Source organism: Vulpes vulpes, chromosome 9 (genome assembly GCF_048418805.1).
Source record: "Vulpes vulpes isolate BD-2025 chromosome 9, VulVul3, whole genome shotgun sequence".
Lineage (NCBI taxonomy): Eukaryota > Metazoa > Chordata > Mammalia > Carnivora > Canidae > Vulpes > Vulpes vulpes.
Genome location: NC_132788.1, coordinates 51,605,194 through 51,749,372, shown reverse-complemented (window position 1 = coordinate 51,749,372; position 144,179 = coordinate 51,605,194).

Sequence of the window (144,179 nt, the reverse complement as noted above, 5' to 3'; positions counted from 1 at the left end):
AAGCCTCTCTGGAAGAGCAAATTCTGAGGGATCCTGTGAGAAAGGCACCTGTGGCTGGAAGAGGGACAAGTGAGGGCAGGTGGACATAGGAGGATGGAGTGACTGTGTCTGTCTCCAAGTGAGGAATTCAGTTTACTTATTCAGTCTACAATTATGCCATTTTTCTGGTCTTATTCACTCAAAGGTAGACATAATTCAGGGGGTTAGAGGGAAAAGGCAGGGTGAGATACAGAAGGCTTATTTATTTGAGGTTAAAAGGGCAGACAATGTATTAAATTGATTAGCCCTTAGGCTGATGTGCCCCCTGAGTGATGGTCTGCTCCTCATCTGTATTAGTTTGTTTGGGCTACCATAATAGAGCACTGTGGACAGAGTGCCTTGACAGAAATTTACTTTCTCACAGAACTGAAGGCTAAGGCACCCAAGATCAGGGTGCTGGCAGGGTTAATTTCTTCTGACACCCCTTTTCTTGATGTGTAGACGATCATCTTCTCCTTGTGTCTTTACCTCCTCTTCCCTCTGTGTATGTCTATGTTCAAATTTCCCCATCTTTTTTTTTTTTAAGATTTTATTTTATTCATTCATGAGAGACACAGAGAGAGAGGCAGAGATATAGGCAGAGAGAGAAGCAGGCTCCATGCAGGGCCCCCGATGTGGGATTCGATCCCAGGATTCCAGGATCACGCCCTGAGCCTAAGGCAGATGCTCAACCACTGAGCCACCCAGGCATCCCAAATTTCTGCTTCTTATAAGGACACCAGTACTGTTGGATCAGGGCCTGCCCCCAAAGACCTCATTTTAGCTTAATTTCGGCTTTTTATTTTTTGTTAACAAAACTACATTTTATTGTTATTTTGAGTAAAACTTCTCTGTTCTCCAAGTTTTCTGCACTGTAGTTCTTCTTCTTTTTAAAACTTACCTAATTACCTCTTCAAAGACCCTGTCTCCAAATAGTCCCATTGTGAAAGTACTGGGATTTCGGACTTCAACATTAAAATTTTGAGGGGGATACAATTCAGCTCATAGCCGTAGCAGAGCAGCAGCAGCATTCCCTGGTGAGGGGTGATTTTGGTTTCTCTGAGTCCTAATGAAAATGAGATGGGAGGGCACCCTGGTGGCTCCGCGGTTTGGCGCCGCCTTCAGCCCAGGGCCTGATCCTGGAGGCCGGGGGTCGAATCCCATGTCGGGCTCCTTGGATGGAGCCTGCTTCTCCCCCTGCCTATGTCTCTGCCTCTCTCTCTGTGTGTGTGTCTCTCATGAATAAATGAATAAAATCTTAAAAAAAAAAAAAAAAGAAAATGAGATGGGAGAAAGGGAGGCGCAGTCAACCTGGCTCACAGACAGGTGGGGAGGTGTGGGATAATCTCCTTCACTGCTCCAGCTATAGGGCACCTGGAGACAAGCTGCTCAGGTCAGCCTTCAGAACTGACGTGCAGATCTTAATTGTCCTCGGTTCCTCTGATGAACACCGAAAGATCTGTCTGGCTTCCTCCTCCAGCAGAGGTAAAGGGGACAAGAGGAGTTGGGGCTAGTTCTGAGAGCTGCAGGCATTGGACCAGAGGAAGCAGCTGAGATGGTGGAGGCCACACTACTTCTGTCTCCAGGCAGAGACTCATTCAGGGCTGGGCCAAAGCAGCCTTTGTCTGAGGTCCGAGGGGATGGTTGGTTTCTTGAGCAAACGTCCCAGGATGGGACAGCAGCAGAGAAAGTTCCTTTTCCTCATGTGATGGGGCAAGAGCTGGCAGGACACATTCTCCCCAGGGAGGGGAGTGGAGGATCTGGGGCAGAGGTGGAGAGAGGTGCCAAGTCAGTGGGAGGGAAGCATGAACTGAAGGAATAAGAGAGAGGGGAGGAGACAGAGGGGCCAGTCCAGGCCTGGTCACCCACCACAGAGATGGGGAAGGCCATCAGATGGCCTTTTCTTGCATTGTCAAGAACGGACAGCTTGTCATGTATCACTAGGGCACATGACACAACTTAGAAAATGCCAGAGAAGTTCAACAAGGTTTGGTTTCCAAAATTCGGATACCCTTGATTTTGAACAATGGATTTAAGAATTGCCCGTGAACCAGGAAACAACAAATGTTGGAGAGGATGCGGAGGAAAGGGAACCCTCTTACACTGTTGGTGGGAATGTGAACTGGTGCAGCCACTCTGGAAAACTGTGTGGAGGTTCCTCAAAGAGTTAAAAATAGACCTGCCCTACAACCCAGCAATTGCACTGTTGGGGATTTACCCCAAAGATTCAGATGCAATGAAACGTCGGGACACCTGCACCCCGATGTGTCTATCAGCAATGGCCACAATAGCCAAACTGTGGAAGGAGCCTCGGTGTCCATCGAAAGATGAATGGATAAAGAAGATGTGGTTTATGTATACAATGGAATATTACTCAGCCATTAGAAACGACAGATACCCACCATTTGCTTCAACGTGGATGGAACTGGAGGGTATTATGCTGAGTGAAATAAGTCAATCGGAGAAGGACAAACAGTGTATGTTCTCATTCATTTGGGGAATATGAATAATAGTGAAAGGGAATATAAAGGAAGGGAAAAGAAATGTTGGGAAATATCAGGAAGAGAGACAGAACATAAAGACTCCTAACTCGGGGAAACGAACTAGGGGTGGTGGAAGGGGAGGAGGGCGGGTGTTGGAGGGGAATGGGTGATGGGCACTGAGGTGGACACTTGACGGGATGAGCACTGGGTGTTTTTCTGTATGTTGGTAAATTGAACACCAATAAAAATTAATTAAAAAAAAAAAAAAAAAGAATTGCCCGTGAACTGAAAGCTCCAGATTGAGACTGGATGAGACTAAGCTCATCCTTCACCTATGTCTAAGTTACTAAAAATATATACATTATATACATACATACACATTATATACTATATATGTATATAACGAGAGCAATAGATAGATATTTGGTTTGTGTTTTTCTGATTATAAAAATATATAGTGTAGGAAATTTGAAATATATATGTGTATATATATATGTATATATATATACGCATACATACACACATACATACAGAGTCACAGAGGAGAAAATTTAAAATCACCCATGAATTCAGAGATAACCGCTGCAAATATTTTTGGCATCATTTTTATTTGCATCTGCACAGATACATATAAATACATAAACATGTATCTATACAAAATTGTTTTTACCAAAGAAATCATTCAAGACTTACTTTTCACTTAAGGGATCTTGAACATTGCCAAGTTTCTTTTCCTTTTTTAAGATTTATTTTATTTTTGAAGCAATCACTACCCCCAACATGGGACTCGACTTTGCAACCCTGAGATCAAGTGTTGCATGCTCTACCACCTGAGCCAGCTAGGCACCCCTGCTGACAAGTTTCTATGTCATAATTTATATAGCTGTTTAGTAGTCCATTGCATAGATTTACCACAATCTCTTTAATTCTCTATTGTGGGACTTTTTTTTTTTTCACTCTGATGAAACTTAGTAGACACCTTTCCATGTCCTGCTTATAATTGGTGCACACTTCAGTTTGGGACTTCTTTGAATTTCTGAACCATATTTGTGCAGGAATTGTGCATTTGCGAGCTTAGTTGCCTGAGGGGAATCAGGAGTGTGATCTTGGAGTTCAGGTTGCAGTGGGTATGTCCCAAATTGACCCAGTTTTAATATAAATGAATAGAAACAGTGTCCAGGACAAAAAGTGTCAGGCCATATCTGGAGAATTGTCAAATGTCTGATGTTGATGTTAAGTATAATGGGAAGTGGCACATTGGAGTTTGGAGAATGCCATAGCATGTGGAGTTCTTTAAGGGATCCCTCAAAGCAGTTCTAAGTTTATAGAATGGGAGCTGCTTTTTTGGCGATGGGAGGTATGGACTTGTGTTTTTCAGTCATAATGGCCAAAACATGGCAGAAGGAATGCCAGCACCTGACTGGATTTAAGCTCAGTACTTTATATAAAAGAAGTCCAGATGACAGGTATGGTGGCCCCAGTTCCTCAGAAGCCTAGAGTCTGTCTTGTCCATCATCCTTAGTGCCCGGCTTCCATCTTGAAGAGCACCTCATGATCCAACAGGACAGCTGGAACTCCAGTCATCACATCATCATCTCAGGCAGGGCTGACATTCAGTCTATAGGCATATGTATGGCCAATTAGTTGTTAAAATGTCACCATATTTCAGAACGAGTGCCATCGCCTCTTCACATCCCTGGATGGTCTCTGATGTTTATCAGAGAGTTGGCACAAGCCACAGCAGGGTCTTTTAGAACTTTGCTCAGCGCTAAGGCTGGTGTCCATGTGAGTGGCTGCATATGTTCAAAATCACCCAGTTCCAAGCAGGAAGAAGGAAGGGGCGAGCACAGGAGCTCACTTTCCAGTAAGCTAGCCTCCTTTACAGAGCCTTTGCCGCAAGCACCACCCACCAGCCTCCACTTGCCGCTCATTGGCCGCCCCCACCGAAATGCAGGCTGGGAAATGTAGTTCTATAGCCGCCAAGAGGTCATCGTTCCAACAAGGATGACGTTCTCTTCCTCCAGAAGCAGAAGTGTTGGGTAGGCAACCATATGCAGAAAAAATAAAGGCTATGGTGCCACTGTGGAGGAGGCCCAATCGTTCACAGCTTAGTGTGAATGATGTCCCAAATCAAGCCAGTGACATTTTAGGGAGACAGAATTCTCCCTAATGCGTGTGTGAGTGTGTGTGTGTGTGTGTGTGTGAGAGAGAGAGAGAGAGAGAGGAGGGGAAGAGGTGGGTGGGAGGTTGGAGGAGGAGGGGTTATGCAGCTGGGATGTTGGATCTCTGGAAAGGAAAGGAACACACTGCTTTTTTAGTTGTCAGGGAAAAACATGATGCCTTCCTCTGCTGAAACCAACTGCCTAACAAAACCCCTCCTGTAAGTCTTTAAAACAAAAACAAATAAATAAAACAAAAACAAACCTCCCCCCAAAGCTGGTAGGAGTGTAAATTAGAAGGCAATTTGGGAGTATTTAACAAAACAAAAAACTCACACATCATTTGACCCAGCAAATCCACTTCCTGGAATCCATTCTAGGGAATATTCATGTGCCTGAATGAAGATATATGTACTAAGATGTTGACTGTAGCGAGGCCTTCAAAGGGGGGAAGCTGAAAACTACATGGACATCTATCAACAGAGATTTGTTAAACCAGTTTATGGGATATCTATTCTGATGATTTTTTAAAAAATGAAGTAGACTTATTGTATCATCATAGAAAAATCTCCAAAATATGCTGTGGACAGTGGGAGGTGGGTTCGGGGGTGACTGTTAACGGGGCTTTTAGGTTTTAACTGTTTAACTCTTTCAGTTGGAGCATATTCATGAATTATTTATGCAATTAAAAAAACTCATGATGACAAACTAAACTCAAGAAGTCTTTGGAGCAGGTAGCTAAAGCAACACATCAGGAGGGGTAGGAAAAAGACTTGCAGTTTCAGTACGGCATAAAAATAACCTAGTAATATAATAAGCCTATAATAACAATGATGAAAATAACATGGCAAACACGTAGTTCTATTGGAAAGCAGAACAGTTCTAGATAAGCCACATATATCAACTTATTTAATCCTTGCAAAAACCCTATGGGATTGATGCTATTATTATTTCTGTTGAACAGACTTGGAAACCAGGGTTCAGAGAACTGAGGTAAGTTGCCTCAGGTCTCGCGGCTGGTTCTGATTATGGAGGGCATGCTCTTAATCCCTTGCAGCACTCCCTGGATGCATCTGGAGCGTCACCTGCAGTTTGCAGAGCAATTCCACATATGTGATGTCATTTGTTCCTCAGAGTCCTGTGTTACCACCTTCCTGCTCTGTGCATGTTTCCTTCTCCTTCCTCATTTACTCCTCATTCCTCCTCACAGTCTCGATTATGCAGATGGAGAGACAGGTGTAGAGAATTTTTTCATCATTTCAGATTCACATGGTGGACATCTTCATTTGGGTTTCCCCCAGAACTGACCCCAAGATGAAGATCTGGCTGCAGGTGGTTTATGTGGGAGAGGGTGGGGATACGAGCTGGGGGAAGGAAGGAAGTTAGTTGTGTTCATGACACTCCCTGCAGGGACCTGGGCTTTGTCCTGCCGAGGGCCTTCTGAGACTGTGCAAAATGGACCACCAAAGATGGAGGGGCACTGGGTCTTCATGAGCTGGGAGGGTTGTTCCCCAGTACTTCCACTCTACCCTGGCAAGGACCAGGTATACTCCAGGGGCCACACATCTCCACCCCCCCCCCCCCCCCACCTAAGGCAGAGGGGATGATGACCTTGGGTGGGCAAGACAGCTATGGGTGGGCCATCCACAGTTTCACCAAAGTTGAGTTGGAGCAGCATCAGGATTCAAACTCAAGTCTGTTTCATTTCAAGGCTCCGAGATTTGAGTCCACACAGCCAGAAACACAAGCTCCAGCTGAGGCCTCTTGCTTGGCCATCCACAGACACCTGGAGGATTGCATCACATGCTCCAGAAGCAGAGCTTCAGTGTGAAACAAAATCCCACAGAGAGCTCACTGGCTGCTTCCCTAACCTGTGACCATGAAAGAAGGAGAGTATCAGCAGGGGAAGAAGGAAGCCTTGAATAAATGCCTGTTGCTCCCACCTTTGCTGCCTTTGGTGCAGCCACCCTAGCCCTGTTCATTTTTTTTTTTTAAGACTTATTTATTTGAGAGAGAGCGTGCGCACGTGCGCACAAGAGTTTACATACACAGAGGGGAGGGGCAGAGGGAGAGGGAGAATCTCAAGCAGACTCCCCGCTGAGTGCAGCTGATCTCATGACCCTGAGATTGTGACCTGAGCCAAAATCAAGGGTCGGATGCTTAACAGAGTAAGCCAGCCAGGCACCTCTCTGGATCTTTTTCTAACACATAAAGCTCAGATGTGGGCTTGTTCAGTTTCCTCAGCTTCTATACTGTTGAAGAGAGGCATTCTGTGTGCCACATCCGATCTCCTGATCTCCGTGCTCCTTAGCACTCACCCTGGGCCAACAGGAAAAGCTTTCCCTCTTCCTCTTGGTTCCTGCCCCCCTACCCCATGCCTCTCACCCCTACACTGGAGCACACCCCGGAGCATGCATGGGAGCAGAGGCTGCACCTGGAGGGCCCCCAGTAAATGCTGTTGATTGAATGAGTGAGAAGATAGGTGGCAAAGGCAGCTCAGCTGGGCAGTTATGGGAGGGATAAGGAGCTCCTGAGAAGAGGCCAGTGGTGGGAGATAGTAGAAATGGGGTTAAAGGGAATGGGAGGGATCTCTCCATGCAAATTGGTTCCAGAAATATTTTTATTGGAGGCCTGTGGTCCCTGGTCCTGGCTCCCAACCTGGCCCTGCCTTGTTGGCCAGGTGAGTGGCCTTGCTGGCCTGGGCAGAGAATGACAGGGGTTTGCAAAGCCCAGAGTTCCCTTTCTCGTGTGGGGAGGGGATGGGTGAGTGGTGTGAGCTGTGGTGCCCCAGAGTAGGGAGCGGGCAGGGTATCAGGGCCTCTCTGACGTAGGCAGTCCTGGGCTTCCTGTCTGGGCCCAGGGCTGGGCCCCAAGGCCCAGGCGAAGCTGGAAAACAGCAGGCTCTCTGTTGCTCTGCGTGTGGGCTGTGGGTTGTCTTCTCTGGCAGGACAGGAATTGGCACATGAGATTCTGCCCTCATGTGGCCCTTGGCTCTCTGGGGTCCTGCTCTGGTCTCTGACCCCTTGAGATAGGAACATCCTTTCCCATCAGGGCCCCAAGGATCCTCTATAGCTTCCGGTCACCACATGTTCCCTGGATGTGGCTGTCTTTAACAGCCAGATTGTCTGCTTTTCCTGGCCCCATGGGAAAATCACCACTAGTTTAGCCGGATAGTCAGGCCCTGTGTGCATTATGTCTCTGTCCTCAAACTTCCTCCTGAGGCAGCTGCTATCATTTCTCCCATTTCACAGATTGATACAAATGATGTTCATAATTTATTGAGGCCTTTTCGTGGGCCAGGCAATGTCATAAGCAATCCGTGAATGTGGCAAGCTCTGTGCGAGTTCCTGTGAGCTCGCTGTCCCTCCCGGTGGACGGTCACACCACCTACCTGACAAAGACAAGCATGACTAGTTGGGCCATCGGGATGGGACTGCGAGTGACAGGCTCTGCATGGAGACGCTGAGAGCCCTCGTGGATTCAGGTTCTGCCTTTTCTTCCCTCCTGGCCAGCCTGCCAGGCCCAGGTAGGGGCAGATCCAATGGCTCCTTCCCAGAATAAACATGTGTGGCCAAACCACAAAACATGTAACAGGGGCAAGGCACAAACCTTTGTTGTTGTTAGCCACTGAGATTTGGGAGTTGCTTGCAGCATGATCTAGCGAAAGGAGGTGGATACAGCCTGCATTGCTGCAGTGAATCCTAAGACCAGCCCTGGGGGGGGGGGGGGGGGGGCAGGTACTCATACACCCATGTTCAACATTGATACTATAACCCCACTAAATCCTGGCCCAGTAGTCTGTATGGCTCCATGTCCACGCAGAGTCAACGCTAAAGAAACATGGGATATAAGCATAACTAATTAAAAGGGAATTTTATTCTTATGTCTTTAGAAGAAAATTTAAAGGCGGTCCAAATGAAGCTCTTAATGCCATTTCCTCTTCCTCTGCTACCTCCTTTCACCCACAGCAGCTCCCAAGCACTTCGCAGGCTCCCCCCCACCAGCTCTTCCCTTCCTGGGCTCCCCATGGCTCTCTCTCCTCTCTGCTCCTTCCCTGCCTGCCCTAGAGGCAGACCAGTTTTCTTCCTGCTAAAAATGGTCTTGGGAGAGCCTTGCTGGGGGACTCACGATCTACTCCTGTTTTAGGAGAGACGCTTTTGCACCCTGGAGATCACACACCTTTTGACCCCCCGGTCCAGCTGTGGCTCTCAGAGAGACTGGGGGACTTGTTTCCTGCCAACCCCAGAAAGCGAGAGTCCTTGCTCAAAGGAGATTGAAGCGAGAGTATGGGCCGAATTCTCCTTGATGGGCAGGGAAAGAGGCAAAGGCTGAGACAACCCCAGGTTAGTAGTATCTGCCCTGTTACATTAATGATGATGATGATGATGATGATGATGATAGAGCAGCTAATATCTGAGAGTTTCCTGACCCCAGGCATTGTCCAAGGGGTTATAGACACATTGACTTCATTTACTCAGAACTGAAGTTCAGAGCTGATTCTGAACCCTTGGCCTGTGCATGTAACCCCTTGCCATGTTGTGCTGGTGCCTTTGGATCACTGCTCTCAAGACTCCAGTGGCTTCCTGGGGCCCTTGCATACACTCTGGCCCCGAGCATGGCCAAGACATCCTTCTCCTAGGTTCCCACGTCTTTCACTGGCTTCATCCCATCCACTCCATGCCTGTTCACGTCCCCCACCTTTCCTTCATGGTGCCAGCCCTGCGGGAGGATACTTTTTGCCTCTGCTCCTGTCGGTTGGCCTGATTAAGGGCATTGATCCTGCAGATCATGTTAGGCTTTGGCCTGCTTCCTCTGGGAAGCTCCCCCTGGACACGAGCCCCCTTGTTTTCCTTGTCATTGCTGTCTACTGTGTCTTTCCAATTCCATTTGTGTCCCCAGGGCACAGCACAGGCCAAAGATGTAGCATGTGCTAAACAAATATTTGTTTAACGAATGGAGGATTGATGTTTATTTATTCAATTCGTATGGATTGGATTGTTTGGTTACTTGTATTATTTGGTGAAGATTCCTGGCGCATGGTTCCAGGCCACATCTGGATTCGATATCTGTAGTCAGGGGCTGGAAAGCCTGTGATGAACAACATCTTCCTTCCTGCCTGGCACTTGACTTTTTCATATTTGCCACATGAGATGTTTTACCTTTGTCATCTCCTCCAAGGCAGACCAATTTTTTCCCATTAAAAAAAAGTTTTGAATACCCCTTGTCCGGAGAACTCAATAATCGTTTCTTCAAGAGAGACATTTTTCACACTTGTAAAGAAGGCTTCTGTTCACGGCCAGTGATCCATCATCTTCCAGAAATGATGGGATGAGTTCGAAGCCCAGAGAGTGATCTACTGGAGTCACAGATTTGTCACGTCACATTCTCAGGACTTCAGGAACCCGTGACAGCAACATGAATGTCATTTTATCAAGGGATGAAAAGAGGGGGATCCCTGGGTGGTGCAGCGGTCTGGCCCCTGCCTTTGGCCCAGGGCGCGATCCTGGGGACCTGGGGTCGAGTCCCACGTTGGGCTCCCAGTGTATGGAGCCTGCTTCTCCCTCTGCCTGTGTCTCTGCCTCATTCTCTCTCTCTCTCTCTGACTATCATAAATAAATTTTTAAAAAAATTTTTAAAAAAAGGGTTGAAAAGAATTCTTTTGCAACTTGTAGTTTAAAAAGAAAAACACCTAAAAGGAAAATAACACAAAATGGCAAGCATTGGATGCCTCACCTGGAGTCTTTCAGGCTTCCAAGGCCGAGGAAGAAAAGCAGGGAGACACATAGCTTCTCATAGAACCTTGGAGTTTGCATGTTTGCTGCATCAGAGGAGTGGGCCACATTCTCTGTGCCTCCCCAGGGCTCTAGGCACTTGGCACAGAGAGGGTTTGGGTGGGAATGGGTGTGGGAGAGGGAGAGGGAGAGTGGGAATGGTCTGGAATCCTGCTCCTTTAGGTCATTTCTGTCCCCACCGATAGATGCTTACTGCTAATTCGGACTTGTGCTTCAGCTAATTTATCCCAAGGACAGATTGGCAAAGGGGCATGATGCACAGCTGCTCCTGAGAGAGGAGATTCTCTCAAGCCCTAGCAATAATATGCTTTAGTGGATGTATTAGGCTCTAAATCAATAATTCCTCAGAAATTCAGAATTTTTACAAGGATGAACTAATATTTATTGTGTGCCAAGCACTATGCTAGAGATTTTAAATTGGTGATTCCCAACTGCATCAGAATCACCTGGAAGGGGGATGCCTGGGTGGTTCAGTGGTTGGGCATCTGCCTTTGGCTCAGGGTGTGATCCTGGCATCTGGTCCCGCATTGGGGTCCCTGAGAGGAGCCTGCTTCTCTCTGCCTGTGTCTCTGCCTCTCTCTCTGCGTCTCTCATGAATAAATAAATAAATGTTAAAAAAAAAAAAAAAGAAAAGAATCTTCTGGAAGGGCTGTAAAACACAGACTGCTGGGCTGCCTCCCTGGAGTCTCTGACTCATTCGGTAGTTCTGGGGTGGGGACCAAGAACATGCATTTCTGACAAGTTCCCAGGTGAGGCTGCTCCTACTGGTCCAGGGGCCACACATTGAGAACTACTGCCTTGCTGTGTTCTTATTCCAGCCTCACAAGAATGGAAACCCTTGAAGGTAAAGCACCTAATTCGAGGTTACATTGCCAGTAGCCTCAGAGTGGGGATTCTAGCCCAGCCTGGGCTCATTCCAGAGGCTCTTCTCTTTCCGGTAGCTGCTCAATCTTTCCATTGCATTAATCTGCCCTGGGAACTTTGCAGTAACAAAACCACAAAACCCAATCCCAAATGCATAAAGGACCTGGTCCTCATGTAGCCCGCTGCTACTTCTATTTCTCTCAAAGTGACAAGCTAATGAGATTTAAGTGGTATCGCAAGCAAGTAATGATCCATGCCTGCAAATCAAATGCATGGCTGGACTAGGTCTTGAAAGTCTGATTTCTGCCTGGTGGGGAGGTCCCAAGGCCATAGCATATTTTAACCGATGCACAGAGTGATCAGGACTGAGTTTTCAAATGGCCGGTGGCATGGCGAAATGCCATATTGCTTCCATGTGCCAGCAGCCGTGTTTCTGCATGGCAGGGAGTGTATGCACAGCCCTGGCTCTGCAGGGGCCTCTAGAGTGGCCTCTTGGGAGGCTCTGACATCGTGGAAACTTGCTTAAAAGCTGCTGCATTTATAAACAAGCAGAATGACAGCTGCCAGACAGCTGGGAATCTACAGCCTGAACCAAATGGGCCAGCAGTGTCAGATAAGGAGGGGGCTTCATTTTTAACTTCACAAGGCTGAGAGAATGGCATGCGACATTTGGCCTTTCAAATGGCTTCTACACAATGCAGACATCGTACCGAGGAAAGTTTATGCGTACATATCTATCTTTTTGAGTTGCTTTGGAACCCGCGAACACATGCCCATCAGCTGCATCCTCTTCCATTTCTTGAGCAAGGGTTGGCACATCGGCATTGTGCTGCCTGTGATGTGGCATTGACTGTGAGTCAATGGGGGGGGGGTAAACTCCTCAGTGATTGAGCACCATTGTATATATGAAAAGATGAAAATATTCCTAAAGTACAAGAGGTCTCCTTACCTAGAGACAAAAAAAAAAAAAAAAAAAGAATTATCAGAGGGATCAGGTTCACTTTTTAACATGATTAAGAGATTTTTATGATGTTTCCCTTGCAAAGGTTTACTTCTCAAACAATGACAATGAACTTAAAAAAGATAATAACCAAAAAGATAAGCTAAACTCGATGAAGGGAAATAAGCAACATCTTATTCAGGCATTAAAAATGAAAAATAATCATGAAACAGACTCAAGTCCTTTAAAGAGTGTAGACTGAGAAAAAGCTTGAAGAACTCCTTAGAAGAAAAGTCTTCCAAATAAGGTTAGGAGCTCTGCTGAGCTGAGCCAGGAGAATGGAGACACATATACATTTTTTCAGTGGGAGGAGAAACATGTGCCCCTATTCTGGGTTCCAGCAGAAACCATTCCCTTGGCTGGTGGCTACCACCCTCCCGGGCCTCCCATGGCCTGCTTTTCCTTTAGGCTTCTCTGGGGGTGTGCCCTGACAATTCAGAAATACTGATTTCAGTGTCTGTTGCTTTTTATAAAGCCAGTAATGGATAATAGATAGAAGGACAGAATGACGAGTGTAGATTCGGCACATCTCATTTGTAGGCACGTGGAGGGGACCTAGAGTCCTGTCATCATCCATTTGGCCAGGACACACGATGGTCATCCCAGACAAGCACTGTCAGGTAGTTCACTTATCTCTTTAAGCACAGGAACTTGAATTCCCTCTCAGTCATATTGGACGGAAATCTTTCTAAAAGAGACCACACTACTACTCTGCCTTATGTCTCTTCCTTATAAACAGAAATTATTTATAGTATAGGGATACCTTCCAGAATTACCCTAAAAAGCCCCAGCTTGTCAATCTTTTTATATTCTCTTCTTCCTTTCTTTCTCCCTCTTTCTTTCTTTCCTTTCCTTCCTTCTCTCTGTTTCCTTCTCTTTATTTCCTTCCTTCCCTCTTCTGTTTCTTTCCTTCCTTCTTTTTCTTTTTCTTTTTCTTTCTTTCTCTCTCTCTCTCTCTTTCTTTCTTTCTTTCTTCCTTCCTTCCTTCCTTCCTTCCTTCCTTCCTTTCTTTCTTTCTTTCTTTCTTTCTTTCTTTCTTTCTTCTTTCTTTCTTTCTTTCTTTCTTTCTTTCTTTCTTTCTTTCTTTCTTTTTCTTTCTTTCTTTCTTTCTTTCTTTCTTTCTTTCTTTCTTTCTTTCTTTCTTTCTTTCTTCCAAATTTCCCTAAAAGGAGAAGCAACATCTTACCTTTCTTCTCAGTTACTGTGAGAAGGACTGGGGAGGATGCATGGAGCAGAGGTGGAATGCTAATATCAGGGTTGGAGATTGTTCATCAACTCATTTGACACACAGTGTGAGTCAGGCAACTCATAATGACTCTTGAAGAAATACCTGAAAAGACATATAGTTTATGAGGGCTAGTGCTTCTAAAAGTAATTTTGTCCAGAAATTTGAGAAAGGGGAACCTCCCTGGTTTTTTTTTGCTTTACGTTCTTAACTATCTTTAGCCCATCAGATTATTACAGAGGAAGAAGGTGTCCCCAGCCAAGCCTTGGCCTTCACTCTTCATTCACCTGGAGTTGGGCACCTAGAAGTGGTCTCAGGAGTGGCTTATTTTCGTTTCTGAGCTGGGAGTGAGGGCTTAGGTGGTGGTGGAGCTGCCGTGGGTCTCACGGGCTGAGAAGGCCGCCATCATGTCTCTCCATGTCTTCCCAGTCAGTTCATTTCCCTTCAACCTGTAGGCCTAGTTTTCTGATCTTCCCACTAGTTGTTTGCCAACTCAGGATTTTCAAACTCAGGCAGTTTTCAATGGCTAGAGCCATTGAGCCTGAGTTTTAACAGCAGCTCTCTGGTGTGCTTCTTCCCCAGTGTTATTGTTCCTTCCTTGACATTTACAGCCATATTCTGTCTTTGTACATGTTGCTGACAGTCCCTTGTGCTGCACAACAGTGATTTCCAAAGTGGCCTCTAAAGATCACGAGTTCATCCTCAGAATGGGCTGAGGGAAGTGAGGGCTTCCAGAAACAGGGATGGAGAATGTCTTCTCAAAATTTTGCAGTCAGTGAAAAATACAAGATCTAAATTCAGATTCCTAGACTCAGAATCACAGAATTTCAGACTGCAAAAAGCACATAGGAAACTTGTGCCGTACAGGTGTGGAAACAGAAGTCCAGAGAGAGAAACTGGTTGGCCCATGTGTGGCAGAGGTGGGGATGTGAGCCATGTGTTCTGATTCTGAGTTTAATGTTCTTTTGCTGCCCCCCTATCTCATTTCCCTTTGATTGCTGGAGTGCTTTCATTTCCAGTGGAACAATTTCTTAATTACTGTGGCCTACCAGTTGGGGCAGAATTAAAAAGGTACCAGCATATTAACATCCATGGCAGAAGCATTTAAAAAAATATAAAACCTAATTAATGAAGGGTCCTGGGAGATTTTTTTCATTTCCCCCTCCCATCCCACTGCTATGCAAAGCTTACCAAAGTCTTAAAAGATGTCAAAAGAACTACTTAACTTTTCACCATGGAAACTATTTGGCAGTTCCAGAATGAGATTTTTTTTTTTTGTAACATCAAAGAGTATTATAAATCAAAGAAAAAGCATTTTACCTGTTCTCACATTAGAGGGAATAAAAGGAATGAAAGAAAATGTGTGGTGGGGGGTAGGTTCTTATACTCCCCGCAAGAAACCCAGGGTCACTGTCTCTTCATTTGTGTAAGAGCATGTTTGAACCTTGAGCCCAGATTATAGGGTGAACCTTGGCTCCTGATCTTACTAACTCATTTCTCCTAAGTTAGCTTTTCTTCCATTTACTCCTCTAGTACTAACACAGCACTTTACAATGTACAGATTACAGCAGGAATTTCTCTGGGCACACAGGGACATTCTGACTTCTTAGCATTTGAAGAAAAGCTCAGGCATCGTTTGATCCCTGTGAGTGGTCCAGTTTCATTCGATTCTCACAGAACTCACAGCTTCATTCATTTGCCTGACCAGTGACAAGTTCATTCCTAATCAGTTTTCTTTCTTCTAATAAAAAGCTAACTAAGGACGTTGGCTGAAAGTCAAGAACTTCTGTGAAAACCAGTCATGCTCTGTAGTTAGGGTTGCCAAATATTGCACAGGATATATTTATGCTGAAAAATTATTTCTTGTTAATCTGAAATTCAAATTTCACGGAGTCTCTTGTATTTTAATTTTAATTTGCCAAACCCAGTAACCCTATTTGAACTATGGAATAGATATCCTCTGAAATTTTGTGTTTGGATAAAGATTTTTTGAATAAAATACATTAAATATTCTAAGGAACTAAATGTCAATCTTTTGATAAAGATATGCATAATAAATCTAGATTTTTATACACCTGGCTCGCCTTAGGTGTGGTATACCTGTTTGTGTTTTATAAAATCAGTTTTTAAAAATGTTCATTTTATATATTAGCTGCTGATCACCCTCCCTAAATTATTATACTGGCTCATAATTTGTAGATTCTAAGGCACAGTTTAGCAGTATATCATTGTCCACTCACTTATTTATGAGCATTATGTCTATGGTATAAAATAGGCTTTATTCATGGGAAGCATCCAAAACAGAAATGTTGCTGTAAGAGTAATTAGAGTCGAATTTAAAAGGATCAGTTTCTCTTTAAGGATTGTCCAAAAAAAAAAAAAAAAAAAAGGGTTGTCCTAAAAGTCTTAATGAGGGAAATTAGCCACAAATTATACTACCTTATAATTTGCAGACTCCAAGGCACCGTTTGAAGTATACCATTGTCCACTCACCATGTACCTCTTTCAGGGAAAAGACAAGCCTGTTGTGAACTTTGTGAGATTTTTTTGAGCTCTGAGTCATTAGCCCAAAGGTGTTTCTTTCTTTTTTTTTTTTTTTTTTTTAAAGATTTTATTTATTCATGAGAGACACAGAGTGGGGGAGGAGGAGAGAGAAAGAGAGATAGAGAGAGGCAGACATAGGCAGAGGGAGAAGCAGGCTCCATGCACCGGGAGCCTGATGTGGGATTCGATCCCGGGTCTCCAGGATCGCGCCCTGGGCCAAAGGCAGGCGCCAAACCGCTGCGCCACCCAGGGATCCCAAACCCAAAGGAGTTTCATCATGGACTTTGGTAACCACAGTTAAGAACATTTATTTAATGCTTACTGTATGCCCATCCATATATGTGCTTCCTGTATGCATTATTTCATCCAGTCCTGATAATCCAGTGAGCTGGGTCCTATCGTCGTCTCCATTTTACAGATGAGGAAACAAAAGGCCCTGCACTTTGCCTCTGGTTTCATAACTGGGAAGTGAAAGTGCTAGGTTCCAAACCCTCGTCCATCTCCAGCATGCTTTCAACTGTTGCCTCCCAAGAATGTTTCCTACTGATGGACAAGGTGGGGCTTGCCATGGGAGAATGGCTGGGGTAGAGACTTACTGAGAAGAAGGGAGACTCTAGAAGGCCTCCCATAATCAGCTGGCAGAGATCGTTTTTGTAGCACCTCATAAAGACCTCACAGAACGTGGAGACAATTATCTTTGCTCTCTTAAAAGATGGATTTGTCCATAGCCTGGGATTTCAAGATTTATCAGAAGAAAATCACAAATTGTTTACAAATGCTTTGATATTAGGGTGTCTGTTGCTCTTGTGTACATAGGAATCACTGGGAGGACTGTATGAAGATTCCTGAGTCTATGCTTAGAGCATCTGACTAAGTTCTAACTCAGCAGTTCTGCACAGGATCTGAAAACCAGACTTGCTGCCTACTGTTTTCTTGCAGAAACCCCTGGTTCCATGTGGGTGCCAATGGTTACACACTTTGAGAAACCCTGCTTGAGCAGGGGCAGGTTCCTAAGGGGCAGGGATGTGTCTTACCGATCTTTGTATCCTTGAAGCTAGAAAAAGACCCAATACATACACCTAATGTATAGGTGTATAGACCTAATACATGTGACAGGGAATTGAATTACAAGAAATGAGGAAAGGGAAGGGTTTCTGTCAACATTTGGGGCTACTGGGAATAACCAATTCTAATTTTAATCATGGTTAAAAAGTTTTCTTCTAGCTTTTATGAGTGCAAAGTGTTGACTTTGATCTCTAGGTTCTCCATCTTCAGTGGATGGTGGCAAGGGCAGGGGGATGGTGGCGATGAGCATATATTTATATTTATGTTCAGCGAAATCCTTATTATGTCTTATCAGCGAAACCAGGGCACATACTTGTTAGTATGTGAATATATATTTGTGCCTTCCTCCTTTCCACAGCTGACACGGGAGATTAGATTCAAGCTTTAAGCTTGTAAAAAGCCTTTGAGGGATACCCTTAATGAGCAACTGAGTCTTTTAAACTCAAGTCTAATTACTTTTACAGCAAAATTTCTATTTTGAATGCTTCCCATGAATAAACTCTCTTTTATGTCATGGATGTAGTGCTCATCCCTCAATCTCTGCAGAGAGAACACCTAACACATGGCCTGACCGATCGACCCCAATGAGAAAGCCAATGACTCTCTTCTGCTTGAGCAGCAGCCTTGATTTCAAAGATCACCAGGAGAGAAAAGCTTGGATCCCATGTTTACAAGCCCTTGAAAATGTTCCTATCTTTTCTCTGCTATTCAGCCACTTGCTTCTACTCATGGAGACTGACATGCAACCCAAAGCCATAAGCCTTTCAGCATGGTCTCCTATGAGAGCAAAGACAATTGGAAGCATGATTGTGTGTATTTTAGTTACATGGCTATATCCTTTTCAATGTCCAATATTTGATGGAAGCCATATGGAGGCACTCTGGCAATGGCATTTTTACAAATTGGATTTGATGATGTGACTCTAAGGAAATACTTTGTAGATTATCCCATTACCATAATGTAAAAACACCTAAAAAGCATCCCAGTTGGTGTAGGAGAAATTAAATCTTAATTTATTTCCACTAATGCCCACTGCAACACTTATTTTATTTTATTTTATTTTATTTTATTTTATTTTATTTTATTTTACTGTTTTTCTGCAGACAGCATATTTTTGGCTAAAGATAGCAAGGCAAAATGGGAAGAGTTCTAGATAAGGAATTAGGAGGGATTCACTAATTTACCAAGCTCACTTGAGCTTCATATGGAAAATGCCTCTGTGTCCTCCTACCTTGATAGAAGCGTGAACTCTGCTCACTGACCTGCAAAGCCTTCTATGAATGTAGAGTGTTAAAATTTTGGTGTCCACACATCAAATAAGTGTGGGTGAGAATATAAGGCTGACGTGTGGGTGGGTAGATGTGGCATGAATGAATTCCTTTTACCACAGGAAGAGACTATGCACCCTATACTCCATCCCTCTGGGATAGACATGGACTGTTGTCATGACCATCCTTTGTATTGGGTTCTGGAGAATGTGGCCAGAAACCTTCAGCTACAAAGATGAGCATAGGGAAAGAGCACAGGTTGTGATCTAAACTAGAGGCCCAAATAAAACAGATACGAGATCTGCCCTGTGTGGCTATGGGCAAGTCACTTAATCTCTCTGAATTCCCATTTCCTCATCTGCAAGAGCCATCCTGCAGGACATCTGGTGTTAGAAAAGACCTTGCACATTGCAGGTGCTCATCAAATCAGAGTTATTAAATTTCTAGCAGTGGTTCTTTGGTGTTGGGTTTTAGCTTGACATTTTTGCTGCCATAATCTTTGTTCAATTATTCCAGCAAGTATTTAGTTATACTAAGTCAAACTCTTTTTGATGCTTCTCCATTGGCTCTTCTGTGCTGTGAACATGGTGCACTTGGACCCTTAGATCTTTTTCTCATTTTTAGCATCCAGATGGTTCTCATTAGTATTGGTGAACAGTGGTTAAGATGGATGAAGAAAAATAGGAGAAAGGCCAATAAAATCATTAAATCCTTAGAAATTAAGGAACTAGAATCTCTGAGGCAGTATGGGCACTGGTGTCAGACAGCCCAGGTTCAAATGGTGGCATCATTGGCTACTTGCTTGGTGATCTTGGGCAATTGGCATGACTTCTTTAACATCTGCTCATTAATAAAATGGACATAATAATAATGCTTACATAGGACACATGTGGGATACTCATAGAATGATTATAAGAATTAAATGGAAAAATTTGTATAAAGTGCTTAGGGTAGTGCTGGGTAGGCAGCTATCCTTTGATAAATGTGAGCCAATGTGAAAAAAGTGTAAAAAAGCTGTAGGTAAAAGCTTAAAAGTGACTCAAAGACTATCTCCTAGTATATTATGCAAAACATAGAGTGTGATAGAAAATAAGAATAAATTGTAGCAAGACAAATTTAGATCATCATTAAAAATAACATGACTCTAAGGGTGATTAAACACTTGGATAGAATTTTTTCCTGCTTCCGATTTCTTATAGTTTTCTCCTTCTAGTTCTTAGCTTTTCTGGAGCTGCATATTAATAGAATAGCAACCAAAACAAAGCTTTTAAAAATATAGTTAGAGACATTTGCTCCAAATACAACTCACAGCAAATAAAATTATAGTCAATAATACTGTAATTTATAGAACTTAAAAGCGCGCCTGCAGCTTAAACCAGATTCTGAAGCTTCCACAGGGACTGGCTGGGATCTAGATGTAGCATCAGCAGATGACATTACAGACAAATATACCTACCAGGTGGTGAGATACAGAGGGATAAGCCAAGGAAAACCATCAAACTGAAGAGGGGTTATCAACTGGGCAGGGAAGATGGGCACCCTCCCTGGTTATGTAACCAGTAGTTGGCAGAGAGTGTACTGGATTCCTTGCATTTGCTATTTGTTTTTTCTTCATAAGAATATATTCCCAGGAACCTGAAGTTCAGAGAGTAAGTCAAATAACTTCCCCCAGTGGCAGAGTTAAATAGTGGTGTTCAAATGAGGGTCCCTCTGATGCTGCAGGTGGTGCACATAAGGTACAAGCGTATAGAGCTACTCTGGGTGAAGGATTAGAAGTGGTACCCAAAGGACGGATGAAGAAGCTCTGTGAGACGGGCTTGGTGGAAGAGCTGGGAGCTGAGCAGGGTTCTGATGATGGGATATCCATCAGGCTCTATGCAGGCAAGAGAAACCTACTTGGGCCCCTTTAATGTAATTGGAAGGATACCGGAGGCTCATGGAACTGAAGCAAAAGCTGAAGAGGAAGAGAGCTAAGGCAGAGGTTCTTCGTGCAAAATGAAGAAGCTAGGAAATAAAAGGTGACCATATTCTCTGTCAGCTATATTGTCAATTCCATAGTTTTTAGTTCTCAGATTTCCTAAACAAACAAACAACCAAAAAGCAAGTCTGATAGCAGAATCATTCCAGCAATTCCCTTGTGTTGTCTTAGGCCAGCCTTACAATTTCCTTTTCAGTCGAACGTGTGCCTTCTGAGATGACAACTGGGGAATTTGAAACATAGACTAAGTTTCTCCCGAATGGCATACAGGGTGAAACAGAGGGCAGTGACATTGGGGGCCATGGTGGTGGGGGAAGAAGTCATGTATGTGAGACGTAGAAGAGGCCCTTAGGTATTTATGGTTGAGGCAGAAGGCAATGTGGGGCTCCTGACAGGTGAGCCCAGTGGATTTGGGGTGAAAGGACATCCCCAATCTTTTTTTAAAAATATTTTTATTTTAAAAATAAAATAAAAGGGCTCCTACAGGGAGCCCTCTGCGGAACTGGATCCCCAGGACCCGGGGATCACGCCCTGCACCAAAGGTAGATGCTCAGCCACTGAGCCACCTAGACGTTCCAGGCATCCCCAGTCTTGATGAGGAACATTTTCTATAGAGGGATGAGGGAGCAGGGGATGCATCCTTTGGGTTATTAATTATAACTGGAGTTTTGAGCTCTGGTTCTCCCCTGCTTCGTGCTGATTTGAGAGAATTGTAGCACAGCTGTCTGGTTGATCAGGCTCCTGGGGTTGTGGAAGACACAGTTTCACCCAGGAGGGTGAGTGACGGGTGTGGTTACTAACAGCATCCTTAATGTATCTGTTCCAGTCAGTGCCCAATGAGAGTAAGCAGGAGCTGAGAGGTTCTTTGCAAGTGTCAGGGTGAGTAGGGTGGTGGTTGGGAGAATATATGGCAAACCTTGTGTTTGAGCAACAGCAGGTGCACCTGGGCTGTGCTCTCAGCTATCTGTGGTCGGGCTGGTCTCATCTAGGCAAGCAGCCAGGAGAGGTGCTAGTGAGACTGGTGGGAGGATGATGCTTCTCTGCGATGAGGCACAGGGATACCTTCCTTCATGAGCTGCCTCGCATGCGGAGACAGGTGAAGGTGTGCCTTGAGAGATCACAGTCACTAATCCGCCGTACTGTTGGACCTTCCCCCACTGATTCTGTTAGGCGGAAATCCCCATGTTAATATCTCACCCACTGGGTCTCAAGCCTGAATCTTCATCAAAATCACCCCAGTCTGCTGGGTCCCACCCCCAGACTTTCTGATTTAGTGAGTCTAGTGTAGGGCCTGAGAATGTGCATTTCTAGCACGCTCAGGAGCGTGTTAGATGGTGTTGATGCTGTTGTCGATCACATTTGGAAGATCACTGCTCCAGACCTCATTTTCTCAAAGTGCCCAGGGAGCATTCTTGCATTTTTGGGGGGTCGAGAAGGCATTGAACCTGGTGAGCAACCCAGAAGACAAAACCTATTAAAGATCCCAAAGTAAACCCACTGAGGGATGCTGGGGGAAGTGGGGCAGAGGGTAAGCCTTGAGGCCTACGATTTGCCTGGGGCAGAATATGTAACATACTAGTTTTTTTTAAAACCTTCTCTCTGGTATGCTGTGACAAGGTGATTTCTTTTTGTATGTCATGTGGGGAGATTTCCCGTGGTTTCTGGGACAGACTTTGCACTAAGAAAAGAAGATATGACAGCAAAGAAATCTGCCTTTCATACCCACCCACTGCACTGAGACAGTAGAGGTATTCTTAGAAAATGAGGGGATATTTGCATAGTATCTACAAGGTGCTGGGCACTGTGATAAGTCCTTTGCACACATCACTTATTGCAATTTAAAAAATGTGCAAGGTCGGTACTATTTTCATTTTATAAATGAGTAAACTGAGGTTCAGCAGCATTAAGAAACATACCCAGAATCACAAAGCTAGAAATGGGCAGAGATACGACTTAAAAATATGTATCCCTCTTGTTCCAAACCTGTGTTCTCTTGATTCACCGTTGGAAATGCAGAGATCTCTATAAAAACGTGCAGTTTGAAGAAAAATGAAATAGGACTTAAGTTAAAAACAAGGTGATCGGGTAGCCCTGGTGGTGCAGCGGTTTAGCGCCGCCTGCAGCCTGGGGCGTGATCCTGGGGACCCGGGATCGAGTCCCACGTCGGGCTTCCTGCGTGGAGCCTGCTTCTCCCTCTGCCTGTGTCTCTGCCTCTCTCTCGTTCTCTCTGAATGAATAAATAAATACATATTTAAAAAAAACAACAACAACAAGGTGATAATGTTCAGGACTAAGCAGGTATTGGCATGAATGAGTGGGAATTCTACCTAAAGGGTTAAAGAACGTAACGCATGCTTAATCAGGACATTTAGAGATGTCTACATTGTTCCCATTGGTTATTCTAAGGTGTCTTCTCTCTGTCCACTTTTTCCTCAGGTGAGCAAGAGTTTAAGGAAACTCCAATAAGATGCAGGGGCCATACCTGAGGAATTTTTTTTTTTAAGATTTTTTTTTTTTTTTTTATTCATGAGAGGCACAGAGAGGCAGAGACATAGGCGGAGGGAGAGGCAGGCTGCGGGGAGCCCAATGCGGGACTCGATCCCAGGACCCCAGGATCACGCCCTGGGCCGAAGGCAGCTGCTCAACCGCTGAGGCACCCGGGCGCCCCTCGCTGGGGGAATCTTCTACCCAGAGGGCTTGGGGCAACGCCTGGCGCAGGGCGGACGGAGCTCAGCCCGTGCTCCGGAATCGCCCGCATCCCCGCGCGCCTGCCTGCAGGAGGGCAGGGATGTGGGTTAGTGGGCGCCAGCAGCAGGGGCCAGAACCCAAGAGGAGACGCTATGCTGCAGAGAATGGATCGCTCTCATCCTGGAACTTACCTGAGAAGTCCGCGTTCTGGCTCGCAAGGCCGACACGGCGTCCCCTGAAGGAGGTCAGCTGGGGGAGTGAGGGTCGGGCGGGGGCGGGTGGGAAGGCAGTGGGTAGGGCGAGGGACGGGGCCGCTGGGCGCGCCGTGCGAGCTCGCAGCCGGCCGGCAGGTGCTTCGGGATCTGGTTCATCGTCCTGAAATCCAGGCTCTCTAGGCCCGGCCTGGCCGTCACGGAAACGGGGTGGGGGGTCTGTGTGCCTGCAGGCGACGTGACGCGAGGCGGCGGGGCCTAGACGCCCGGGGCGCGGCCCGGAAGTGGCTCTTGGGTCGCGGAGGTCGCTGGGAGCCTGGCGAGGAGCAGGAGCCCGCAGAGGTGAGGGGGTCCGAGCTGTGGTGCGAGGGCGGAGCCACCTCCGGACGGGCGGTTCCCGTCCGCCCGCCGCGACCCTCAGGGCCTGCTCCGGCCTGCCCCGGACTCCCTCACGCTCCGCGGCCACGCGGTGCGGGCTCCCCGGCCCGGCGTCCCCGGTGCTCCGAGAGGCTGCGCCCCCGGCGGTTTCGGCCTGAAGCTGTGGCGCCCGTGGGGGGGCGGCGGCCGGGGGCGGCCGGGGGTTCGGGCGCTCTCTGGCCATCCCGGTGCCTCTGTGCGGCCTCAGCCCAGCAAACTCCGCTCCCTCCACCACACGGTGGCCGCGGTCACGTGAACCAACAGGGGCGGGAAGTGGAAGCAGAGCGGCGCGTCCACACAGGCCACGGCTTGCGGTGCGGTGCCGCGTGCGCCCCGCGGGCGAGGACGGCCCTGACGGCGAGCCTGAGCCTGGGCCTCGGGGCCGACGGGACGGAGAGGACGTTCGCCGGGCAGCAGGTAGGAGGGGAGAAGGTCCGGAAGGGGAGAGCGGGGCGCCACCTGGGAGCGAAGTGTCGCCAGGGACCCCGAGTTCGGCCGAGGGGGAGTCACGGCTGTGCTTCCCTTGGGAACGGGGAAGGGGCAGAGGACGCGGGGCTCGGGACAGTGGGCCGGATGTTGTCCAAGTAGAGCCGCTGGGTCCGCATCAGACTTTCTTGCAGGATGAATAGAAAATACGGCTCGAGGGGCCTCTGCCTAGAGAACAGCCTGGACGGCGTCCGCCCCCCACGCCCCTGCCTTTGTTTCCCTCCTCATTCCCACTCTCCGGACTGAGACAATCCCGCCAGCCAATCCCACGCTACCTGGTTCCTTCAGCTCCATATAAAGTTGCCTTTAGCGTGACCGTGGGCATCCCGGGGGCAGGCTTGATGACTGGCAGTGCCGGGTGTCCCGCTGCTGCCTCCTCCACTGACACGCAGCAGTGGCCTCTCTTGTCTGTGTTCTGAGGCCTTCCCAAACTCCTCACTGGCATTGAGACCAGAGACCAGAGACCATTCGCAATCAAGTTGGGCCACTGTTTATTGGCTTTAAGAAAAGGTGGTAGGTCAGCCCTCCTGGTGTGTTAGGGGAGGAGCAAAGAATGGGGACTTCCGTAGGCTCATTGGGTGAATCCCTTCTAGGTTTTGCATCGCCTCCGACTATATGTTTGTTCCACAAACACACTCTGAACATCAATCTTATGCAATGTGTATTGTCCTGGGTTCTTAGGCCTCGAAAGGTGAAAGCTACCCCAGCAACTCCATTCTTTTTTTCTGCAGCTGGGTTTCCAGGTAGCATTCAGGGAGCTTAACATCTAGTAATGGACAACAGGACATTTTGCTGAATAACCATAGCGTAAAGCAGAATCTGATAAGTACACAAAGAGGTGTCTACATTTAAATGCCTGGGAGTTCATAGGAGGAGAGAGTTACTATGCATGTTGAAATTGTATTCAAGGACAAGTTGTACTGAGAGAAAATAAATAACCTATTCACTTCATAGTAATATCATAAATAAAATATTATTGACATAGTGGGCAATGCTATTTAGGCGTTGCAAAAAAGTCTCATGTATAAATAACTAGGGGTTTATGGAACCACAGGTCCTAGAATATTAGCAGCACTGCAGGCAAGCTCAAAAGACATCCAGTTCAATCTCCTTATTTTGTGAGTTTACAAACAGATGTCCAGGTAGGTTAAGTCAATTGTCCAAGATCAGAGAGCTAGCTTGTGGCCAAGGCAGGAGCAGAGCCCAGGGCTACTTACCAGCTGTTCACACTGGGGTGGTGACATCAGCCCCTCTCCTGGCTCTGCTGAACAACTCCCCTAAAAAACACTCATCCTGTTTGGGAGATCTATATCCTGATCCCAGCTTTCTTAAAAGAATGCCATTAAAGCTTTTTGTCATGAATGAAATGAATGTGGGCTGGAGTATGTGTTGCTTCTATAATTATGTTAAGAAAATATTGAGAAGTTTTGGGGATCCCTGGGTGGCTCAGCGGTTTAGCGCCTGCCTTTGGCCCAGGGCGCGATCCTGGAGACCCGGGATCGAGTCCCACGTCGGGCTCCCGGCATGGAGCCTGCTTCTCTCCCTCTGCCTGTGTCTCTGCCTCTCTCTCTCTATGTCTATCATAAATAAATAAAATCTTAAAAAAAAAAAAAAAGAAAATATTGAGAAGTTTCAAGCAAAGCTCTGACTGCCTTGTCCTCCCAACCCCCACCTTCATATCAGGTCTCACCTCTGCAGTGTGCCCAGCCCCTGCCCCACCTTCTCAGGGATCTGCTCCCCAACTCTGCAGCCATGTGTCCCCTGCTCATGTGACCCCAGAAGGCAAAGTCTGCTGGTCCGGTTTGTTCTGTCTCTGTCAGTCTCTGTGTCTGTCAGCCAATCTGCCTGTTTGTCCCTCTCTCTCTTGGTCAGTGTCTCCTTCACTTGTCTTCTTGTCTGTCCTCCTTTCTCAGTTCTGCTCTCTCACTCTTAGGGAATGCACGATTTTTCTCCCATTACATTTTTACTTCTCTCCTCACTTAATTTCCAGTTTTGGCTCCCTCAAAGAGCTTTAGAAACGAAAGTCAGCCTTGGCCCCAACTCTGCATCCTGCCTGCATTGCTGAGCCTCTTCTGTCTCCCTGTTTCTGGTTCACTCTTCCCACAGACCCCGGCTCCTGGCCCCCCTGCACTGCATCTGATTGTCTCCATCCACCTCTTGTCCCCTGGCTGGGCAGTGGGGTGTTTCTTCTGGGGCAGTTGTACCAGACCAGTTATTTGTACACAGCAGGGCCATCTGCAGTTGTCCTTAAATTACGATTTATGAGGGATCTTCATGGCTCGGCGTCTTTGGGATCCACTTTGTCAGTCACTTCATCAGAACTCTGTCTGGTAAATTGCCTCTTCTTTCATGATGTCAGCCGTGAGTGACTGTGTCCTCCTCTAACCTTGAGCCCATTGGTTCCTCCTGTGGCACTTCTTCAACTCTGGCTTGGGCCATGGCGATGTCTGCCCATTCCTTTCTGGCACTAGAATGGAAGTGACCATAGGATAGGAATAAACATGGGAAGGAACTGAGCATCTTAATAAGGCTCTGCACAGTGTCTGTCACACAGATGGCCCAGAATAAAAGATTCTGGCATTGTTTCAGTTGGGCTAATCTGAAAAACTTGCAGGGCTCCTTTTGCAGGTAAAAATCTACTTGGAGGAATAGGGTACAGGTATATGAAAAGTTTATCTTTATGAAATTGAATAGTAGGAACTGTGACGCTACCACCACTGCCATCATTTATAGAACCTTTCTGCCAGCCACCATTCTAAAGCACTATATATATATATATACGTATATATATATATATATATACGTATATATATATATCCTTTATCTGCTTTAATCTTAGCAACCCTTCTAAGGTAGGTACTACTATCTCCTTTTCACACATAAAGAAGTGGAGTCTTAGAGATTGAGGAAATCACCCATGTTCACAGAGCTGGTAAGTGGAACTACGTTTTCAACCCAAGGATGTCAAATCTGGTCTACACTGTGGGCATGCCTTGGTAGAATGATGGAGTGAACTTCCTAACTTCTCATTTAACCAACACATAAGAGCGCAAGGTCTCTTTTGAAGCCATTTTGTTTCTAGATCTCTGTTTATTTTCCTCCTTGGTCTACACCATGGCATTACCACATAGCTGGTAGTACGCATTTTTTTCTTCTTCCAGATTTTCCTTCCAAAACACATCGTTAATTGCCCTGCTTCTAAAGCTAATGTCATACCCTTTGATCCTGCATTGAAATTGTCATTAAAACGTCTCTTGGACTCCTTCCCCGTGACATTCCGGTAGGGGTTCTTGCAGCATAATTCGACTTGCTGATGTTTTCCCTTGCATTGCATTTGGATGATGAATGGTCTCCTGATGCTCCTAGAATCTGCCTTCTTGCCCTTAGACACTGTCTGCATGAATGGGTCTTCTTTTTCCTTTCTAATGGCCCTGCTTGCCATCTGGAATGGTCTGGGCTCAAAAGCACTTGCAGGCAAAGCAGCTCTGGAAATTTAATTTTGCCTCCATCCCATTGCCCTTCCTTCTCATCTTCTTCACTCTGGCTCCTCCATTCTTTGCCATGGTCTTCTTGTGCTCCCGTGCAGCCTCTGCTGTGCAGAATGGGCCCCATTCTCCAGCTGGTCCTCAGGACCAGTAAAACCTTGTCCAGTTTTTCTTCCTTTTTTTCAAGGCTTCCTCTGAAATTTCCATCACTTGACCTGTATGTTATGCTGTGTGGTTACAGGGATGGATAACATAGTCCTAGAAATCTTAAAAATATAAATAGACTTTATATTTTTAGAACAGTTTTAGGTTCATGGCAGAGTACCCATATATCCCTGGACCGCACTCATGCACAGCTTGCTTACCCTCGCTATCCCCGATCAGAGTGGCACACTTGTTATAATTGATGAACCTAGATGGACACATTGTAACCACCTGAAGGCTGTAGTTTGCCTTAGGGTTCTCTTGGTGGTGTACATTCTGTGGGTTTGGACAAATGTATAATGACAAGTATCCACCATTGCAGTATCATTCAGAACAGTTAACTGCCTTAAAAATTCTCTGTTTCAGAGGAGGCTGGAACATAAATAATCACACTACAATTTTGACAGTGTTGAAGTAGAGATGTGAAAAAAGAGTGTCCGGGCACAGAAGGGGGGCAGCTAACACACAGAAGTCTGGGGAGGGGATCAGGTAAAAAAAATTTTGAGTTCTATATATTTGCAGAGAATAGGAGTCTTGTGAGAATAAAAGTCTTGTACCCAGTCTTGGGGCTGAGGGGCCAAGCTGAGCAGAGGCACACAGGCATGAGTACCTGGGCATGTTTGAGGTAACACAGAATGTGGTATGTTGGTGGTGGTTAAGAGTGAGAACTCTACAATCCCATATGTGGAAATGTGATTCTGACCTCAGCATCATGCTTGCTGTGTGATCTTGGTCACATGACTGAGCCTCTGTCACTTCATCTGTAAAAGGGGATGATAATAGTGCTTTTTTGTAGAGCTGTTCTGGGCATTCAGTGGATGCATTTAATTAGCCCAGGGCCTGGCCTCAGTTTGTGGATCTGAATGTCAGCCAGTGGTGTTGAAGCAGAGAGGATGCTGGGAATGGTGTTCAAAAGGCAGATTGTAAAGTCTCTGGCACCATAGGAAGGAGTTTGGACTCCTTCTCTAAATCAGTGACTTTCAGTCTTGAGGGCACACAAGAAACACCCAAGACTTTGTTAAAATGCAGATTTCATAGTGCTTTCTCCAAAAATTGTTTCAACTGGTCTTGGCCAGGGCCCAGAAATCTGCATTTTTAATGGATTTTTTTTTTTAAATTTATTTATGATAGTCACAGAGAGAGAGAGAGGCAGAGACACAGGCAGAGGGAGAAGCAGGCTCCATGTGCTGGGAGCCCGACGTGGGATTCGATCCCGGGTCTCCAGGATTGCGCCCTGGGCCAAAGGCAGGCGCCAAACTGCTGCGCCACCCAAGAATCCCCAAAATCTGCATTTTTAATGGCTCTGATGTGAAGGGTCCAGATCACACTCTGGACTAGGTCATTGGGAGATCAGAATGCTTCTTGTACTATCTTTACAAAACAAACCAAGAGTTGACAGATGCCGAGACTGCAGAGAGATTTGGGACTTTGTTATGGTCAGGCAGCAGATCCGTCAGTGGAGCCAGAGCCAAACCCCAGGCAGGCTTCTGGACTCTGAGCCCAGGCTTTTTCTTCTTTCTTCAGACAGCATCCGCCCAGTGCCGAATGAAAGCCCAACCAAACGCCTGGCTGCTGCTGGGCTTCAGGTCTGGATGGAACAGCTTGTGTGCCCTGGCAGGCTCAGATTCCATGAGGAGACTGCACTGTCAGTCAGCATGTGTGATCAGCACACCTGTAGTCAGCACTGCCATTCTGGTCCCAGCTGCCCTTCCCCTGACTACTCTATAGATGAAGAGTAAAAACACTTCTAAATGTCCAGGTCCTGGAATCTGACTCTTCATAGCTCTGGCAGCACAGATTCTCAGAAAGTGGAGACCAGGAACCCATTTTGGGGAGGGCTTTTTTGCAAAAGAGCACAAAGTCCTCGGGGGCGGGGGTGTCTCATGAGGTGCTTCATTCTGGATGTTGGGGGTACTCTCCGGTCTGCTTGGCCTTCAGGGAGGACTATGTTTTATTTCCTTGGGTCCTGCCTGCCCTCTCCTGGTTCTTAATAGCTGTAAGAAATTGTCACCATCTCTCATATGAGGGGTTCCCTCCTTTTGGTAGCCAGGACAAGTTCTCTGAGCTCCCTGGCCTAACTCTCATTATCACCAGGCTTATACCCTGCCCCCACCTTCTCCAAGAGGATCCTGAAGACATTATTATTTTTTTTATTCTTTTTTAAAAATTTTTATTTATTTATGATAGTCAAAGAGAGAGAGAGAGAGAGGCAGAGACACAGGCAGAGGGAGAAGCAGGCTCCATGCACCGGGAACCCGATGTGGGATTCGATCCCGGGTCTCCAGGATCGCGCCCTGGGCCAAAGGCAGGCACCAAACCGCTGCGCCACCCAGGGATCCCCCTTGAAGACATTAATGGAGGTTGGTATGCCCCTGGTCATAGAAAGCTGTCAGTAAATCCTGTAGCAGGAGTCCCTACTCTGGTTTCCAGTTTATTCTTAAATCCTCCAAATCAGCCAGCTCCTCATTTTCAAACACAAAAGCTTTGAGTACTTGAGTAGCCAGGACCTCTTTTTACTTTTTGGCTTTTCCTGGCAGAAATATTTGAGAGCAAATTTATGGAATTGGCTAGATGTTCTCTCTGCACCCTTCCCACCAGTGCCTTTTGGTGTGTATGGGGGACAAGGAGTAAAACCCCATATTAAGTGGCATGAGGAAGCTGAGAAAGGACCAGCTGCTCTGGCCCCAAGTAATGGACAGAGCTTATAAACTAAGTGCTGAGGCAACTGTGAATGCTCTGGCCTCAGAGACCTGTTGATGCTGAGCCTGGGGCTGACACAGGCCCTTGTTGGGGCCAGTTACCATAGCCAGCTTTAAGCTTCTTGGATGCTCAAGACTTTGCAGAAATGGTACATTAAGTTCCCCAATCCCACTGTGGCCACAAAAGTATAGGCCCAGCCATTTCTGCACTTTTCCAGAGGGACTTGAGAGAGCAGAGGGTCCAGAGGGCTGCTTCTGTTAACTTTGATGGTGACTGGGGTGCCCCAGGAGCAATTGACTCTCCCACACCTCAACGCCCCCCCCCCCCCCCCCGGCCAAATCATTTCTGTTCTCAGGCTGACGCTAAACAAAGCAACGTGGTTCTTTAGATGCATTATCTCAAATCATAACCAGCTGGGGAGCTGTTCACCCAACCCCATTTTACATACAAAGACTAAATGATTGACCTGGGCAATTGCACAGCTGGGGTTCAGCCTCAGATTGGCGTGAATCCCTTGCTGGTGATGTCCCTCCGCCCAGGATCCCACATTGTGTCATGTCCCCTGGAAGTAGTCAGGTCATTATCCCTGGTGACAAGGAGGTTGCTTGGTAACCTAAACCAGTGGAAAAGCATGAACTGTAGCTTGACAGATTACTCAGGATAAATTGGTCCCAGTCCTGGGCATGTGCCGTTCTGGACATTCCCAGAACTCATGGAATTACTTGGAAAGAAGGCGGTGGTTATAGGGAATTAGAGCCAAAAGAGAAAGTGCTGGAACTATATGTTGACAAGAGTTTGTCTAATTAAATATGTAGGTTTTAAATTACATTTGCCTCGTGATTCCACGCCTGCTGCCACCACCACGAGAGGCTTCAGTGCCAGCGGCTCAGTTTCCCTAGCTGTTCACATGCCGGGGAGGGCAGCGCTTGGAGGCACTCACCAGGGGCCAGGGTGCTCGAGAGCGGAGTGAACTTACCTTCAATGATCTAGCATGGGGACTTAGAGTCAACATTATTATTATCATAGGTCACTACTTTTGACTCCTGTTTTGATAGCTGATGTTGGCTGTGATTCCCAGAGAACACCTGTTGCGTCATCCTCCTCAGATATCTTCAAGTACATGCTCAATGCCAACCACGTTATGGGTGGGATTAAGGAGTGGGCACTGATTAGATCCACAGTCTCCAACCCTGATGCACAGCAGAATCTCTGGGAGAACAAACAAACCCTGAACAGTCCACGAACAGACAGAGTCGCAAGTCTTGCCAAGCCCTGAGAGTGATTTAGTGGAGAAATTATGAATTTGAAACCCAGCCAGGTAATAATTCTGGCACATAGCCAGGTTTGCAAAATCTTGAATCAACTGTCTTGGGAAAACAAAGGAATTCTAGGGGTTTTTTTTTTTCCACCTTTTAAAAATTTCCCATCTTTTGAAATGAAAAAGTAACCTTAACTAAACTTCCAGAATCAAGGTGATAGCAAAATAGCATCATATTTTGGTTGGAAACTTGGAACAAGAGAACCTTGAAGAGAGCAAGAGAACAGGCAGTTTCATAATCATGATGCCATTTAAGTTGAAAGTAGGAGGTCTCAGTAATAATGATAGCTGAGTAGGAATATGAGTGAGTTCCTTCACCTTTCCCCACCTACAAAATGCAGGGCTCATGCTGTGTGATTTCTGAGTTCCCTGCTGGGTTGGAAATTCTGTGATGAGAACCTTTGCACTCCGGAACACCCTTTTATGTCCAGTGTTTTATTTATTTATTTTTTTTGTCCAGTGTTTTAAATCAGATTATTAGATATTTACTGAACACTTGCTATGTGTCCAGGAATTGAAATTCTTTGAAAAATTGCTTCTGGGGTAAAAAAAAAAAAAAAAAAAAAAAAGGAAAGACACAGACTAGTGAAGCTCAGTGACTAAGAATTTCTGACCTTTTAATACTGCTTCACTTTCTTGCTTAGGACCATTTTGTGTGGTTCAAGTGCAGGTTGCAGTGAGACAATGGGCTGAGAGCAGCAAACAAATGTAATCTGAGCAGTGGTAACTGTGTTTCTCAGCCCTTTGGATGGCAAATATTGCTAGGTGATAAAAAGCACTAATACATCAGGTGCTAATCTGGTGCTAAAATGCTGCTTCAGGAAAAAACGTATTCCCAGAAAGGAAATGCTGGCGATTTGACTTGACAGCAACAGCTGGAGGCCCCGATATTCATCCAGATAGGAAGCAGGAAAAAAATAAAAAGAAGTTGTATGCTGTATGGAAGAAACTGGTGTGAGCTGTGTCTCTTGGATGTTCTCGTTGCTGAAGGTTTGGGAAGGTGTTGATTATATGGTGTCTCAGCTGCCTTTGGGGCTCGGATTCCGAAATTCTCAGCTCAGTGAAGGGTACTCAGTGCAAGGGTCCAGGTGGGGCTTTCAGAGTTGCACAGAAGCGCAGAAGAGGCAGGTGGGAGGGAGATGAGGTGGGGGGCATTGCATGATATCATCAGCAGTCTCCTCAAATCAGAACAATTCTACTCCCACCTGCTGTATATACTGAAGATGAGTGGACAGTTGGCCAGTTGGCAGAACTCACAAGCTCCTTTGGTGGCATTAGTCACCTATTTGGCAAAACAATTTGGACAGAGACTAAGTATTCAGTATGCCCAGCTTGGCTGGGGCAGTGAGTGACAGTGTTTGGGATGAGGTTGCTGGATGACGTGACCAGATTTCCTGGTACAGGGAACTGGGCAGATAGTACATTTGTTACTCCACACCTTCTCCCATGTCCCTGCATGGCTGTCCCATCTTCTAGGGGTGGGAGGAGTGAGGGTGAAGTCCCCATAGGGCAAACCAAGTCATTTTCACAATGGCCCTCTGGGCTAGCTGCTATTTTTCATGACTTTTAGAGGAGAAAACGGAGGCTCAAAAACTTTAAGGATCTCACCTGAGACCACAGAGCCAAAGGAAAGTGTTGGGGAGTCACTAAGGTGTGTGTTCAGAAGTTACCTCCTGGAAGTGACCCTAAGCACACCCCCAAATAGCCTAGGCCTGGAAGCAACCCTAACCTTCTCTGGGTACAATGGAAACCAAGAACCTGGAGGTTGACCTGGCCAGGGCCTCTGAGAAGGAGGGAGGTGCAGGAGTTGGCCTGCTGGTCTTTGGAGGTCTGTGGTATAGTTTGTGATGTTTCACCTGCTTCAGCTCACAAGCACTATGGTGCTGTGGGATCAGTCTGGGAAGAGAGATCTAGGAAGGACTCCATTTAACCCCAGAGTGGTCACAAACCTCCCGCAAGAGCTTAATGAAAATCCCTCTAGCAACAAACCAGAGTCGTAAACACTGGGCAATGCCATTGATGATATGAAGTGATAAATAGTTGAATTCCCTCAAATTGACAGAGTGCTGGAAATAACTCATTATTTTCCTGGAATATAGGTTGATTCATGATCCTGCAAGGTTTAGGGATCACAGTTTTACTCTCTGAAGAAAGTGTATTGTATGCAGAAGGCACTCCATAAACATTCCCTGAATGAACAGATAGAGAAGGAACAGAGGCAAAGTTATGTAAGGCATTCCTTCCGCCCTGGGGTAAATACAGAAGCCTCAACCCCTCAGAAGGAAGCTTTACTAAGAATCAAACACATTTACTTCTAAAAAGTTGTGGAAAACTTGAGGTGATTTTCTTATTGCTTCATACTGTGTGCGTTTTATGTGTCTAAGGTAGGTTTGTTGCTGCTTCAGACCCTTATAAGGCCAACAGTCTACAAAGAAAGGGGCCAGAGTAATAACAGTGGCAACAGATGCCTTCTTTCCATTTTTTTTTTTTTCCTGGCAGGCCTCTGAGGTGGAGTTTCCCTCTGGTATCGCTCTCAGGAGATAGACCCCAATCCAACCTTATGGTCTGACATCCCAGTGGCCTCACTGAGCCACAGACACATGTTTAGAATTCCTCAGTCAACTACGAGGCGGGCAAAGAAAGCCCCAAGCAAGAAAGGCAGACACTGGGTACTTTTGAACTTACCCTGGGTATTAAAGGAGCATTAAACAGGAAATGGTATGTGAAAACAGCAGCCAGAGATTTTAGCTGACTCAAGAGATAGTTCTCCTAGGAGACAGTGGATGCATAGCAGGTTTGCAATGTGTGCATTTAGGAGATATTTTCCAGACAAAGTGTATGAAGCCCCACTTATGTGCCTAGTGTCCTCAATATGCAGAATTAAAGCCTTCTACAAAAGTTGGTGGACCAGAGCTGCATCTGTGCCTCCCTCCAGGTGGAGAGATCCACAGCAGGCTCTATTCTTCTGCCCAGGGCTGGCATTCAGCCTGTATGCGTGGGGGTAGGCAGCCTGGTTGCCTCTGGCTCATGTTCATTCTGACTGGTCGATGTCTGTGTTGTACCTCTTATAAAATATTTTGAACATCGCTCCTGATCATAGGCATATCGTCGGTAATATTGACTAACAGGAAATCTCTAGGCAGTTTCTGCAGACTTCAATTCTTGTCCCTGCTCTTAACCAATGACTTTATTTTTTTTTTAACATTTTTTTTTTAAATCTTTATTTATTTATGATAGTCACAGAGAGAGAGAGAGAGAGGCAGAGACACAGGCAGAGGGAGAAGCAGGCTCCATGCACCGGGAGCCCGATGTGGGATTCGATCCCGGGTCTCCAGGATCGCGCCCTGGGCCAAAGGCAGGCGCCAAACCGCTGCGCCACCCAGGGATCCCCTTAACCAATGACTTTAAAGAAATGGTAGAAAATACTATTTGGAGAGGAGATAAGCTTGATAAACTAGACTCCATCTCAAGCTCTTCACTTGAATAGTTTTTTGGGTCTTGGTCATAGTGTGTCTTTTCTAGGGGGAGCTTCCACGACTCCTACTCCAGATTATGCCCCTTCTCTGGACCCATAGCTTGCAGTGCTTCCCTAGTTAATACCCTCCTTATACTCCATCATTCCTACTTGTTTTTAGTGAACATCTGTCTTGCTGCAAGGTGCATAGGGTCAAGGATCTCATGGATCCTGGTTACCCCGTGTGCCAGAGCCTGGCACCAAATAGGTTCAGTTAATATTTGTTGAACAAATGAGATGAAATAGGTGTTGAATATCTATTAGATGACAGATGTGATACCTGTCCTCAAGGGGGTGGGTCATTCTTTAGAGGAGACAGCAAAAACATCACCATGTGTTATGAGCCTGAATGGCACCTATTCGAGGTGTTACAGGAAAGGCAGTAAAGGGAGCAGTGAAGCCACTGCTGGGGGCGTGTGAGGGTGGGTGGTGGGCCATGATATAATGGTGAGAATTAAGGTAAGACTTTCTCGTGAAGGCAAGTCTCAAAGTAGAAACTTGGAGTCTGCCAAGTGAGGAAAGCAGTCCAAGAAGAAAGAACTGCAGATGGAAGTTCAGAGGGTACTAAACAGATGTGGCATATTTGGAAATGGCTCTCATTCAAATTGACAAGAGTTAGAAGCATCAGAAAAAACATAAATAACAGGCTAGAAAGGTCTTCTGAGGCATGCTAGGGGGCTGGGCCCTACTTGCTATATGACAGGAAACTCTTACAGCATTTTAATGAGGGCAGTTAATTTTCTCAAAAACACAGAATGAGTGATAAGTATGGAGAATGGGTTGAAAATCAAAGATTCTGGCAGTAGGGCTATTTCCTGGAGGGCAGGTCCTTCCTTGTTGCAGCATTCAAGGAGTAAGGGAGAGGAAATAGTTATAGGTAGTGATGATGTTTCTACATAGAGGGATGAAATCTGTGTCCCGACAGGCTGGGAAGCAATGAGCTGTGATTTAAGACTCTTCTATGACCTCTCTGTGCCTTGGTAACAGAACCTATAAAATGTAGGGTTTGGACTGGTGTATCTGCCACAGCCCTGAACACTAACCTTCTAGAACTCTATGGAATCATAAACTAATAAGATGAAATAAAGCAGGAACTAGTGCTATTTTCCTGGTATGAATAGTGTTGTGGGAACACAAATTATAAGGAAATCAACAGAAATACTGCCTCAGCAGCAAGTCAGCCTGACCAGTAGTGTGAGAGGAAGGCTGGCCAAGAGGAAGAGTGGGGAGAGACAGAGAGGTCCTGCCCTTTGGGCACCAGCCAGGGCCTCTCTCTGAGATTGTTCTGGGCTTCACTTTTTCAGAGGGACATGGACAATCAAGAAGGACAAGGTAGCTGGAATGGTGAAAAGCCCAATGTCCAGGTCACAGGAAAACTGAATCAAAGAATTGGGAATATTTAGCCAGGAAAACAGAACACTGGAGGAAAATGTATTAGCTGCCTCCATAGGTGGACAAAATGCCCTTGTGGAAAAAGGTTTTGATTTTCTTGGACTTCAGCAATCAGGCTTAGGACCAATGAGTGGAAGTTTCTGAAACCCATGGTTTGGTCAAACATATGTAAAAAAAAAAATCTACCCACTAAATAGGTTTTTCAAAAATGAAAGCAAATTTTATAAATTTAACTCATTTGCCATAAACTTTTCATGTGGGAAAGACAGAGTTCTGTTTTGTTTAGTATCATCCGTATTAATGTATATCACATATAATGCCTGTCACACAGTGCTTGTTTGGCACCTATTTATTAAAAGAGTGAACAAGGAGATACCACCTCACAGCAGTGAGAATGGGGAAAATTAACAAGACAGGAAACCACAAATGTTGGAGAGGATGTGGAGAAAAGGGAACCCTCTTACACTGTTGGTGGGAATGTGAACTGGTGCAGCCACTCTGAAAACTGTGTGGAGGTTCCTCAAAGAGTTAAAAATAGACCTGCCCTACGACCCAGCAATTGCACTGTTGGGGATTTACCCCAAAGATTCAGATGCAATGAAACGCTGGGACACCTGCACCCCGATGTTTCTAGCAGCAATGTCCACAATAGCCAAACTGTGGAAGAAGCCTCGGTGTCCATCAAAAGATGAATGGATAAAGAAGATGTGGTTTATGTATACAATGGAATATTCCTCAGCAATTAGAAACGACAAATACCCACCATTTGCTTCAACGTGGATGGAACTGGAGGGTATTATGCTGAGTGAAGTAAGTCAATTGGAGAAGGACAAACAGTGTATGTTCTCATTCATTTGGGGAATCTAAATAATAGTGAAAGGGAATATAAGGGAAGGGAGAAGAAATGTGTGGGAAATATCAGGAAGGGAGACAGAACATAAAGACTCCTAAATCTGGGAAATGAACTAGGGGTGGTGGAAGGGGAGGAGGGCGGGGGGTGGGGGTGAATGGGTGACGGGGAACTGAGGGGGACACTTGACGGGATGAGCACTGGGTGTTATTCTGTATGTTGGTAAATTGAACATCAATAAAAATTAATTTATTAAAACAAAAAAAAAGAGTGAACAAGGAAGGTGTATTGAATGAGCTGTGAACTGTTTTTCATCCCTGATATTAAAATTAATGTCTCAATCCTTAGCACTTTTATTTACATCCCTTACCACGTTATATTCTAATTTGTGCTTTCCATCACTCTTTCTACATAGGCTGTGAGCTCACCAAAGTGAAGGGTTGAGTGCTCATTGTGTCTTCAGTGTTCAGTCTAGGCACATGGCAAGTGCTCATTTGAGGAGGGGGCCATCTCATTTATTATTTAAACCAGGACTCTTAAAAAAAAATAAACCAGGACTCTTTAAGAGTGAATGGGGTGCTGACCCAATGGGAACAAGCACCCAGCATAAGATGGCTCCATGCTGGGCAAACCAGGCTGTTGTAGGTACCCTAATCAGTGAGTGCTGTTGAATGTATATAAAGTGAATGAGTTGAGGGAGCCTGCAGAGACTTTTCTTCTATTGAGATTAAAAACTGCTCTCTGGGAATTCTACCTACTGGGCTTAGTTCTGTTTGACTAGACGCACAGAATGCATCAAGACTTCCTTTCACGTGGTCTTTAGGTATCTGAATTCATCTCTTGCTTCCCTTGGGCCGAATGTTCTCTCTTCCAGCCTCAACACTCCTAGTTTCTTTAAATACTCTGTTTTACCTGGAGGTTAGCCCCACTCCATTTGAGGTTCTCTGCTTCTAAATAGGCTTCCATTTGACAAGGTCACTTTGGGTATTGTAGGCCTTGGCCCTCAGGAGCCACACATCTTCATCGTCCTGTATAGGCCCCTCACACCCTTCTCCTCCTCAGATCCTTTGACCCTTCCACTTTCCCTGCCCCCAATGGACATGGCAGGGTCTTTAAAACCAGTTGTGATCACACACAAGAGGGACTTAGAAAGCCTGAGCCAATGTTCTGCAGTTTACCTAGTGTGAGCTTTGCCACTCGTCTAGCCCTGACCCAGTGACCTGATTCTCATCAATGTGCTCAGGCCTCACTCTAAGGCACAACTCCTTGTGGCCCCGGTTCTGGTAACCAGGCCTCTGTCCTGGTTCCTTGGGCTGAGAGCTTGTGTTGGTCACCTGCAGAGGGCTCATGTTGTTCTTACCTGTCCCTGTCTTTGCCCTTCAGGCCCTGCTAGGCAGATATCCAATCCCTCAAGTGTTTGTGGTGTCAGATTTCCAGCCATCACTGTCTACCTGCAAGACTGGGGCTTAGTTCCTTGCCAGTAAGTCTGGATTAGGGGTTCTGGCTGCTGACTCAGAGGCCTTCCCCAAACCTGTCAATAGCTGGGCTGTACTTGGACTTTCCCTGGATGCAATGTCATTGCCTTGTTTCTTCACCTCGTTGATGCTCTTTTATCTTCTTTCTTCTTTGCTGTTTCTTTTCTTCTACTCTCCTTGTTTTCTTATGTCTTAACTTTTCATCTTTTTCCCTCTAGATTTAATTAATCTTCTCAGACGATGTAGATTACTCTCAGCGTTTCAGTTGCTGTTTATTTTTATGGCAGCGAGCAGGGAGGGGATGTATAGAAGATTCTCAAGGGTTCTAAACTTGCAGTGAGAGGCTGAGTGTTCTGCATCCTCTGCGTCCTACTTCTCTCATATCCCCCATGCTGGAAACTTGACAATCTACCAGTAAACTGACTGAGCACTTAAAAAAATAACTGAGAGATACTAAATTTTGATGATCCCATTCCCCTTGCAGAAAATGCTCTATATAAATGTACATTATTGTAAAATTGCTAGAAAGCCCTGAAGAAGGAACTGACCTTTTTCAGGTAAAGTCACATTATACCCTTGAGCTGTGTGTTCCATAAATTCTGAAATAAAACCCAAAGCCTCCAAAAGGTTAATAATCTCAACTAGAGAGGATTTTTTTTTTTTTTTCAGGAGAGGATGATGGTCTTTCTCATAAGCTTCTAACACTAGGTTAGTAGGTTCAACTGCATTTATGGGAGTAGAAGGATGGAAGAAATATCATACCATTTTCTCTTTTTTCCCTAGTTTTATTGGGAAATAAATGACACACATCACTGTATAGATTTAAGGTGTACAGCATGATGGTTTGATTTACACGTATTGTGAGATGATCACCACAATAGGTTCAGCTAACACTTCTCATATGGATCCAATAAAACTAAGAGGAAAGGAGAAAAAATTTCTCCTTCTGATGAAAACTCTTAGAATTTCCTCTTTTAACTTTCCTATAGATCACACAGCATTGCCACCTGTAGTCATCATGTAGTCATCCCTAGTTGTTTATTTACCTTATAACTGTAAGTTTGTACATTTTGATCATCTTTAATTCCTCTCTCTCCCAAACTCCTTGCCTCTGGTAATGGCAAGTTACCAGATCAAGTCTGATCTCTTTTTCTAGGAGTTTTTCTTTTCTTTCTTTCTTTCTTTCTTTCTTTCTTTCTTTCTTTCTTTCTTTTTCTTTCTTTCTTTCTTTCTTTTTTTTTTCTTTCAGATTTTACAGGTAAGAAAGCAATCATACAGTATGTATCCTTCTGTCTGAGTTCTTTCTTTCTTTTTAAAAATATTTTATTTATTTATTCATGAGAGACACACAGAGAGAGAGGCAGAGACACAGGCAGAGGGAGCCTGATGCAGGACTCGATCACAGGACCCTGGGATCACACCCTGAGCCAAAGGCAGATGCTCAACCACTGAGTCACCTAGGTGCCCCCTATCTGAGTTATTTCAGTTAGAAGAATGCCCTCCAAGTCGATGCATATTGTCACAAGTGGTAGGATTTCCTCATATTTTTAATGACTGAATAATATGCTATTGTGTGTGTGTGTGTGTGTGTGTGTGTATACTCCAGCTTCTTTATCCTTTTATCCATTGGCGAACACTTAGATTATTTCCACAGCTTGGCCATTGTAAATAATGTTATGAACATGGGGTGCAGATATCTTTTCAAGATAGTGTTTTTGTTACTTTTGGATAAATACCGAGAAGTAGAATACCTAGATCATACAGTAGTTTTATTTGTAACTTCTTGAGAGTCCTCCATACTGTTTTCCATAGCAGCTGTGCCAATTTACAGTCTCACCAGAGTGCACAAGGGTTTCCAGTCTCCTCATCCTCGCCAGCATTGTTACCTCTTGTCTTTTTTATGATGGCCATTCTTGCAAGCATGAGGTGATATCTCATTGTGTGTGTGTATGTGTGTTTTTAAGATTTTATTTATTTACTTATGAGAGACACAGAGACATAGACAGAGGGAGAAGCAGACTCTCTGCAGGGAGCCCGAAATGGGACTTGGTCCCAATACCCCAGGATTATGCCCTGAGCCAAAGGCAGACGTTCAACCACTAAGCCACCCAGGTACCCCCTCACTGTGGTTGTAATTTGCATTTCCCTGAAGACTAGTGATATTGAGTTTCTTTCTTTCTTTCTTTCTTTCTTTCTTTCTTTCTTTCTTTCTTTCTTTCTTTCTTTCTTTAATGTACCTGTTGGCCTTTTGTATATCTTCTTTGGAGAAATGTCTACTCAGGTCCTGTGCCCATTTTTAAATTGGGCTATTTGTTTTTTTGCCATTGAGTTGTAGGAGTTCTTTGTATGTTTTAGATAATAAACCCTTATCAGATATGAGTTGCAAATATTTTTTTCTATTCCCTAGGTTATCTTTTCATTTTGTTGATTGTTTCTTTTGCTGTGAAGAAGCATTTTAATTTGATGTAGTTCCACTCATTTATTTTTTATTTTATTGCTTGTAATTTAGATGTCATATCTGTAAAATTATTACTAAGACCCATGTCAAGGAGCCTTGTTCCTGTATTCTGTTCTAGGAATTTAATGGTTTCAGGTGTTTAAGTCTTTAAGCCATTTTGAGTTAGTTTTTGTCAGTGCTGTAAGATATGAGTCCAGTTTCATTCTTTTACATGTGAATATCCAATGACCCCAGCACCATTTATTGAAGAGACTGACTTTTCTTCATTGAATAGTTTTGCTTTCCCTGTCAAATTTTAGTTGACTGTGTATGCTTTGATCTGTTTTGGGCTATCAATTCTGTTCATTGTTCTATTTGTCTTTCTTATACCAATACTATGTTGTTTTGATGACTATAGCTTGAAATTAAGAAATATAATGCCTCCTACTTCGTTCATCTTTTCCAGGATTGCTTTGGTGGGTCTTTGGTGGTTCCACATAAATTTGGGACTGTTCTACTGCTTCTATAAAAAAAAAATGCCATTGGAATCTCAATAGAGATTGCATCAATTCTATAGATTGCTTTTGATATTTTAGCCATTTTAGCAATATTAATTATTCCAATCTGCAAACATAGTATATCTTTCCATTTATTTGTGTTTTCTTCAATTTCTTTGATCAATGTCTTATAGTTTTCAGTTCACCTCCTTAGTTAAATTTATTCCTAAGCATTGTATTGGTTTTGATGCTGCTGTAAATGGGATCAATTTCTTTATTCCTTTTTCAAAAATTTCATTGTTGGTATATATAAATTCTATAGATTTTTGTATGTTAATTATGTATCCTGAATTCATTGATTAGATCTAACAGTTTTTTGGTTTGAGTCTTTAGGATTTTCTATATATAAAACATGTCAGCTACAAATAGGCTATTTTACTTCTTCTTTTCCAATTCTGATACCCTTTATTTTTCTTGTTTGATGAATAAACAAGCAAGAACTTTCAGTACTATCCTGATCAGGAGTGGTGAGAATGGGCATTCTTGTCTTGTTCCTGACTTAAAGGAACAGCTTTCCTTCTTTTCACCATTGAGCATGATGTTTGCTGTGGGCTTGTCCTCCTTATTATGTTGAGATATGTTTTTTCTATACCTAATCTGTTAAGGACTTTTATCATGAAAGGATGTTGAATTTTATTGAATGCTTTTTTCTGTGTCTAATGAGGTGATCATAAGATCCTTTTCTTTCATTCTGTTAATGTAATGTATCACATTGATTGCTTTGCATAGGTTGAACCATCCTTACATCCCATTCCAGGGATAAATTCTACTTTAATCATGGTGAATGATTCCTTTAAATATGCTGCTGAATTCACTTTGCTAGGATGTTGTTGAGAATTTTTGCATCTTTATCACCAGGGATATTGGCCTATAGTTTTGTTTTGTTTTTTTCTAGTAGTGTCCTTTTCTGGTTTTGGTATTGGGGTAATGTTGACTTCCTAAAATGGGGTTGTGAGTATTCTCGACTCTTTGAAATTTTGGAATTTTAAGAAGGATTAATGTTCATCTTTTTTTTTTTTTTTAATTTTGTTTTTATTTATCTATGATAGTCATACAGAGAGAGAGAGAGAGAGAGAGAGAGGCAGAGACACAGGCAGAGGGAGAAGCAGGCTCCATGCACCGGGAGCCCGACGTGGGATTCGATCCCGGGTCTCCAGGATCGCGCCCTGGGCCAAAGGCAGGCGCCAAACTGCTGCGCCACCCAGGGATCCCTAATGTTCATCTTTTTAAAAATATTTGGTAACCTGGATTTTTCTTTATTGAAAAACTTTTGATTACTGGGTCAGTCTCCTAACTAGTAATTGGTCTGTTCATATTTTTATTTCTTCTTGATTCAGTCTTGGTGGGTTATATGTTTCTAACAATTTTTTTTTCATTTTTTTCTAGGTTGTCCAGATTTGGGGCATATAATAGCCTCTAATAATCCTTTGAATTTCTGTGATACCAATTGTAATGCCTCTTTTTTCATTAATAGCTTCATTGATTAGGTTTTTGCTTTTTTCCTTGCTTAGTCTAGCTAAGGTTTTGTCAATTTTTTTTTTATCTTTTCAAAGAAATAACTATTAGTTTGGTTAATCTTTTTTATTGTGTTTGTTTTCTATTTCATTTATTTCTGCTCTGATCTTTATTACTTCCTTTCTTCTGGTAACTTTGAGTTCAGTTTGTTCCTTTACTAGTTCCTTAAGGCATAGAGTTAGGATGTTTATTTGAGAACTTTCTTCTTAATATAGACATTTATTGCTATAAACTGCACTCTTAAAACTGCTTTTGCTGCATCCATAAGTTCTGGTATGTTGTATTTCCATTTTCGTCTCAAGAAAGTTTTTGATTTCTCCTTTAATTTCTTCTTTTTTATTTTTAAAGATTTTTCTTTACTTATTTGAGAAAGAGTGAGAGAGAAGGAGCAGAGGGAGGGGTAGAGGCAGAGGGAGAATGAAAAGCAGATTCCTCGCTAAACAGGGAGCCCAATGCAGGGCTCAATCCCAGGACTCTGAGATCATGACCTGAGCTGAAGGCAGATGCTTAACTGACTGAGCCACCTAGGTGCCCCCTTTAATTTCTTCTTTGATCCATTGGTTCATCTTTGATCCAATGCTGTTTAATGTCCATGCATTTATGCATTTTTTAGTTTTCCTCTTGTTATTGATTTCTAGTTTCATGCCATTGTGGTACGAAAAGATACTCGGTATGATTTCAATCTTCTTGAATTTGCTAAGACTTATTTTGTGGCCTAACATATGATCTATCCTAGAAAACGTTTCACACATGCTTGAGAAGAAAGTGCATTCTGCTATTGTTGGGTAGAATGTTCTGTATATATGTTAGGTGTGTTTGGTCCATAGTGTTGTTCAGATCTGCTGTTTCCTTATTGTTTCTCTGTCTAGATGGTCTATCAGTTGTGGAGAGTGGGGTATTAAAGTCCCCAATTATTATTATATTACTGTTTACCTCTCTTTTTTGCTCTGCTAGTTTTTGTTTTATATATTTAGGTCCTCTAATATTGGCTGTATAAATACTTATAATTGTTATATCTCTTTGATATCCTTTGTATTGACTCCTTTATTATTATATAATAATCTTCTTTGCCTTTTTTTTTATCATTTTTAGTTTAAAGTCTGATATAAGCATATCTACCCCTGCTTGTGTGTGTGTGTGTGTGTGTGTGTGTGTGTGTGAGCATTTGCTTGAAATGTCTTTTTCCATCCCTTCATTCTTAGCCTATGTGTGTCTATAGGGCTAAAGTGAATCTCTTCTAGGCAGCATATTGTTGGATCTTGCTTTTGTTTTTTGAACCATTCAGTTGTTCTATGTCTTTTGGAGAATTTAATCCATTTACATTTAAAGTAATTGTTGATAGGTAAGGACTTACTATTGCCATTTTATTCATGTGTCCTGATTATCTTACAGATCCATTGTTCCTTGTTTCTTTCCTGCTGTGTTTTGTGGTTTTTGGCATCATGTTTCTTTTGTGTAGTAACTACAGGTTTTTCCCTTGTGATTACCATGAGGCTTACATAAAATATCTTAAACTTATAACATTGTATTTTAAACTAATAACACTAGGGATGCCTGGGTGGCTCAGTGGTTAAGTGTCTGCCTTCGGCTCAGGGCGTGATCCTGGAGTCCTGGGATTGAGTCCCACATCGGGCTCCCTTCATGGAGCCTGCTTCTCCCTCTGCCTGTGTCTCTGCCTCTCTCTCTCTCTCTCTCTCTCTCTCTCTCTCTGTCTCTCATGAATAAATAAATAAAATCTTAAAAAAAAACCCTGATAACACTATAACTTTGGTAGAGGTTATACTTTATACTTTTACTTCTTCTCCCCCTCTCATTTTAGGTTATTGCTATTATAAGTTACATATTTTTTATATTGTGTAACTAATAACAGATTGTTGTATTTATGGTTATTTCTAGTACATTCATTTTAAAAAACTTTAAATTAGAGCTGTGAGTTATGAACCACTATTACCACATTGCAGAATCTAACTATGACTCTATATTTACCATCACCAGTGATATGTATGCTACCTTTTTGTGTTTTTATGATGTTAATTGGTGTTCTTTTATTTCTACTCAAAGAACTCCCTTAGCATTTTTTGTAAGGCAGTTCTGGTGGTAATGAACTCCTTCAGCTTTTGTTTTTTTGGGGAAAGTCATTATCCCCTTTAAATTTCTGAGGGACAGCTTTGCCAGGTATGAAATTCTTACACTGAGTTCTTTGGTCAGGTGAGGGCAATGGTTTCTCTGTGTAGATGGGGAAGCCACGGGTTGTGCTCTCTGTTCATGTGCCACCTTATGTAGGGCTGTTGAATGGGCTCCATAGTTTCCTGTGTGCTCTGGTTAGATTCTGTGGTCAGACAGGCTGAAGGCTGTATCCAATCATGAGTGGGGCTACCAATTATATTGCCTGCTCAGGTGCAAAAGGAGAAATGTCTCTAAAACTGGTAAAGCTCTTTGCTGTCTTAATACAAGCTGAGCTGATCCATATCCCAAGTTCCTTGGCTAAACAGGGCCACTGGCTTTGCTCCACAAACTCTTGGCTCTGTCTGCCCTATCCTCAGCTGGAGCGCCAGTGGGCCACACAGCTTTCGGGTGTTTTCACTAACCCTTCTGGTCATATAGAGCTGGAAGGTGCTTTCAAGTTTGGTGGGGCTGTGACTCTGCACCTTGCCTGGGCAGGGGCAAACCAGGCTCTAGGGCCAGCAGAATTCCTTGTTTGAGGCTCCAGATCAGGCAGATCTGCACCACACTGGGTTCTCTGGTGGGAGTGTGCCTTCAGCTTGGTTCTATAGATGAGCAAAGTCACTGGTTGGGGTTCCTACTTGGTAACTCAGCCTGCCAAGATTCCTGAGTGCTGGTTGTTGCAAGCCCTTTCCCCCTCTCTGTCACAGATTCTCAGTGGCTGGGCCCCAAATTGCAATGTCTGTGGTGTGAGATCAGAGTAGGAGCTCCCACAAAGTGACCCAGAATGCTGGTGTTGTGCCCAAGATTGCGAATCGGAGGAACCACCAAGGAGCCGACACCAATGCAAACACACGAGGGTTTATTTACAAGCTTGAGTCCAAGTGTACCCGACACAGCAGAGCAGGGACTTGGACCCGGAGGTGGGTTTCAGCTTAGTTTTAAGGACTGGTCTAGGGGACCTCCAGAAGGGCTGGAGCAATTCCTCAAGTTCTGTTTACATTTTGATATGGGGCCTTCAAGGGCATTGAGCTCTGTTCTTATTTTAATAGGGGCTTCCTGCCACTAGCTTGGGCTCTGTTCTCATTCTAATAAGGGCTTCCTGCCCTTGGCTTGGGCTCTGTTTTTATTCTAATAGGGGCTTCCAACCCTTGGCTTGGGCTCTGTTTTTATTCTAATATGGGGCTTTCTAGGACATTAAGCTGTAAACTGTTTTCTTCCTGTACCTGAAGTAAGGTAAAGTTCAGCTCTTCTTCACAGGGGCCTGGGATGGCTGTACTTGTGCTAACGCTGAACTTAAAGTGGAATGGCTTTAATTTTCTCGGCCTCCAAACTGGGGGATCTGGTTGTCCCTCCTGGATTTTCTTCTCCCACTGAAGAAATTTGAGGCTCATGGGAGACCTCTCCACATAGTGCTGTGCCATCCTGGGGGAGGGATTATGCCGTCAGTGTGTAGCTGCTTATCTTACCCTCTGACGCAGTCTGTCTTGGTCTCTGTGGTGCAGCAGGGTACTTCAGCCTCATCCTCATGTTTTAAGATTCTCTCAGTGGTGTCTCATTCTTGTAGAGATGTTAGTTGTTCTTATGTGAGGGAGCAAAGTCAGGAACCAAAAATATGTCACTATCTTGGTTACATCAGTTGTCAACATACTATTTTCAACTCTTAAATCATTACTTCTGCTCTGCCTGTTAGGTAGTTGTGGGATTCTAGGAAAGCCATTTCACCTCTCTGGGTTCTGCATTCTCATTTCTACAATGAAGGTTTTGACCGAAAGACCTTTAAAGCCTGTCTGTAGCTCTAGTATTTTATGATTTAACATAAATGTTTAGAAGTAACTGTCCTGTTGGGCTTGTAGTGCTAGATACAATGTTTTCTGTGATTGTACATGGCTTACTGTGTAGGGGAATGGCAAGCTTCAGTCAAAAGAGGGTCTCAATAGGATTCTGGAGTCTAGAAGTTCATGTCAAGTCATTGGTTGAAGAAGCAGTCAATATATGGCAGTAGTTTAGAGTGCAGTGGACCAAGGTGGAGATGTGGGTGCATCTTCCTCAATGTGTGACATTGGACCTACTACTTAAAATCTCATGTGTCAGATGTGGATAATAAAAGTACCAACTTTGAGGGGCTGATGGGGGATTAAAAGAGGTACTATGTAAATGCTGACATGGTTCTTGGGATGTAGTACATGGTCAATAAAAGTTTGCTATCATTTTTCATTTGTGTAGACGATCTCGTGGATGATCTCTGTGGTCCCATCAAGCTCTAAAAGGCTGTAACTTTTATGGCTCTGTGGAAAATGTAGTGGCAGATGACCTCCAGGATGTTTGGTTAGCTGGAATTTGGAGAATGAGGGCAAAGATCACATGAAAGCTCCAAGCTTATGATAATGGTAAATGCTATTTTTGAGTTATGATACATTTACTAACATAGTGGAGACCTTTTTTATTAACCATCCCTCTTACACGCATTTCTGTTCTGCAATCACACTTATATTTTCCCAGGAAGTGGGGGAAGTTAGGGATGCATTTTGTGAAACCCCCTGCTAGAGGCTAAGGAGTTGGGGCTATTAACCTACTAGAAATACACTGCCTGAGGAAAATGATTCCTTTAGTAAATCTGAAATGATCACAAAGGATAAAAGATCATATCTGGGCACTGATGGGGAGGAAGCGCTGGCTCAGGGCTGTGTCTGGCCTTACTCACAGCCCAGCTCTGGGTCCAAAGTCCACAAGCCCAAGGCTCTTCCCCGGATCTGCTTCAGAAGACTGTCTTTGACTTGTATGAGTGATTGTTCTCCTGGGTGTCCTGACCCTGACTGTGACCATATGAGAACATCATTAGAAACCTTTGTAACTCTCTCCAGCCTATTACTCAGCTTAGCATGGCACAGCTGGGGCAGGATGGTGAAAGGTAGCTTGCGTGTGTAGATTGGTGTGACTGGGCTTGGAAGGCCGCTTAGCAGAAGAAATAAGTGATTGAAACCCAATGCATGGTAACTGTCTAGTAAGGGGCTATTTTATTGTGATGTTTGGCCTTAAACCTGTTGTATCACATGCCTGACTTTTAGAGTGAAATTAAAAATTAAAAGTTAAAATAGTTAATAGTTAATAGTTAAATCAGTGTAAGACATAATAAATTTTGAAGAAGCCAATGCATACCAATTCAGTGGCTCTCTATATTTAATAGTAAATAATAGAATCTGTAAACCAAATAGAATGACCTGTTAACTCCATGTAAAACGAAATTAGGGTCAATGCAAATTTCAAATAAGCACCATACCTGGTATATTTAACTGGGACATTGCATTTTTAAATCCTCTCTACTACATCCCACCCATCCCCTGCATTTCTTTCTCAGTGGACAGTACTAATCTTAGAGAAGAATCATAAAGAGTTTTATCTTTTCAGGTGTAGGGACTTCTCTTTTGACTCTGGGGTTGCCACAGTGCCTGTGAGACACCATCATCTGACACAGGGTGAGACTGCTCATTAGTAAGATCAGTGATATGATTGAAGGTGTATAGATGAATAATATCTTAAAAATTCAGTTATTCATTTAGAACCCATTTAATCAGATACAATTAAAACAGAAGATGAGAACTGAAATTAAACCAAAATAAATAACATTTGACCCTCAGCTCCTACCTGTGACTTTTTATGTGTCAGTCTCCAAGATCAACGGAATGCCATGTCCCTGGAGTGGCTTGCTTACACTGATCCCACACCTTCCAATTCCTGCCCCCACCTGTGCCTCTGGCAAGTGTTCAGCAGTCAACGAGGACTTCTTCCTTGTTATCTCCATCCCCTCCAATGTACCTGACCTTGTACATGGCTCTGATTTTGTTCTGGTCATGGTGATCTGCTCATCAGTGCAGTTTAGCTTCAACTTTCCTCATTGGTTGGGAGCTGTCCATCACAGGTAGCACTAAGGCTAGGCTACAGTGTGAATTGCTTGCCTGGGAGTTGACCCTCAATTTGCATTGGCCTTTGGCACACATGCTCCTTTCTGACTTCTGACTATGCACCTGCTTCCACTCTTGGCTATGTCCCTTCCCATTGGCGTCCATGCTCCTTGAGTTTAGTGAGGTTCTGGCCATGACTTGCCCAAACACTCTCCTGTGCTTACCTTCTCACTCATCTCCTTTCTCTTACTCTCTCTGTTTGATGATGTTACAGACCAATCCCTTTCATGGCTATTCTTTTCATAGGATGCTACCCTAGAATCGATGTTGGATCTCTGGATTACAGGGTGTGTCATGGAAGAACAGTGCATTGCAGTCAGACTCTGGGCCCTCCAAGCCCAGACTCTGGTCCAGACTTTCTACTTGCTAGTTGTATAACCTTAAGTCAGTGAACTCTTTGTGTATCTTATCTGCAAAATGAGAATAATAATGGTACCTACCCTACTTACCTTAAAAGTGATTACGAGGACTAATGATCCTGGGTGTATTTTTGGATTTTAATTTGCTAGTCATCTATCTTCTCTGGAGAAGGGACCATTCAAATCTTTTGCCCATTAAAAAAAAACAAACAAATTGAATTGTTTTCCTTTATTGAGTATTTAGAATTCTTTACATATTCTAGATATAGGTCTTTTACCAGATACATACTTTGCAAAAATCTCTCCTTAGACTGTGCTTGCCATTTCATTCTCTTAGTAGTATTATTAGAAGAGCAAGAGATTTTAGTTTTGAAAAAGTTTAATATGTTCTTATAAATAGTATTGTTTTTCCTTTGGGGCCTATTTAAGAAATCTTTGCCTACCCAAATATGCTTTGTACCTTTGTTTTTTTTTTTTTCCTTAGAAGTTTTACGATTTTTGTTTTATATTTAGGTCTATCATTCGTTTTAACTGTGTGTGTGTGTGTGTGTGTGTGTGTGTGTATGTATTTGTGTCATGTGAGGTCAGGGTTGAAGTTCATCATTAGTCATTAATGAAATAACCACAATTTGCTATCACTATGTAACTATAAGAATGGATAAAACTAAAGACCCTACCAACTGTTAATGAGGTTTTGGAAGTGTTGAAGCCTCATGTACTCCTGGTAGAAAAGTAAAATGCTATAACCACTTTGATAAACAATTTGAAATTTCTTAAAAAGTTAAACATACACTTAATTTACTTGTGTAGGTATTTATCCAAAAGGACTGAAAGCATATATACCTACAAGGACTTGTGCATAAGTGTCTACAGTTGTTCTATGTATAATTGCCCCAAACTGGAAACAACTCAGATGTCCAATCCATAAGAGAATGGCTAAATAAATTATGGTATATCCATAAAATGGAATACTAGTGAGCAATTGCATGGCTGAATCTCAAAATAATTATGGTGAATTAAAAGACAATATCATACAAATCCATCCAAATAAAATTTTACAAAATGTAAACTAATGGAAACAGAAAGCAGATCAGTGTTTGCCTGGAGATGGGGGTGGGGTCAGCGTGGAGTGGCTATGAAGGGGCATGAGGAAGGTTTGTGGGGTACATTGGTGAATGTGGCAATGGCTTCACAGAACATACATATATGAAAGCAAACTAAATTGTATGCTTAAAACATGCAGTTTATTGTATATCAATTATCTTATTAAAATTGTTAAATGGGGAAATATTAGAATAAATATTCACCAATGTAAAAAAAAAAAAAAAGGAAGTGTGGGAGGCAATTCTAAGTCCCCAGTGAGCTAATGCCTGGGAAACTGCATTGATAGCCTAAATCTGCTCTAGAAATGTGTATGGTCATCATTATCTGTGCCATATAGATTAGGAAATTTTCCAGTGAGAGGAGCAGACCAGTTTCTGGAGGGCCTCAAAATCTAGTTTTCCCAACTCCACCCCGTGGAAAATGTCAACTAAGATTATAACACACATGACTGGAAAAAGGCCTGATTGCATCCTGGGACATGCAGACCCTCAAAGGATTTCTCTTGACCATATCCCAGTCCCCTCATTCCCCTCTCTCACTCCCAACAAAAAAACAAATAGTGATGCGGAGCATTTTCTCATGGGCTTGTTGTCCATGTCTATGTCTTCCTGCTGTGGGCTTTTTGTAGATGGCTTTTAAGATGCTGAGGAAGTTCCCTCTATCCCTACATTCTGAAGAGTTTTGATCAGGAATGGTTGCTGTATTTTGTCAAATACAAATGAGAAATGCTTTCTCTGCATCTGTTGAGAGGATCATATGGTTCTTGTTTTTTTTTCTCTTGTTGATATGATCTATCACATTGATTGCTTTATGAGTGTTGAACAAGCCTTGCATCCTGGGGGTAAATCCCACTTGCTCATGGTGAATAATCTTCTTAATGTATTGTTGGATCCTATTGGCTGGTATTTTGTTGAGAATTTTTGCATCCATGTTCATCAGGGATATTGGTCTATAATTCTCCTTTTTGGTGGGGTCTTTGTCTGGTTTTGGAATTAACGTGATGCTGGACTCATAGAACGAGTTTGAAAGTATTCCCTCCATTTCTATTCTTTGAAACAGCTTTAGTAGAATAGGTCTTATTTCTTTTTTAAATGTTTGGTAGGATTCCCCTGGGAAGCCATCTGGCCCTGGACTTTTAGGACACCTGTACCCCAATGTTCATAGCAATGTCCACAATAGCCAAACTGGTAGGAGCCATGTTGTCCTTCAACAGATGAATGGATAAAGAAAAAAAAATATATATATATAAAACTCAGCCATCAAAAAGGACAAATACCTACCATTTTCTTCGATGTGGATGGAACTGGAGGGAATTATACTGAGTGTTATAAGTCAATCAGAGAAAGACAATCATTATATGGTTTCTCTCAGATGTGGAATATAAGAAACAGTGAAAGGACTACAAGGGAAAGGAGGGAAACTGAGTGGAGGAAAATTAGGAAGACAAACCATGAGACACTCTTAACTCTGGGAAACAAAGAGTAGCCAAAGGGGAGGAGGGTGGAAGGATGGGGTAACTGGGTGATGGGCACTAAGGAGGGCCCTTAATGTTATACTATATGTTGGTAAATTGTATTTAAATAAAATATTTTTTTTAAAAGTCTGTCCCTTAGGCCTGGGGGAAAAAAAGAAAGTTGTTATGGGTTAAGTTGTGCACTCCTCCCCCAATTCCTATGTTGAAACCCTGACTCCCAGTACCTCAGAATGTGACTGTATGCAGATAGGGGTTTTTAAAAGTTAACTAAGCAAAAATGAGTTCATAAACTGTCCAATCTGATCAGTATCCTTAGAGGAAGAGATTAGGGCACAGGAATAGCCCAAGGAATGCCCATGTCAGGATGCAGTGAGAAGATGGTTACATATAAGTCAAGGAGACAGGCCTCAGGTGGAACCAATCTCCTGACACCTTGATCTTAAACTATAGCCTCCAGAATTGCAAGAAAACAAATTTCTGTCATTTAAGAGGTCCAGTGTGTGGTATTTTGTTGTGGTAGCCCTAGCAGACTAATATAAGAATTGAGGTAGGTTGTTTTTCCTAATATTAGGCATATATTATCATGGCTGGGCAGGACTTGAACATCCATCTGACTTTAAATTTTACAGTCTCACCAAAACCCCTGGTTTTCATCTTTCCATGAGAGATTGATGGTGATGCTATGAGGCAGCTGAGGAGAGCACCATTTCCACAGATCAGCTGCTGCTGTCAGAAGGAAATGTTTCTGAGTACCTAACAGATCACATTCTAAAAGCAAGCTGCGGGCAGTTGGCTAGCTCATTTGGAAAAGCATTCAACTCTTGATCTTGAGGTCATGAGTTTGAGCCCCACATTGGGTATAGAGATTACTTAAATAAAAAACAAATAAATAAATAAAAGGAAGCCAAAGCATCCTTTCCTTCTATCAGTTTACTTGCTTGGGTGTGACGACTGTCACATTTAGAGATTTGCCAAGGAAGGTGCATTTCACCCCCCCCCCCCCAAACTCAGAACTTTTGAGAGGCAGTGCTGTTGAGTAATTAACTGTTGCTGATCATTAGAATCATCTCATCTTCTGAAACATCCTAGGAAATGGCTAAGAGTGATAGAAACACTATTTCCTGTTCTTCTTGTTACTTCTGTCCCCTCAGATTTGGCCTTCTGGGAGCTGAAACATTTTGTTTTTACATTTGTCTGTCCTCAGTGATATTATAATGTTCACATTTTAAGGACTTATCATATTAGGGCTTCCTCAGGATGTTAAAAAAATCAGTTTCTGTCAAAGAAAAAAGAGGAAAAAAATAAAATATTTGACTTTTAATTCTAAATACAACAAAATAAAATGTATTTTGACCTGACTAGCTTCTGGAATTTTCCTGACAAGCAAGTGGAATAAAGGGATAAGAAAGAGATTTGGAATATAAGTTAGAGATGGTCACCCATCCCATGGTATCTTAATCTTCCCTACTTTGGAAAGTGTATACAATTTCCTTTCGGTTCAACACATATTAATTGAGACTGTACTCCTTGTTGGATATTATATCATAAACAGTGTTAAGAGGGGGTCCCTTCTGTTAAAAGATTTTGAGCTTGTGTTGATAAGTGGCTCTGCCTATGATTTCCATAGCCTATGCCTTAAGAGAGGCCACATTGTGGAAAGGGAGAACCTAGGATGGGATGAGTGGTCTCTCCAGATTGAAAAGTCATAATTGAGAAGTTGCCAGGGTTCAGAGGGCAGAGCTCAAGAGAGGAGATTGCTGCACAGAAAGGAAACTCCAAAAATCTGCAGGAGGTCCTCTTAAGCATTCAAGTGAGTATTGCTCAGTGTATGCAGAAGACGAATCCACTTTCAGGGAGGAAAAGAACAATCCAAAAAGACTAGAGGAAGCAATGCCTGATGTTCACACAGTACCAGAAATAGTGTCTGTCCACATCAGCCAGGCTGGAAAACTCATAACACATGGGGCATGAGGTAGAGTCCTCAGAAAACTTGTCTTCAGTTATGGTCTAATTAGCTGTAGATTGTACACTGCTCTTTTTAAACATTGCTTGTGTTTTAAAAAATCCTAAAAGCAAGACCCCCAAAGAACAATTTTTCCAGTTAACATAACTGTGTACCAGAACAAAATACAAAAATTTAGGAATACGAAAATATTCAGAAACACAGTAAAATTCCTAATGTCTGGTATCCACTAAAAAATTACCAAGTATGTAAAGAAGCAATAAAATACAAATAAAATGAAGATAAAAACCAATCGGCTGTAACTGACAGACTTAACTCCACAACTGGAAAATGCTAAAACTGACATTAAACAGTTTTAAAGGAAGTTAAAATAATTATTATAATTATAGTGGGAGGTGGAGCAAGATGGTGGAAGAGTAGGGTCCCCAAGTCACCTGTCCCCACCAACCTACCTAGATAACTTTCAAATCATCCTGAAAACCCAAAATTTGGCCTGAGATTTAAAGAGACAACAGCTGGAATGCTACAGTGAGAAGAGTTTGGGCTTCTATCAAGGTAGGAAGACAGAAAAAAAATAAAGAAATAAAAAAGCATTCAAGGGGGAGGGGCCCCGCCAGGAGCTGGGCTAAGGCCGCCCCAGAGCACCCCCAGGACAGGAAAGCCCCGTACTGGAGAACCAGGAACTTTACCAATTTTCCCCAATGGAAAGGCGCTTGCAGGGAGCTCGGGCAGGACCCCAGGAGGGGCGGGGATGCCCTCAGGCTCCCGGGGGCACTAACAGAGGACCTGCGCCTGGGGGGAGAGCGGCCACACCCGGCAGCCGAGCTCCCTAAAGGGCTGCAGCGCGCACGGCGGGGCCCTGGGAGCAGCTCGGTGTTGGTGGCTCAGACAGCGGCTCGCGCGGAGGGGGCTGCACGGACCAGGAGAGCGATTCCAGCGGTGCAGGCCCGGGAGCCCAGGGCGCCAGGGGACATAGCCCAGGATCCGGTGCTTCCCCCGGGACACATGGAGGCCAGGAGAACACAGGACAGCGAGGACGCTCCTGCCGTTGGGTGGCCCTGAGTTGTGCAGATTGGCACCCCCGACCCCGGAGCATCCAGGCCCCTGAGGACTGGGAGCTGCGGTAGTTACTGCTGGAGCTGACTTTAGGGCTAGAGAGCTGGCCGCCACCACTGTTGTTGTTCCTCCTAGTGTCACCTCGTACCTGGGACTGAGCAGGGGCCTCACAAGATAAACAGCTCCCATTGAGCCTGTGCACCTGGCAGGGGCCGGGGCAGCTCCCCCAGGTGCTCACACCTGAGAATCAGCACATCAGGCCCCTCCCCCATAAGACCAGCTGGAAGGACAGGGGAAGAGCAAGTTCTTGACCAAGCAGCGCTGGAAAGTTCCAGGGGACGTCTAGGGACTTAGAGTATATAGAATCAGGAATACCCCTCCTTGTTTTATTGGTTTTTTGTTTGTCCCCCCCCCCTTTTTTCTCTTTTTTCCTTTTTCCAGTACAACTTGTTTTTAGCCACTCTGCACTGAGCAAAATGACTTGAAGGAAGAACTCACCACAAAAGAAAGAATCAGAAACAGTCCTCTCTCCCACAGAGTTACAGAATTTGGATTACAATTCAATGTCAGAAAGCCAATTGAGAAGCACAATTATAAAGCTACTGGTGGCTCTGGAAAAAAGCATAAAGGATTCAAGAGACTTCATGACTGCAGAATTTAGATCTAATCAGGCCGAAATTAAAAATCAATTAAATGAGATGCAATCCAAACAGGAGGTCCTAATGACGAGGGTTAACGAGGTAGAAGAACGAGTGAATGACATAGAAAACAAGTTGATGGCAAGGAAGGAAGCTGAGGAAAAAAGAGAAAAACAATTTAAAAACCATGAGGAAAGGTTAAGGGAAATAAATGACAGCCTCAGAAGGAAAAATCTACGTTTAATTGGGGTTCCAGAGGGCGCCAAAAGGGCCAGAGGGCCAGAAAGTGTATTTGAACATATCACAGCTGAGAACTTCCCTAACTTGGGAAAGGAAACAGGCATTCAGATCCAGGAGATAGAGAGATCCTCCCCTAAAATCAATAAAAACCATTCAACACCTCAACATTTAATAGTGAAACTTGGAAATTCCAAAGACAAAGAGAAGATCCTTAAAGCAGCAAGAGACAAGAGATCCCTAACCTTTATGGGGAGAAATATTAGGTTAACAGCAGACCTCTCCACAGAGACCTGGCAGGCCAGAAAGGGTTGGCAGGATGTATTCAGGGTCCTAAATGAGAAGATGCAACCAAGAATACTTTATCCAGCAAGGCTCTCATTCAGAATGGAAGCAGAGATAAAGAGCTTCCAAGACAGGCAGGAACTGAAAGAATATGTGACCTCCAAACCAACTCTGCAAGAAATATTAAGTAGGACTCTGTAAAAGAAAGAGGAAGTCCAAGGAAATAATCCACAAAGACAGAGACCAAATAGGCATTATGATGACACTAAATTCATATCTTTCAATAGTAACTCTGAATGTGAATGGGCTTAATGATCGCATCAAAAGGTGCAGGGTTTCAGACTAGATAAAAAAGCAACCCCCTCCAAAAAGCAGCACCCATCTATTTGCTGTCTACAAGAGACTCATTTTAGACCTAAGGACACCTCCAGCCTGAAAATAAAAGGTTGGAGAACCATTTACCATTCAAATGGTCCTCAAAAGAAAGCAGGGGTAGCCATCCTCATATCAGATAAATTAAAGTTTATCCCAAAGACTGTAATAAGAGTTGAAGAGGGACACTATATCATACTTAAAGGATCTATCCAACAAGAGGACCTAACAGTCATTAATATTTATGCCCCGAATGCAGGAGCTGCCAAGTAGTACATCAATCAATTAATAACCAAGGTTAAGACATACTTAGATAATAATACACTTATACTTGGAGACTTGAGCATGGGGCTTTCTGCAATTGATAGATATTCTAAGCCAACATCTCCAAAGAAACAAGAGCTTTAAATGATACACTGGACCAGATGGATTTAATAGATATTCACATTACTTTACATCCAAATGCAACTGAATACACATTCTTCTCAAATGCACATGTAACTTTCTCCAGAATAGACCACATACTAGGTCACAAATCAGGTCTTAACCAATACCAAAAGATTGGGATAGTACCCTGCATATTTTCAGACCATAATGCTTTGAAACTAGAGTTAAACCACAAGAATAAATTTGGAAGCATTTCAAACATGTGGAGGTTAAAGACCATCTTGCTAAAAGATGAAAGGGTCAACCAGTAAATTAGAGAAGAATTAAAAAGATTCATGGAAACTAATGAGAATGAAGATACGACCGTTCAAATTCTTTGGGATACAGCAAAAGCAGTCCTGAGGGGGAAATACATTGCAATACAAGCAGCCATCCAAAATTGGAAAGAACTCAAATAGAAAAGCTAACCTTGCACCTAAAGGAGCTGGAGAAAGAACAGCAAATAAAACCTTCACCCAGCAAAAGAAGAGAATTAATAAAGATTTGAGTAGAACTCAATGCAATATAGACCAGAAGAGCTGTGGAACAGATCAACAAAACCAGAAGTTGGTTCTTTGAAAGAATTAATAAGATAGATAAACCATTAGCCAGCCTTATTAAAAAGAAGAGAGGGATCCCTGGGTGGCGCAGTGGTTTGGCACCTGCCTTTGGCCCAGGGTGCGATCCTGGAGACCCGGGATCAAATCCCACATCGGGCTCCCGGTGCATGGACCCTGCTTCTCCCTCTGCCTGTGTCTCTGCCTCTCTCTCTCTCTCTTTCTCTCTCTGTGACTATCATAAAAAAAAAATTTAAAAAAAAGAAGAGAGAAAAGACTCAAATTAATAAAATCATGAATGAGAAAGGAGAGATCACCATCAATGCCAAGGAAATACAAAAGATTTTAAAAACATATTAGGAGCAGCTATACGCCAGTAAATTAGGCAATCTAGAAGAAATGGATGCATTTCTGGAAAGCCACAAACTACCAAAACTGAAACAGGAAGATACAGAAAACCTGAACAGGCCAATAACCAGGGAGGAAATTGAAGCAGTCATCAAAAACCTCCCAAGACAAAAGAGTCCAGGGCCAGATGGCTTCCCTGGGGAATTCTATTAAACGTTTAAAGAAGAAACCATACCTATTCTACTAAAGCTGTTTGGAAAGATAGAAAGAGATGGAATACTTCCAAACTCGTTCTATGAGGCCAGCATCACCTTAATTCCAAAACCAGACAAAGACCCCACCAAAAAGGAGAATTACAGACCAATATCCCTGATGAACATGGATGCAAAAATTCTCAACAAGATACTAGCTAATAGGATCCAACAATACATTAAGAAGATTATTCACCATGAGCAAGTGGGATTTATCCCCGGGATACAAGGCTTGTTCAACACTCATAAAGCAATCAATGTGATAGATCATATCAACAAGAGAAAAAAAAAGAAGAACCATATGATCTTCTCAATAGATGCAGAGAAAGTATTTGACAAAATACAGCATCCATTCCTGATCAAACCTCTTCAGAGTGTAGGGATAGAGGGAACTTCCTCAGCATTTTAAATGCCATCTACAAAAAGCCCACAGCAGGAAGACATAGACATGGCCAACAGGCACATGAGAAAATGCTCCGCATCACTTGCCATCAGGGAAATACAAATCAAAACCACAATGAAATACCACCTCACACCAGTGAGAATGGAGAAAATTAACAAGACAGGAAACAACAAATGTTGGAGAGGATGTGGAGAAAGGGGAACCCTCTTGCGCTGTTAGTGGGAATGTGAAATGGTGCAGCCACTCTGGAAAACTGTGTGGAGGTTCCTCAAAGAGTTCAAAATAGACCTGCCCTACGACCCAGCCATTGCACTGCTGGGGATTTACCCCAAAGATTCAGATGCAGTGAAACGCCGGGACACCTGCACCCCGATGTTTCTAGCAGTAATGTCCCTAATAGCCAAACTGTGGAAGGAGCCTCGGTGTCCATCGAAAGATGAATGGATAAAGAAGATGTGGTCTATGTATACAATGGAATATTACTCAGCCATTAGAAATGACAAATACCCACCATTTGCTTCAACATGGATGGATCTGGAGGGTATTATGCTGAGTGAAGTAACTCAATCGGAGAAGGACAAACATTATATGTTCTCATTCATTTGGGGAATATAAATAATAATGAAAGGGAATATAAGGGAAGGGAGAAGAAATGTGTGGGAAATATCAGAAAGGGAGACAGAACATAAAGACTGCTAAGTCTGGGAAATGAACTAGGGGTGGTAAAAGGGGAGGAAGGGGGGTAGGGGTGACTGGGTGATGGGCACTGAGGGGGGCACTTGACGGGATGAGCACTGGGTGTTATTCTGTATGTTGGCAAATTTAACACCAATAAAAAATAAGTTTATTATTTGAAAAAATGAAACAGAGAGAGAACAGAAATGGGTGAAAAGCACCAGTGTACTGTGGAGTAAATTCAAGTAGCATATTTGTTTTTTTGTTTTTTTTTTTTTAATTTTTTATTTTATTTTATTTATTTATGATAGTCATACAGAGAGAAAGAGAGAGAGGCAGAGACACAGGCAGAGGGAGAAGCAGGCTCCATGCGCCGGGAGCCTGATGTGGGATTCGATCCCGGATCTCCAGGATCGCGCCCTGGGCCAAAGGCAGGCGCCAAACCGCTGCGCCACCCAGGGATCCCTCAAGTAGCATATTTGAACTAGATTCAGAATCCTCCAAGTTTGAGGGGAATAGAAAGATTTTTGAAGAAACAATGACTCAAAGTTTTTAAAATCTGATGAACACTATCAACTCACAGATCCAGAAAGTTCAATTAATCCCAGGAAAAAGTCACATTAAGAAAACAGTGTCGTCACATCCTAATCAAATTGCTCAAAATCAGTGATAAAGAGCAAATCTTAAAAGTAGTCAGGAAAGGAGGGGAAAAGGTAAGAAGGGAAACAATAAGAAAGATAGCAGATTTCTTCTTGGAATTATTCAGGTATGAGGTTAGTGGAACAATACCTTTACTGAGAGAAAAAAAAAATCCATTAATTTAGCATCTATTTTCCATGAAAATATCTTTTAAAAAATTAAGGCAAAATAAAGAACTTTACAGATATTCAGGAGTTGAAACAACTCATTACCAGCATACCCACACTATAAGGAATTTTAAAAGAAATTCTTCCGGCAGAGGTAAATAATATCAGATGGAAGTCTGTACATAAGAATGAGGAGCACCTGAAATTTATAACAGCAAGTAAGAATTTTTTCTTATTAAAATCTCTTTAAAAAGATAATTTGCTGTTTGAGCAAAAATAATAACTGTGTGTTTATTACATCTACAAAATTAAAATTCACGACAGCAAATTAAACCCAACATAAGCAAAAGAAGGAAGATCATAATGATCAGAATGGAAATCAATGAAGTAGAAAAAAAAAAGAAAGAAGAAAAAAACCCAATGAAACCAAAAGCTGGATCTTTGAGATAATCAATAAAATTGATAAAACTACAGTCAGGCTGATCAGGATTAAAAGAGGAGTCAAATTACCAATATCAAGAATGAGAAAGTTGGCATCCCTTGAGGTTCTATAGATATTAAAAGGATAATTAGGGAATCCTATGAACAACTTTATGCCCATAAATTTGACAACTTCATTGAAATGGGAAAATTCTTTGGAAGGCAAAAGCTACCAAAACTCACTTAAGAAGAAATAGGTAATTTGCTTTGACATGGATGGAACTCAAGGGTATCATGCTGAGTGAAGTAAGTCAATCGGAGAAGGACAATCATCATATGGTTTCACTCATATGGGGAATATAAGAAATACTGAAAGGGATTATAAGGGAAAGAAGGGAAAATAAGTGGGAAAAATTAGGGTGACAAAACATGAGAGACTTCTAACTCTGGGAAATGAACAAAGGGTAGTGGAAGGGGAGGTGGGTGGAGGGATGGGGTAACTGGATGACAGGCACTGAGGTGGGCACTTGATGGGATGAGCACTGGATGTTATACTATATGTTGGCAAATTGAACTTCAATTTAAAAAAAACTAAAAAAAAAAAAAAAAAAAAAGAAAGAAGAAATAGGTAGCCTGAATAGCCATATATTGATTAAAAATACTGAATTGGAATTTTAAAATATTTCCATAAAGAAAACTCTAGATTTAGACAATTTTGTTAGGGGGAATTCTTCCAAACATCAGAAAAAAAAAATTATACCAACAATGCCAACAATACAAACTCTTCTAGAATATGGAAGTGAAAGAAATGCATACCAACACATTCAATGGGACCAGTACTAACCAAATACCAATCTAGAAAAGTCCTTACAAAAAAAGAAGGCTACAGACCAATATCTCTCATAATTATAGATGCAACAATTTTATTTTATTTTTTTCAAAGATTTCATCTATTCATGGGAAACACACACACAGAGGCAGAGACATTGGAAGAGGGAGGAGAAGCAGGCTCCATGAAGGGAACCCAATGCGGGACTTGATCCTGGGACTCTGGGATTATGCCCTGAGCTGAAGGCAGATGCTCAACCACTGAGCCACCTACACATCCCTTAGATGCAAAAATTTTAAAGCAACTTTTAGCAAATCTTACCTGACAATGTGTAAAACAAGATAGCACATCATGGCCATGTGGAATTTGTCCCAAGAATGCTGCCTTAACATCCCCAAATCAATCAATTTAATTCACCATATTAATAAACTAAAAAGGAAAAAGTATAGTATCATCTCAATAGATGTAGAAACAAAACATTGGATACAGTCCCATATCTATAGTTGAAAAAAACCTCTCAGGACATGAGTAGAGTGGAATATCCTCTGTCTAATAAAAGGCACCTACCGAAACCTGGTTTACATTATACTGAATTAACTTAAAATAGATTGCAGATCCAAATGTAAAGCCTACTATAAACACTATAAACACATAGAAGAAAACATTTACAGCAGACTCAGAATAGGAAGAGCCAGAAGAATCACTGACTGGAAGAACTCTGCCATGTTTGGAAAAGTCAAGATTGGAGGCAGCAAAGGTAGGTCAAACAAGTAGACTTTCTTCTGCTGCCTGCTACACAGGCCCCTGGAAGCACAATATCTCTTCTTTGAGCCGTTAAAGTCAACAGTATGTCTCCTTGAAGGCAAAGCAGCCAGTATAGGTAAAGTTTCAAGGGAGCCAGTCATCATCAATGGGACTGTGCTAGAATGCAAGGTGCAGAGAGCAGGAAACACAGGAGGTGCTGTATCTGTACGTGAGGGTGTACATATGTAGCACAGCAGTGCCACACTACCTGAGGTATGGTGAGGTTTCACAGTGGATTATGGTGCTCTACCCATCAGAGGAAGGCCAGGGTTTGAATATAGCCTATGTGGGGGAGGTGGAGTATGTGTAAGGAGCATACATGTGTTAACACCATACTATGTGCTAAGTATTGTTAGGAACTTGATGTGTGTTGTCTCATTTCATTCATATAATAATCCTGGTAATAGGTATTGTTATTCTCATGCCATAGGAACATAGAAGTTATGTAACTTACCCAGTGTCAACAGCTGCTAAATGCTGCTGGTGCTAAGATTAGTTTGATCACTGTGTGTATGTGTGTGTATTTTCTGTTATGTTATCTGTCTCCATAAAAGCAAGAAAGGATTTGCTAGCTTGCAAAGAACAACATGGATCTTTCTCCAGGACTTGAAGGATAAGCCCAGAAAAATCCTATCCTGTTATGAAAAAGCAGTTGTCAAAAATTTTGGCAAATCTCAAGTGTCCTAAATGTTTGGGGAGGAGGCCACATATCTGCCTACATTGGGAATTCCTGAACTGTGTCCTCCCTAAGTGTTTTTTATTTTTATTTTTTTATTTTTTATCTTTTTTATTTTTATTTATTTATGATAGGCACACAGTGAGAGAGAGAGAGGCAGAGACACAGGCAGAGGGAGAAGCAGGCTCCATGCACCGGGAGCCCGACGTGGGATTCGATCCCGGGTCTCCAGGATCGTGCCCTGGGCCAAAGGCAGGTGCCAAACTGCTGCGCCACCCAGGGATCCCCCCTAAGTGTTTTTTAGCAAAAATTTGTGAGGGTGATCGCATCTTTGGCCTTGAAATACAAGAGGTTTATGAACAAATATAGGAGGACTCAGCATCACCAGCCTACAAAGTGATAGAAAACAACAAATCAAGATGCTACAGAAGAGTTTTGTGATTCAGAGAATTCATTTCTGATCTCAGCCTATCTGCAGAACAGATTTACAATGCTGATGGAAGTCTGGCATTGCTTGCAAAATTAATTCTGACACATTTGGGGAAGGAGCAGTGAATCAAGTACCTGTGATTTTCAGCAGAGGGCCAAACTATACCTGCAATGATAACAGTAGGTAGATTCCTCCAAAATAATACCTTTGACTAAAGGTTTCCTTGTCCCAGTGCTTCCAAGGTGGGCACATATCAACTAGTAGATCTTACAGTAGAAGCTAATGCACAGACAAAATTTATTTCCTCCTTACTGGTTTTATTATCTTGTGGCATGTATAATGAAAGATTTTTTTCAAGGCCTTTATCATCTTTTAAAAACATTTTTATGTCATTAAGAATTTAAAAATCCACTAAAGTAGAGGCATTCCTTATCCAGATTCAGTGACTAGCAAGATTTAGCCATTTTTGCTCCATGTAGCTCTTTTTTTCCCCCATTAATGAATATCTTCACCTCTACCTTCCTGAAAAATCTTTTTAGATGAAAAATCATTTTAGAACCTTTGTTAGGTCCTTGATGGCTAAGATAAGCTTAATATTCTTATTAGGTATTTAAAGCCTTGTTCAATTTGAATCCAGCCTCCCCTTGTAGCTTTCTTTCCCAGTAGACCCCTACGTGAATTCTAAGTTGTAGACAATTTTAATTATAGTCTCTGATTACATATTGAAAATTTCTGCCCCTGCTTGTGCCATTTTTTCCTTTCCTTTCCTTTCTTTTTCTTTTTTTTTTTTTTAATTTTTATTTATTTATTTATTTATGATAGTCACACACACAGAGAGAGAGAGAGGCAGAGACACAGGCAGAGGGAGAAGCAGGCTCCATGCACCAGGAGCCCGATGTGGGATTCGATCCCGGGTCTCCGGGATCGCGCCCTGGGCCAAAGGCAGGCGCCAAACCGCTGGGCCACCCAGGGATCCCTCCTTTTTTTTTCATAAGGATTTATTTATTCGAGAAGGAGAGGAGAGAAAGAGACAGCACAGGAGTGCGGGAGTGGGAGAAGGGGAGCATGGAGCCTGACATGGGGCTCAATCCCACATGACGTTGAGATCATGACCTGAGCTGAATTCGGGAGTTGGACACCTAACTGACTGAGCCACCCAGGTAGCTCTATGCCATTTGTTTCTGCTTAGTACTTTCCTTCATTCTATTTTTGGTAAGCAAATTCTGCCTACTGGGCTGACTCTGGCTATCTGCACATTTAACAGCCAAACTACATTTCCTAGCCTCCCTTGCAGTTAGGAATGGGTGTAACTGAGTCATACCACTTCCAGAACTTGCTTATAGAAACCTGACAATTTACTTTACCCTTAATGTCTCGTCTGCCTGCAAACTGTTATGTAAATTCAGATATGGAAGGTGGCAGAGCCTTCATGTGTCTTGTCCCGGAATGATTGAGTGACACAGAGTCTCTCTTCCACGATTTCAAACTTTTCATGTGTTTCAAGCTACCACATTGGGGGATTTATGTCTTAGTGTAGCTGGTGTCTCTTAACAAATGTATCTGCCTTTCAAGTCTGGTTCAAATTCTCTCCTTTCTTTCATATCTGTCTTTATTGCTCCAGGCGAAAGTGATGCTTTCTTCTCTTTAATTATCATAGTATAGGGATCCCTGGGTGGCACAGCGGTTTGGCGCCTGCCTTTGGCCCAGGGCGCAATCCTGGAGACCTGGGATCGAATCCCACGTCGGGCTCCCAGTGCATGGAGCCTGCTTCTCCCTCTGCCTGTGTCTCTGCCTCTCTCTCTCTCTCTCTCTCTCTGTGACTATCATAAATAAATAAAAATTTAAAAAAATTATCATAGTATAGAATTCTGAATTTTATGTTGATTTTTATAGTGTGTGCCCCAAGTCACCTCGACTTCCTGCCCACCTGACTCCTAAAATTGTTCTTGTACCCATACCTCTGCTGTCTTCCTTTCCTTAAGTCCCAAGAAGGAACTGGAAGTACCTCTCATGTCTTTTTTTTTTTTAAAGATTTTATTTATTTATTCATGAAGGACACACACACATAGAGAGAGAGAGGGAGAGAGAGAGGGAGAGAGAGAAGCAGAGATATAGACAGAGGGAGAAGCAGGCTCCGTATAGGGAGCCCGATGTGGGACTCAATCCCAGGACCCCGGGATCAGGACCGCGGGATCAGGACCCCGGACCCAAAAGTAGATGCTCAACCACTGAGTCACCCAGGCACCCCACCCCTCTTTAAGTCTTAGGCAAGGTCCCTACCTTAAAACCCATCACCCTCTTTCTGCCTCAGATCCTGGTTCACTGTGTCTTCCACTCTGCCTGGGATTGCAGATTTTCCCTGAACTGGCTCTGCAGCATTTGATGACATGCATTGTGACTCGCTTCAGGGAACCCTTTCTCCTTTGGTTTACATGGCTGTATCACTCAGGATAGGCACATTCTCCTTTTGTGTTTATGGTTCATATTGCTGCTAGCCTGGAGGGTATCCCTGTTTGTTAGGCCTTGCATAAATGCTAACAACCCTACAGTTTTCTCCTTGGCCTCTAGTCTGCTCCCTCTGCATATTCTCCTGAAAGGAACTATTTTTTCCCTGTGGCTTTGGCTTCAGTGCAAATCCACGCCATCCTCTAAGTCTATCCCACTGATGAGTTACCTTAGGTCCTCATCACCTTTTATATGGATGATTTTGTCAGCCTCCTACCTGCTCACCCAGACTCTGGTCTGGCAGGAGCTCTGATCTATCCCCAAACACTTAATGCCATGATCTATTCTAAAGCACACATCTGGTTATGTGAGCACTCCTACCTGACCTCACCATGCACTTCTTGGACATACTCTTGCTATGGGAGTGAGCCCAGTCTCCTTTAGGTGGCTCTCCTCCTAGCCCCACATCCTCTCCAGTCTCTTTTCTTGTTTCCACTCTTATGCTTTATGATTTGGTCACATAAGCTGTACTCTCTTTCTAGGTCTCTGTATGTGCCACCTTTTGTTCATCGTGGAAGCATCTTCTCCTCTTGGAAGCCTTCCTTGACTGTTCCCCACCCCCATCCATCCTTAGGTGTCCTATTTGATGCTTCAGAATCACCTCATATCTCCTCTACCATAGTCCTTAGTACCTTTAATTGTAATCACTTTTAAATTTCTCTACTTCTCTAATTAAATGGTGTTAGGGGCTGAATTGTGTCTCCCCATCCTCCTCCCACCAAATTCTTCTGTTGAAGTCCCAACTTCCAGTACTTAAGATTGAAACCATATTCGGAGATAAGCTCTTTAAATCAGTGATTAAATTAAACAAAGTGGTTAGGGTGGGACCCTAATGCCCTCTGACTGGTGCCCTTTTAAAAGGAGGAAGAGATATAGGGATGTGTGCTCACAGAGGAAGACCAAATGAGGACACAGGGAGAAGGCCACACCACTTATAAGCCAAGGCGAGAGGCTTCTAAAAAAGTCAAACTTGTAGATACCTTGATCTTGGACTTCCAACCTGCAGAACTATGAGAAAATAAACTTCTGTTGTTGAAGCCACCCACTCTGGTATTTTGTTATGGTGGTCCTAGTGACCTGGCACAGATGGTAAACAATTCAAGGACTAGTTCAAGTCTTTTTCTTTTGGTATTCTTATCATACGCTCCAAAACCTGTCATGTAGTAAAGGCAAAACAAACGTTTATGGAATCAGTTTATTGATAAATTGACTGATAAATGGGAAAACTAATTTGATATTGATCAATAAAGTCCATTTTGAGATGACAAATTTGAATGTAACTACCTTGTAAGAAGAAGCCCTATTATGAAAAGACTTGCCAATCACAGATGTACAGGAAAAACGCATTGGCTAGTGAATAAGAGGGTCATATCCTAAGAATGTTTTGTATTTACAGTAACTTTTCTCTAAGAAACAAAAAAGCTCTGACTCCTCTGGGAATATCCAGTATTTGGAACTTTTGGGGAACCTGCAGTGTGAGAGGACAGGCAGCTCGCCTGAGACTTGAGGAAGTCTCTGGCCTGGCTTCTTCAGAGGAAGAAGAGTCAGTAGTTCAGAAAGGCTGGATTAGATTATTTGGTGGGAGAAACGAGGCAGGAGATGTCAACATAGCTGGGTCCTGGTGAGAATTTATTCCTCCTGGGGGTGAGGATGGACCACTGGGAGGCTGAGTAGGTGGGCTAATGCTCACAATACACAGCAGAGCAAGACGTAGAGATTAGGGAATCACTTGAATATAAATATCACAGGCCTGAGAATTAGTGAAATCCCTAGCAGAGAGTGTCCCCAGTGAGAAGGTGGAGCCCAGGACAGAATCCTGAGAATCCTCAACCTTTAAGGGATGTGCTGGGTCACAGGGGCACCTGAGGCCAACCGGGGTGGGCAGCCAGAGGGCTGGGAGGAGAACCAGGAGAGGTGGCAGTAAGCTTGGTTCCCAAAGGAAGAGCAGGTTTGAAGATCAAGGTTATGGTTAAATGTGTAAAAGGGACTGAGAAATCAAGTAAAATAATTGAAAAAAAAAAGCCTCATAAGCATTTGGGGATCATGGTGAGGTCAGAAGCTTCCTGATAATTCCATTGTAGGGAGGAAGTAGAGAGGAGGAAGAGGAGAGAAAACAGTGTTAGGAACTTTTTAAAGAAGCCTGTCCATGATGGTGGGAAAGAGATCCCACCAGAACCAGCAGACTTTGGTGTGGAGGCACACTGAAGATGAAAGTGGGAAGAACAGATCTGAACATCACCGAGTGCCTTGGGTGCTGAGACGTTTCAGAAGGGATGGGAGTGGGGCCCAGTGTTTAGCGGTGGTAGGTGCCCACCACTTTACTGCAAGCCTAGAACTCGTTTAGATGTTGTGTGGCTGGAAAGCCATGGAGCCATGGGGTCAGACTATGCAGATTTAGCCCTGCCTCTTCCACATCCCAGCTGTTTGCCCTCCACCAAGTCACTTAAACTCCCCAAGCCTCGAATTCTTTATGTGCAACAACGAGACTCACCTTGTAAGGCTATTTGAAATACCAAGTTCCACAGTGTGTGTAAGGTGGTTAGCACACTGCCTGGTAAGTACTTTCTTAGGATTACTGCTTCAGAAGGCTGGCTGCTTGTTGGTAGCGTGTCCTAGAAGGCAGGGGATAGGAGCCCCATGCCCTCCTCTGTCTTGAACAGGGTGAGGTCTCCTTCTCTCTGCTCTGCTCACTCTTTCCCTGGCCCCAGAAGCCACAAAGCCCTTGCTGATCTCTGTGATCTTGACTGTGCTCACTGTGCAGCCTCTGACAGGAATAGTGGCTGGGGACACATCTACTGGCAGCTCTACATCATGGGGTAGGTGACACCTCAGGTGAAAATCACAGCTCCATACCTCTTTGCTGGAAAGCCCAGACCCCTGTTTTTCTGTAGGCCAGGATTTCTGTTCAAGGAAGTGCGGATTCCCTCCTGGAACACAGTAAGGGACTTCTGAAATGGTTTCTTTGTTTTTGAGCATGGCCACAATACAATGTATAATGTGAGGTAACAAGAAGGCAGCTCCCCAAGGAAGGGCAAGATCGTGCTCACTTTCTAAGCCAAATTCTCTGCTTTCTTTCAGTTTTGCTGCCTGTCCCATTTTCATCCCAGCAGTGACTGAGGCTGCTTCCCCCAACCCTCCAGTCCTTCCCCACCAGCCCCCCAATTGTAGAGCTGGATAGGCTTGTTCTTGCAGAATCAGAGACCCAAGGAAGGAGCTGGGGGCTGGGTTTGAGAATCCAGTGCCCAGAGAGGAAAAGGAGGCTCAGAGTCACTCATTGAGTAACTCAGTGGCCAGTCCAGGACTGAAAACTTGGGCCTCCTGGAGCCTTGGTACAGTGCTCTTTTCATATAGCTTCACCCTGAAAATGATGAGGGTTTTTGGAATCGGGTAGATCTCCCTTCTTCCTCTGACTGTTTGTTGCTGGCTTACTTCTCCAAGATACTCTGTGTACCTCCTGTGATTCAGGTCCTTTCTAGGCACTAGGGATATGTCAGGAAAACAAATCTATCTCTGCTCTGGCAGGGCTTACAGTTCAGGGAAGGGAGACAGATAAATATGACAAATAAACAATAGAGCTATCCTCCACAGTGTCTCCCCGGGGGAACATTTTCTCAATAGAATGCCACTTGAATTATTAAAGCCCAATCTCATGGAATTTATCTCTTAACACAATGTTCTTTGGTCAGTGATGATATAGAAATATACACATGTGACCCCCCCTCCCCCGAACTCTATACAATATTTAAACTAAATTATTTGCAGGAATAATTTGAGTTACAGTTTCAAAACAATTCATAGAAAGTCAGAATCTTTTTAAAAGGCACCTGGAGCATCAGCATGGGGTGGGTGCCTTGGTTGTTGTTAGAGGTAAGAGAGGGGCCACAGCATATTAAAGAACTCTTCATTATGAACATAGTAAACTTTTTTTTGTGACCAGGAAGCAATGCTTGAAGCATCCTGACGTGTATAATCTATCTATGCAAACACATAGGTGTTTTATACTGTATTAGTTACATTTAAGAAACTTGTGGAGAATTTAGGATTGCTAACTTTTCCTGAATAAAGACATGGGAAACAGGCTTCCGGTTAGCATAACGTTGAAGGCTTCTATTTAAGAATCTATCCTGTTAATTACACCATGGGAAGGAAGGAGGTGTCATAAACTATTAGGGCCATATTTGTGCACTTTCTCATAGCAATGTCTGGTTGGGACTCTGGTTGCGGTCTCAGCATCCCCCTGGGTGACAGATCCCTCTTGTGTGGGAGCTAGCACAGAAAATGGTCTTTATGTCAAAGATGCTTAGGTGGGCACCCTGGCTGTGAACATGCCCCCACTAGGAAGCTCGGTGATGAGGACCATGACGACTTGTGAAATACTTCAACAGGGAGAGCAAAATGATTCCAAGAGCCAAGTTCAATGCCTGACTTTTGCCAGGAGGGGTGGCCCAGTTCCATGAGTTTTGTTTGTTTGTTTTTTTCTTTTTTTGAATGGTAGCTATGGAATAGTAGGAAGTCTCCCACAAAGGATTTCCTTTGGTCATTGTTGGTTTTTTTTGCTTAGAAAAAACATGCAGTGGGGGAGGGACAAGAATCTCCCTCCCTTTGTGAATTCTGTGATTCAGAGTTTAAAAGGCACAGCAAGATCTGGATCACAGACTTGGTTCCCTTCTTGTGGAACCCTGTGCTTCACATACCTGTCCCTTTAAATGTTGGGATGAGAGCCCTCATTCTGTCCTATTTTTATATTTAGTCACATGAGTGAAAGGTGTTTTCCTTGAGGTTAGAATCTGTACTGAGGGAAGTACCAAGTACTGGTATAACCAAATCTTAAATTTTTAGCTCTATAAAGACTTGAAAGGTCACTTAGTTCCACCTCTTTCTCAAAGCAAAACCCCCCTCCTACGCCCAGAGCCAGCTAAATGAGAGTGTGTACTCTGGGCACACTGAGTATTACGGTCCTGCAGAGAAACAGAACCGACAGGATATGTATATGTATAGGAGGAAATTTGTTTTGAGGATAGGCTCATGGAATTATCGAGGTAGACAAGTTCAAAATTTGCAGGATGGACTGCAGGCTGAAGACCCAGTATTGTGGCCTGAATGTCTGTGTCCCTCCCAAATTCATATGTTGAAACCCTAGTGTCCAGTAGGATGTTGTTAGGAGGCAGAGCCCTTGTGAATGGGCTCCGTGTCCTTATACAAGAGCCGAGAGAGCTCCCACCCCTTCTGCCATGTGATGAAAAGTCTACAGCCAGGGAGAGGGCCCTCACCCAGCTGTGCTGGCAGCCTGATCTTGGGCTTCCAGCCTCTAGAACTGTGAGAAATGAATTTATTGTTTATAAGCCACTGAGTCTGTGGTATTTTGTTACAGGAGCCCAAACAGACTAATGCTGCTTCAAGACTGAAGGGCATCTGCCTGCAGAATGCCCTCTTGCTCGGGGGTTAGGGAATGGCGTGGGGTGTGTGTGTCAGTTCTTTGTTCAATTGAGTCCTTCAACTGATTGGATGAGGCCCACCCACCGTGTGGAAGAAAGATTTAGATTTACATCTCCTCCAAAAACGCTCTCACAGAGACATCTTGAATAGTGTTTGACTAAATATTTGGGCACAGTGGCCCAGCCAAGTTGACACATAAAACTAACCACTTACATTGGGGTATGGGATCTGGAATATATGTACTTGTGAATGTTCAGCAATTAAAATACACACTCACACACACACTGATTGAACTACCCCTGTGTGGAAGGAAATGAAGAGTAAGGCTTATGTGGGGAGAGCATCTCCTCAGTGCTCTCTGCCTAGAAAGACGGGTGGGCAAAGGATATGACACCGGGCCTGGATACTGATTAAGAGCGACCTTGGCGTCAGAGCTTTCAAAAGCTGGTGTTAGCCAGCTGCAGAACTTCCTGCATCCCTGGATTTGCATAGGGACTGAAAAGAATGATTAACTGGGGGTTTGTGAGTGTGTGTGTGGGGGGTGATGAAAAGTGTGCACCAAGACACACACGTGAGACAGAGTAACAGAAAGTTAGCAGACACATGGACTGTGGAGCCACACTGCTCAGCTTTGCAACTGACTTACTGTGTAATTGTGGGCAAGCTATGTAACCTTTCTGTGCTTGGGTCCCTCATCTGTAAAATAGGGGAATAGCAGAACCCATACGTCCTAGGCTGAGTGACAGGAACAAAGAAGGTTGTAGTTATGAAGTGCTTATAAGTCCTAGAAATGTCAGGCATCATCATCAATACAATGCATGTCAGTTGCTATCATGCTTGTTTGTTTAGATTTTTTTTTTTATTATTCATTCATGACAGACACAGAGAGAGGCAGACACAGGCAGAGGGAGAAGCAGGTTTCATGCAGGAAGCCAACGAGGGACTCCATCCCAGGTCTCCAGGATCACACCCCAGGCCGAAGGCGGCGCTAAACCACTGAGCCCCTGGGGCTGCCCGCTATGTATGCTTGTTGTAAGCAAAGACCAAAACTCTACTAATGTAGTGTTGCAGAGCCCATGCTCGATACAGCTTCTTAAAATGTATGCTGTTAGTTCTTCATTAATGAAACTCCATTGGACAGGATCTAGATCCTCTCTGTCTTAAATTAAATTAATTTTATTTTATTTTATTTTATTTTTTTTAGTAAACAGTGTTATAGCAAGATGTTGGCATTACATTGGAATAAATTCAGGACTTTGGGTTTGCAAGGATCACCTGCAGACACACGGGCTTTCTGCTGGGGAACGGGAAGTGCAGGGGCCTCTCCGCTTGCTCATATGCTCAGTGAACGTGTTGCTGGCACACCTGAGGTTCAGGTGTGCCTGAGACTGCTAGAACCAGAGTACAGATAACGACAGCTGGTGGGCTCCAGTGTGATCCGGCTCCTTCTCCCTGATAAATGGCTTCACAGATGTTGCCAGCTTCATGCTCAATTAATTTCAGTTGAATTGATCATCTAGTTATAAAGAAAACCATTAGCAATAAGGCAAAACTTCCCAAAGAGCTTTTATGGGGAGGAGGAAAGGAAGTGAATTGGTTTTTTAAAGAAATGAAGATGATGAACAGTGTTTGAAAAGAATGCAGTGCCAGCCTTCTCCCTCCCCAGCTGACTCAGCCGTAAGGGGGTGGGATAATAAAATACCTTTTTTTTTTTTTTACCTATTCATCTTAGGTATCATTAAAAGGAAATATCTTTTATTTAAAAGTGCATATAAGGCTTATCCTATGCCAGACTTTATTTGAAGCTGAGACATTAGTAGAGTTTTAGACATACTGTTATCCACTTATTTAGACTTACAACAGCACAGTTGGCATGACAAATGGTATTATTTTTCACCTGTTTTGCAGACGAGGAATCTAAAAAAAGGATTAAGTAACTTGTCCAGCATCACAAGTGGCTGAACTGGGATTCAAAGCCTATGCTCTCAGGCATTTGCTCCATGTGTTACATCACTCTACTTTTGGGGGGACCCAGACTCCAATTGGGACCAGTCCCCTTGCCCTACCTTCCCTTCAGGTGCTCATTACCTTATTCCTGAAATGTTACATTTATGTTTCTAATACTCCATGCATACCTTCAAAAAGCAACCATTCTGTATATGTAAAACATGTTTATTTTAGAAAAAAAACAATAGAGAACCCTGTGGAGCAAACAAAAGAAAATAATAATTATTCATGCTCCTCCACTTAATATAACCCTTGTTAACATTTTGGTGTATATCCTTCTAGATTTTTGTCTATGTACATCCTTTCCTTTTAAGCAACAGTGAGCTCATGTGCATGCTGTTCTGAAACCTGGGGTTTTTCACCTAATAATAGAATGTCTATTTCATTTAAATAAATGCATTTCTATGTCATCATTTTTAATTCTTAGAATGTATTCCACCATATGGAAACATTATATTTTACTCAACTAATCCTTGCTTTTGGAACAATTCACTTGTTTCTAAATTTTGAAATTAGAAATGAACCTACTGTAAACATCCTTATAGCTCACCTCATAGACACATTAAACACATCTTAATTAATTAAATTATTACTATTTGTTAGTATTAATATTTTTAATAATTAGTACAAATTCTCAACAGCTCAAAGGTTTATTTACAAACCACCACCCTTCTCCATTTCTAATACTCCTCTATTAACGAAGGTGATCATTGGGATCAGTAATAAGCTCCTGTCAGTTTTCATAAACATGGATCTTGATTTCATTAAAATTGTATGAATTCAACATTAAAACTGTTGTTTTAATTTTTTAGAAGATAACTGATGGCATATGAATAAAACATTCAGAAAGTGGCATATTCTGACAAGCACTCAGGAGGCCTCCCTGTAACTCCTCCAATGCAAGACCCCACTGGGTGGGACAGCAGTGCTGATGGATGCCGGTCTCTCTTTCCTTGTGCACTGGGTTGAGATTCAAAACTAGTATTCCATGTTAGGGAAATGTCTCTGCCACTTCTTTGGTTCCAGCCCTCATTAGCCTCTTCTGGAAATCTTGCCTCAGCTTCCTGCCTGGTTTCTTACCTCCTGGAGCTTCCCTTCTCTATTTGCATATTGCTACCAAATTTAGCTAACTTGCCAGGCTGATATTGCTCAAATAGCCAAAAACCTTCAGAATGATTTCTCATTAAAGATTAAGAGTAAGAGATGAAAGTGCAACCACAGGGTTTAGCCCAACTATCAAGGTGTGTATCTCCTACCACTCCAGAATACTCACCCTTGTCCAGGAGAAAGCCCCGGCCCTGCCCCTCTTCTGCTTTGATTCAACAGATAGGAAAAGCTCCTGATGACTGCGAGGAGGAGCTTCCTGCTTCCCAACCCTCTTTCTAGAAGGTTTGGTCTAGGCTTTAGGCTGTCAGGGGTCCCTGTGGGGGGCAGCTGGCCATGAGGCATCCATCCCTTCCCCAATGTGCACCTGCCCTTAGGCCACCTGCCCTTCTGGGCCAAGAGCTAAGATTCTCCTCCTTAAGAGTACTTTCTATCCCTCTCTCTCCTCCCCCCAATCAGGGTTGGGTAGTCTCAGCTCAGATGTATGTTTTCAGTGCTTCTAAAAGAATTGTATTCTTCCTCTAAAAATGTCTTTAATTGGGGAAACAGAAGCGGCAGGAATTTATCGTCAGATCAGGGGACAGCATGACACTTGTTTTCTCACAGAAAAGGTGCTTGTGAGAAATTTAACCCTTATTAATGTGACTCAAATGGAACTGAGCTTGAAAACCGATGAACTAAGCTTGCAGGGTATCTTGGGGACATTAGGCTCTTGGGAGAGTTGGTGACTTATCATAACTTTGCATATTTGAAATTATTTTATAAAAAAATGATCATTCTCTCTCCTTCCCTTCTGACATCCCATGGGCGTGGGTACCAAGAAACTGTGGATAGCATCACAGTGTTCCCATGCCTTGGTCTAAGGCATGGCACCTAGTCTGTGGGGGCAATTGAATGCAAAGATGGAGGCGCTTATTAAGTATTGAGTATCTCAAGGAGTGTGACCAAAATGAAAAACAGTACTATTATGTGGAGATGACCTAGTTCTTTAACTGGCATTTCTTTATACAAATATATATAATTTGTTTATATTTGTATAAATATATTTGGCATTTATTTATACAAATATATATAGTTATTATATATATATAATTTGATGCTTAAATGTACAGAGCACTGTTGCTTACATAACCTCATTTTAACTTAGGGAAATGGATTCAGGGGAGTCAAGAGGCTGGTCCAAAGTTACACTTCTTTTTTTTTAATAATAAATTTATTTTTTATTGGTGTTCAATTTGCCAACATACAGAATAACACCCAGTGCTCATCCCGTCAAGTGCCCCCCTCAGTGCCCATCACCCAGTCACCCCCCACTCCCCGCCCTCCTCCCCTTCCACCACCCCTAGTTCGTTTCCCAGAGTTAGGAATGTCTCATTCTGTCTCCCTTTCTGATATTTCCCACACATTTCTTCTCCCTTCCCTTCTATTCCCTTTCACTATTATTTATATTCCCCAAATGAATGAGAACATATAATGTTTGTCCTTCTCCGATTGAGTTACTTCACTCAGCATAATACCCTCCAGTTCCATCCACGTTGAAGCAAATGGTGGGTATTTGTCGTTTCTAATGGCTGAGGAATATTCCATTGTATACATAGACCACATCTTCTTTATCCATTCATCTTTCGATGGACACCGAGGCTCCTTCCACAGTTTGGCTATTGTGGACATTGCTGCTAGAAACATCGGGGTGCAGGTGTCCGGGCGTTTCAAAGTTACACTTCTTTAAGTGGTCAGTGTTAGACCCCTGGGCTTTAGGTCCAGGTCTTTCCATTCATATGTAAGTGTGTTTTGCTAAGAGCTATTTCTGTGCCACTTTCTCATCACCGTCTACATGTGGATTGCTTGCATTTGATGGAATTACTAGCTAAAATCATGAGATTAAGTTTTCAATGTGAGCGCCCCCAAACTCCACCTTTCTCACAGTGTGGGTATCTGTGAGAAAGGATTGACTCATGAGCATGGGCTTTGGTGGGGCCCTGGTAGTGAGGGAGGGGGTGGGTATCATAGGCATTGGGACGCAGAGTACAAATCTTAAGGCTTTGTTTCTTCAGTAGTCTCCTGCCCCCTGCAACTGTACTTGTGGGACTGTTGGATGTCCACTGAGTAAGTGGATCTCTATTCCAAAGAGCTTGGGTTTCCGTCTCAGTTGAGTAGAATTTGGGGGGGTCCAGAGGAGAGTGGGGGATAGCAGAATGAATTTCCTACAGTGTTCTTGCAGCTCTTTCTCACCTTTGGCGGCCAGACAACTCCTTAGGACAAAGCAGCAACACCTTTATAGTATTATTTAATATGCAGATATTGCAATTCACTAGGAATACATTTTGACCTTCCTTTCTTTATGCCAATATTTTGTTTTCCTTCTAGACTGCTATAGAATGTCAAAAAAGAAAAAAAAAGTGAAATTGAGGAATAGGTTGACTGTAAAGGGGTTTAAAATTATTGCCTTAAACACTATTTGGCAAAAGCATTGATAGTCTCAGAGATGAGCAAAATTAAAGATATCAAGGTTCTTTAAAGATTTTATTTATTTATTTAATAAGTAAATATGAAGAAAGAGAGAGAGTGAGAGCCAGAGAGCACAAGCAGGTGGAACAGCAGAGAGAGAGGAGAAGCAGGCACCCAGCTGAGTGAGGAGCCTGATACGGGGCTGGATCCCAGGACCCTGGGGTCATGACCTGAGCTGAAGGCAGATGCCTAACTGACTGAACCATCCAGGTGCCCCAAGACTATCAAGATTCTTGACTTCTGTGACTGACCCTGGGAACAGACTACCAGTGAAAAATGGAGGTCGGCAATATAGTCCTGAATCCCTTGGTCTTCTTAGCATTCTTCGTTTCCATACCTTCTCTTTGTTGGCTTTTGTAAAACCTCAAGTACTCAGACAAATTTATAAGAAAGCAAAAGGTGCTGATGAAAGACGTAGAGTCCAGTGGAGTGGACTGGAAGCCTCAAGGTATTTAGTTCAACTTGTCCTTTTAAACAGAGGTCTCTAACTCTGCTCTGTATTATACCTTCTTACTATCTTTTCTTCCCTTGGCATGAAGCAAGGACCTAGATTTGATATTAACAATATTAGAGCAAAATGATTTCCATCTCTCATTTGCCAATTGAGTTAGAACATTTGGAGAAGAAATAAACTTGAGCCTCGCTAAAAATATGTTTCGCATCTGATGGATATAAATTCAAGCCATAAATCTGCCTACACTATCAGCTAACATCAGTCCTTTTCACTTTGTGATATCGTAAAGGAGCTTCACCAAAAGGTGACACTGGGTAATGACATACCAACAGGTGCTGCTAATGAAACCACCTTTGAAAGCTTGGGCAATGGGATTGGTCATTGCTACAAAATGGCCAGATTCTCTTCTCAAATTGTGAACTAGTAGTCTTCAATTTATTTACAATAGTCTCTTTACTCTGGAGGAGGGAGGAGAGACCCTGTAATGAGGATCATAAGCAAGAAAGATAGGTGGTCATATGGAAGGATGCTGTCCAGAGATGGGGCAGGAGGTTGATCATAAATTACTACTACTCTTTTTTGTTTTTAGATTTATTTATTTATTAGAGAGAGAGAGAGAGAGAGAAAGAGAGAGAGCATGAGTGGAGGGACAGAGGGAAAGGGAGAGAGAATCTCAAGGAGACTGCATGGGGCACGATCCCATGGCCATGAGATCACCATCTAAACTGAAACCAGGAGTCAGACATTCAACCAACTGTGCCCCCCAGGCACCCTGCTACTATTCTTGAAAATGCAAAAGTCCAAAATGTAAGATTGAAAATTTAAAAATAGGGTTGCTTTTTGGGTGTTGATTATATTTACTTCCTTTTGATAAATATATAACTGTATATCATTTGGTGTTTATCAAGTGCCTGACAAGGGCCAGATACTGTGCTTGTCTAGGACACTAAAACAACCCCATATTTTCTCTTGTATTGGGAAGTGGAGAGGAATACTATCTGTTAATTTTCTACATCTGTTCAATTGCTACCAGAGTGAGTCGCTGCTAACTAGTCAAGTAGACTATTTGAGTCTGCACTTTTTTTTCCCCTGTCCTCTGTGACAGTGAATATAAAGAAGCCAGGCTCCAGAAAGTTGTAGAGGATGGAAGACAGAGTCCAGGGCACTCACCATCCATCCATCTGAACCCAAGACTCCTTAGTGCCTAGAATTCTAACACTCTTAAAATTCAAATTAATTATTCCTTGAGGGCAACCGCGGTGGCCCAGCGGTTTGGCACCACCTTGGGCTCAGGTGTGATCCTGGAGACCCGGGATTGTGTCCTACGTCGGGCTGCCTGCATGGAGCCTGCTTCTCTCCCTCTCCCTCTGCCTGTGTCTCTGCCTCTCTTGCTCTCTGTCATGAATAAATAAATAAAATCTTAAAAAAAAATTACTCCTTGTCAAATTACTCCTTGTCTTTATTTCAAAAATTAAGGAAGCTTGCACAAAAAGTATATTACAATAAGGTTGAATTAAAAAGAAAGGGAAAATTAAAACCAAAGAAAATAAGTCTATGGAAATGTTAATTCCAAGTAATTCGCCTTGATTGAGACTTAAATTTGGCTTCTGGATTTATGGAAGCCCAGACAAAAGGGAAATAAGACAAGTTGCATCTTCTTCATAGCTCCTTGGAGGAGACAAATCTGATCAAGCAACAAATCCCAGAAAGGATTTTTAAGGGGCTGTAATGAGAATATTTGAATTTGAGGACCACCTGGATTCCTCCCTAAAAAAAGAATGACTAACCCCTTGTACTATGATTTCCAGTTTCCTCCTTAGTCTTAAATAGAGTTAATAGTAACTGCTCTTCAGAGTTGCTTTGAGGATTAAATGAAGGGTTTGGTAGAGTGTATATTGCATGATTGTTAGTTGGTATCAACCTAACTTTTGTCAGTGAGGGAATGGTTAAATAAAGTATGATACATTTTTAAATGCTACATCTATAGTCACCCCTCCCAAGCATCATACTGTTTGTCAATGACTTTGCAATTTCTCCCAGAAGAAGGACAGTCTATTTCCATACCTCACCAGAATTGAAGTTGACTGTATGACTTGGTTGGCCAATGGAATGTGGGCAGAAGTGATAGAGAATCAAGCCTAGGCCTTAGGAAGCTTTGTGTTTTCATTCATGCCTTCTGAGCCTCTGCCATTGCTGTAAGGATAGGATCTGCTAGTGGTTTGGTTTAAGGATGATAACAGATGATGGAGCAGGCTGGACCCAACCTGAAGTGCAGAGGCCATACAAGTCTAGCTGACTAACACCCTCAGTGTGAGTAAAAAAGAAAAGAAAAAAGATAATTGTTGGATAATCCTTGCATTTTGGGGTGATTTGTTATGCATGCTCACTGTGACAATAGCTGACTGATACAGTAGCCTTCTATAGTTAAATCTGGAGAGATATATACTATATATATATATTATATATATTATATATATATTATATATACTTGTGATATATTAAGTGAAAATGAAAGTTTAAAATAATATAAATTCTGTTCTTGTAGAATCACATAAATATCTGATGTGATTTTATTTTTAAAAATATGCTTATATATCTAAATATTAAAAAGTATGACAGATGGCACTCACATCTTTAAAAGTATGAAATTGAAAAGTATACACATTTTTAAAAACAGGTGGTTTTGTTTTTACCTTGTGGGGTGTGTGTGTGTGTCCGATTTGTGAATTAAAAAAAGCTTAAAGATGAAACACAGATGCTTCAAAGCAGACTGCCACTGCAGTACCTGTCTAGGGTTATCGGGCAGACTTTTTGCTCAGACCCACCCTTTGTCATTGCCTGAGTATTAAAGACTGTCAAAAACCACCTTTCATTCTTTCATCTGTAGTCAGAGGGAGGAAGGAAGCACTGCCTCAGAGCTGTGCAGCTAGGGAGTAGAGTAATTAGTTCTAGAAACCCAAGTTTGTTCCTTAGTTTGCTTCCTTGCTTTCTCCCTCCAGAAATATTTGTACAGTACCCATTACACTAAGTGGTAGGGACACTGTAGTGGACAAGAGACTCTTAACAGAGCATTGGCACCATCAAATCCTCAGCTAGCACTTCATCCTTTCTGCACACTTACATAAATTTACATAAGTGCATAAGCACCATTTTATAATCTCTTTCTTTTTTTATTTTCAGAGCTGTTGCAGTTCGTTTGGGCTGCTATAACAAAATATCACAGACTAGGTGGCTTATAAACAGCAGAAATTTATTTTGCAGAGTCTTGCAGCCTGGAAGTCCAAGATCAGAGGAAATCCAAGATCAGGGTGCTAGCATGGCTGATTCATAGAGGGCTGTTTTTTGTTGTTATTTTCTCTGTTCTCATAGGGCAGAGGAGCAAGGAAGCTTTGGGGTCTCTTATAAGAGTGCTAAACCTATACATGAGGACTCTACCCTCAGGACCTGAGCACCTCCCAAAGACCCCATCTCCTAATACCATTGTCTTTGGGTAAGGATTTCAGCATATGAATTATGGCGGGGGGGGGGGGGGTACGACACACGAACATTCAGACCATTGCAAGTGCAATCTTTTTATTCTTTCCTTCGTTATTTAGCTCCCCTACCCTTTCCTTTTCTGCCCCATTGGGTGTTCCATCCCCCCTACCATCCCCTACATATACCCATAACAAACTAGCTTGTAGCTTTCCGTACCTTTCTTTGTGATCATATAAGCATGTACAGGCATTTATTGTGTAGGGTAGAGAGACTAGTGCTCTTGCCTCTGTAGAAGCCATCATCACTTTTAATTTTATAATCAGAGTGGAGACATGCAGTTAAATGTACTCAAGGACCAATCAGGCCAGATATCAGGTTAATGCCACCATATGGATGATGCCATCTGTAATCAAGTTTCTCCTTCTCCAAAGTTGTTTTGCCAATCATTCCACTGATCTTTGTGTGGCAGTATGACCCTTTGTTTGAAGATCATTGTGACTTCCCCCCCCTTTCTCATTTAATACAAACCCCAAGTTGTCCCAAGTCACAGTGTCACATTTATCTTGCCCTTATGGGGGTAGGTTGGAAGTGGGGTTAGCAGTAAGATCATTGGTCCAGAGTGTCACATTCACATTGGGACCTTGTGGTTGGGTGAGTTAATATGTCAGTTAATATGTCATCCAAATTGGAGGTGTTGAGAGTAAAACAAGCCTCTGAAATATTCCACTAGGAAGAGAGACATAAATTGACACTCTCGGCAAACCAAGCCATGTGGTCACAGCTCTTTTGGTGTTACTGGGTGGAGATGAACTGATGATGCTTGTGACTTTGTGCAACTTGCTTTCACTTTTTAAAATATTTCAGGAACCCCTTCCACCCCCCCCCCCCCAAAACACCTAGGCCTCCTAACCTTTGGGAACCTGTGGTGTGTTTGTTTCTCCCCAGGGAGTCTATATTTTTTTCCCAGGAGAACATATTTAGAAACTATGAGGTATCAATCAGCCAGACTTTTAGGGCACGTAGCAACGTAGCAGGTGTCAGATATCCACTGAGCAAAGGGGCAATCATGGTTCCTATCACAGATTGTCATTGAGAGGCATAACTGAGAAAAGGCTTATTAGGCACTTAGCACAGTGCCTGGTACACGGTGAGCCCCTAGTGGGTTTTTTGGTAATTATTTTAATTATTGTATTCACTATACAACAATAAATATGAATATGATAAGATTCTTGTTTTTAAAATGTTGGCAGTGAAAATAGGGACAAATAAAAACAAACATGTAAACGCAGTGGTGATAAAAATATCTCCCAGACTATCAAACCCTACAGCTCTAGAATGTTCTGGGTATGACTCATTGTGCCTGTAGGTGGAAGCACAATGCACAATGCACAATGCACCCACAGGGTGGGTGCAGGAGGTCTTCTGTGACTACCCTTATACCCTTACAAGACACACGGAAGCTTCTTAGCAGGAAACTCCCTTTGTTTAGACATTTGGTCTCATTTTATACTGAAGAGAAATCTTTTGCTTAAAAGGAAATTCAGTATGTAGATATTTGTATTCTAGAAAGATTAAAAAAAAAAAAAAGGCTAGGAGTTACGACTATTTTAAAAGTAATACAATGGGGATCCCTGGGTGGCTCAGTGGTTTGGTGTGCCTGCCTTTGGCCCAGGGCGTGATCTTGGAGTCCCGGGATCAAGTCCCACATTGGGCTCCCTGTATGGGGCCTGCTTCTCCCTCTGCCTGTGTCTCTGCCTCTCTCTCTGTGTCTCTCATGAATAAATAAATAAAATCTTAAAAAAAAAAAAAAAAAGTAATACATCATGACAGTTTAGAACTTGGATTTGAGATCCAGGAGCCTGGATTTGGATTCTAGTGCTACTCTTATGGGGCATGGTGCCTGAGCCTCTGTGCCTTGTGATTTCTGAACCTGTGAAGCAGAGGCATTATTAGTAAGGTTTACTAAGTTTGTGAGAGGCTGAAGTGAGTTCTTGGTGAAAAGCACCCAGAGTAGTGCTCTGTACATGGTGAGAGCCACACACATGTCACCTATAATTTCACACTTCAGCATCCCAAGAGTTTGTTGAGGTACTATTAAATAAGCTAAACTCCTTTAGAAGACAGCTAAGTGAGGGGTGCCTGGGTGACTCAGTCAGCTAAGCATCCAACTCTTGTTTTCAGTGCAGATAATGATCTCAGGGTCCTGAGATTGAGTCCCACATAGGGCTCTGTGGTCAGCAGGGAGTTTACTTGAGATTCTGTCTCCCTCTATCTCTGCTCCTCCAGTCTCTCTTTCTCAAATAAATAAATCTTAAAAAATGGAAAGAAACAGCTAAGTGAATATGAGCTTAAAAGGTGTGTTTTACAGGGAAGAAATGTGAAACCACTGACCAAATATAAAGGCTCAAAAAATAATTCTTCTGGTTCCATGGGTCTAGTTAGACAGTAGTGCAAGGGAACACAGAGGTTCCTATTTTTATGGAAGTATAGTATTTATACCTTATGATGGATTGAATGGTATCATTTTCTTCTAAAGTAATAATTTGTCCCATAGGAGATGGTTTTCCAATGTTTGCTAGAATAGGAATGGAATTTGGGTCTTGTAAGGAGGGAACTAGAACACTCTCATAATAAAGAAGCTTGAGGCCAGAACTCCCCCTCTTCTTACACCTCCAGGCCTGAAGTTGAAAACTGCTCCTGGGCTGGCTGGCTGAGGATACAGGGACCCACCAGCACAGCTCAAGTAGGCTTCCTGGTAGGGAGGGGAAGAGAGGCAGCGAATAATATAGGCCAGTTAAAGTGTTTAAGTATTCCTTCCTTCCATTCAACAAATGTGAACTGATGTGCCAGGCACTGTGCCCATTGCTTTCACAAGAGTTCCCAACCCTCTGTGGCCTTTATTTTATGCCAGGCTGTCTGGGTGGAGCCCTGCATGGGAATCCTGATGTCAGGTTTGGTCATCTCTAAAAGGCAGTATTCCCCTAGGGTGATAGCCTTGGTTCTTCCCTCTCTAATGTTCTCTGGCTGTAACTGCTTTTCTTTAAATATCCAGGAGGACTTCCAGGCCGGCATTCCCTCTGACAGCTCTCACATATTTCATAGTTAGCACTGAGCAGTTAGCACAGTAACCATAACCCTGACGTTCCTCCCTTGCCTGACCGAACAAACTCACTCTTCGGTTCCATTTCCTCCCACCTGAAACTGTAAATGTTATACCTCTGTAAAGTGGGAATAGTAATAATACCTGTTGTATAAAATTATTGTAAGATTAAAAGTTTTAATAGATAGAAGTCCTTACAATAGCGCTTGACACATAAAAATCATCCATTTGTATTTGATTGTTAAGCATCATCTATGTGCCAGGTACTAGGCTGAGAGCTCTTCATGTGTTTGCTCAGGTAATCACCAGGGAAGAATGTATCCACTTTTATGTCAGAGTGATAGAATTTGATGATCATTAGTATTTTCCCTTCTCAATCTTTTTTTTTTTAAATTTTGTATTCCTGACTCTTTTTAATTGATACCAGCATTACACCAGCCACATAGGTTACAGTCTTTGATTCCTCTCTCTTTTAGCTTCCTCGCCTTTAGTCCACCTGGTCCTTATCAGATGAGGTGGATTTAAAATTCCTCCCATACATTTCCTTGCTTTTTTTCCTCCCTGCCTTAGCCAGACTCACTGGACACCGTCACAGCTTCCTAACTGTCCATTCCAGGTTAAATACTGCTATCAAGAGTATCCCATGGTGGAGTTCTCAATAAAGTGCTATTTCCTAGGCCTGGAACTGAAGATCCTTTACTTAATGGTCTTCATACCCTCTGGAATAGCTCTAAAGTGGCCCCTTGATGCACTCTGTTCTACTGCCAAAGTGGGCCCTCCACTTTCCCACTTAAAATTCACGCTGCCACATCTCCCTGGGAGGCTATTCTTGTCACTCGTTTGAATACAATTTCCTTGTCAGACATGAAAGCCTAGCACAGAAGTCTTCTCTGACCCTCCCGGACCCTGCTATGTCTCCCCAGAGATACCACCATTCTTGGTCCCACAGCCCTCCTACCACTCTTGTTCTGTGCATTTACATTCATATATATACACACATACAGAGAGTATATGGTGGTGCTTGTTGTTTTGTGTGTGGGTGTGTCTGTGACATAAATAGTATCCAACTGTGCTTATCATTCTGCAACTTGCTTTTCTCCCCCAGCAATATGTCCTGGCAATCTGTCCATCAGGATACATCTTAAATGCCACCAAGAATACCCCTAAGCTTTACAAGAATCCATTGTACTGGAAGTACTCTCGACTAACACTCCTAAGAATCACTTGAGGAGCCTTCTAACCTCTATGTGTGTGTAGTAGTATGATGCATGATTTTTAAAATATTTATACTCTTCCATAATTTCAAAAATTCCAACTATTTCTCCAATATTATGTTTAAACAGATGCTAGGTTAAACACACACACACACACACACACACACACACACGCACTTTTCGTTTTGCTGCAATTTCTTGTTACCCAGACACCTATCAACTTGTCCTCCATGTGACCTTGATATTGGGACTGTAGGTGCCTTGGAGAGGCAGGCAAACACAACAAATGGGTCACCAGGAAAATGTATCACTGTGCAAATTCTTCAGACCTGCCCAAATCTTCAGCATCATTTCTACCAGTGTATGAAGAGGGCAGTCTCAGATAAAATCCTACCACATGCTGGAGCCTAAGCAAAAGGAAAAATGGGTGCTTCTGTATACATTTCTCAAAAGGTTTATATTATTAATATATTATACAATTACATACACTACACATTAGATAAATATACAGCATATTATGTTACATATCCTAGAACTGAAGTATATATTGTATAAATACATTACATTTTATATTATAAGTCATATGACAGATTTTAATATCAAAAGTTAATGAAAGCTCTACAATTTTAAAATATGACTGTATATCAAGCTGCCTGGGATTGGTTGTGCAATCTGTTTGCATGTCATTGTCAACCCCCATAAACTGCACAGTGCGGGGGGGGGGGGCAGGTGCAGGACCAGAACTGGGGGCTGATTGCAAACAACTGGTCCCATTGCACAATAATGCTGGGTTGTAAAACAAACATCAACAGCCTGTCTTTACTTAAAATTTGATATTTTGTCTATCATTGATTTTTTAAAAATTGCTTTAAAAATATCTGTTTTGGCTCCCTTTTAAAATTTGCACCTGAGAAAAATGCTCACTGATGTCTAGTCCTGCCTCTGTTGCCACACATGGAGCCACTTATTCACTAAGTATTTACTAGCAAACAAACTCAAAAGTGGCACATGGGTTGTTCTGGACACTTGATGAAGTTCCACCCTGCTGGCACCCTGGTGAAGGTTGTGTTCTCCAGAGGCAGTTTTCCCAGATCTCAGAGGCAGGATTCTGTGACTCTCAGCCTACATCACACAGGGAGAACCCTCCAAGTTCATGGCTGTTTACACAGGACTGCTTGGGGAATGGCCTTGGGCACCAGTCTCAGGGCAAAGCTACAGACCTCATTAGAATTTTATAACCTATTCAGGAAAGAGACATAAGTGTCTTTAATTTGGGAGGCGGAGAGAGGAAGGAGGCTGGGCAGAGAAAGAGAGGAGAGAGAGAATCTTAAGCAGACTCCACACCTAGCATGGAGCCCAACATGGGGCTGGATCTCACAATCTGAGCCAAAATCAAGAGTTGAATGCTTAGCCAACTGATCCACTTAGGCACCCTGTCTTTTTTTTTAAAGATTTTTTATTTATCTATTCATGAGAGACACAGAGAGAGAGGCAGAAACACAGGTAGAGGGAGAAGCAGGCTCCATGCAGGGAGCCCGATGTGAGACTCGATCCTGGGTCTCTAGGGTCACACCCTGGCCGAAGGTGGCGCTAAACCACTGGGCTACCAGGGCTGCCCAGGCACCCTGTCTTTAAATATTTTAATCAACCCACATTTCTGAACTTTATGCCAATTTCAAACAATCATCATGTTATTTAAAGTCTTTTATTTAACTAATTAAAAAATCCATTTATAACCTTCACTGTGCTGATTAGCAAAGCTTCAATTATTGACCAAGAAAGGCAAGGATCATGGTCCCTCTTGCAGGAGCTGCTTTGGAGTGATGTAACAAGCAGATGACCCTTGGAGGGAGGCTTGTGTTTTAGTTCAATCCTGGAGTGAAGCTTGAACTAATTGGCACATCCATAACATCACACTGTCTTTGCTTTAAATATGCTGCATTACAAACTCCATTACAATTCCCCATGGTGAATGGACAAACTGATGATCTGGTTTTCTTCTGTCAGTGTACTGGGAGTGTGGTCACCTCAGTTTTAGGCCAATCCACATTGGAGTTCCAGGGATTGGAACATCCTCCTGACTCTTATTACCCTGGTGGTCCCTCTTCCTTGCTGCCTAGCAGGCAACATCTGTGATCAGCGACTACCACAGGAGTATTTGAACATGGTGATGCTGGAAAATCAGACCGTGAACTGGAGTGAGTGGAGACACTCCGACCACCTGTATTCAACAACAGCAACAAAGACTGTGACAAGTCCAGGCATCACAGGAGGTTTTAGCCAACAGAGCCCATTGCAAGGGAGGTATGGGAGGCTCAGAGTACCAGAATCTGAACTGGGTGAGGGCTCCAACCCAAGGAAATGTGACTTAAATATAAAAACCTCATTGAGCGTAAGGTTGATATGATAGGAGAATAAAGATTGTGCTTAAAGCCTCCACTGCCTAGAGTACAAACTGATGTGTGGCCACCACTAAGCCAGCATTAGTGGGATAAAGGGATTATGTTGACTCTTCAGTTCCTGGGAGGGGAGTGGAGTGAACATTACACTCGCCTGGTGCTATTCAACACACTGGACTGGACTCCCCCACACCGGATTCAGGAGACAATCCCTGGAATTTATTTAGCATCAATCTCTGAGATTATAGGTTTTCTAGGGATCTGAAACTTTATCATAAAAGGAAAATGGCAGGAATAACTTCTGGCTAACCAAAAACACTAGTTTCCTTGTAGCCAGTTACCAGTTAGTCAATGTTTTAGTGATGGCTGTTAACGTTAATTAAGCCTTTGTTGTGTGCTATATACAACTGTACATTTTATATACATTAGTTTATCCCTATGGTTCAGATAAGAAGGCTATGTAAGGGGTTACGGCTGCTTGCCCAAGTTTGGCAAAGCTGGGATTTGAACTGGGTCCCTGCCCCCCTGAAACTGTCCATCTACGCTCCCTGACTTTACCTTATTGCACACAGCCAATAGCACTGAAGAATTTCTCAGAAGAATGCATTTTCTTTTTTTTTTTTTTTAAGATTTTATTTATTTATTCTTGAGGATACATAGAGAGGAGAGAGAGGCAGAGACACAGGCAGAGGGAGAAGCAGTCTCCATGCAGGGAGCCCGATGTGGGACTCGATCCCTGGTCTCCAGGATCACGCCCTGAGCCCTAGGCGGCGCTAAACCGTTGAGCCATCGGGACTGCCCAAGAATGCATTTTCTTCCATGTTTTTTACATAAAAGATTCTGCTGCTCTGTTGACCTTTGAACTGTTCTCTGCTTTTGCTGAGAAGTAATGGGCGCTTCTGTTGAAGTATCTGACTTTTGGAGGACTGGCAATTACTTTATAAACTGGAGCAGTTCTAAGCCACACTGGAAAAGCTGTCCTTACCACCAACACAATCTGAGAATCAACAAAGTGTTGAATTCTCACTCCAGTGCCTAGCCAATTGTTAATCAAAAAAGGAAAGCTTAAATGAATGAGTTATGAGCTATCTCAACATGAGTTCACATCCTTTGTATCGTTCTACATCCAAATAAATGCTGGCATCATTTCTCACTCACCTCTTGCTTGTGGGATGAATTTAGATCACTCAGTTTCTTTGATTCTATGTTTTAAAAATATTTATTTATTTGAGGGGTATGAGGGGCAGAGAATCTTCAAGCAGAATCCTCACTTGGGGCTCAATCTCCCGACCCAAGAGATCATGACTTGAGCCAAAACCAAGTTGGATGCTTAATGGACTGAGCCACCTAGGTGCCCCAATTCTCTATACTCTTAATATTAATAAAACAGAGTTTTAACAAAATTTTTATCCCATAAAAAACATTTTTTGTTGTTATTCATCTTTTCTCCAATCCTTCCTTCAGTTGCTACTTATAAAATTCAAGGAAATCTATGTCTTGCTGTAAATTTAGCTTCTCATACTTTATCTTTTTTTTATGATTTTTTAAAAATTTTTATTTATTTATGATAGGCACACAGTGAGAGAGAGAGAGAGAGAGGCAGAGACATAGGCAGAGGGAGAAGCAGGCTCCATGCACCGGGAGCCCGACGTGGGATTCGATCCCGGGTCTCCAGGATCGCGCCCTGGGCCAAAGGCAGGCGCCAAACCGCTGCGCCACCCAGGGATCCCTTCTCATACTTTATCAAGGAAGAAACAGAGGTCCCTGACATCTCAATGACTCATGCCACAGGAGGTTTATGGTGAGCGCATTGCAGAATTCCAAGTGCTATTCCCATAGTTTCTGGGCTTACATATGTACACAGAATTTATTTTGAAATGAATAAATGATGATAACATTAGGATGATAACATTAGGAAAGCATTCATTGCAAAATGTCCATCTTTAAAACATCAAGTAATATGTTCAAAGTTAGGAAGCAATTGTGTGATGTTGTTTCACCACCATACCTGACCATCCCATCAACATGCACATTTCTGTCTTACCACTATGTCTCTTTTGGTCTGAGCACCTTTCCAGGTGCCCTAGGTGACCTATACTTTCCTCCCCTTGTCATCATCCCCAGGCCCCGGAGCCAGAAGTTGTGAGTTCTATTTTCAGATCTAGCTGTGACCATCTTACAGAACTTTCAGGCTCAAGCCAAGCAACGTGTGTGAAAGCACTTGCACTCCAGAAGTGTAAGGTGCTTCAATTAGACCCAGCAGTTTTTAGAAGTTCAAATAGCTATGGCATTAAAAGTTAATGAATAAATGATTGACTAAGAAAAATATTTGAGGTAGCATTTTACTTTCCTGAAGTGATCACATCATTTATCTCCATTTTATCCATGTGATAAAAAGATTGGCCATGTGGGAAAGTGGTACAGGCATAATTTCCCTTTTTTTTTTTTTTTTACAGCTTTTAAGAGGTAAGAAAACATTTATTGGAACATATGCATCTGATGTCAATTTCCCCCACACATTTTATTATGAAAACTTTCATGTGGAAATGTTGAAAGAACTTACCGAGAATACCCACAAACCTATCACCTAGATGCCAGCATTCACAATTTACTATACTTGCTTTCTTGAGAATCTCCCTATCCAGCCATCCTCCCATCCATTCATTAATTTGTCATATTTTAAAAAAGATTTTATTTATATATTGGAGCTGAAGGGGCAAAAGGAGGGGAGAGAGAGAATCCTAAGCAGACTCCCTGCTGAGCATGGAGCCCTACATGGGGCTTGGTCCCATGACCCTGAGATCATGACCTGAGTTGAAATGAAGAGTCAGATGCTTAATGACTGAGTCACCCAGATGCCCCTAATTTGTCATATTTTTAAATATGTTTTGAGGTAAGTTACAGACATCAGTAAACTTCCCCCTAACAGGCACACATATGATTAACTAGAGCTTAGCATCTGCTTACAGTATTTTTTTTTTCTCTTGACGTAAATGGGATCTAATTTAATGTCATAAAAATCCCAGCATAGTGTGATATTTTTTGGCTTGCTTCTTTGCTCCTGCAGCAAGGAGACCCTCTTTTCCAGCTCAATCTCATGCAGAAGCTGACACGTGAAACATACTTTCAGAGCTTCTCTAGATGAGGCAGGAATGGGGACCAGGAGCACCAGTCCCCAAACCCCTCGTGGAATGCCTCAAGTGCCATGGATGATTACAGTTTCCTCACTGGCATGAGCCTCAGTTGGATCATCTATGGAACAGGGCTTTGCAAATAGCTGTTTTCTTGGGATCTTTCCAAGCTGCTCTCCACTCTCATTCAGTGATGCTAAAGCACTGAAAGGCTTTGCAGACCTCCCCCATCACAAATCTTCAGCAGAAAGCTTTCTCTTGTCTTAATTAGCTTGGTGCAAGAAGCCTTATTTAAGACTGTGGGTCTGAATGCCTGAGGTACAATCCACACATCCAATCTACTGCCTGTGGAATGGAAAAAAAACTGGAAAAACAAGAACCTGATCTAGGTGGATGGCCAATTGTAGTTGCCTGAATACGCGGGTGGGTCTGTTGACTTGGTGTGCATGACCACAGTTCCATCCTCTAAGGTCTCTGCCAGGTCTCAGCTGAGAGCACCTTTTAGGAATTTCTGTGTCCTGTGAGTGAAATCTGCTTGGGAGACTTACCTTTTTCTTGTACCTTGAGACACAGCAGTCTTGTGGGTAGGGAGGGCAGATCCTTCACTAGTTGGGCAGCAGTGTAGGTGAGTCTTGGGCATGTGAGTAGGAGTGGAGGCTGGGACCAGATTGGCTGGAATCATACCAGCCAGAGAACGAGGAGAGTCCAGGCCTGGGCCATGAGACGTCTGGGACCTCTTACTAGGTAAGCTTACAACTGTGTTGTAAGCTCTGTAAGGGTGGGACTGTGTCCCATGGTGTAGATAGGTGGCTGAATAAATGTTAATTGAAGGAAGGGAGAGAGGAGGGGAGGGAGGAAGGAAGGGTGGGATGGAACAGTTTCCTTAACTTGTAGCAGGGTCATCCACAACATTGGTAATGGATCATAGACAACTTAATCTAACTTCTCCACCAACGACCAATGTTTTAAACATGATTCACCGTAAAACACAAACAACAAACAAAACAAAACAACAACTTTATTTATTTATTTATTTATTTAAAATTTTTTTTTTAAATTTTTTATTTATTTATTTTATGATAGTCACAGAGAGAGAGAGAGAGAGAGAGGCAGAGACACAGGCAGAGGGAGAAGCAGGCTCCATGCACCGGGAGCCCGATGTGGGATTCGATCCCGGGTCTCCAGGATCACGCCCTGGGCCAAAGGCAGGCGCCAAACCGCTGCGCCACCCAGGGATCCCCAAAACAACAACTTTAAATGGTGACCCAGTATGCACACACACACTCGCATGCACACAAAACAAATCTTAAAATGGGATGGGTTCTGATAATTTTCATTTCATTCCACTCAATCTCATTCCATTCCCCAGTGCTGGCATGTAACCCACAGACTGAAAAACTTTAGGGCCAATCTCTTTGATCTCTTCTGGGACATAATTCTTGCAGTGATCACTTTCGTTTCAAGAATTTGTAATCTCTTCTATATGAGAGTTAATCATCTCTTCCTGCAAACATATCAGGGTTATTCTGTTTTATAAAAAGCAAAGACAGTTCTTCACTTGACTTTGCTCCCTTTCTAGTAACAGCTCTTCATGACACCTTCCTTTTATAGGATTAGCTTTTAAATAAGTGATCTACACCTGCTTCTTCTTTTCCATCCAGGCCCTCCCTCCCTAATCCCTGGCAAGGAGTTCTCTTCCTCCTTGGAAGGATCCTAATGACCTTTGGCTGTGTAGATCCAAAACTGTTTTATTCTCCCTTCTCCTTCTTTTTCTCCTCCTTTTCCTCTTCTTAATCCCTACTCTTCTTGATTGGGATAATTTTGAACCCTATTTTCCTAACAAGGGCCTCCTTTCTTGATATACTGTTGTTCCTGCATTCATATATTTATTTGATTAGCTATTCAGCATTGGCTCAAGGGTTATTTCAGTGAGTGACATATGGGCCTAGGTGCTAAAGGGAAAATGAAGATGAATAAGATGCATAATTCCTGCCCTCAGCACCTTGAAGTATAGTAAAGGATGTGGATTTACATAGTTCAGTGCCCAGCTAGAGGTTGGAGGGCCACTTGGATGGTGGAATGTGGCTAAAACTCAGCCTTTGGACCTGAATAGATTTGGGTTCAAATTTTGACTCTGCCAGTTTCTAGCCATCCAATTTGGAGCAAATTACCTCACTTCTTAAAATGTCCACTTCGTCTTCTGTCAACAGTGACTGATATTCATGGTGCCTCCCCATAGAAGTGTTGTGAGGCTATATTATCTCATTGAGTCCTCGCATGTTCTTCTGAGGTAGGTACTATCATAAATCCCATTCTACAGCTTAGGTAATTGAGGCTTGGAGGGGCCATACTGTCCCTAAGTGGAGGCCTGAGATATGAACCCAGGCATTCTGACTCAAGAATCTGTAATTGCAAACACAAAGGCATCTTATGTCTCAGTGTGTCCCAGAGTCCAGGATCTAGTCTTTAGTGATACAAGACTAGAAACTAGTTTTCTCAGTATTTGCAGAGATTATTAGATAAGAGGCTGATTGATAAGCCAGAAGATCACTTTATTCATTTACTCTTCAAGAGATGAGGCTGTGCAGCTGCACAGGGTACATTCTCCTGTGCAGATAATGGGGACATCAAAAAATAATCATGCTTACTACCATCAACTAGTAACTATGTGTATATCACCTGGCATACAGGTGCCAGGTGTGTGTATGCTGTGTGCCAGGTGATATACACATAGGGCTCACTGTATCTCACAGCACTCTGAAAATGTTAATTAGCCCAGCTTTACAGAGGAGAAAACTTTTTATTGAGTACATAGTAAAAGCTCAATACATTTATCAACTACTGCTATAATTAATACTACTCATAATAGCAGTAACAGCAGTAGATGATGTGAAGGAATTTTTTCTGGTAGTTCCTTGCTAGTATCTACCAGAGACTGGAAATGAACACAGGTTCACTCAGACTCTGGTCTGAGTCCAGAGATAACATTTTTCATCATTAAACCTCACAAATTTGAGGGTCAGAGCAGTTTTAGACAAATGGGACTGAGTGTCCCTACAGAATATTTCATCTCATCTGAACTTCTATTCCAGGGAACTATGCCTAGGAAAGAAGAAGCCTTGGTCATTGGTAATAATCAGATTCTTTGGATGGCTGCCAGTGAAGATGAGCGGCATGGTCCTAATTGATTGTTTTTTATTGCCTTTTCAATCAAGTGCCCAAAGTTTCCACTCCCTTATTTCAGTCAGGTCACACTCGGATTCATTGAGTGGGTTATAGCTTTCTTTATAGTGGTTGAATCTAGATCTTTCCTTTGGTGAAATATCTATTAGTTGTCTCCTTGCCTAGAGTGAGAGCATATTATCCTTGTATCTGGATCTTTTATACCATCTCTTAGAACAACATATTTATGCAGAGCACTTGGGTTATGTGGTACATGTTGGGCCTTTGAGGGCCTACTGCCAAGAGAATAATTTTCTACCCCAGACCCCTGTCTCTGGGGCAAAAGGATATCGGAAGAGCACTTCCCTGTGATGAGAGACTCTGTGGTGGAGAAGTGCAAAGGGCTTCATGACAGATTTTGAGGAATTTGGGCTTTTGTGGTGACCAGGCAAGTGTAAAGGAGAAGTGTAAGGAAGCGCTGAACCTGGAGCTTCGGTCACTGGGGAAATGGTGGTAAAATGGCAGAAACTGAGAAGTAAGGAAGAGAAAGAAATGGTCTCAAGGTATTTTGGAAAGGTGAGTTGGGCAGGGCGGGCATAAGAGTACAAGTGGAGAAGATGAAGTAAATTTCAGACCAGGGTGGATGTGTAGTATGGCTGCTATAAGTCAGCTTATTTCATTCGATTTTTTTATTTTTTTATTCTTTGCCTTTATATGAGTGTTAGAGTAAAGCAACTTTGACTTCTACAGCAAAAAATACCTGGCTAAATTACTTCATGTGTGTATGTTCAATCCATATGAATGTATACCAAGGAATTAGGGTTTTATGCATTTATGACCAAATATGTAGATATTTACCAAAACTCCTTTAAAAGATTAACCAAGATTTACTGAGAGGAGAAAATTGAGATGCAGATGACAATGAAAATTTTCAGCCAAACACAGTAATTAAATGAGAATGCATTAAAAATGTAAAAATATAATAAATGCACCTGAAAATTATTTTCAGAATATCAAAACAAAACATTCATTTACTATTAGGCCTGCATTTTGGTATAGGTATACTTGGTATATGAGACTTCTAGTGTGTTGAAAATTATTTGCTCTACAAGAAGACAGTAATTCAGTAGGACTCATGGCTGTAGCAGGCAGCTTTGGTAGATTTAACAGAAGTCGTGAACTACTTGGACAGAAAACTGAGTCAATAAGTGAAAACAGAATGGGAAGCTGTTGTTCAGTCAAGTGAGCTTGTGCTCCAACCACCATAATACATTATGGCCAACACAACCAACAACAGACACACAGCAAACCTGACTACCATTTCTGGATCAGCATTTAAATCACAAGGTTCTCAAAACTCCTAGGTGTTTTGGGAACCTGATGGGTGATGAGGCTGACGAGTTAGTTGTGAGTGTTATGTGCATGTAGAGGGTAGTGTGAGGTTTAGATGTGAGAATAAGGAGATAAAGAAGAGGGCTGAGGGCAGGGCCACTGGCAAACATTTCCATTTCAGAGATGTGGAAAGGGAAAGTAAAGATTTGGGGCACTTGGAGAAGTAGAAGAAATGTAAAAATGCAGCCTTGAAGAAGCCAAGAATTTGACAGGTTCATCACTTTGGTAGTGTTGAAAAAGGGAGCAGATCACAGAGGATGAGGATCTGAGAATGCATGGTTGGATATGGCCATTGGGTGGTTGTGGGGACAGCAGTCCAAAAGTCAGTGAGGAAAAAGAAGTCAGGGTAGAGGAGTGGAAGATGAAGAGGAGGGCTCCTAAAAACATTGATGGCAGCAGGGTGGTGGGGGCAGAGGAGAGAGGGAGAGGGAGATACAGAGCAAGAGAGGGGGTGGGGGGAAGGGGGCAAGAGAGAGGGAGGGAGAGAAGGAGAGAGGAAGAGAGGGAGAGAGAGATCCTTCATATGGAATCTTGTCAGTTTTTTTTTTTTTTATTTTTACAAGTTTTGGGAAGGATAATGTTAAGATTTGGTGATGCCAAATGATGTGTATGCCAGAGACTGACCAGTTCTTGGTATCTGAGCACTTTGAGTCCAAGTGATATAAGGCAAGAGTGGGGCGACACAGCAGAGGTGACATGTCCCAAAGTGTGTTCTGCAAACACCTGTCTGGATGATGCTACTAGTAGCCTGACACCATGTCACAAGGCATGTGTCACTCACTGCACTTCCTGACATCTTGGTGGCATTTGGTCATCTCACATCACACAAAGGGTGAGTGCAGCACAATAAGATATTTTGAGAGACGGCGTTCACACAACTTGCATTGAAGTATATTGTTATAATTGTTCTGTTTTTCTTATTAGCTGTTGTTAACCTCTTACTGTGCCTAATTGACAAATTAAACTTTTTTCATAGGTGTGTATGTACAGGAAGGATGTAGGATTTAGAGTTGGGACTATCTGCGATTTCAGGCATCCCCTGGGGCTCTTGGAACATATTCTCTCAGATAAGAGGGGACTCTATATGTGAATACTTCCGAAATAGATCTGAGTTCCCCATCCCACCTGGGGAAGGTCATGCTGCAAACATTAAATGAGCTTTAAAAATCTTCAGCTGATGGAGCCGGGAAGAAAGGGGGTGTCAGCTCTGCTTGGTGCAAAGCCCCCTTGCGGTACACGCACTCTGTTGCCTGAAATTCTGACAGCCAGGCAGTGCTCAGGTGGAGGTGATGCTAATGATCCAGGTGCAATATGTGATTGCATGTGTGAAAAGTGATCTCCTTCACGAGGCAGCAAAGCGCATCAAAATGAATGCCGCATTCAGGCCTGCACATGGAGCAGTTGATATTGCTGTGAAAACTCTGTTTCTCTCTGGCATGTGGGTGCACAGGCTTTGATGTTAGAATTTTGGCTCATTAATAACTAATTTACATTTCCCAGACAGCAAATTGTGATCTGACACAAATTTATAAAAGAACTCCAAATGGTGAAACTCTCTTATACAATGAGTCCTTTGTGGGTTTTTTTTTTCCTTCCTAACTTAAGGAGTTTGTGATTAAAATTTTAATGCAATCATTGAAATCTCATGGGCTACTTAAAAATAAAACACCATTTTATTTCCTTCCTCTCAGAGATCATGACAACTGGCTGCTCCTCTGTGGGTGTTTTACAATTGCTTTTTCATCTGCTCTGAGCCTCAGATAAAGTAGGATGTCCTCGGTGAACCAGAGCAAAGGCACAGCGAAGCAACTAGAGCTGGTAGCAGAAGGCAGTGGTACTGTGCTCTTCAGCTTCCTGCTGCTTCTGTGCAGGTTACAGAGATGGCATATTTTACACTGGCTTGTGCTGCTGTCTCCAGAAGCTCTCAGGGCTGAGTCTCACCGCTCCAGGTGCCTCCTGAATAAGTCATTTTGGAAAAAAAGACCGGCTTGACCAGAGCTATCAAGATAAGGAATTTTACGTATGTTTGTTTCCTCTTGGCTACATCTTGGAGGACCAGCTGCCTCATGGAAAACGTGGCGGGTTTTTTTGTTTGTTTGTTTTGTTTTGTATTTTGCCCCATGTTCTTTTGAGAGAATATGGAGGTCAAGGGAAGCTTTGGGGTGGCAAATTTAGGTGCATCTTGTTTCCACCCCTCCCCCCATCTTTGCCAAAAGCTTTGTCATTCTGTGTGTGGATGACTCACAGCGTAGTGGGGGAGGCAGGGTAGGGCTTCTCTCTCCCTGGTGGAAGGAAAAAAAGCCGTGTGCATCCAGTCACCTGGAAACACCTTCTTTAGACCACAATGGGAGGTCTGTGCCTCAGGGAGGTGAGGAGTTAGACCTGAAAGTGGACCAGGAAGCTGGCCCTGGGCTGGGCAGCAGGGTGGGGGCAGGAGAACAGGATACTGGGTAGCTTGACCGCTTGCATCACTTCTGGCAACAGACTCTGTCTACTGAGTTACTCTCTGCTTGGAGTAAGGGTTTAGGGAACAGCCATGGGCTTGTTGTGTTGAATGGCAACATACCCAGAATGAAAAGATTTTGAAACTGGTACCACTTGAGGTCAGATTTTTAATGGTCACACAGCATGAGCCAAATTGACTCCATGCAGAGAAGCAACAAGCCACCCCAGTTCCCTATATCATTTTAATAACAGAAAGAATGTATTAGGAATTCCAGGCAAGACCTCTACCTGGGCACAGTCCCAGATTCTAACTCATCTCTTCATGGCTTTTCAAATGAGCCTTTTACAAAGAGGCTGTTTTTCTCTCCAACTTCTTCCGGACCTATGAAGGAATCTGAGATTCCCCCTGCCGGCTTTGGTGGTAGGAAGCAAGGAACCTGAGAACCCCACTCTGAGCAGGGTGGCTCTGTGCAGAGTTGCTAATAAAACTGTAGCACTGATTGGGGTGGTCTTCATCTGTTAGATGAATTAAACAAGGAGGCCATCACACTGAGGTGGCTCGAAGGCCATGGGGCCCATGTAAGCAAATCCAAACATAAGCCTGTAAGTGCCTCGAGGTCATACCATCAACATGTGAAGGACAACCATCCACAAACAGCCAACTAGGCTTTCAGCGAGAATAATTTTATAATTAAAATCATAATAATTTTAATTATTACTTATAATAATAATTAAATAATTTTCCTTACTCTGCTTCCACCTTTTCTCTAGAAAAGTCTCAGCCTGAGCTTGGGTTGGTGGAATGTGCCTCACCGCTTCTGGTGTGGTGTGGTCTGATGTGAGTAGAGTTTTTCTCAAAAGAAACCCTTAAGAAATGTTAATATACCTCAGTTTATCTTTCAAGGCATTTAAAAAACAATGCCTCTTCTAGGAGGTAGCACAGCCCTTTCCCTGGCTTGGACACTGGGGACAGGAGAGGCGACGGAGTCCAGTGCTTGTTTCTGCCAGCAGCTGAGTGACAGCTGGAAGTGGATGTCACCTCCTTTACAAGGCCAGACCTCGGTTGAAGTGGCAGGAGAAGCCCTGTGGTGCCTGCAGCCTGCTCTGGGAGCCGCGAGCAAGGAGGGAAGCCTGCGTGTCCTGGCAATAATTAGGGTCTTTCTTAGCACCTAGAACATTGCTGACATTTAGAACAGAATGCTGCTGTCATGCTTGTTAATTTTACCCTCTTGGGCCTCAAACGGCTCATATAACACTTGACTATTTTTCCACATCGCGGAGACCAGACTGGATTTTCTCAGAAGGCAGTCAATTCTATTCCCGGCCAGAGAGGGACTGAAAACGAAAAAAGAAATCTTATTGCTATAAACATGATAGGTGCCATACTCAGCTTCTTCCGTTGGTGGGGAGTCTTTGGAGGCAGTCTTGGTGTGAACGCTGGTTCCACCCCTTGCCGCCGGTGAGCTTCGTACAAAGCAGATGATAGTAATTGTTAAGCAGTTTAAATGCAAAGTTCTTAGCACATACGCTGGCACTGAGTAAGTGCTCAAAGGGAGCTGTTGGTATAATTATGAGGCTTACCGTGGTGTTAGGCAGAAGAAGCTTCTGGAAGTGATGTCCTCTGAAACAGGAACAGGAATGTTCCGAGCTCTTCCCCTTACTGCTGCTTCTGGGGAGGTGTTGCCATTGTTATGGCCACCAGATTTCTGGGCCAGTAGAAATTCCCATTGGGCTCAGACACCCTCAGGAAGGGGCGCTTTCTGCCTGAGGTGTTTCTAGCACACCCCACGTCCCTAGCTCTCATAGGAAGAGCCCATTCTCTTCAGCAAGCCAGGTATGGAGAATAAACTCTTAGACAGGAAGGACCTCATGTAATTTTTTACACACCACTTTATCCCAAGCACTACTTTGCATACTGTGGGCACTCCATGGATATCTGTAGAAGTGATGGATAGGGCAGAAGGCAGAGGGCCGGGTGGCTATTCCTGGGTCAGACTCAGCTCACTTTCTACTGAGCACATTGGAGACAAGTGGAGCTTGTTATCAGTAGTTCCTGACTCAGTTCTTAGGGACTTGACTTTGGGTAACTGCACACATACCAACTAATATATTTCTCTAATTATTCAAAGAAGCAGATGTGGAGCAGAGACTTCTCAGGATGTAGAGAAATAAGAAACAGGTCCAGGTGAGAACTATATCTTGGATATACGACATAAGGGTCTTTACTAGTTTTTTAGGGAGAGAAAATATAGGATCAAGTTTTGTTGTCTAATATCTAATACAATACTATACAGTCCTCTTTCCAAAGCATGAACCAGTCACTCCTTACTATGTTTTATTGTCAATTGCATGAGGTCTTCAGTCACAGACTCCTTCGGAGGGTACTGAATAGTAAAACCAAGATTCTGATGCTCAGATGGGTCAAAACTAGGTGTCTTAAAATTTTTAATTCTGTTTTGGTGTGATATGTGGTCTAGAGGCCTTGTCAGCACTCAGTAATAATAGCCTGTATTATATTTTGGCTTTGTTAATCTATATTCACTATGATTTCAGCCTCATGTGATTCATGAGAAGTTAGCAGGACAGTTAGGGTGATTAATGATTTCCTGATTTTATAGTTGAGGACTGCAGGTTCCAGTTTTACCATCTCTATAAAGGGGTGGATACAGGGCTCAGCTGGAATAAGGACACAGATTCCCCAAATTGAGGGGTCTTTGTCTGCATCCTCCCAAATCATGGTTTAAACTGTCCAGACTACAGCTCTTGCACCTTCAAACATGTCATGAGCCACACCTCTGTCTTTTAGACCAGTAGGTGGTTGATTGCTGTTAAAAGGAAGGATCTGGGAGGGGACTGTGGTCACACCTGGAATAAATGCAGGTGAGGAAGCTGGAAAGAACTTTTAGACCATCCATGCACACTTAACTATCTTAGCATCTAGAAGATCTGGGACCATGTGGGTAGGTGGGAATCATGTCTGTGAATAACCAAGGCAGTAGCTGTGCCTTGTCTAGTCTGTTTGCACATCCAGATCCAAAGAATGTGGGAACATGATGCTGGCCATGGCACCAGGTTGACAACTACAGCCATCACATTCGTCAACTTCCATCAATTGATTAGCTTGTCCAGACACAATGATGCCTTGCTGTCTAGACCATTTGGTCAGCCCTAGAAGAGCTTGGCCATCTGAGAGTCAGCATAAAGCTTCTCTAGCAGTTCTGGCTGGTGTCATGGGTTGGCTGAGAGTTCATCAAAGATCTGGATCTCGTGGCCACCAAGATGCTTATGGTTGGTTTAAACCTGGATTGGATGGAGCCAGGAGGGGAATTCTTACATGAACTCTTTGTGAACATACAACATAGGTCTTTGGGGCTAGAGGGACAGGCCAAAGCTTTAGCTTACAATGCAGATTGCTGTCTCATGATGACAGGAAGGTGTTTTTAATCATGTGTAAGCTCCCTCACTTTGGCATGTGAAAGGCATTAGGATCTTCTATCACCATCAATCTTGCCCTGCCTTGAGGTGAGAGGGCTGTTCAAGGAGCCAGCCTGACACTGTGCCCAGTACCTGGGGAGAGCTGTGTGCAGCAACAGAGAGCAGAGGCCTGCCGGCTGCTCGTTTGCCTGTTCTCATCAAGCCCATCTGTGACTTCAAGCAGGTTCCCATCACCACTCCCCACCTACCTTCCTCCTTCCTTGTTTCCCTAATGTGAAACTCGGAAGATGAACAGTAATGTCATTCATTGATTTGGTTGGTATCTTTGAAACAATCTAAGTAGATTTACTTAGATATCAAATAAAATGTAGCAGCTTATTTTCTGTGGTGGAATCAATCCATTAGACAAGGGTTTTTTTGTTTGTTTTTGTTTGTAAACAATGAGGGTACTCGGAATCCCGGAGGCCTTAAGTGAGAGCTCTGGGATCCTCCTTTGCCACTCTGTCTTGAGCTGTGGCTTTGGAATGTGAACTCAGAGACTGCAGTAACAGAGGCATTTCTGTGGGCTCCAGAATGGCCTCGGGAAGACCACACTGTTTAGTATCACAGTTATCACCTTATTTCTGAAACTTGATATTTCTGGGGAAGTCTGAAAGTCATTTATAGTGATTTCTGTAAAGATGCGCATCTTCACGTGACCATTTAGTATCACAGTTATCACCTTATTTCTGAAACTTGATTTCTGGGGAAGCTGAAAGTCATTTATAGTGATTTCTGTAAAGATGCGAATCTTCATGTGACCATTTCGATAGATTGTACTGAACATCTTATGTACAGAGAAGAACGGGTTGGAGTAATAGAAAAATGGCTAGCTGGGAGTCGCAAGGCTCCTGATCTGGAAGACAGTGTGGTCTGGAGGAGAGAGGATGGGCATCAGAATCAGGCAGACACCATGGGCAAATCATAGCTCTCCAACTAAGTATCACCGGGCCCACTTCTCTTTCCTTGTCTGTCAAATGAGGCTGAGGCAGCTGCCTTAGAAGGTGGTGGTGGAGATTAACCTAGGTGATCTGGTTGCTCTTCTTCCCAGATTGCTATCTCCAGTGTGGCTAGTGCAAACCTGTCTCCTGAATTTCAGGCTTAAATGCCCATGCAGACTGTACCAGCATGCCCTGGGCTGAACTCATTCTTTCTCTCCTATCTTCTCCAGATCCAACTATGCCCCTCCTCCTACAGTTCATTTCAGGGAAGGGTTTCATCATTCTCCTTTGTCCACACCAGCCACCCAGAGCCCCCTGCAAGTTGTCTTCCGTCAGTCTGGAAAATTCCATCAGTCACTGAATCCTGCTTATTCTGCTTTTTCCTGTCTCCATGTACTCTGTTTCATCCTCTCCACTCAAGGCCACTCTTAATCCAGTTCCTCATCATTTCTTGTCTGGGTTCCTGCAGTACATTCCATTTTAAATTTTATACTACCATCAGAGTGAATTTCCTGGTGTCACACATCTGTACAAGCCTCATCATTCCCTTCATGAACTTCCGGGGCAAGTTTAGTGTCCTTGAACTGGGAAGACATGCTCACCATGAGCTGTGCCCCTCCACTATCCCTAATACCAGTCCTTGCCACTGATGTGTTCTTGCTCTAGATTGACACTGAATCAGAGTCCTTCCTTTTCTGCAGGAGTGCCAAGCTCTCTCTGACTTTCCTCCAGGGTTCTCTCTGCCTGAAATGCTTTTGCACCTCTTGTGCACCTGGCTGACTCCCTATCACCATTCAAGATTCAGCTCCGGTGTTACCTCCTCTTAGAGGAGGTTCTTCAAGCAGACTTTGTGTACCACCACCATTTCATTTATTTATGCATTTAGGGTCATAGATTTTTCTGGTCTGCCTTCCCTGGAGGGAAGCTTGGCAACATCGGACTCTGCAGTGCTAACCATGGGTGGAAATTAAGTTCATATTTTTAGAATAAATGATTGAAGGATATTGGAAGTGACTAGTAGAGAAGCTGGTGTATGGGGGGCACTCAGTAAAAGGAGCTCTCTGCTTTTGCCACTAACCAGCTGGTTGACGGTGAAGCCTATCACCTTTTGGGGCTATAGTTTTTCATAAGAAAATAAAATTCATAGGTAATTTAAGACAGACATATTCATACATATATAAAATTTCAAAGAATCAACATAGTGTAAATCTGTAGTAGTAGTAAGAAAGGAGTGGAAAGGAATTTATAATAAAAGTTCATGTACAACAATGCTAAAAGACATAATGATGTGGTCAGATGCTTGCACCCACTTATAACAAATAGAACTGGTTTTTGGAGCTGTTAGGACCAAATTGTGCTTACACTTTTCCTTTAAATTTCTTATTTTGGAATAAAGGCTAAATAAAAATATTCAATTGGAGTGACTATGAGGGGGCTAACTAAAAATGCAAACTGATAGAGATGTTTTTGTCTTGCTAACACAGTGCCTGATACCCCAAGTGGCAATGCTATTGGTGATATAATCCTCTAAATGAGTATCCAAAATGGTAGATGATGCTTGGTAAAGTTCCAAGCAAAACATCATACTTTTTTTTCTTTTTGTTTTCAATGTACTTGTATTCTAAGAAAAATCTGTACGTACCAAAATACTGTCAAAAAAAGTGTTTATATGTAAAATAGAATTAGGTACTAGGTTCAGTTAATTAGATATGGGTTTTTCACCAACATGAATGTCCAGTGACAGAAAGTCATGCAGAATGTAACACATGCAGAATGTAATCCCACACATTGCAGGGTGTCCAGCATTCCCTGCCCCCACATATTAAAGGGTAGTAGTGTTCACTGTATCAATGAGACATTTAAAAATACCTATATACCCAAGTTTCTAAAATGCCTTCTAAGTGTTTTATAGGGAACTAGGTAAGCCACACTATCCAGCAATGAAACACTCCCTGCCTACATATATAGGTCTTTTCAATGGAAAAAAATGCACTTCATTTGTCTAAAGCTAATTATTGTAAAGCAAATTTGTTTCTTACAGTCAAAGATTTGTAGCAGGAGAGGGAAAGTCACTTCCTTTGAGTTATGAAGGAATTAGGTGCTGAATGCATGTATAAGTAGATGCAAATTATGATTGTTGTGATTTGGTTTGCATTTTCCCTGATTGCCACTTGCCTTTCATGTCATTTTTCTTTATCCTCACCCTTTATCCATTCTAACCTGAGTAATAGTCTCTTTGCTTAGGAGGTATTCTGTTTCCATAGTTTCAAGATGGAGAAATTTGTTCTCATTCTCCTGCAGCATTCTTGATATTTATAATTCGAATTACTTCATGATCACTGGTTGCTTGCCCCACCCCCCTGTTCCCTACTGTACCATGGATTCCTTTTAGATTTAATTCTTATCTCACTGAGCTGGGATTATTTTTTCAAGTTTGTTTCCACTATTAGTAAAAGCTTTGTTACCAAATTTATTGTCTACCTTAAAAGCAGGGCCATATGTGTTCATCTTAGTATCTTCAGATCCTACCTCAGTAATCAGCTACTAGCAAGTGCTCAATTAACATTTGTTGAAGGAATGAATGAATGGAACACATGATGTACTTTAGCCTCAAATCTTGCAAGTTTCATGAATATAAGGTATGATGTTGCATAAAACAAATGAATTTTCTAATTCACCATTTTTGACAATTTTTTAAAAAGATTTATTTATTTATTTTGGAGAGAAAGTAAGAAAGAGACAGAACGAGTAGGGGAGGGGCAGAGGGAGACAGAGAGAGGGAATTTCAAGCAGACTCCCCTCTGAGCATGGAACCCAAAGTGGAGCTCCATCCCATGGAACCCAAAGTGGAGCTCCATCCCAGGACCCTAATATCATGACCTGAGCCAAAATCAAGAGTCAGATGCTTAACAGACTTAGCCACCCAGATGCCCCCATTTTCAACAATCTGATATTCTGTAATACTGAATCTATTTAAAGGAGCATAAGTGTTTCCTTCTTTAGGTCCCCTTTCTATTGATGGTACCCACCATTCTACCAGACTCCCCAGCAGGAAATTCTAGAATCTTCTTTGACTCTTTACATATCACATCGACCAGTTGCCAAGCTTTAGTTTACAAAGTCTCTCAGATCTGTCCCTATTTCACTTCTACTCAAATAATTCTGTCATTATCATGCTTGAATTCTGACCGGGGTTCTTAGATTTCTCTCCTTCCAAGACTGCTATCAACATAAAGTTGATGTGCACAGGGAACCACTGTGGCTATCTCTTGCAGATTGCGTACCTTCATTTTTACCAGTTTCCCTACCTCCTGGCTAGCTGTCCTATAGTAAGGCTCATGTTTTTACTGGTCACTATACCCCTTCTTGCTTTTATGAGTCTCCTCCTCCTCTCTTGCCTGGAAAACTTCTTTGCTTCATATCCATATATGCTGCTGTATCCTCCTGCAATGTTTTCTTGAGACCCCAAGTGTATCTTGAATTCTCTTGTTGGGTGTCCCATCTGCAGCCTATATTATGGGCAATCTATAATTTGTAATAACTTTTTGCTTGTTTTGTGTGCTCATCTCTTTGTAAGACCATGAGCCTTTTCTCAGGGACTGGTGTTCATTTTATTTGTGAATGACACCAAGCTTACCACAATCCTAGGGCTATAAAAAGTGCTCTGCAAATAAGTTATATCGAACATATGAATATGGCTGTATTTTGTGTGCTTAGAGCAGGGCTTAGCAAATTTTTTTAATGTAAAGGACCAGGTAGTAAATGTTTTAGGTTTGTGGACTTTATGGTCACTGTCACCACTGGTCACCTCTGCTACTGTAATGTGAAAGTAGCCATAGGCACTGTGTAAATGAATGAGTGCAACTCTGTTCCAATAAAACTTTATTTATAAAAATCAATTTGGCGGGCAGAAGGTTTCCTGATTCTTGGCTTATAGTGTGGTATTAATGAGGCCCCATATCAAGACCCCTTTAGGTACCTATTGGTAAGCTTAGTTGTAATACTTAATTTCTAACTCTGGCCAACAGCCTTAAAGAGAGTGCATTGTCACTGTTGGAGAACGGATTGAAGCAGAGAGACCCTAGGTGTGGCCTTGCAGATTGTGTATCACACAGCTCCAGAACTGCCACAAGTATAGCCCTCTTGAAAATCAAGTTCTTTCTAGGGCAGATGAGTCTTGTCATCTTCCCATTGGTGGGAAAGAAAACTGCTATTTATTTGAGTATCTGCCATGTGCCAGGTATTTTATGGGTTGTCCATTCTTTTAGTAAGTGATAGTATCCTCTGAGGTATGAGTGTTATTTCCATTTTTCAAATAAAGAGACTGAGTCACCAGAAATTAAATAATTTACCCAAGGTCACAGATAGGACCCAATGGATCACACATCAGTCTTTCTGACACCAAAGTTTGTGTTCTTTTTACTCCACCATCATAGAGTTATTATCATAATAAGTCTGGTGCTGCTGCATGAAAAACCAAACAGAATGTGATGTTCCTGGCAAGGCAAACTGATGTAGCAAGTTGTATTTATGGTCTTATGGTCTCAGTTGAATTTCTGTTGTCAGCCTTATTAATTATTACACTTCTTTTATAGTCATTAGAGCCTGCCAGTGAATAATGCACTGGCATTGTCAAGTGTAGCTAGATCTCAGAGATCTTGCTTTGGGAAGAATCACCCCTAGACATACCAAGATTTTTACACAGCAGTAACTGTTACACAGTTGTAGTCTCACTTAAGCTAAAAGGAAATTTAGCTGGGAGCTAGAATAATACATTCTCTCATCTTTCCACTTGTCATGTTCATGTCTGTGTGGTAAACCAATATAAATCTCGCTGGATTTTTAAAACCTGATCATGTCTTCTCTGCCCAGATAGCCAACCTCAGGGAAAGCCAGTGGTTCAGGGATGATGTTAAAGAAGATGAGATAAGTAATTTGAAATCTCTGTAGATCCAGATTGTATTACTAAGTCTGAAGAGGGTGGAAACAAAACATATTTATTTTAGGACTTTTAAGCTCTAGTTACATAAGGCCAAATAATTGTATTTGCTATTTGTTTTGTCTTCTTGCCATACCATGGTATAAGCTCAGATTCTTTCTTCCTTTCTTTATTGCTATCTTGCTTTTTTCCTCCCTTTTTTTTTCCCTCCTCTCTCCCTCTCTCCGTTCATCTCTCTGTCTGTTCATCCAGCCGTCTACTCGTTCATCTGTCCATCTACCCTCCAGGGTTTAATAGTGTTCTATGGGCTGGATTCTCTTGTGGTGCCACCACGTCTGTCTTGTCTGTACTCCATTTTTCCCTGTTGTCTTTGACCTATACCTGCATCTCCAAATAGTCATGGTCATTGTCCCAGATAAAAGAACCAAAGTATCCAGATGATTTAGCTTTCATAGCTTATCCATTATTTTCTTATCCAAGCGTTCCTGTTGCAAAGATCATGTATTGCTAGATTGAAGATCCCAGGAGGTGCAGGATAGTGGGAAATGAATCCCATTGCACCTGGTGCGTTTTGTAGTGATTTCCCAAAATACTGAATTCAATAACAACAACATTCAAAAAGCACACCACTACTGCCAAGCCATAGAAGTTTGCAAATCCAAAAGATCACTATCCTCTCCTAGTGTTGTATACATGCTAATGTGTCGCACTTTGAACACATGAAAACCAGGGACCTGCTAGGGGATGCTTCAGTTTTGGACTAAACGGCTTCAAAGGCTTCCAGCTCTCTAAATGAGGCTTTGAAGTAGAGGGTGGTGTGATGATGAGAGCAAGCTCATCCCTCTGTGTGGCTATTCTATTATTTCAGGCTTCTGATTTCGAGTTGCAAAGCAAACAAGGCCTTCTGGTGCTCTGACTTACCCCAGGTTATCTTTATAGACAGAAAGGGCTAAGTTTCCAACTAAGCCAAAGATAGAGCTAATCAGCCTGGCTTATTATATATTCAGGCATCTGCAAATTCCTCCTTATTTTGATTTCATTATAATCACAGTGCCCTTTGCCATTGCTTTTTGGTGTTATAAAAATTAAAGCCTAATGAAGTGTAATGGTTTGATTACATACTGTAGTGGAAACCACTGACTGGCTAACTTCACAGTCATGCTCAACCCTCTTGCTCCTTCCTGCCTCCCACAATAGGGAATGCGCCACTTATTCACTTCCCCAGCAATGTGGGCAGCCAACCAAGTTCTAGCCAATGAGATGTTAGTCCTGCTGGCTTTTGGAAAACTTTTCTGCTTTCCCTGATAAAAGGGACATTGAGCTGGTGTCACTTTTTCTTTTTTATTTCTGTCTTACATGCAAATAAGATGCCTGGAGCTTCTGCAGCCATTTTGTGATGAGTGTTAATTATGATGATGAAAAGTCAACATACTAAAGATGATAGAGGTGGTAGAAGGAAAAGACAGAATGAACTCAGTTCCTTGAAGGTTTTATTAGAAAAAGAAGTCCCTGTTTGTTTCAACCACTGTTAATTGTTTTCTGCTATTTATAGCTGAAGGTATTCTTGAGCCAAACAATGTAAATATGAGGGTTGCTTTTCTTTTCCTTTTCCTTTCCTTTCCTTTCCTTTCCTTTCCTTTCCTTTCCTTTCCTTTCCTTTCCTTTCCTTTCCTTTCCTTCCTTTCCTTTCCTTCTTTCTTTTTTCAAGTTTTACTGCAGGAGGCATGTTTTAATCACCATTTCAAATAAAGGAGTACAATTTTTTTTTCTAGAAACAGCAGTATTTTATTCTACAGGTAGAAGACTACTGAAAACATTGTGACTGCCCCAATTAGAAACAGATACATGAGTACCTTAAAAATACAGAGGAAAGGGAACATGAATTTTCACAAAATCATCCTTGTGCCTAATTAGACAATTGCTTAGAAAAGGTAGCCTAAAAAAAAGCAACACATGAATATGTTTTCATTTAAGTTCATGCTCTCGACTCTCTCAACTGAGTTTGAATAGTAAAGTGGAGTTAGGATTTCTAGAGCTTTAGGAGCTCATCTTCCCTATACAAAGCAATCAGGTTCTGATGAGGGTGATGTGTAATATGACTTCCTTCTCATGGACTGTCAGTTCCCTCCAGTTTGCCAGTGATGTACTAAAACAGGAGAGGACAGAGTCCTCCTCTGCACAGTAGATCCATTCACCCCGGGAGAGATGACACAGCAAGTACAATCCCTTTTCTCTCTTACCAGAGCTCCATTTCTGACAATGTGGCTCTGCACATTCCTGACAACCAATGTATTTGATCTATTGCACACCACAGAGTGTTCTGGGTTTTTAGGAAGCAGGGCCACACTCTTGGTAGTGGCATCTGTCCTTGCAGTGTGGTCCAGTGATTTAAAGGTATTTAAGCATTCCGTGGTCTTCATATTCCAGATATTCACAGTGCCATCAGGGGATGCACTAATAATATAATGTCCATCTTGTGTAAAAGTTATTTTGTTGTGAAAAGAGAAATAGCCATGAAATTCCTTCAAGGTTTTCCCAGATTTTAAACCATGAATTCTAATTGTCTGTTCAAAAGAGGCACTAAGGCGGCAACTGAGTGGCTTAGTGGTTTAGTGTCTGCCTTTGGCTCAAGTTGTGATCCCCGGGTCCTGGGATTGAGTCCTGCATTAGGCTCCCTGCAGGGAGCCTACTTCTCCCTCTGTCTGTGTCTCTGCCTCTCTCTCTCTGTGTCTCTCATGAATAAATAAAAAAAATCTTTTTTAAAAAACAAAACAAAAAAAACAAAAGAGGCACTAGAGATCTCACAGCTACCATTAGAAAAGCTTGAACAGGTGGCACCTTTACTCTGTCCTTTCAAATTTCCTGAAACACTGTCCACTCTGAATCTTCCAGGAGGGTTATTTCTAACTTCTACTTTTAGCCACATGCCCCAGTTTTAACTGCACATAACTAGTCTTCTACTTAGTCAATGAACATATCTATAAAATATTGAATCTGACTTCATAAATCTGACCTCTGTGATCTTTGTGGGGTGTTTAATGCATTGTTCAGTAATTAATGAAGCCACCAGGATACATACAAACAAATGTAGCATTTTCACTGAACACTATCTCACTTATTTCCTCAGAGTAGCATGTTTAATATACCTTTCTCAGGGTTTCCAAGGGTACCTTAGACTATTAGAAAACCATGAAGTTATAAAAACACTATAAGAAATTTTAATGGAAAATATTTTATAACACACATGTCAATCACTTAATGTTAGTAACACATACAAATAATAAGAAATTCTAGGTAATTAAAGTCCATAAACCTGCACATTTTACCCATCACCGATATCTTGCTTTTCTCTGAATCAGGCATATGAGTTCTCAGGTATAGTTTTCTTTTCCTTTTTTTTTTTCTTAAGATTTTATTTATTTATTTGAGAGAGAGAGAGTACAAGTGGAGGGGGAAGGGCAGAGGGAGAGGGAGAAGCAGACTCCCCGTTGAGCAGGGAGGCCAATGGGGGGTGTGTGTGTCAATCCCAGGACCCTGGGATCGTGACCTGAGCCAAAGGCAGAGGCTTAACTGATTGAGCTACCCAGGGGCCCCTCAGGTACAGTTCTCTTTATGTTTTTGTGTTCATGGTTTCCTGAGAATCTAGAGGAAATGCCAAGTTGTGTTTTTGTTTTGTTTTTGTTTTTGTTTTGTTGTTGTTGTTGTTATTGTTTGCAATGCCAAGTTTTAGAGGAAGCAAGGAATTTTCTCCTCCATATTTTTTTGGGGCTGGGCAGTACTCCGTCTAAGGAAAGCAAATCACTAAGTCCAGTTTTTATGTTACCAGAAGAACTTTATTACTTTTGTTTGGTGTTCCCAGAAAAGCAATTAAATGTGATCAACAAGGCAAGCTTAAGGATTTGTTTAGTTCCTAACACCCCTTTCTCTTTTTATATACTTATATTCTCTGAAGAACCACTGACCTAATTCAGAGTTAAAATAATTCCTCTTATTAAGAATGAAGTATAATAAGGATGAAACACAAGTCTGGAGAACTACACACTGCTTAGATGTCATCCTAAAAATGAGGACAATGTGCTTTGAATTCAGGAAGGGTCTACAAGGTACAATCATCTGGTTTCAAGAATGTGCCTTCTCCATATTTCTAGAGCCTTCTATGGGGACCTCAGTTTTAGAAGTCTTCACTGCAACAGAGATGCTTATGTATACTCCTGCCTCCTCTTCTAGTTGGTGAATTTCTGCAGGGCATTGGCAGGGTTTGATTTGTCTCTGCATTCCTTCACATTTCCCATTGTAAGATTTTATACTCATGTGATAACTGATAAAAGATTTGCTGAGTTGAATTTTATCTATACAGTTGTAGCTTTGCAATATCTTAATTTTTGGGGTAGGTGACCTCTGAGTCATACATTCAGATGATTTTTAACTTGGCTTCCAAGACTGCCTTAAAAGATCAATTTGTTAGTATTACCAAGCTCTGATTACTTGGTGTTACATAATTATACTGCAATTAAACTAAAAATAAGCAGCATATTTAAATAACTCTAACAGAATTAAGGCGAGTGGGTGATTCACACAAATGTCCCTGCTCTTCTCTTCTTCATGGATAAAATGAAGTGCATCATTAGCAAATGTTGAATCCTTCCAATATTGACTGGCCTCACTTGAGACAAGCACACTTGAAATTTGGAATGATGCAGAAAATAAAATGAGGGCATTATTTTTTCCCTTTCAAATGTGTCTGTAATTAACACTCCTTTAAATAGTAAATTTGAAGTCTGACTCAGTTTTTTAAAAAAATCAGTTATAGTCTCTGAAAAAGAAAACAATAAGAAATTTCTAAAAGTGGCCTTTTCTGGGGAGGAAAATTGGCAGCCTAGGAGCTAGTAAGGGAGGAAGACTTATTTCTCAATGAAACCCCTTTGTGTGCATATATTACTTATTGAAAGATAAACAGACATAAACAAACACACACACAAATTTCAATATATGTTCTGCTGAAGCAAGCATGGCACACAAATTTCAATACAATTTTGAAAAATAACAAAATGAGAGGACCTGTGCAGCCTGATTTTAGGATTTACTATGAAGTTAAAGTATTTGGGGTAGTGTGGTGTTGGGGTAAGAAGAGCTGTATATGTCAATGAGACAAATACAAACTCCACATGTAGATGGCCAATTGATTTTGACAAAGACTCTAAGCTAATTTGTTTCAATAACTCAATGTCCCCAAGGGGAAAAATGAATGTTGACATTTATATGATACTTAACAAATTAAACCAAAATAAATCATGGACCTAAATGTATAATCTGAAATGATAAAACTTGGAGAATAGATGGGATAAAATCATTGTGACTTGAGTATGCAAAGATTTCTTAGGGCACAAAAACCACAAACCATAAAATAAAAATTTGATGAAATGAACTCTATCAAAATGAAGACTTCTGCTTTTTTTTTTTTTTTTTAATTTTTTTTTTTTAATTTTTATTTATGATAGTCACAGAGAGATAGAGAGAGAGGCAGAGACACAGGCAGAGGGAGAAGCAGGCTCCATGCACCGGGAGCCCGACGTGGGATTCGATCCCGGGTCTCCAGGATCGCGCCCTGGGCCAAAGGCAGGCGCCAAACCGCTGCGCCACCCAGGGATCCCAAGACTTCTGCTTTTTAAAATAATATTAAGATCATGAAAAGCAAACAACTGACAAGGAGAAAATACATGCAAAACATATATCTGATAAATAAATTGTACCCCACAATATGGGCAAAATATTTAAAGACACACCTCACAAAGAAGATACACAAATGGCCAACAAGTACATAAAAGATATTCAACATCAATAGTCATCAAAGAAATGCAAATTAAAACCATAATGGAAAATTGAGATGACTGATAGTACCAAGCATTCATGACAATGTAGAGCAGCTGTATGTTGCTAGCCGGAAGGTAAAATTTACTGCTACTTTGGAAAACACGTTGGCCATTTCTTGTAAAATTAAACACACTATATACCGTGGCAATCCCCCTTCTGGGTACAAGAGAAAGGAAAACATGTGCACATGAAGACATGTACTTGAATGTACTTGAATGTTGCATTAGTTTTCTAGAGTTTTTGTAACAAATTACCACAAACTATATATGTATACAATGGAATATTACTCAGCCATTAGAAACGACAAATACCCACCATTTGCTTCGACGTGGATGGAACTGGAGGGTATTATGCTGAGTGAAGTAAGTCAATCGGAGAAGGACAAACATTATATGTTCTCATTTATTTGGGGAATATAAATAATAGTGAAAGGGAATAGAAGGGAAGGGAGAAGAAATGTGTGGGAAATATCAGAAAGGGAGACAGAACATAAAGACTCCTAACTCTGGGAAATGAACTAGGGGTGGTGGAAGGGGAGGAGGGCGGGGGGTGGGGGGGAATGGGTGACAGGCACTGAGGGGGGCACTTGACCGGATGAGCATTGGGTGTTATTCTATATGTTGGCAAATTGAACACCAATAAAAAATAAATTAAAAACAAACAAACAAACAAACAAATTACCACAAACTAGGTGACTTTAAGCAACAGAAATTTATTCTCTCATAGTTTTAAAGCCTAGAAATCCAAAATCAAGGTTTTGACAGCACCATGCTCTCTCTGAAGGCTCTAGGAAAGAATCTGATCCATGAAGTTTTCTCTCAGCTTCTGGTGTTACCAGCAGTCCTTGGCAATTTTTTGCTTGTAAATGCATTACTTCAATCTCTGCCTCTGTCATTATGTGGCTTTCTCCTCCTGTGTCTTTGTGTCTAGATCTCTTCTTTCCTATAAAGACACCCATATGGGATTAGGGCCCACCCCAATGACGTCATTTTAACTTGATAACATTTGCAAAGACCCTATTTTCAAATAAGGGTACATTCACAGGTATCAGGTTTAGGACATCAGTATATCTTCTGGGGGATACAATTCAACCCGCAACAAATATTCATGGCAGCTTTATTAAAAACAACTATTTATGGAAACAACCCAGATGTCTGTCAACTGGTAAATGGATAACAAATTGTGGTATATCCATATAACAGACTATTATTCAGCAGTAAAAAAGATTGAATTACTAATATGCATAACACACATGAATTTCAAAAATGTTTTGCTGAGTGAAAGAAGCAGACACAATGGAATATATCGCATATGATTTCACATGCCTGAAGTTCTAGAAATGACCAATCTAATCTATAATGACAAACCCAGATCATTATTTGCCTAGAGTTCTGGGAGAGAGTGTGGGATTTTTCAATTGATTGCAGCTTTATACTGTGGCACTTTTCATGGAGATGGAAATGTTCTATATTTTGGATTTGGTGGTGGTCATGTAGGTTTATAAGTTTATCAAAGTTCTTTAAACTGAACACTACCAAGCTGAATACATTTTACTTTATATAAGTTATGTCTCAAAAAATTCATTTAAAAACTCACTTGCAAAGGACTATTAAGTAACCTATGGCATAAAGCAAAATTCATATTTGTGAATATGTTCACCCTCTTGTATCTATTTAAAATAAAATGTGGCTATAGCATCTATGGAAGGTGCTAGAAACTACTCATTCAGCACTGGGAGGGGAAGGTCTGTGTTTTTGTCTGCATAGCATCATTTTTCCCTTCTCCTGGAAGGAAATAGCATCTCCTTATTTTCCTACTCTCAGTGTTCTGTTCCTTCCTTATTTCAGTCAAATGGTTTTAGGGGGACCTCTGATTGCAACCACTTCTTTCCAATTGCCACCTCCTTGGTCCATTGCCCCTCCACTCTCTCTAACTCCTCCCTCCCACCCTGCCAGTGGGAGCACATTGAGAATGCTGATCTGCAGTAGAGGATAGTAACAATGAACTGGAGCAGAGCCCCAGTGAAAGGAGGAAGGCATAGAGAGAGAATGTCTTGGAAGCATGAAGTCTCCGGCTTTGGAAATTTGCCAATTATCCCTTCCTCCTCCTCCATCATTCCCGGGTTCTTGAGCCAATAAATTAATAAAATTTCTGTATTCATTAAGGTAAACTTCTTCCAATTTCAGCCAAAACATCTACATTAGGATTTAGAAAAAATTCTATTAGCTTTTGTCAGGCTGTCTCATATATATATTTATTTCTAGATGTACATACTCTAGACTATATAACATTTTCAAGTTGTCAATGTCCTTCTTCACAAATGTCACCCTGGATCTTCCCACCTCCTATTACTTTAGAGGTTATGTTGCCTAGCATGTTGGGAATCTTACTTCTTTTTTTTTTTTGTTCAATTATTTAAGTGATATAAAGTTGAGTTAGACATTTTGGTAACTGCTTTACTTGTGGCTGAATGCTTAGCATGAAGGCAGTGAGTTATAATTAAACCTAAATTTTAAAATATGAATTTCTATCCAGCCCAGTCTTCTTCATTTAATACTTTTACAGATAATCATTTCAACCCCAAAACAAGAATTTAAACTTATTGCTGTTCAGTGGATTCCTATTTTTCTCTCTTTTAATATTTTAGAATCCTCTTGTCTCCTTATTCTGTCACCTAGGGCATTCTTCTCAGTTTTGTTTCATCTAGTAGTTTAATAAGCAAAAAGTGGAAAACAATGACTTTTTTTTTTTTTTTTTATTTGTACCTATATTAGTTCTGGTGTGTTCCTAAGAGCTTACCTAGATCTGTCAATAATCAGTTTGGGAATTTCCTGGAAGTCAACAGGAAGCTTATGGATTGGCAGCTCTCTGCATGTCTATGAACAACCAATTCTCCCTTTTATGACCATCAGGAAATGTTTCCTATCTTTAGCCTTTTTGCATTTCCTTCATTCTCGAGGGTATTCTGAAGACCACTAATGTGGTTCTCTGATCACTTTTTCAATGATTTTTGTGGTCATTTTGGGAGCCCAGTGGTTTATACTCATTTAAGGCCACATCGTATTTCCTGAAGAACTCCTATCTGGGTCTTCTGTTTCTTCTAGCTCTAACTTCATTATTCTTAGTGCAGGTGATAGGAACAATGTAAAAATGTAGTTTGGCCTACATTACTAAAGCTCTCTGAGCACCATTTTCCCTTCGTGGGACTATGGTGAAGGATAAAAGAAATGATGTAGGGCCACATGGCTGGTGTAAAGTTAAGTGATATGGCCCTGGATCTGCTATTCAGGGCAAAGCAATGCCTAGGGCCGGATGCTACTGATAGAGAAGCTTCCAGAGAGTAAGGGGTAGTACAGTTTCTCTTTAGGCACAGGTTCCTACTGCCCAACCTGTTGTTGCCCTGGGTGAATGGCTAAGGACAACTTTCTGAGAAAGATAGGAAAAAACCTAGGCTCTATGGGCTACAAAGAGAGAATTCAGGCTTGGGCTTCTGGATACTGAAAGGATGCCCTGTGAGAGCACAAAGGAGCTGGGATCCAGGGACACCAGCCAATCTAGCTTGTCTTCATAAGCACAGTTAGCAGAATTAGCAGATGCTGATGGCCTAATCACATTGACCAACCTGCCCCACTTAACGTCCTTCAAGACTTTTCTTTGACACACAGCAGCATTTAAAAAGCCTCTCACTTTTTGTTCCAGCAACATTGAGGTTGGTTTATACTGGGGTCTCTCTCCCCTTCTGCAGTAGTTTAAATAAAATCTGTCTTGTCATTTTAAAACCAGTATTCAGTGAATAATTTCTCCTTAACAAATAATTCTAATTGTGATTGGTCAGAGATACTGGGGTGCAGGTGAACTTTGTAGAGGGGAGGTGTAAATGGATCCAGCTGTAGAGGGTTGAGAGTGGCAGAAGGGAGAAGAAAGGGAGTTTGAATTTGGCAATAATCTTCATTGAGGACGAGAGGGGCAGATGTAGGCCTGGTGACAATATAGTCAGAGTCTTAGATCAGTGAGTTGATAATGAAGATAGCTCATAAATTTGAGTGAACCAACTAGAGGTTTCTAGTGGGTGCTAAAGACACTATCTGTAGCTCTGTTACCCTTTATATCAGTAGTTTAAAAGGCATGAGAATAGCATCCATAGTGGCATGATTCTGATTCCAAATAAACTCAACAGTCTAAATAGCTAAAATTATCAGGATGAAATGTGATAGAAAGAAATATATGCAGACCCTGATATTCCAGGGAGGGCAGGCTACAGAATTTGCATGGAGGGCCTGGTGTATAATGAACACAGAATTTGTGCAGTCCCAGTGCAAGACAGGGAAGTCAGTCTCTTTTCACACAGGCCCACTGCCCTAATTCATGGTGGTGAGCAACCCTCAGGGGATTGCTATCTCTGCTTCAGGGTCTTTTCCATACCTGGATCAAGGTGGGTGAGAGGGTAAATGTATAATGGCACCATGAATCCAGGACAGGGCAGCCTCCACTTTGCCATGCCCTGAGATGCTGTGGGGCACATGCTTTCCCAGAACCTCTGCCCATTGCTATGGGTGAAGGTGGCAGTGGTTGTGAGATGTGGCCTAGAGCCTATCTCAGGGGGTGAGCGGAGGTGAACTATTTGGGAGTCAGGACTCAGGCCTGTTGCATTTGCTCTATAATCCCACAGACTTAACAAAACAGTACAAAGGCACCCTTAGGTGAGTCCCATGTGACTTCACTGGTCACAGACCCAGGAAGCTGACATTGATTCTGGGCTGGGATGACAGTGTCAAAAGTAGGAATGAGAACTTTTTTTCTGGACAAAGCAATTTGAGCAGATGGATAGTCCTGTAAATAGGAGGAGAAAGAAGCCTGGAATGCAGGTTGAAAACGAACTATAGAGAGCTTTGGAGTCACACATCATCCTGTAGAGAAGGAGAAGCAAAGGAGATCTGAGAGCAGGGGAGTGACAAGGTGAACAAGGTATTTCTGAGGATTAATTCCCAGGGAGATATCGTTTAGAAGCATGTGCCTTTCAACTATTCCTTTTTGTTGTTTTCATACATAAAACTGAAGGGACACTCTTTTGGATCAAAGATGGGCAGTTGCCTGCAAGGCATCTTTCACTTTTTCCTACTGCTTCATGCACAAAATCTACTGGAACTTTTGACATTTTGCTCTTCCTTTCCTCTGGATTTTCACGCCAGCAAATTAATGTGTAAAATGCCGGCAGAAAATGACTTTCACAGGACAGAATGATCTTGCATTTTTGGTCAGGAGAAGAAGAAAGCAGCAGACTCACTAATTGCTGAATTACAATGAACCTTTCTATGATCCTTTGAATCTCTCAGAGGAATCAAAACAAAACAAAATTAAAGCAATGATATCAAGCAATAAGCTTTGCAAGCAGACAACAGGTAGATATTAAAACTGAAACCTCACCTTCGTTCAAAGTAACAGCAAAAAGAATGTGACTTCTCTTCCTGAGGGACTGTTAATAATTTTCATCTGTGTTCCGCTCATCTTAGTAGTAATTTTTTAAACAGGCATTTCCATGGCAAATACACATGCACCCACAGGCACACCCCATAATCTCCTACCCCAGATATAAATAGATTGGAGCTGCCAGGGAATTGGTCATATAGTTTAAACAATTGTTGAGAATTCTAATCTTGTAAGAAAGAAAATCAGTAGGGTGGTGTGTAGCCAGAATAAGGACTTTGATAATGCTGAAAGCATTTGGCAGCACAAACATTTCTGGGCTTTGCCAGAGACAGAAAAATGGATGCAAACTCCTAGTGGAGGAGTTTTATTTTCTCTATGTCATTCCCTCACTTGTATCTCTGGCCTTGAGAAGTCAATTTATTTCCTTTTGCCATGTTCTGTCTGATTGAGAGGCTGAGAGTTCTCCCCCATTTATCCCAGGCATGTTGAGCTAGCTTCAGCAATGGGGAACTTGCTTTACCCTCCAGACTGTGTACCACCACCACCCCCACCTTGATCATGTGTTCTATTTCCACTCTTTTGAGCAGTTCTTAAAAATTTGTCAGCTTTTTGGACAGCTCCCGGTCATTTCTTAAGCTATTGCCACTATACCTTCGTTACTGGGTGCCTTTCCATTGCTATGACATGATGGTCTTTCTGAGAAAGTGCTAGAGAGGGGGTCAGCTTTGGAATCAGACTGACCAAGATCTTGATCCTGGCACTGACCTTTGTTAGCTTTGACTTTTAACAGGTTACATGGCTGCTCTACCTTTCTCTGAAAATGAGGGTGTTGATGAGTTCCCTGATGAGTTAGTTCCCTGTAGGCATGTTGTGAGCATGAAACAAAATCACATGCATATAAAGCACATGAACATAGTAGATGCATATGAACTGTTACCATTCACCTGATTTGCCTGCCTTCCCTTCTCAACTGACTGTAGAATCCTGGGCTGTGGGGGATCCCTGGGTGGCGCAGTGGTTTAGCGCCTGCCTTTGGCCCAGGGCGTGATCCTGGAGACCCGGGATCAAATCCCACGTCGGGCTCCTGGTGCATGGAGCCTGCTTCTCCCTCTGCCTATGTCTCTGCCTCTCTCTCTCTCTCTCCTCTCTCTGTGTGTGACTATCATAAATAAATTAAAAAAAAAAAAAAAAAAAAAGAATCCTGGGCTGTGAAACTATGTCAGACCTTCCTATAGAGTGTTGCAGGTTTAAAGACCATGTCCACCTATGACCAGACTTCTCTTCCTGCTTATTAGAAATTCTAAGACAATATGTTTGCTTCTTTTTAAGATATCCAGCACTTTCACCAATTAAAGCTTCTTAGTCCGTTTCTATTGATTGAAACTATCTTTTGTTTCTTCCTTTATTGGGTCAGAGTTGAAATTGTCTTTCAGGCAAGGTGGAACTTGTCCCATTGTCTGTTTTTAGAAGAGTGCCCCTTCTGGCAGATGCCAAGAACCCTTAGAGTATCTTGACCACTGCCCATGTTTTCCTGGGGCCCTTTTGTGATGGATTTCAGGAATGGCCGTGTTGCGTATAACACAACTCCACAATCTTTATTTTATTTTTTAAAGATTTATTTATTTGAGAGAAAGTGTGTGAGTACATTGGGGAGGGGAAGAGGGAGAGAATCTTCAAGCAGACTTCCTGCTGAGCGGAGACTCCAACTTAAGGCTTGATCCCATGACCCATGAGATCATAACCTGAGCCAAAACCAAGAGTTGGAGCTTAACCCACTGAGCCACCCAGGTGCCCCTCATGATCTTTATTTTAATAAGTTAGAGTAGACATAACAGCAAAAGGCCCTGCCATCTAATTATTTCCTCAAAGAATGATTTCCCCAAAGAATGATAGTTTGTTGACTATTTTAAAACTAATTGGATTTTTGTAGATATTTTTCAATGACTCCTATTGAATAACAAAACTGTACAACAAAACACATATTCAGCTACTTCAATATAATATTTTGTAGGTCATTTTTAATGTAAGTTTTACCAGGGAGTTATATCACTCAGAGTTAAATAGCTATTTATTATTTTTTTTCTGGCCAAAGTGGATATTTTGTAATAGGTACTTAAAGCATTTACTTAAGTTAAAATTATTATGTCTATGTTTTATGCTGTATGGCTTCAATTGTCCATATATTTGTATGTAAGTACAGATCTACACTGAAGCAGATGAAGCAAATTAAAATCTTTTTAGGTCATCTGCATTTGGTAATAAGGTACAAGTCTTCGGTAGGCTCTGCAACTTTTGGCAGAGGTCATCTGTCAAGACATTGGTTGCGCCCCTTACTTTCAACATAGAAGAGCCCTATTACAGAGACTTGTTAAACATAACCTCAAACTCACTGCTGCTTAATACTTATGAGAAATGCAAATGAGAGAGACTGCATTTATGAAGGATTTCCTAGATTATATGCAACTCAATCTCTTTGATATGCTAAAATCTCTCCTTGGTTTAAGTTAAAGATTTAAAGAGCCCTATTGCTGAAGATTATACCATCACTTTGCATTGAAGAACATTCTTAAAAACACTCATATAGAGTTCACTGCTGTATGTGCTGCTATAATGTTGCTGAGATGTTGTTGTTGTTGAGATAATGTTGTTCACTCCATCACCCCTTGTCCTCTGTAGAAGATCTGGGAAGAACTTCCTCTTGGTTCTTAGGGTGAGGTTTTATAGTTGGGTTTCTCTGTTATTATCTTGTGGTTTCTGGACATCATTTAAAAGTTACATTTTCTTCTTTGCTTGGACTACAGAAAGCTCAAAACCAAATTTGCCACCTGCCTTTCATGAGTGTGCACATCCTATGGTGAGCATTCTGTATGACCTGTCACCTACCTCCATTCCCAGAATGGAGAGGGATCCCCAGTGTTTCAGGTGCTCTGGGTACTCTGCCTCCCCACTGGCTTTCACACTTTTATCAGTACTGTACAGTACAACCCTTGTGTTCCACCAGAAAGGAAGAGCTCCTAGGTTGTTTCCCATTGCTTAATTTTCATCCCTTAGGAATTCTCATCCCTTTTTCTGATCCCATCTCCCAGTTCTCCACAACTTCTGTGATTTTCCACTGTGCTCTGTGAACTTCTGGATTGGTTGTTAGAAAGACTTTCCATATTTCCACCACTTCTTTCAATTCCCTCACCTTCTTGCTCTACCTGAGACCCGACTTTGTTGAAGTCAATAGTTCTCTTGCCTCTCCCTTAGTGGTGGTCTCTCTTTCTCACAGCCCTCCCATGACTAGATGTGGAGGTGGGGTGGTATCCTTCTTGCTTCATGCTGCTCTTCTAGATTGTTCCCATCTCCCCTTCCTACCTTCTCACCCACAGCTCTGTATCTTATGCCATCAGTGTATTCCATGCCCATACCTCCTGGTTGCAGTCATCCAAAGATCGCATTCCCACAGGTCACCCCCTCTCTTTCTTTAGCAATCTTTGCTCCTGGCTCACTGATCTTTTCTCTACATTAATTCTTTCATAATTGTAGAGGACTTCAAATAGAAAAGGATACTCCTAGGGCTCTAGCATCTTAGTTTCTCCAGTGTACTGTCTTCCACTGAACCTAAGCCTCTCACAACCTTAGTCGTATCCTAGAAATTGACATTACCAATACCCCCTATATTACTTTTCTATTGCAGTATAACAAATTACTACAAACTGAGTGGCTTAAAACAATACCTCTTTATTAGTTCAGAGTTCTATAGGTCAGAAGTGTTGACTAGGCTGTGTTTTCACTTGAAGCTTGTGTGGTTGTAGGGCTGAGGTCCCCATTTCCTTGTTGGCTGTCAGCGAGGGCTACTGTCAATTCCTAGAGCCACTCGAATTCTTTGACACGTAGCCCCTTAAATCTTTATAGCCAGCAAAGGGGAATATTTCTTGCATAGAATCCTTCTCATGCTTCCAGTCCTTTTCATCAGCAAAAGCTCTGTCCCTTTTAAGAACTCATCTGATTAGGTCAGATCCACTGAGGCTAACCTTCCTTTCTCAAAATCAGTTGTCCCATATAACATAACCTAATCACCAGAGTGATATCTCTGTAGTCATAAGTCCTTCCCACATTCACACCAAGGGGACCATCCAAGGGCATGAGTCATCAGGAGGTCATTTTGGAATTCTGCTACGACATCCTCAATATTTTCTTTTTTTTTTTTTAATTATTATTTATTTATTTTTTTAAAAAAATTATTATTTTTTATCCTCAATATTTTCAACTTCAAGAATCCCATTCTTAAACTACTGCCTGCTATCTGCAGCTCATTCCTTCTATTTTCAGGACTTTAATAATATTTCTTTTTTTTTTTTTCTTTAATAATATTTCAAACTCACCAGAACCTATAGTCTACTGATCTCAGATTTTTGTGTCCCACATTCCCATCATTTCTTTAGTTCCCTCCTTTTTCAGCTTATGGTCAATCACTATAATCACTCAGTGAAATATACCATTAACTCTTTTTTCCCTCTGTCCCTCTGTTTTATTTGTCTGGCAAAACCCCAGTACTGGTTAAATCCTACCCTCCTTTTCCCCATGCCTGCATTCACACAGGTGAAGGTGGCTGGAGAAAAGCACACTCCTATACTGACTGGTCTTCCTTTCGATCTGTGAACACTAATTTCAATAGGCTCTTCAAGTTGCCTAAAACTCATAAGACATTTCCCTGCTTTCAAATACCAAAACTTTTAAACTTAGAACAAAGATATTCAAACCTTTTCTGCTTGCAAATCTTCTAAAATAATTTTTCAAAATTATGTACCCCCTTTCATATTTTAAATGATATTTCAATTTTCATAAGAAACTTAAATAGTTCAAGATCTTAATTATAGTGTATTGTAAATATTTATATTTTTTAAAGTTTTGAAACTTTTAAATTATTCTGAAGGAATATTAATATCATAGCTTTTGATATCCATCATTATCAATTTGGATATGCATAAACAAGTTCTTTATCAATTAGAAAATTTGCATCATTCGACTTTGTCCTTGAGCTCAATTTTTACTCCACTTATAACATGGACTTTCATATTTTATGATTTAGAGTATTTTATTATTTACCCTATCACTTTACTAAAAATGTACACATATAGTTAGATTAAAGATAGTTTAAATGTTCTTACTGTAGGCCCCTAAATCTCCATTTTTTTCTCATTGTATCTATCATTACAATCATGATTAGTACAGAATTTACTAAAATTATGTAAGTATCTCACATATTTTAGGAAATAATCACAAAGCATGAAATAAAATTTTAAAAATACACCATAGTATATGGCTGATCTGTATTTCCCCAAAATTTTGTTTTGAAAAAAATCTAAATTTACAAAGTTGAAAGGATGGCACAATGAATACCCATATACTCTTCACCTAGAGTCAATGATGGTTAAAATTTTACTATATTTTCTTCCCCCTTCTCTCCATTTAGTTTTCTTTTTTCACAGACTCATTTGAGAGTGTTCAAATAGGAGTGAGGACATGTACCATAATAAGAGAAGGCAAGGTGCATGGACAGAACACAGATTGCAGGGGAGATGTAGTGTGGGTACATGGAAAGCTTCTTATGGCTTCAATTTTCCTGTGAAAGAGGAATCAGTGGTATGTGAGGGAAGTTGTTGGGAGTTTGTGGAAAGAGGAAAAAGTTTTCACCACATCAGTCAGTGGACATCAATCTGGGGTCAAGACTTTTGGGGGTACAAAGACTTTCAATGGGTACAAGGCCATAAACAGGCTCAACACAGTACATTTCCATATGTATTTTTTCCTTAGAATTCTGCCTCTCCATCTCCAGTTTTAGGAGTCCCATTAATTAAAACCTTTACACTGGCTAGAGCCCACTTATTCTATCCCCATGACTTCACCAGTGTTTTAGATTCAAGATTTTTCAATTTGTTGCACTTTCTTTACTAGCCTTACAAGGTACCACATTTTCCCTGTTTTGCTCCCAATTTTCTGCTCACTCCTTCAGGATCTCTTTTGTTTGTTTAATCCTCATGCCTGACTGTGAAATATTGAGGCACCTATGGCTGAAACCTCAAACCCCTTCTCTTCTCTGTTATTACCTAGGTTTTTCTTCATCCAGTCTCATGGCTGTAAAAACCATTTGTGTCTTCACAACCCCTAAATTTACATCTCCAGCTGGCCTTTTCTCTGAGCTCCCAAATTGTGCATCTAACCACCTGATGAAATCTCCATTTAGGTATGTATTAAGCATGTCATCTTTAACATTATCGAGACCAGATTCCTGCTAGTTCTATTTCAAAACCTGCTGTGTTTGAGGTCTTCATCACCCCAATACAGGTCATTCCATGCTTTCCAATGCTCAGGCCAACAACTTTGGAGTTATTCTTTTTTCTCCCTACCAATCACTATTCCCAATTCATTAGTAAAACCTATTGACTCTACCTTAAAGACATATTCAGAATCTGGCCTTTTCTCATCACCTCCACCCTACCACCTTGGTCATAGATCTCACCTTCTTGCCTGGATTTAGTGCATTAACCTCATAACTGGTCACCTTGCTTCTTCCCTTGCTCTCTTTAGCAGTCTCTTCTCAACATGGTGGCCATTCCATTGTTTAGAGTCCTCCAGTGGCCAGAGTCCTGCCAGCCACCTATGAGACCCTTCCTGAACTGTCCCTCATTACCTTTCTGACCTCTCCTCTTGCCGTATCACCTGCATCCATTCTACTCCAGCCATTTCAGCTCCTTTGCTGTATCTCAAATGTACCAGATGTGCCCTCACCTCACACTTTTGCACCTGCTGTTCCTACAGCTTATTCCTCAGATATTGCTGAAACTCACTCCCCCAAAGCCTTCAGGTCTCTGCTCCAATGTTTCCTTCTCAGTGAGGCTTCTGACAATGCAGACCACAGCAGTGACTCCTTCCAAGTACTCCTATTCCTATCCCCTACTTTATTTTTCTTCCTAGAACTCATTTGCTGTTGGACTGTGTTTTGCTTATTTGTGCATTATCTGCCTCCACCCATAAAGTGGAGATTTTTGTACATTTTTGTCATTGCTATATCCCTCTCATTTGTTTTCTTCAGCATGCATGCCTCATGCCTCCACCTCAGATTCGAGAATATCTTTACAGGTGTATTTCTTCTTGATATGTGTTGAGACTCCACCGCCTCTTCCAACAAAACTATTTCTTTTGAATTGGGCATAGCTTCTGCAACTGCATCTCAACCAGGAACCCCAGCCTACCAAGCATTGGGGGCACACATAAAGTTGTATTTATCAACCAATTCCTCCATTAATGACTCATAAATTTGCATTAAAATTGGAGGCTGTCGGTTTTTGCCTCTAATTTTCTGACTGCTTATTTTTGAATGAACTATTGGATACATCCTTTCCTGTTTTCCCCTTTCCTTTTGGGACTGACACCCTCCACAGTGACGACAAGTCTGTACTCCCCTACTTCCTACTCTCCCACATCAGCTTCATATCCTGCTCTTTTTTTTTTTTAAATAGCTAAATAAATCTTTAATATTTCTAATTGCAAATGTACAGAAATTGCACAGCCACACTGAACACCAACAACTTTCTCTGTACATTATTACATAGTTGAAAGTCACAGCTGGAAGGAGGAGCTCCAGCCAAGACTCCAACGTTTGCATTTTTTTCTTTTTCACATACTTACAAAAGGGAGAGCAAGGAGGTGGTGTGGGGCTGGGGGCGGCTTTGGGCTGGAGGTGTAGAAAAGAGGGGCTGTTTCCCTGGACAGCCTGCCTTCCGCAGATGGGCGGGTGGCAGGGAGAAAGGCGTACCCCGGGGTAGACGTTCCGTGAGGGAGGAGGCATGTGGAGCTCTGGCCTTGGTCCCTACCCCCCTTTCTGGGCAGTCGGAAAAAAAGTTTTCACTTATAGGAAGTTTGGCAGTTTCCTTCACCCTAAACATAGAAGTTGAGCAAAAAAGTCAGGCCTCTCTGTGTTAGCAGGGGAGGAGGAGGGCGGTCTCCAGCAGACTCTGGGCCTGGGGCCCTGGGAACCCAGGGCCTTATCTTCCCAGAGCAAAGCTGCCTTCTCCCACTCCCCCTCCCTCTGGCCCTCCCCCAATACGGCCCAGTGAGCGGGAGACTCGGCTGCAGGAAGTACGCTCAACTTTCTTGGCCGCATACAGCAGCACAGTGGGGCTTAGAGCAGCAGCCCCCAGTCCCTCTGGTGCCATTGGAGGCCTACTGGAGCAGTTTGTCCGTGGTGTTGGACTCCGGGGCACCAGCAGCAGCACCTTATGAAGTAGCCAGCCCACAACAATTTCCTGCTCCTCTCACCTGAGCCCTGAGCGGAATCAAAGCCATGCCTGGACAAGGGGTGCTTCAAGATAAGAGGGAAATCTTCTCACCCCTCCTTCTCCATCATGCACATGGCAGCCCCAAAGCTAAGCAGGGCTAAGGACAGGGTTCTCCAACCCCCAGCTTCCTGACTGGTGACCACCACCCCTCTTGTCATCGCCTTTCACCCACCCTAGTCTTTGTTGGGATTCCCATCAATTCTCAGAACTGTGTGGGGTTTCCCTGGGGCCTTGTGGGGGCTGAGACCTCATGAAAGACTCCCCTCTTCCCATTCTTGTTTCCTGGAGAGGAGGGATCACCTGCACTGAGAATGAGACAGTTTGACACAGATCACAAAATAAAAATCTTTTTGAACAAAAAAAAAAAAAAAAAAGATCTTGTCAGGCTATTCTGCTGACATTTTGAAATCCTTTACCTTAGATGCTGGGGAAATAAAAAATTGGAGGTTGAAGCAGGGCACCATTGGATGTTTTTATTGGATAAATCAGTTTTGTATTTTTATAGATTTGACAACCCAGCTTTCAAAGACATAACTGTAAAACATCACATATTGTAAAATATCTCCGTGTATCCTGTAACCTATTCTATTGGATATCTCACCTATTAATTATTTTCCTTAGCACTTGAGGATTTGAAAGTGGCTGACAAAGGTGTTAAGAACTGACTCAAGACAGTTTGCATTTACACACAGTTTAAATGCACATTCAGAATGTTTCTACCTTCTAAATGTGTCGATTATTATTCTATGGTGTGTAACAGTGTGGCAAGAACGATGTGGTTAATGCAATAATATAATCCTCCATCATTTTTATGAGATATTTGCATCTCTTTATGAAACACCTAATTGACATTTGCCCCACCAGTCCTCCCCAGTGGAACTGCCTATTAAATGAAATTTATGGCCAGTGCTTTTAAAGTCAGTTAAATGGATGAAATGAAAATTTATTTTAAATGATGTTCAATGAAATTTGTTTTCTGGCTAGAAAAATTGCATTTTGAAAAATAGGTATTTATTGTGTAGTTGAACAAGCCACAGTGTCAATGTATGGTGTGCATTAAGCAGTCCTTTCCTGTTGGGGATATATCTGCTACTCTTTGGAAGCACACTCTCACACCTTGCGGTGGCCCTTCTGATGTAAGTCTGGACACAGCCAGTAAAGTGCGTATACTTGGGGAACATGTCCTCACCTGGGTACTCCAGATTTTCCTCATCCTTCATGTGTTTTCTTTCTCTCTCTCTCTCTCTCTCTTCTCTCTCTCTCACATCAGTGCTCTTACTTATTTGTTTATCTCCTTCTGCTGGAGTGTCAGCTTCAAGAGGACAGCAATTTGTTTTGTTCATGGATGTATCCTCTAGCCAATGGTGGTTGCTCACTAAATCTTTGCTGAATGAATGAATGAATGAATCAGTGAATGGATGAATTAATTAATCAACACCCTGACTGCCTGGACCTCATTACTTTTGTGATTCTGACACAGTATTTTATCCTCCTCAACCCATTAAGTCCTTATTCTACAAACCACTGAATTTTATGATGAAACTTAAGAATAGATGCTTTATTTATTCACATTTTTAAAGGAGAGAGATGAGCCACTGTAGCTAAGAACTGGCACTTCTTCCAGTTGATTGGTGGGCCAGTCTCACAGGGTGGCCAGGGGCTTGGATGCCTGTCATGACTTTCAAACTACCTGAGCCAGTTTGCCTGACTTCTGGTAGGTCTGGTAAGGTGGGTGAACATAGACATTGGTTTGGGTTTGGGAAGGGCAGTGACTGTTTGATTTTTGACTTAGTTGAAGACCAATGGGATGATCAACACCTGTACCTTCTATGACAAAGTGAACAGGATTAGGACAGGATAGGTGGATGTTCAGCTGACTCCAGAGCTGAGCTGAGAATTTACCCTAAGTAGAGTGCTTTGAGGGAATGTGAATCTACCCTGGGCGCTCAAATGTTTTGACAGTCCTATAACCTCTCAATGCAAAGACCACATCTACTTTGTTTGCTCTTGTAGTCTCAGTGCCTGGTTTCTTTTGTTCATCAACATTCACTGTGTTTTGTGAGCAGAGGTTGATATTTAGTAAACATTGTTGAATGAGTGAGGTCATTCATTCTTGTTTCTGGTTGATACTATTTTATTTTATTTTATTTATTTTATTTTTTTAATTTTTATTTATTTATGATAGTCACAGAGAGAGAGAGAGGCAGAGACACAGGCAGAGGGAGAAGCAGGCTCCATGCACTGGGAGCCCGATGTGGGATTCGATCCCGGGTCTCCAGGATCGCGCCCTGGGCCAAAGGCAGGCGCCAAACCGCTGCACCACCCAGGGATCCCTGGTTGATACTATTTTAGAGGTAGGTTCATGTTTGTGGTGCCTGAACCTTATATACTTTGTGTGTGTGGGGTTCCTCTTTAATGAAAAAACACAAAATGACAAGTTATGCATGAATATAAATATTTATTTGGAAGAGTAAAAAAATTATAACAAACTACTAGGAGTTTAGGGGCTCATTTCCCCCTTTCCAAGCTCTTTTTAGCCGGTTTGCCAGAGTGCTTTTTTAGAATGCTTCTCTGTTCTAAACTGGCTTTCCTTATGTATTTAGAACTCTAAAAATCCTAGCACTTCCCAGCTTATGCACATGAAAGTCCCCAAATATTGCATTAGTTTCACAGTAAATCTACTTTTCTGATTGTTTCACTATGGTCTTGAAAACCTGAGAAGCCCTTAGAAGAAGGGTAGGAATAAGTAGAAAGAGAAAGATTAAGCTTTTGACCAGGGTAGGCCATTGGCCCTCTGAGAAAGCTCTAGAATCCATTTGAGACCTAAACTAAACCATAGTCCAGAAATACTGCTGACACTATGACACTGCACAGGCTTCTTTTGGATCCCTGCCATGGTTCCTGACTTGCCCTGTCTCTTGTGACCAGGGCTTGGCAGCCATCAGCATCCTGCCTTTGGGTTGCTACTGGATCAAGCCTCTGGCACACGTAGAGTTGAAAATTCCCACGCTCTATACTCTATGTGTCAGTGCTCAGTGGGGATAAAGTAAGGTCAATTGTTCTTTCTCTCTTTCTCCTTCATCTAATTTTCTGTCTTTTCAGAGAGAGGAGTAGTGTACAAGTAGTGATGTCCTTTGCTCCTCTTCTGAAATGTAAAAACAAGTTCTCATTTACAGAAGTATGTGATAGTCATTTTTCCTTTCCAGAGTCTCTTCAATTCCTTCATTGATTTATATAGTACATTTGTGTCACTCATCGGACATCATAATTCTTTTTCATAACATTTTTAAGATAAAAGATCTTTAAAGCAGGTGAATTCAGTACAGTACTTGTGTATGGCATATATAAAGGATATGACAAGGAGTTGAGATAGACATGGAGCTTCCAGGGAGCATATGCTATTTAGGAGGTAGATGGAAAATGCTAAATGTACTCTGTAGCTATACCACAAAGAAGATTATAATGATGTATCATAAGGAAGGTTAAAAAAAATGGAGGGGGAGGGTCCATCAGAATCCACGAGAGAGAAAGAATGCTCCATGTTATATATTCTTCATGGAAGGGATACTATATTCTATGGAACTTTAAAAAGAGGTGGGATTCCACAGGCATGGATGGGTTGAAAGAGTAGGAGAAAGGAAAGCATTCCAGGTAACTAACTGGTACAGCATGCCAAACTCAGGAGCGTGTGGGGCATGTTCAAGGAAGAGTGAACATATATAGCTTTGCTGTAATGTGAGAAACTATATTGGGAAGTATTTAAATATAAATATAATAATAAATATAAGATTTATATACCTAAAATATAAATTAGGTATACATTATGTATGTCCTTGAATAATGTCCTTAATAATTGATAGGAAAGAGAGTGTGGTATATGGGGGAAATCATAGAACTTGAAGCAAGAAGATCTGAGTTGGATTATGACATTGTAAGGTACTAGCTGACTGACTTTTGGCAAATCATTAAGTAATTGGAGGATCCCTAATAGAATGGTGGATTTATGTGTGAACTAGTGGTCATAAGATTATAGAGAGGCTTAAAATAAAGGAAGTGGTATTTGGGGAATAAATTCTTGCAAGAAAACACTTACTCAGGGCCTAGATCCTAGGAATACTGAGGAAATCAGGCATGTAGGGCTCTGTTTTCAAAGACTTGACATTTGGTGCAGAGACCCAAATAATACATGCTTGGACTAGCCAAAAGGAAGTAAGATAATTTCAGAGAGAGGTAATTGCTGTGAAGGAAGGGGGAACAGACGACTGGGGAGAAAATAATGAGACAGGATAGAAGAGCTAGGTTTTGGGCAATTTAAATATGTCAGTTGGGGAAGACTGCATGGAAGAGTGGACAACTGATGGAAATTAGCCAGAAATGTGAAGATGTGAGGGACTAGTGTTCCAGGTAGAGATAACAGCAAGACCTTAGATGAGGATCAGAGGATGACCAGTTTGGATGGAGGGCAGGGGGAGATGGAGGAGACAAGTTCCTTAAGATGCTTGGGACAGATCACAGAGAGCCACGTGGTCTTGGGGAAGGAGTTTGTTTTTGATTCCTAGGGCAATGGAAAATCAGGTTGTGGGGGGGAGGGCACAATTTATTATGAGAAGAGAATTGTAGCAGGACATGAACAGAAGTGGGGAGACTAGACAGGAGGCCATTTGATAATTTAGGCAAGCGGTGGTGGTAGTTTAGAGGGTGGTTGTTGGGAGACAGAAATACATGGTTCATTTTGGGTTATTTGGGGTATTACCATGAAATTGCTGATGCATTAGATGTCACCATAGATAAAATGCTAAGTGGAAATGCTTTGTAATTGGAGAGCCCTGTGTACACATGAAGTACTAATACAGCTTGTTTTGGCAGCCAGTAGGGAAAGCTGAAGACTTTGAGCTTGAGACTGACATGAAGCAGCACAGCACTGTAGTGAGGTAAGCCTGCAGTCCCATATTAGCGTGTGAAAAATGGGCAGAGCACAGGAAGGAAAATGTGGCAGCCCAGCGCATCTTAACTTAACATGCTCATGATCTTGTCAAAATGCAAATTTGGTTTGGTCGGTCTAGGTTAAGCCCCTGCATTTGTAACAAGCGCCAGGGTGATGCGAAAGCTGCAGGGCTGCAGGTCACACTCCCAGCAGCAAAGAGTTCATGAGAATATTTCACGTGAAAGTGAATGAGGGCTTGAATGGGGGAGAGGATGGATATAGAGAAAAGAGATCCTTCTTTTACAATAAAGATTGAAGAACAAAAGGGAATCATGAATAAATGAAATTTTTGAATCAAGGTGACCAAGAAATGATGGTGTCAATAATATGAATCCTCAAAGCAGGAGGAAGTTTGAGGAAGGGAAGAGGATGGATTTTCCAATTCCCATTCTTTTTTCTTGTGCTGCTGCGTGGGGCCTGATGTGGATCCTTGGAATGGGAACTCCCCCTGAGCTGTTCAGTATCGTCTGGAAAGATGATGAGTCAAAGGTTCTATTCTCTCCTCCTGTGTGGCTGAATTTGAGAACAAAGAGACTAGCCCTAAGGGGAAGGAGACCTAAGAACCTCACTCCAAGTAATATGGTTGGAATTTGAACGAGTAACTCATCTTGGAAGTCAAGGAAGACCATGTTTCCTTAGACCATATTATTTCAGTCTCTGAATGTTTACAGCTGAGCATTCTCGAGGTCAATTCCCATTTCTGTCCCCTGCACATGGCATGCTGCTGGCTTCAGATATTAATACCACAGAGTCTGAGTACATCTGTGTGATGTTAATTATAATAACCAATCCACGTCACAGAGCACTATGCCAAGCATTTCGTAGTTATTTCATTAAACTCCTACAATTCCAGGAGGAAGGTATTAGTATTACCCCTCTCCACCCCAGACACACCCACCGCCGCTTTGTTGCCCAGGGCTGTGAAGTTGTGCAAGGCTTGGTGTTTTGCTAAGGTCCCACAGTAGGGTGGCAGAACTGGAATTCAGATTAATCAATTAAGGAATTTTTCCAACAAACTTGCCCAGGGAGTTCTTGGAGCCTCACTCTGAACATACTACAGAATCATTGCACTGTATGCTTACCTGGGGTTAAAACAGGGACCTGGTCTAACTACTGGTTTAATTGGTCTCTCTGGTCATAGCTCTGCCCTTAATTATCTGTGTGGCCCTAGGCAAAGCACTTGAAGTCTCTGAACTAAAATCTTCTCACCTAGAAGGAAAAGAGATTTCTTGATAGCTGTAGTTTCTCAGGGACGGCTTTCCATCAGAATTAACAGAAGAGCCTTTAACAAATTCTGATGATGGGGTCCCCTCTGAGATTCCAATTCACTTAGTTTGGCTAAGAACTCTGATATTAGAACTTTTAAAAAGCTTCTAAGGGCTTCCGATGGATAACCAGGCACGAGCCCTCAATCTGGTTGATCATTCTTTGAAGGAAGTAAAGGAAGGCCCACATCTGTCACTGTCTTTCTAAGACTTCATGATGCAACTCTCTGGGTAACATGGGCATCAGACTCTTGTCACCATCAGGACTCATTTCGTGGTAATTTTTGTTCTGGCCACAAAGCCTAGGTGAGGCTCTGTGGTCTGACAATTAGACATTAGGGAGTTCTTATCTAGTAATGAAATAAAAATTTTGGATTTTATAAGTAAAGAATATGAATTTGGTGGGCAGCCCGGATGGCTCAGCGGTTTAGCGCTGCTTTTAGCCCAGGGTGTGATCCTGGACAGCCGGGATCCAGTCCCATGTCGGGCTCCCTGCATGGGGCCTGCTTCTCCTTCTGCTGTGTCTCTGCCTCTCTCTCTCTCTGTCTCTCATGAATAAATAAATAAAATCTTAAGAAAAAAAAGAATATGAATTTGGGATAGATGTCTCCCCTCTCCTTTTCTAAAATAAAAGAAGCTGCTTCGCCAGAATGGCCCTCTGAAGAGCCTAGTTGGGTACTTTGTGTGCTGATAGATAACCTGGGGTTGAGAAATGTGCTTGGATCCAGCAGGATCCGCCTTGATTTGGCTGGGAAAATGTAGTCACTGGATGTCTGAGATATTACAAAGAGTGATATGAAAGCAAGGCATGAGCTCTGTGTGGAAATTATTTCATCCCCATGGTTTGGGTGTCAAATACCCTCCAGACTTGTCAAACTGGGCTTCCAGGCAGCACCTGGTGCTCTGTTAAACCGCACTTAATGCAGGCACATTGGGACTGGTAACCCTCACCTGAGGGTTTTCCGGTTTTCTAGCTGGGTGACCTCTCCTCACAAATGATGCCGATACACTTCTATTTTAAGATTCTTGTGTATCAGTTTATTTCTAAGTTGTCCTGGCAGAGCCAAGCCTGGGCCACTTCCCTTCAATCCCCACCTTTTTTCACTTTCTGGTCCTGGACTGCTGAACCGAAAGATGTTTGCCTTTCGTGGCAGGATGACATCAGCAAGGAGGCCGTCCCTTGGCCCAGGGAGCCAAGTCCTCAGGCACAATCTCGGAAGTGGGACAAGTACATTTTGTTTCTGAGATTCAACCCAGAGAACTGCTTGGTCCCCTAGCCGTGTGCCAAGTGTGTTTGCGCAACCACAACAGTGGCTTCCAGAATGTGGTGTAAGAATTTGCCAAGGGTTTCATTTCTTTGGGGAATGAACATACATGCACAGCATGACCGGTGCTGGCTAGACATATCAGTGTGAACAGGATGAGTGGGTGGGTCAGGGGGACGTGGGGGAGACCTCAAACATCATAAAAGGTTAGGGTCCTAAAAGAAGATGTCCCTGGCTAGGATAAGGAAGATCTCCAGAAACAATTTGCAATATTCACCCCAGTGGGGATGTGCAGCCATGCAAAACATTGAGATTGAGTTGGCCAGCTCATGGTTCCATTTTGTTTGGGCTCAGAGTGTGTTAATGCATTGGCAAGAACAAGAAAAGCTACCAATTTGGCTGCTGACTCTGAACATTTGCTCTGCATTCTTGAATCTTCCTGGTTAAAGAGAACTTCCTTGCTACTCTCCCCACCCCCCAGGCCATGGGATAAGAACACACACACACACACACACACACACACACACACACCCTATACACATGTAAACACACGCATGTATGTAGAAAGTTGCAACCTTTAAGGAACGAAAATCATCTGTTGCATGTGTGCCCACATTCACAGCTCCTATTGGGAGAAATAAAGGGCTATAAAGATGGGTATATACATAGAAACAACCAATATTTAAGGACTGACTAATGTTGATGTCTTTCAAAGGCCAATATGATAATAAACCCCTTCGTTTCAAAGTGCTTTACAGTTTGTAGAATGATTTTATATTCTCATCTGATCAGCCCCCTTTGTGAAGGGGGAGAGGGATTCATTTACTCTTCATTTTAACACCTGAGGAAATGGTAGATCAGAGAGGTTAAGTGACACAGCAATTAAGTTCCAGAATCAGGATAAAAAACATGGATCATTCCCACCCAACCTCTCTATCACACTGGCTCTCTAATCTTGATCTTAGAAAGACCAGAGGTTAATGGGCTCATGACTCATCTATTTATAGCGCTGGATGCTAGGGCTGGGTGCCTCCAAGTGTGGCCCAAGGAGCAGCAGCGACACCCACATCTCCTGGGAACCTTTCAGAACTGCAGGACCCAGACCTTCTGAATCAGTATCTGTAGTATGTCAAGATTCCCCGCAGATGACTGGTGTGCACAGTCAAGTTCGGGATGCCTTGGAGGGGTGGGGGTGGGGTTTCTGTCTCAGCTCTGCCACAGGCAGGAACTGTGCAGTTCCCTGAGTGCCAGAACTGCCTGCATATACTAGGAAACTAGGGAGAAATAGCCACGGGGGAATACCCCCCCAACCATTCTGCTTCTGGGATGAGACCAAGAAGCTGATTCGCTTTGAAAAACTCCCCAGGTGGTTCTGACCTAAACTGCAGCAGATTCAAAGCCATTGGAATAGATTGTCTCTGATGTTCCTTCCTGCCTTTTGAGTCTGAGAGTCTTGTCCATAAGTAACAGGCATATATATGTATGTCTGATACCAGGCAGCATAAATATATATAAATATAAATATATAAATATACACACATACACACACTTCTTCCCCTCCTGGGGTTTTATTTATGTTTCAAGATTCATAGAACATTCTGCATGGAATTCAACCTTTTCCTTCTGCCCAGAGACTCTGCATTCTTGATTCCTCCTTTAAAAAAGCACTCCTGAGAGTGCCAATCCCTCCATGCAGTAACTCTGCCAATGGGATGGGGTATTCTATTCCATTCCTCTGCCCAGGAGAAGGAATTAAAATGTCTGAAGGAGGCCCCAGCAGGCACAGCCGTCAGTGTGAGGGGCTCCCGACCTTTAACTGAAGAGCCCTGACCGCTGCAAAAGCTCCAGTGCTGCTGAAGCCCTGGGGTAGGGAGGAGGGGTCCATACACTCTCTTTTCAGGTAAAGCTTTAAAACATCCCTCAGAACTGGCAGAGAAGTTAGCATATTGCAAACGTCACCGAGAGTGCCAAGAAACAAGTTCCTGCCAAGATCTGGCTCCCAGGAAAGGCTTGGCTGTGTCTGGTAAGGCATTGAGAGTCCCCAGGACATGATTGTGTTTATTGCACATCTTCAAAAAAAAAAAAAAAAAAAGAAAACCAAATACCAAAACAAAACCCACATTCCCGTGTGCACAGAGTCATGCTCTAGGACTTGGGAATGTGTTCACTCTCCTGTTGAGCCATCTGCTTGAGATATCAAGAGGGAAAATTCATTAGGGAGAGATTATGTCGGGGTCAGGAGAGGACAGCTGAACCGCCAAGGCGCCTGAGCCAGCCCATGTGTGAGGGAGCTCGTAACTCTAGCTGTCCTGCATTTCACTGCTTCTTAGATATGCAGGGATGACGCCAGGCAGCAGGACCCGTGCTGTTTGCTAGGTTTTGCAAAACAATCTAGAAATCGACAGAGGTTTCTCTCCTAGAGCCCCGCCCTGCCAGTGCCCATATTTCAGGATGACATCTGTGCTGATCAGGTCTCACACTGGACATGTGAGGACACGCGCTTCCTCTGGTGCCACACACAGACAGCAGGCAGCTGTTGCCATCTCTGGCTGTCTGACTTGTGCCTGTCACATCCCTCTTTGCTAACTGGCTTTCTTCTTCACTCCCAGTCTCATGGCTTAGCAGCTGCATGGCTAATTATTCTAATTTCCTTTTCCCAAACTTCTTGGATTCCTCTCAGCACCCCTTTCCTGTCTCTTCCCGGCCATATACTCAGGGGACAACCCAATTCCCATAGCTAAGCCTCCCACTTTCTCTCCCAAGCTCGGGATCCCAGGGCATGTGGAAATAACAAGGGGAGAATCAGCTGTCCTGTGACCACCATGCATGCATGGTCAGTGTTGTGACCGTCCATCTGTTAATGAAGAGGCCAAGGCAGGGACAAGTCCTGTTCTCCCAAAAGGAGAACAGCAAGATGTGGGCAGTGTGGTTGAGTGGGCCCCCCGGTTACAAAAGCCTGTGGTTCTCAATCCTGCTATGTCTGGGAATCCCCTGGGATATGTACAAAACCTACCAATTCCTGGGCCCTGCTCCCAGAATTCTGACCTAACTGGGTCGGGGTGACGCCCAGGTTAGGCATTCTTTTTTATAAGCTGTTGGCTGGGTTGCAAGCCATTGCTCTTCCACCTTCCACCTTCCACTCTTCAAGCCTGTCAAATCCCCACTTTCAAGATGCTGATGGCTATGGTATTTCTCAAATTCAAATTCTAGAGTCCTTGTAAAAGTGACCAGGCATATCTCAAGTTTGCTGATCCAATGGGGGAAGGCCAGGGTGAGTGATAGCATTAGGGAAAAGGCAGCTTTGCTGCTGCCTGGCTTATAATACGGTGGATTATTAGAAATGACAAATACCCACCATTTGCTCCCACGTGGATGGAACTGGAGGGTATTATGCTGAGTGAAGTAAGTCAATCGGAGAAGGACAAACATTATATGTTCTCATTCATTTGGGGAATATAAATAATAGTGAAAGGGAATAGAAGGGAAGGGAGAAGAAATGTGTGGGAAATATCAGAAAGGGAGACAGAACATAAAGACTCCTGACTCTGGGAAACGAACTAGGGGTGGTGGAAGGGGAGGAGGGCGGGGGGTGGGGGGGGAATGGGTGATGGGCACTGAGGGGGGCACTTGACGGGATGAGCACTGGGTGTTATTCTGTATGTTGGCAAACTGAACACCAATAAAAAATAAATTTATTATAAAAAAAAAAGAAAAAAAAAATACGGTGGCTTATTACTGCTAAGTGTTCCCGGATAGTGCTCCCAGAAGGGCTGGCTGGAAGGGGTAGGATAGAGGAATCCTGCTCATTTGTAATTACCCATTAGTACTGCTCACAGACTGCTTACACCTACTGCTCTCTTTACAGCCTCTGTGCCAGGAGGCAGACTTTCCATTGCTTATTCCATTGTGCTGTGTCCATAGTCTAATGGTTTTTAGATTGGCCCTAATTTCTTTTTCGAGGGAGCATCTTTGGAATGGGTGTCATTTGCATGTCTGTCTTAATTACCCTTTCTTTTTTAAATATAAATTTATTTTTTATTGGTGTTCAATTTGCCAACATATAGAATAACACCCAGTGCTCATCCTGTCAAGTGCCCCCTTCAGTGCCCGTCACCCAGTCACCCCCACCCCCCGCCCACCTCCCCTTCCACCACCCCTAGTTCGTTTCCCAGACATAGGAGTCTTTCATGTTCTGTCTCCCTTTCTGATATTTTCACTCATTTTTTTCTCCTTTCCCTTTTATTCCCTTTCACTATTTTTAATATTCCCCAAATGAATGAGACCATGTAATGTTTGTCCTTCTCCAATTGATTTATTTTACTCAGCATAATACCCTCCAGTTCCATCCACATCGAAGCAAATGGTGGGTATTTGTCATTTCTAATGGCTGAGGAATATTCCATTGTATACATAAACCACATCTTCTTTATCCATTCATTGTTTTTTTTTTTTTTTTTTTTTAATCCATTCATCTGTTGATGGACACCGAGGCTCCTTCCACAGTGTGGCTATTGTGGACATTGCTGCTAGAAACATCGGGGTGCAGGTGTCCCGGCGTTTCATTGCATCTGAATCTTTGGGGTAAATCCCCAGCAGTGCAATTGCTGGGTCGTAGGGCAGGTCTATTTTTAACTCTTTGAGGAACCTCCACACAGTTTTCCAGAGTGGCTGCACCAGTTCACATTCCCACCAACAGTGTAAGAGGGTTCCCTTTTCTGCACATCCTCTCCAACATTTGTGGTTTCCTGCTTTGTTAATTTTCCCCATTCTAACTGGTGTGAGGTGGTATCTCATTGTGGTTTAGATTTGTATTTCCCTGATGGCAAGTGATGTGGAGCATTTCCTCATGTGCTTGTTGGCCATGTCTATGTCTTCCTCCGTGAGATTTCTGTCCATGTCTTTTTCCCATTTCATGATTGGATTGTTTGTTCTTTGATGTTGAGTTTAATAAGTTCTTTATAGATCTTGGATACTAGCCCTTTATCTGATACGTCATTTGCAAATATCTTCTCCCATTCTGTAGGTTGTCTTTGAGTTTTGTTGACTGTATCCTTTGCTGTGCAAAAGCTTCTTATTTGATGAAGTACCAATAGTTCACGTTTGCTTTTCTTTCTCGTGCCTTCATGGATGAATCTTGCAAGAAGTTACTGTGCCAAGTTCAAAAAGGGTGTTGCCTGTGTTCTCCTCTAGGATTTTGATGGAATCTTGTCTCACATTAAGATCTTTCATCCATTTTGAGTTTATCTTTGTGTATGGTGCAAGAGAGTGGTCTAGTTTCATTCTTCTGCATGTGGATGTCCAATTTTCCCAGCACTATTTATTGAAGAGACTGTCTTTCTTCCAATGGATAGTCTTTCCTGCTTTGTCGAATATTAGTTGACCATAAAGTTGAGGGTCCACTTCTGGATTCTCTCTTCTGTTCCATTGATCTATGTGTCTGTTTTTGTGCCAGTACCACACTGTCCTGATAACCACAGCTTTGTAGTACAACCTGAAATCTGGCATTGTGAGGCCCCAGCTATGGTTTTCTTTTTTAAAATTCCCCTGGCTATTTGGGGTCTTTTCTGATTCCACACAAATCTTAAAATAATTTGTTCCAACTCTCTGAAGAAAGTCCATGGTATTTTGATAGGGATTGCATTAAACGTGTAAATTGCCCTGGGTAACATTGACATTTTCACAATATTAATTCTTCCAATCCATGAGCATGGAATAGTTTTCCATCTCTTTGTGTCTTCCTCAATTTCTTTCAGAAGTGTTCTATAGTTTTTAGGGTATAGATCCTTTACCTCTTTGGTTAGGTTTATTCCTAGGTATTTTATGCTTTTGGGTGCAATTGTAAATGGGATTGACTCCTTAATTTCTCTTTCTTCAGTCTCATTGTTAGTGTATAGAAATGCCGCTGACTTCTGGGCATTGATTTTGTATCCTGCCACACTGCCAAACTGCTGTATGAATTCTAGCAATCTTGGGGTGGAGGCTTTTGGGTTTTCTATGTAGAGTATCATGTCATCGGCAAAGAGGGAGAGTTTGACTTCTTCTTTGCCAATTTGAATGCCTTTTATTTCTTTTTGTTGTCTGATTGCTGAGGCTAGGACTTCCAGTACTATAAACCATTAGCCAGCCTTATTAAAAAGAAGAGAGAGAAGACTCAAATTAATAAAATCATGAATGAGAAAAGAGAGATCACTACCAACGCCAGGGAAATACAAATGATTTTAAAAACATATTATGAAGAGCTATACGCCAATAAATTAGGCAATCTAGAAGAAATGGATGCATTTCTGGAAAGCCACAAACTACCAAAACTGGAACTGGAAGATATAGAAAACCTGAACAGGCCAATAACCAGGGAGGAAATTGAGCAGTCATCAAAAACCTCCCAAGACACAAAAGTCCAGGGCCAGATGGCTTCCAGGGGAATTCTATCAAACGTTTAAAGAAGATACCATACCTATTCTACTAAAGCTGTTCGGAAAGATAGAAAGAGATAGAGTACTTCCAAACTTGTTCTATGAGGCCAGCATCACCTTAATTCCAAAACCAGACAAAGACCCCAGCAAAAAGGAGAATTATAGACCAATATCCCTGATGAACATGGAATTATAGACCAATATCCCTGATGAACATTGATGCAAAAATTCTCAAGATACTAGCCAATAGAATACAACAATATGTTAAGAATATTATTCACCATGACCAAGTAGGATTTATCCCCGGGATGCAAGGCTGGTTCAACACTCGTAAAACGATCAGTGTGATTCATCATATCAGCAAGAGAGTAAACAAGAACCATATGATCCTCTCAATAGATGCAGAGAAAGCATTTGACAAAATACAGCATCCATTCCTGATCAAAACTCTTCAGAGCGTAGGGATAGAGGGAATATTCCTCAACATCTTAAAAGCCATCTACGAAAAGCCCACAGCAAATATAATTCTCAATGGGGAAGCACTGGGAGCCTTTCCCCTAAGATCAGGAACAAGACAGGGATGTCCACTCTCACCACCATTCTTAAGGGAATGGGAATGGGAAGGGCTACTCTCAGTTGGATGCAGCTGGGCTGATTCGGGTTGCTGGGAGAGAAGGGGCAGCCCACTTCCAGCTACCCTCACTAAACTGGCCCCGTGAAGACAAATCAACACACCTGTCCCTCCTTGTTCCTGGTGGAAGCCACGTGTGCTCTCAATTCACGAATGTCTTTAAGATATCATTTCTGTCTGTGGCAACAGATCTAGAAGGAAGGATTTGTTTTAAAAAGGGACATTTGTACAGTAGCTGCAATCCCAGTTGGTGGAGTTTCCCCACAAAGAAGTTGGAATCAGGGCTACTGGGCATCTGAAATGTCATTTAGCCTGGGGTCACACACTCAAGTGTTTATGCAGTCCCGTCTAATGGAACTCTCTGTGATGATGGGATATCTGCCATCTGCAATGTCCAGTTCAGTGGCTAGAATGTGACAGGCTCAGTGGTAAAATGTTCTCATTTTTAAAGAGAAGACAGCAATTCGTGATTTTATTTGAAATCTCCTAAGTTTTAAGGATTGGAAAAGGGTTCAAATATTTTAAAGAGGCTCTAACTTTTGTCTAGTACAATTCCTTCACTTCACTGACAAGGAGACTGGGAATCAAGGAGATGATATGTCCTCCCCAAGCCTCCATAGCAAGTGGGTGATCCAGGCTTCCTTGGTGTCTATTCTAGGTCTACCCACTTGTCTCTTAAGCAGTGTCTGTGTTGCTTCAATATATTCTCATTCCAGCTATTGCCTATTTCATGCTCCAGACTTTTTTCATCTTATCAGACTGACCTGTGGGCTTGTTTCCTTTTCTTATTCTTCCAGAATCTGTCCCAAGCATCTGAAATGCCCTTATGGCAGAAGAGGGAATTTTTGCCTTTCCAGATTTAGGGGCCTGGAAGCAATCTGTCTAGAGGTCTGAAATTTCTTTGAAGCTTCCTATTTTATCTTTTAAAAAGCCTATGCAAACTTGGCAGTCTACTTCTTAATATATTTGTGCTTATTTGATATTAAGACAACATCCTCTTTTCCATCTTCAAGTAAAACTAAAGTTTCCAAGTGAACAGCTTTATCTGTGGTTTCATGAATTATCTGGCTCACAGCTTATATCACTGGGTACCTCATACCTGTTTGAAAAGTGCTAATGCACACCAAACAATTTAATGGTCAATTTAAATTTCTTTGCCATCCCAACTTCTTGCTATGTAATAAGTGGAGAGGAGACTTCTTGTTTGGGGAATGTCAGGATTTCTAGTCTTTTCTAGGGAGATGTGAGTAGTTTGGGGGCATGAACTTGGATCCTGTCTCCTTCTCCTTAAATTTCAAATATCTCAAGGGCATAACTACAGAGGTAGCGTAAAGAGGGAACATAACCAGAAGCCAAGAAGTCAATCCAAAGTCATTGCTATTTGAATGTTATCTTCCAGGCTGCTTTTGTCTTCAAGGAGAAAAGCACAGAAGCCATGGAAGTCATCAGGAAGGAAACCACGTTCTGGGCAGTTAGTAAAAATGGCCTGAAGTCAGCCTTCCATAGCATGTGCCTAAGGGAGGTGGAGGTGGAAACATGCTGGGTATTCCAGCTCATGGCTATATCTCTTGAAGACAGAATGCAGAGGAAAGAAAGCTCTCAACAAGAGAAGCCATAGGCTTTCAGTCTTGGTTCATTTCATTACTCTGTGGCTACTCAGTGTTCCAATTTCTTTTCCATGTTTTTGCATGATCTCCACCTCACCTGAAAGGCTTTCGGTCAGTTAGAGGATGTAACGGACAATTCAAGAGTCCTGACAGTGAGTTTGTAGCTGGTCATGGCTTAATAAAGTTAGCAGCGGAAGAGCAGCAGAAATGGATATTGAGCATTTTTACTGGAAGAAGAGACTGGGAAAACATGGGACCTTTTGCCTGTTTATTTTTATGCTCTACCACAGGCTAGAGTGGAGTACAGTGCATTGTGGGTTCTCATGAATGTGATTGATTTGACAACGAGGTTTGGTTATTTTAGCCAAATTCTCAGGCCTCTTTGGTCTCCTTCTGATATATATTTAAATTTTTAATTCACCAGAAGACAGCCACAGCTTCAACTATTACTCTCAAATTTTTATCTCCCCCAAACATGACCCCATATTTTGAATTGCCTACTAGATACATCCTTCCTGCCAAGATATCATAAGTACATCAAACTTAAATTTTGCTAAACAGAATTTATCATCTTTTCTCCCAAACCTGTTCTATATCTTATACTTTCCCTCTCTGATACTGATAAGTGGCTCACTCAGTTTCTTAAGGTAGATACCCCTCCATTTATCTTTGATTTCTCTCCGTCTTCTACCACATTCAATTAGTTACCTGTCTGGTCCAGTTTCTTCTTGAGTACTTGGCCACTGCTGCCCCACTGCTGTGGCTTGGATTCATATTATCATGTCTTGTCTAGACTGTTGCTGTGGCCTCTCCAGTAGTC